Source organism: Schistocerca serialis, unplaced genomic scaffold (genome assembly GCF_023864345.2).
Source record: "Schistocerca serialis cubense isolate TAMUIC-IGC-003099 unplaced genomic scaffold, iqSchSeri2.2 HiC_scaffold_1406, whole genome shotgun sequence".
Taxonomy (NCBI): domain Eukaryota; kingdom Metazoa; phylum Arthropoda; class Insecta; order Orthoptera; family Acrididae; genus Schistocerca; species Schistocerca serialis.
In genome coordinates this window covers 230,493-374,671 of record NW_026047632.1, presented here as the reverse complement: position 1 = coordinate 374,671, position 144,179 = coordinate 230,493, and the positions used below count along the sequence as shown (strand labels likewise).

General features: G+C 43.3%; 1 protein-coding gene across 1 annotated transcript; it reads right to left on the bottom strand.

Moving 5' to 3' along the window:
- Nucleotides 1-51,438: 51,438 nt before the first annotated feature.
- Nucleotides 51,439-129,510, bottom strand: LOC126442765 (uncharacterized). Its single transcript, XM_050090795.1, has 7 exons — nt 129,188-129,510; nt 121,468-121,703; nt 87,354-87,481; nt 75,531-75,706; nt 72,155-72,397; nt 67,952-68,160; nt 51,439-53,805 (listed from the first exon to the last, which is right to left on the bottom strand). The coding sequence occupies exons 1-7, from the start codon at nt 129,508-129,510 to the stop codon at nt 52,316-52,318; spliced, it is 2,805 nt and encodes a 934-aa protein (XP_049946752.1). The 3' UTR covers nt 51,439-52,315.
- Between the last annotated feature and the right edge of the window lie 14,669 nt (nt 129,511-144,179).

The following is a 144,179-nucleotide window of genomic DNA, read 5'->3' as shown; positions in this document are numbered from 1 at the left end:
GACGATGAAACACAGAAATTGCATCTTGATTGAATACAAATGGCACAATGCCGACTTATATACAAGAGGAGTAACTCTTCTAAGAGTTTGTGCTTTGAGCCTTCCTGGGACAGCAGTATTAGATTCTGATGCACCACTGCAGTTAAATGATCAGATAGCTGTGTAATTTGTGTGTTAGAGAAATATGGTACCGATGTGTAAAGTTGTATAATAGCATATTAGCTAGGGCTCCTTGTGCTTGCCAAACACATGGTACACAATGTAGGCGTGGATCGCCCTGAATATTAATGTAATTATACCCTCAGGTGTTACAGATTACAATAATGGGATGTTGTAATTCAAAAATCTTGAAAAATAAATGGTTTAAGTACAAAATTAATTACTCAAATGCGTGTTCTGTAGCGCTAAATGTGCGTCTTGCTGTAAGATAATTCTGTGGAAGTGTCGTAGCTATCGTCCTCTGTAAGCAAAGTTCGGCTGAAGTCAATGTACTTACCTCATCATTAACGAAAGTGAAATGCTTTGCGTATATATATCGTAGTTTTTACGTACCTTACCGTGATCAAGAATATACTATAATGTGACGTATTGTTGTGGTATGAAAAAGGCTGTCTCATTTTAGCTATACCACAAAAGTTACTACTAAAACCTGTATTACTTTCCAGAATAATACAGAAAAACTGTGCAGATTTAAAACAGATACACCGCAAATGCAACAATGTAAATTGTGTCACATATTAATAGCGTCGTGATATAATCGTGTAGCTATCAAAGAAACCAAATGCTAAGTCATCTTTAATCTCACCGAATGTACTGCAAATAAAGAGTATCTTTTCAAGTAAACCAAAAAGTTGCATTAAAATCTCATTAGCAGTATAAGTTCTAAGTATGTAAGCTTGATAGTCGTTACGTAATCGTGCAACTTGTTGCAAGAATGTACAACACTGTGTCGTCTGTTCACTATAACAATGCATTCGTAATTACTGTCTAAATATGTTGCCCAGGTTCTTTACTGGATATTTAACTTCAAACATTGTTGCATGGTAACAGTTTCTTAAGTCTGACAAAGCATACTAGTAATGTGAAGTGAAAAGTTTTATGCCAAAGACAAAGTTAAAAAGCAGATTATCTTTCAATAAACGGTTTACATGTGAAATGTGGTGCAATCTTTTACCCTTTCTAGTGTGCAGAGTTTCATCTTCTAAGCAATTATCATGTTGTATATGTCGGTAAGGAATACTGGAATTTTTCTCAAGGTTAGCGTCTATATTATTTTTCTCTGAGCCAGCCGGCGCACGTGGCTGCCTGCGGTGCGAGTCATTGTCTGTCTCTTTGTTGGCGCGCTGCGTTATTGGGATTAGGAGACCTAACTTCTACAAATTCACCTTGTCGGGAGGGCCCTGCCTTGTTTGAATCTAGCCAGTTCTGATGAAGTTCAGGCCTGTCGTTATAATTATATCGTCTGTCGTCATGTCGGTAGTTCCTGTAGTTTCTTTCTTGTTGGTTAAGTGGCGGAGAATTTCTCCCTGAATTATCACTGCACGGTGGTCCGTTGCATCTGAAGTTATTCTTTCTTCCGTGATAATAATAGTTCTGGTTGCCATATTGTCTGTTTCTATGATTGTCTCTGTCATATTCATTACTACGGAAATGCGATCTTTCTCTGTAACTATTACCCTGCCAGTGGTTGTCATACTGGTGGTGTCTGTTTTGGTCACGATTTACGTTGTAAGAATAGCCTTGTCGTGTCCAGTTATTATTTCTGTCATCACGGAATTGTGATGGATGTGACCTGTAATTGTTGTGCTCCTGTTTTCGCGTTCCGCGATTGTCAGTGTCAATTTCCAATTCTTATAACAGTCCCTTCAGCTTCAATGTCGTCTGTGCAACGTTCTGCCAAAATAATATGTCACAAATGTACAGGTAATTTGATTAAGCAAATGCGGATGAGTTCTGAGGGGCTGTATGGGTTTGACAGGTCCTGATTCTTGTGCAACATGTCTTCGAAATATTTGACAAGACTAGAAAATTCCGATTGTTCGAAATGTTTCATCATTATGATGCTATGTTTTACTCAGTCTTGTGTAGCTTGAGACCAATATGCTGAGAGGAAGGCATGATAAAATTCTCCTTCACTGTTGCAATCGTGAATGACCGATCGCATTCTTACAGCTGGTTCATTCTCTAAATAGCCACACATAAATTCTAATCTGTGCTCTAATGACCAGTTGGGAGGAAAACAATGAGAGAATTGATGGAGCCTTGCTTGTGGATGAATGTCGTTGCCAGAATTCTTAAATGTTTTGAATTTACGTGTACTAATGAACAGCTTATAGTCAAAATCATCATGTCGGCGAGTCGCACGTCGGTCATTGTTACGTCGTCGTTTCGGCGGTTCCATCTCAAAATTCGGTGTACCTTGCCAATTTCTTTCATAATTTCCGAAGTGCCCTGAGTTATTATTTTGTGGCTGTTCCGCATTTCCATGTCCCTCTTCCCGTATTGGAGCGCGAGTGGCTTCTAAAACATGTAATTCCTGTATTACCTGTGTCAACTGATCTTGTTCTTCCCGGATTTCTCTTTGGTGTTGCGTATTAATTTGATTCTGATTTTGTTCGAATTTCCTAATTTGTTCGCACTCTTCTGTGTCATTAAAGACTACCGGTTTTGTGTCATTCAGATTATCATCTACCTTCGTAGATAAATTATTTAGCTGATCCGAAAGTTCAACTACTTTCTCTGATAATGAACTAATTTCCTCCATGTGTCTTTCTGAACTAATTTTAAGAGTATCTACAGTGTCCTTTAAGTTTTCCTGAGTTTTTGCAAGTTGTGTAACCGAATCGGTACTTGCAACTGAGTCAATTTTAGCTTGCAAGGTGTCGTGATTTTCCTTTATGGCTGCTTTGTAATTCTGTAATGCATTTTCATGACGCGAAAAAATAGGTTGGAAATGCTCACAAATTTGTGTTTTTACGTCATTACAGAGTTTTTGACATTTCGATTCGATCAGTAGTTAAATCTTCACGTGTTTGTTCAAGTGTGGTGTCTAACTTTTGAAGATTTTGTTCCATTGTGTCTAACTTTTGAAGATTTTGTCCCATTTGTTTCTGATTTTGTTCAAGCGTTGAGTCTAACTTTTGAAGATTTTTTTTCCATTGTGTCTAACTTTTGTAGCACTAGCACTAGCAACATTCACATTTTGACAAGCAGAAAATGTGTCTTGACTTATTTGAGAAAACGGTGAGGACCCAAAACCTGAGTCTGCAGTATTTGCAAAATAGTGTCCTATCATTCCCGATTCCTGAGGCGGGCTGTTGCCGACCGATCGATCGATAATTCTTCCCTGTTCGCTAATTGTTTCACTGTCTACACCATTGTCTACCGCCCACTCCATTTCCCTATGCACAATTACCAAATTACTACTTTGAACATTCGTTAACTCATTACACGGTGGCGCTAACACACTGCTTTCGTCTTCACTGTCATTTCTCAGTTTACTTTGGAGCGTAGTATTACGTTTTTCACACACCATTATTGTCACAATATTTCACATGATAACACAGAAAAGCACAATTTGAAGAGCATAATAAGAAGAAGCATTAACATTGCATTGAAAATGATATCTCGTTAATTGCAAGCGCAGCTGCAAAGTACTTGGTGCAAATCTACATGCATGCCACAACTGTTTTACTGTACAAGAATGAAAAACTACAACTACAAAGGAAATTCTCTCTACAATTACGCGCTAGCAATAAACAAAAGCTACACTAATTACACAAACTACAAGAAAAAATCAGAAGTTTCCAGTGAGGTATCCTCGGCTAAGAATCGACGTATGAAACGTCCCCTTAGAAAAATTACTGACACACAATATTTTTTGGCGCAACGCAATCTTTCAAAAATCCTTACAAAAGAATGGCCCTGACTAACATTAACCTATACGTTTCACAAATCACTTACCTCACAAAAATCTTGGTTACTCGAACTACTGCAATAGAGTTAGCGCCACTACTGCCAGCTAGATAAAAGATTCAAATTACGGAAGGCACCAACTACTGATAGGCATAGTTAGCAAATGAAAGATTTTAATAGAGAACAAACAATATATTTACCTTAATAGTCATCAAAAGTCATAATATATATATAGCAGTTCATGACATCCAGTCTTACAAATTTCAAAATTTCGCCATTTCTCTCCCCACATCCACCACAGCTGGCGGCTCACCTCCAACTGCGCAACGCTACACGCTGTTCACATCCAGCTGCCCAACACTACAATGGCAGACAACAATGCAAACTAGCCACAGACTGCACACAGCACAGCCAGTGATTTTCATACAGAGCGCTACGTGGCGTTACCAATATAAAAATTTAAACAACCTACTTACAATTGTAAACTGAGCATTTTTCATCACCATATATGTTGTCCGAAAACGTATATTTTCCGAGAAAACAAGAAAGGAGGAATAAGTCAGTGGTGCCATAAGTATCCTCTGCCACACACCACCAGGTGGCTTGCGGAGTATCAAAGCAAATTGTAAGATGTATCTGTTTTCTGACTGATTTTTTTTGGTAGTGAAGCATACTGAGTGGAACATGAGCACTGTGCCAAACAGAGGAGTTGAAGGCGTTTAAGTTCGTGCGTTGTACAAAAGGAATTGATGCTAAATCAAAATATTTTTACAGTTTGTGGCGAACAACCGAACTACAACTGACGTTTCAATCAGAGATAATAGGCATATAATTAGTCAGTCCGAACAATCAAAATTCGTTGTTCTGGTAGGTGGTAAGCTGAAATAGACAGCGCACGTTCAGTATTTTGTTCAAAAACTTAACAGCGCTGTATGTATCTGAAATAAGTGATAGCCCAACACGAGAATTAGTCTGCTTTGCTTGTGCTGATTAGCTTATGAATTGCGATGTTATATTCTGCTGTTGCTTTTCTCATTCTCAAAGGCTCTTCTTGGCTCAGAAAACGGCAGATAGAGCAAAATGTGGTGAAAGTTCACGAAACTGTGGTCGACCCCTGTTCAGGAGTCTGGGACTTCTAGCGCGGGCCTCTAAATGTATATTTCAACTTCGTTTGTTGTTAACAATGCGTGGTTTTCTCCGATAATTAGCAGCCTTCATTCAGTTAACACTAGGGAGAAATCAACCCAGCATTTCGATCGCACCTCCTTGACTCGGACATGTAGTATTCTCCATTTACATTAAATTACCACGAGAATTAACAAATATCGGCAGCAATCCATATCCTTTCAAGTGTGGCCTGAAGTATTTTCATGACTCATTCCTTCTGTACTGACTTGAGTGCCTGTATAAAAATTGAGCAGATTCATTTGTAGTATTGTTGACTACGCTACACATTAATTAGCGGCTTCACATATGGGTACTATTCGTACAAATTTTACCTGATATTAAGGTGTCGCCGGCCGGTGTGGCCGTGCGGTTCTAGGCGCTTCAGTCTGGAACCGCGTGACCGCTATGGACGCAGGTTCGAATCCTGCCTCGGACATGGATGTGTGTGATGTCCTTAGGTTAGGTTGGTTTAAGTAGTCTTAAGTTCTAGTGGACTGATGACCACAGATGTTAGGTCCCATAGTGCTCAGAGCCATTAAGGTGTCAGACATTAGTTTGACGTACCGTCCTGTTGCATTACCCTAGACTTGCTCCTCAACCTGGTGCTGTGGAACTAGACTGTGTAACAAAACAAAAATAGATGTACCACGTCTATCAGTTTAACCTAGTGAAGGATTCGCCTCGACTGATCGATCTTACTGTTTTTATCCATGGAAAGGCATTACTCCAAGACTTTAAATTTTCAGGGGAGAAAAAAAAAACATTCTGCAGGTGAGTATATGAAATGTAGCAGGATGGGCTTTCCACTATTCAAAGAAATAACTTAAACTGATAAGAACATCATAGAAATACCTATATTCATGGCGAATATAATAGTCTTGAACGTCTCGATCTTTCTTCCTGTTAATAGCTACGTGACCAGTGTAAGTATTTTCAAAATTAAAACGACAGACACTTTCGGAAATAAAACATCGAATGTTTGCTTCTGCAATCCTTCTATGTGTTTAGAAGCCACAACACGTGACTATGAGTTACTATGTTCAAAATGTAGAAACAAACGGGGTTCTAATGTTTAGTACGCTCATGACAGTTCACTATTGGTGTTTTTATATCATTCTGTTCATAATTTCCAACATTTTGTCTTTCTTTCTTTCTTTCGTTGTTTTCTTGGCGCTTTCACTAGTTTCCAACCCAGTGCTTGAAGCTATTTTACATTTCACAACACATACTCGGAAGTAACAATAATTGAACTACGAAAAGCGAACCGTAAGATATAGTGCATTAAGTATTCGGTAGAAGGCATGCGAGTATGATCACCGTTGAAAGGGCGCTATTCCAGGAGTGAAGTCTTTTCATAAATGACGTCGCTGTAACTTGGCCATAAAAACACGTTTACAATATCTAGAATAAATCCCTTTGCACGCAAAAATATCTGTTATCTTTCGTAACTCATTGGTGTAAGGCCATTTCGAAAATGACTGTATCAGTCAACTGTACCCCCTTAGGGTACACAAGACAAATCAAGACGTGACGCAGCTGTCAACAATACACGGCTCTCCTCATTGGCCCACGCCGTAGCTCAGCAACGGTTCGAGTCGAAAGGTGACCAACGCAACTGTCCTGCCCCCATTACCAGCAAAGCTTCAAAAAACACAGAAATGCGGCAACAGCAGGGAGCAGGAGCAGCGGCAGCTGTGTTGTGGAGTCATCAACCAGCTTCTGGGTGCCTATTCTGTATCTTTCCGCCATGGTGCCCATCTTTTCGCTACTCAAGAGCACCAAACGGTCCAGTACTCGAATCAGAGCCCCTGCATTATTCAGTATGCGTTTTGGAAGCGGTACCGTTCGGGTCTGGAGAACCGAAGCGCTGTTGTCGGTTCGCGTCGCGCAAGCCAATCAAAAGCAAGCGGCCACAGATCCGCGCACGCGCACTGCAGCGCGCACAGCCACGAACACAAGGCGGCTAGCAGACTACACAGGCGCGCTATTCTTCCAAGTACCGATAATCGCGTTTACGTTGCCATAACGCATGACGCCGCATCCCATCGAGCTGACGTGCCCGCCTTCATCGCCCTGGGCTCCTCCCTAACAGTATCAGACGCAGTATATTCATTTTCATGATTCTCAGCTTAAATGCATAGAAATTTTTACAGTTTCCCTGACCGCATGTTTCCATGCATGCATAATAACGATAGGGTATTTGACTGTATTCTGCAGATTGTCGTAAATGCCGCATTACGTCATCGTATTCTAATTCACACTGACATCGTGTTTTGGATTTTACGTTTCGGAATATGAGTTAGGAATAGTGTCTAATACCACATTGTCCTAATACATCTATAAAAACACCCGAAATATTGATTATGAAAGTTTCAAAGAATAAGAAGATAAACAGAATGTGGTTATAACACGCTCTAGAGATCCAAATGATTAAGTAGCCCACCTACCTATGTGATGCGTCAACGATCTGGGTCTTAAAAACAAAACTGAAAAAAAAAAAAGAAAACGCATTTTCGAGAGCTCCTGCAGTTCGTCGAATGAAAATGAATGAAAATGTTTCGTATATGCTGCAACAGTCAAAAATATTACGGAAGAGATCTTTCATCTCTGTCTACTGTTGTTGAGGATTCTCTCGCAGATAAATACTTGTGACAAGCAAGATTGTGAAGATGACTTTGGTAGTTACATTCCAAGAAATTTAAGTTGTGCTCTTAGATTCCTGTCAAACCACATACTCGGAAAGCGCTACATATTCGGAAGAAATGGTGAATTATTTCTGACAAGAAGAAATATAAAGGTCACTGTCGATTGTTTCACAGTAATTTCATATTTCGTGTTTTAAACACACAGAAATCACGAAATCATTACTGAGGAAGTGCGCTCTTACAGGTGTAACCTCCCAACAAAAATTTTGAAAGACGGAAATATAATAGATGGGAGCCAAGCGTAACCTCCCTAGCAATTAAATTTAATGACAATAAAAATGAGAATCGCAATCTGACTCAAGGTGTAAGCTCTCACGAAAATAATGAAAAACAATTCAATGCTAATGAGACTTCAGTGACAATGTAAACTCAATTAAACCGAAATATCGGTCTTTGGCCCTGTGCAAAAAATCATAATTAATTTCTTACCTCATTCGAAACTGCATGTCAAATTTCTGCTCTTATTGTTGGCCACGGCTTGGAGGAAATGCATCGCAAGTTTTTTTTTTTTTTTTTTGAAATTTAACTGAAACTTTTCTTTAAAGGAAATGGAAGGAAATCGTTCGTTCAATTAAATGGTTCGTTTGTTAAAATTTGCTTTGAAATCAAAATTATTATTGGGGCACTTGTTGAAAACTAATTACAATAAATAAACTTTACATTATCTGATGTGCGCAATGCAGCTTGGTGACCTTAATTAACAATATACCTCATTCAGCATCTTGACCAGAGACCCATGTCGACGCCTGCGACTGCGTCCCGCTCGCGACTCTCTCGCGACCGTACAAGACCACTACTGCTAACAGACTGCCATTAGCAACTGAACTCGACTACTGCTACCGACAGAGTTCAACAGACAACTGCACTGGGCTGCTACTACCGATAGACTACTGCTCGCAACTCTCGCGCGGTCAAGCGCAGACTAGGAATGACAAATAGCTCTCTGGTCAGAGACTCTGCAATGCCTCGCCATCGCCACCACACAACATACGTGTTTCACAGGTAAGTAATAACGAATATTGCAGAAAAATCTTAACTTACACGAGTAACAATGTCTCAAAACGTGTTGCATATATATGTAAAGGAAAAAAAATTTATTCCATCCACTGATGCGCGAACCCGTGTCCTTTCGTATCGCCATCTCGCGCGCTAACCACTTGACCACAAGAACGACGGCCACACAGCGATCTAATCTTGTAATATTATGTAGAGGAACGTAGGCTGACTTCGTTGCCAAACGGTGCTGCGTAATCATAAATGCATGATAGTTTGGAAGGTTTCTAATAACGGGTTGCACATATTTGCATTCCATTGCTACTTGAAAGCTGTAAACACGTTTCGATAATTACTAACTAACCCATTTGTGGGAAAGAGTAGACAAAGGCACTAGTAACATCAGTTCAGTAATGTAATATACGTAAGCAGAGTGAATGTCTTGATATTTAATTATCTTTAAACTGTTATATGCATAAAAATAACACATATTTTGAGAGAATATTGACCGAAAACGGTTTTTTTAATGTAATCATTCACAGTAACAAACTATCGTAACCATATTTCTAAGAAATGAAAATAGTCTATTGTGAACTCACTTTCAACTAGATGCGTCCTCTGGTGATTCTTTAGTAACACAATCACTAAATCCAAACTAAAACCGCTAAACATGTTTAAAGTAACATATTATAGGTGTGCATAAACCAAAGCTCACCGATCGACAGGGCCAGACAGAAATCCCAAACCTCTCTGTACAATAAAGAATCGAAAATGACGTCACTACCGAGAGTAACCTACTACACCGATCGGTAAGAACGATACAGGATAGGGCCCCTGGTCTCTGCCAAAGCACAGGCACCGAAACGATTGCACATTTCTGTGCATGTGTAACATTAATTCTCGACTCGTGCATGTTTGATAAATACAGAGATCTTCAACACAGCAGCTATATTTAGAATAATTTACAAACCAGTCGAACGGATTATTCATACGAAACTGTCTAACACAGTCTGTGTAGGAGGAACATTAATTTTATGAATTACAGGAAGATCGGGCGTCTGCAAATTATAAATGCTCCTACAAAGCTGCCACGCCAAGTGCTATGTTCAGTCGCTTGTTTGGATAATTCTCGACAAGGCTAGTACATTGTCGCGGTTTCTTGAAACACACGTCTTCCATGTGTCAATGGCAAGAAGTAATTTATTTCTAAAAGAATCTCTACAAGGTTATAGATGAATTCCAGCACTAAGTACTATTTCGGTTCAGTTCTAGTGTCCTGTTCCACCTGTCAGCTTTGACCAGCGACGTCGTGTGTGGCATCATTGGCCTACGATGCGAAAGATGAAAGTGCCCCGTCATTAAATGTTATCTCTGGTTGTCTTAGGCCGCGCGGTTAGAGGCGCCATGTCACTAATCGCGAGTGCTCCCTCTACCATGGGTGTGTGTGTTGTTCTTAGCATAAGTTAGTTTAAGCAGTGTGTAAGTCTAGGGACAGATGACCTCAGCAGTTTGGGCCCTTAGGATTTCACACACATTTGAACATTTTTTTTTTTTTTTTTGGTTCTCTTAGTGCCTGACGTTAACTGTGCCGTTTATTGCAAATATGTCGCAATTTCCGATAGCGTGGTTAGGGAGAAACCTAAGCGCACAGCTTAAACTGCTGTTAGTAAATCAAGCAGCAATCGTGATTGTAATCTTGGTTCTCGTGAAATATTTGGCTACTTCTTTCCCAATAAGATATGATTTCCGAAGGGGAGGTCAGGCAGGAATCTAAAGAACAGCATAACTGCTGCGACTGGAACGATTAGCAGTCATATTTATAATCTTGATTCTCACGAATATTTTTCAATATTTTACCACAAACGGCACGATTTGTGAGGGTGTGGTTACGCAGGAACCTAAGAGGACGGCTATGCCTATATAGGTAAATTGTAGGTCTCTATTGCACGGTTCGTTATTTTCCCTGACATTTCATTAACTGTGTATTGTCATTACTTTTTAGGATTTTTTATTACTTGTCTCTGTACTTGAGATATCTATGTCAAGTTTAGTTGTCGATTCCAGAATTTCTTATTTGACGCAGTAGTACAGAATGTGACATCAAGAATAGAAATCCTGTAACAAAGAACTGCACTCCCTTAGTGCAGAAACGCTGAAGATAGTGAAACGTGGACAAGATATCTTGATCTGAAATATGTAGCTCAATTCTCGTGACGGGTTCCAACATTTGGCATTTTCTCGTGAATTTTCCTTACCTCTTCAGTGCTTCTTTTAGGAATTCTGTGTTGATTCCTCCTTATTTCCTACTTACGTCCAGCTTAAGTTTCTCAAGTTTTTTATTACTGAATTCGGTCAGCTATACACAGCTTGGAACCTAAGACACTGGTACATTGTTTGTACCCTTCCCAGAATCTCTATATGCATTGGCTGACGGCCTACCTCTGTTTATTTGACATCAACCTCCCAGGTTGTGAAATCTGTTGTCGGATAAGAAATTTTGCAGTGTTGATCACTAGCCTGAAATTTTCCCTGTCCTGTCTGGTGTCTCCTGTGAGGTTTAGTTTTCTTAGATCCTTTCTTGTGTCTTCCAGCCATCTCGTGGTGTTTCTTAATTTCGAAATGAAATTAAAGATTTTCTCCGTTAGCCTGTTGTGATTCATTCTATAAATATGACCGTAAAACTTTCATCTCCTCTTTCTTACTGTGTCTGCGATTGTCCCTATGTTTCTCTGTAGCTTTTCTTTTCTCCTCTTCGTCAAGATATTACCTATGTTCTTTTGTGGCCCTGAAGTTCTTATTCACCTCTTGTACTCAGTGTTCGGCATTCAAACGTGCATATTGCACCCGGTTTAATTACTGTTGCATAGTGTTAAATTTTTGCCTGGAATGATACTTATTTCTTATTATATAACTTTTCGGGCATTTTGTTTGCTAATTCCATTTTCCTTGATCTTTCTTTGCTTGTAGTATTGTCTAACCCATTTGATTGTATCCATTCTCTTCGATACTTAAACATATCAACTCTTTGGACGTTTTCATCTTGTGCTGGTATATATTTTTTTCTATTGTGTTTATGTTCAATGCATTCTGTTTTCGTTTCCGATATTTGTCGTCAGGTTGTAGATGAAATTTTGTACAGTGTTTCTATCATTATCTTTGTATCTGTTTTATCCTTAGAAATCATAGCAATATAGTCAGAAAAAAAAACAAGATATTCCACGTCAGTTCTTGCTCTTTCTACTAGATGGATTCGGTCGCTGTTTTTCTCTTGTAGTTATTTATTCATCTCTCTCGTGACCTTGTCTGAGATCATACTGAAGAGGATCTGTGAGACGCCGTCGCCCTGCCGGACTCCTGTATCAGTTCTGAAGGCTTCAGAAATTTCCTTAGTAATTTAACTTTCGAAGTTGTGTCTGTAAGTGTCTGTTTGACTGACTGTCTGCTGATTTTGTCAGCACCTGCTTCTTCAAGTGTTAAGGAAACTCTGCTCTGTTTACAGAACTGTAAGTTTTTTTGAAATCTGTGAATGTAACGACTGTGTTGAGGTTCTTCATTGTTCTGATCCTGATGATTGTTTTCAAGTTAGGAATTTGCTCTGGGCAAAAACTATTTTTCCTCAACCCCGCTTGACACTTGCCAGTTGTCTCTCCCGCTTGGTGTTCTGTCTTACTCAGTCGAAGTCTCAGCAGGGAGCTGGGTAAATGGTGGTGTCCGTCCTGTCTCCCTTCTTACGTGGCGGATGGATTGTGGCTTGCTTCCAGCCATCCGGTACTCCTCCTTTCTCCCAGCAGTATTTCGTAACCTCGTAAACGGTTTCAGCTGCTCGCTCCCTCCTAGTTTTCACATCTCAGCCAATATCCCGTATTCTTCTGGCGCCCTGTTGTTTTTTGGCTGGCAGCTGTATTGTTGAGTCTAATGCAGTGACTCTGAAGGTGGGTTTTCCTTTTGAGGCTGTCTAAAAGGTAGTCGTTGTGTCAGTTTCTCGCAGTTTAAAAGGTTTTTGAAGCAATTTGCTAGTAATAAAGAGTTGTTTTGTTGTTGGTAGTCAGTTTGCCTTTTGAATCTTTGAAGTACAACTGCTTGTACCCTGTTATTTCTACTTTGAAAACTTTTTAGAATTCCTTGCGTTGTTCTGTCGAAAGTCTGTATGTATACGTTTCCCATATGTTCGTAATTACGTCATTTTACCATTGTTGTGTTTGATTTTAAATTTTCCCCTCCCGAAACCCCCATTTTCCAGCGATATCCACTTAGAATCAATAATTATTATTATTAAGAATTGTTTTTAAGTATTACCGCTATTCGATGATATTCCGCAAAGTACGTCAGGAGCCACTACACACAGGAGGCGGTTACGCGGATAGCAGCGGCTGTGTAGCTTGGACTTGGCGGCTTTTTAGGTTAGAGGGTCTCAGAGAAACACAGAAAGGGCTTCAGCCTCAAAGGGTGCAGGTCGAACGCAAGAAGAATATAGATACAGGAACCATCGGTATAACAGTTGTAAATTGTCCTATCTGTGTTGTGGAAGTACCGGAGCCCCAGACGTTACTAGAAAGTACCAATGCTCAAATCGTTATAGGCACTGAAAGCTGGCTAAAGCCGGAGTTAAGTCCAGTCGAAATTTTTGCAAAGGACCTAACGGTGGTCGGAGGGAAAAAGACGATAGACTAAACACAGTTGGCGATGGCGTGTTTGTTTGTGTTAGAAGTACCGATAGTTAATCTTTTAGCGGAATTGAAGTAGATAGTTCCTGTAAGTCAGTATGAGTTTAGCTCACTCTTGGCAACCGGAACAATATAGTAATTGGATCCTTTTACCGACCTTCCAACTCAGATGATACAACTGTTGAAAGGTTCAAAGAAAACTTGAGTCTAATTGCAAACACGTACCAGACTCACAAAATTGTTGTTGGTTGTGATTTCAGTTTACTCTCGATATGTTGGCGAAAATACATGTTTAAATGCGGAGGTACAGATAGAACATCGTCCGAAATTGTGCTGAACTCATTCTCTCAAGATTATTTCGAACAGTAAGTTCATGAGCCCACTAGTAAAGTAAACAGTTGTGGAAACACACTTGACCTCTTAGCAGCAAATAATCCTGAGACAATAACGAGCACCAAGACATATACTGAGATTAGTGGACACAGGATTGTCGTAGCGAAACTGAATATTGTGACACCCTGACAATAAATCCGTAACTCAAAGACTGGAAACTTGCACAGGTCACACCAGTACTCAAGAAATGCAGTAGCAGTATTCCATGAAATTACAGGGCCACAATACTAACGTCAATTTGCAGCAGGATTTTGGAACATATATTGTGTTCGAACATTATGAATTATCTCGAAGAGAAGTCTGTTGACAAACATTTAACACGGATTTAGATAACACCGTTCTTGCTAAACACAACTAGCTCTTTATTCACACGAGGTACTGAGTGCTGTCGACAATGGATTTCCAGTTGATTTTGTCTTTCTAGATTTCCAGAAGGCATTTGACACTGTGACTCACAAGCAACCTGTAGTCAAAGTGCATGCTTATGGAATGTCGTCACAGGCTGGACTCTGACTGGATTCGACATTTCCTGTCACAGATTTCACAATTCGTAATAATTGGAGAAGACATCGAGTGAAACACAAGTAAGTTTCAGCGTTTCCCAAGGTAATGCTGTTTCTTATCTATATAAACGATTTCAGAGACAATTGAGGAACCGTCTGAAGTTCTTTGCAGATGATGCTGTCACTTACCGTCTAGTAAAGTCATCAGAAGATCAAAACAAATTTCAAAGCTAGTTAGAAAAGATATCTGTATGGTGCGAAAATTGGCAATTTGTCCTAAATAATGAAAAGTGTTAGATAATCCACATGAGTGCTAAACGAAATCGGTTATACTTCGGTTATACGATAAATCCATCAAATCTAATGGCCGTAAATTCAACAAAACACCATAAATCACAATTAAGGACAACACAAATTGGAAAGAACACATAGGAAATGTTGTGGGGAATGCAAACCAAAGACTGCGTTTTATAGGCTGAAGATGCAACAGATCTGCTAGAGAGACTGCCTACAATATGGTTGTCCGTCATCTTCTAGAATACTACTGTGCCGTGTGGGATCGTCACCAGACAGAATCAACGGACTACATCGAGAATGTTCAAAGAAGAGCAGCACATTTTGTATTATCGAGAAGTAGGGGAGACAGCGTCACTGACGTGATACAGGGTTTTGCGGCGGATATAATTAAAACAAAGACGTGTTTCGTTGCGGCAGAATTTCATCACGAAATTTCGATCACGAACTTTCTCCTCCGAATGCGAAAACATTTTGCTGACTCCGACCTCCATAGGGAAGAACTATCATCATAATAAAATAAGGAAATAAAGGCTCGCCCAGAAAGATATAGGTGTTTGTTTTTTCTGCAAGCTGTTTGAGATTGGGATAATAGAGGTTTATTGTGAAGGTGGTTCGATGAACCCTTTGCCTCGCACTTAAGAGTGATTTGCAAAGTATCCATGTAGATGTAGATACGAGTTTACTGCGAGTGGTATTGTAGTGGACTTTAAATGCCGCCTATGGTTCTTTGACTTGCTCGCGTAAACTGTGACGGCAATTTTTTTGTCGCATATATGCTTTTTTATGTTGTTACTATCTTTTTTATTACCTCAATTTATTTGAGATACAGTTTGTAGCTGTGTAATTAATCACGTGAGGTGCAATGGAATTTTAATGTATGTATATTATCTTTCTTTTCTGTGATACATTCTTTGGTTTAGGAGTGAACCTCATTGCCTTCAGATGTCGCCTCTAAGTAGCGTCTCTGACTCGGACATGACGTCGGTCAAAGCCATAGAGTAGAAAAATCTCTGGTGAGAGCAGTGCGTGCTGTGCATGTTGTTAACATTAAGCTGAAATTGTCTTTCTAAGACCAGTTCACCTTGGGTGTCAAGTCATGTCATGTCAAGTCAAAACATTCCACAACGCATTTCAAATGGCGGCATTCAGAGAAGTCGTCAACTGACCGTCACGTCACGGCAGGTCAAGAGCTAGCAGCGAGTTACAGCAGGGAGCGGGAATCTCGCTCCTACGTGCAGCACTGTTGCCGCACTTCGCCACAACCGAACTGTCCATCCAACTATCAATTTTTTTCTTTCCTTTATTTTCTTGCAGCAGTACAGCTGTGAATGTGTATCTTGTAAATGTTTAAGAGCGATTAAAAAAAAAAAGTCATATGACGGCAATAAACGTGCAGCGCATCACAAGCAGGCGAGGCGGATTATTTACCTCATTTATAACTTTTTCAAACGTGAATTTAAAAGCGCGTCTCCTACGGTTGATATTTGAAAGCACAACAATGGCCCGCAGAACCATGTGGAGTCGGCAAAGAATTGTTAAAGCGAATTGTAAAGGGAAGTGTCAAGACTGTCGGAACTGTAGAAACAGTTGGTTTCGTGTCGCCGGAAAGCATCGAAATCGCAAAGAGCCAGTAACACAAATGGATAGTTTTAACATTGATGTTTTAAAGAGATCCATGTGAATGATGAATGCCTGACATAACAAAAACGTGTTACAATTACGCAGGCTTCAATGGTAAGCGCTTCGTCAAGGTAAAGAATTTTCAAAGACATTGGTTCCAGATACGCTAAGAAGAGAGTTTTTAGTTCAAACAAATGATATAGGTGCAGCACGAACTACATCCCATATAAAGATTCACGATACAAGAGAAGGAGGTAGGTCAACAGTGTATTACCTCGATGAAACATGGGTCAGTTATAATGATTCCAAGAAGATATGCCGGAAAATTATTGTTGGTACTGGCAGTTTTGAATTTCTCATAGGGATAGGTTCTCGGACAATTATTATGCAGTCTGACTCATCTCGTTTTGTTTCTGAGAATAAACTTGTATTTACGTGCAAGTAAAACAGCAGTGATTACCATTCTGGATGAACGCTGCCAGTCTCGTGATGTGATTCACAATTCTTGTCATACCTCGCCTCGAAGTCGGTCATTGCCAGTTATAATTAAACTGTTATAGAAAAAACATCAAGTAAAAACACCTGAAATGTGGATTTTTTCCCCAGCTTAAAAATAAAAATTGTAAGCATCGTATAATCTGGACTCGTGTCGATCTTCTGCAGCTCGTTAATTTATACTGTACCAGTCACGTGACAGAACGTTCACACACGACTTCCTTGCACATGAATGCGGTCACACCATTTTGCGTTTACTCACGTGTCACTGTCATTGTAGCCACATGGAATTAGTTTGGGTAAAGGGTGTTAAGACTAGGTGGAAGAAAAAGAAACAACACATTCAGGGTAACATACAGTGAATCGCTTGTACATGAGGCAATAAGCAACGAGGCAATAGACAACATCCCACCTGTAGTGTGGGCATAGTCTGTGTGGCATGCTGAGAAGCTTTAGGAAGAAGAAATTGACAGGGAAACGATGATTGATGTAAGACTTGAACCTATCATCATAAATTTAATACCAGATTGTTCGGAAACAGACTCAAACACAAGTGAAGATGGTATTACAATGTAGACTTTGGAACAAAGTAATATTTCTTAGTTTTAAAGACTCACGGCTTAAAAATGTGTTTGTCAACAGATCAGTTGCATACATAATAATGAGAACTTCCTAGCCTTTCTGATTAGGACTTGTATCCTTTTAATTATGCAGACTACAAATATATTGGCCAAGGAGAAGTTAAGCTTCTCCCACCGTATTGTAAACCTCTGTCATTTTCAAGGCACTTACTGCACAGGGCTCTAAAATGACAATGATGGTTAGCTGTCGACATATCGGTAGTTTTCGATGTTATCGGTCAGATTCCCTGGAGTTATTCGCAGGTGGTGCTTAATTTTTTGCTTCTTCAATTGATTATCAATCCAGTCTCCCACTGTAACATCGAACGTGTTGGTTTACACTCACAATGTCCGTTAACAAGGAAAAATATGACAACTTACTGACCATTCTTGCGATAGTCTTTTACATCAGTCTTTTCTACCACTAATTCTTTTTTTACACGCAGTGATTACACTCAACTACCGTCAAACACAAACACACACACACACACACACACACACACACACACACACACAGACACACCTTAGAGACAAAGCAGAAGCAGTTGTCAAGCAGATATAATGATTTCGGTTTGTGCTCGAAGTTAATTTTGTAGTGTATTAAATTTCTACTTATAATGCAGTTCAAATCGCAATAAATGGTAATTATTGCAAGCAGTTTCAATGTCGTTTTGAGAAAAATGGTACTTGGCTTCTTCACAAAACTGTGTCAGCTCTTCTCGAATATTTACTATTTCCCTCGTAGATTTGAACCTATAATACGATGTACTATAGGCAAACGAGCCTGAATGTTGTCCCTAGCAATGCAGTTCGGCCACGTGGACTTTGTTTGCCCGCTCTCTGCTGCTGGCACGTGCGCAGTTCTCACCCCCCCCCCCCTCTTCCTATCCCCTCCGCGTTTGTATGCGGAAGCGCCGCCCTAGATGACGAGGGCTTTAGTGTGCGTTATTAATGGAAATCTTCAGAGTACAGCACACGCCTTGTTATGTAAAAGTCAGTGTATCTATGACAAAAATTCTAATAGTACACCGTATTCAAGTACAGCAACTGTGTTTCCCGTAATTGGGTCACGGTTTTCAAAGGTTATGCACATGTACGATTCGCGCCAATTTCTACTACAGTTTTCTAGTAAGGACTATTGAAACACGACGGAGAGTGCACAGCACATTTGGTAGAAGCAGATATTAATCATAAATTTATTCTCTGTCATCATCAAGGCATCTTTTATGCAGATGTGATACGTGGCCGGACTGTGTAAGATGTCGCAGAATTACTTTGCAGAGAAAGATGCAACTACAACGTTAAGACTTTGGCAACAGAAGTTGCGCGTTTCGATTGTCGAGACAGAAATGAAACCGCTGGAAATCTGTGCGTTTGGCACTTGTAGCCCACACTGTTCCAAACGAGCTGTTAGCACAAGCTACGCAGCAAACACTTTCCAAAATCCATGGGTTGGATGAATGTAGGGATCTAGGCTATGTTGGTCGTCAGATCGAAAACTCTACGAATGGCGAAGATTTTTGACACGACAGAATGTTTCTCTCTAACCCACTATTATGAATTTACTCTTCAAGTGACGTCATCTCGATACTGTGTCGGCATCTGTACTGGATTAATCAGAAGCCATAGCGTTTCATTCCGTATAAAAACAGGACACTACGGATGTTTCTTATTAAAGCATAATGACACGCAGTCCTGAGGAAGGGGCCAGAAAAATATGTGCTTCCCGTGAAACTGACATTTAGTCTTCCGTGGAAGCGGCCACCTAAATGAGCCACAGTCCAACAAGAACAGGAATTCTCAAATTACTGCAATTCTGTCGTTTGTGTAAATAAAGAATTGTCAGGACAGTGTCTGAAACGTTTGCTGTCGCTCTACCTGGCCAAACGTAACATGGACAATTATCGCGTTAACATTGCGACTGTTGGAGAAAGTAGGTTAATTGACTTAATACATGTGTGACACTAACACAACAAGATCAGTTTTGAAATCAGTAATTGATTCCAGGTGTAGATAATGTAACTCTAATCCATTTGGTTCCGAACCTCACAGCAAGGATAGATGCACCCGCTGTGTATACAATCGCACCAAAAAGTATTGGCACAGTTACATTTTAGTGGTTGTAGGTTAAACGAAACATATATTTCAGAACAGAACCCATACATGTGACACCTTACATTACATAGTTTACAAATATGTCAAAATCACCTGTCCTTAAAGTAACATACAGTGTCATGAAAAAAAACATCGCTCTTCTGCACCCAAAAAAGTATTGGCACACGCATATGAATCGGACAGTGTGTTCGTTTTCTTCATTGATGTTCACCATCTAATAGCTAGTGTGCATCCCTTTAGCATCTATAACAGCACGTAAACGCCTAGGAATGCTTTGTATTAAATTCCGGGTGATATCAGGGGTAATTTTCGACCATTCCTCCAGGAGCACTTTCTCCAAGTCGTTTTTACCGGACGGACGCCTTTTTCTGACTTGTGTGTCAAGATGAGCCCACAGGTTCTCAATGGGGTTCAAATCAGGGCTCTGAGGTGGTGTTAGAACCCTTCTGGGGGCATTGTACAGTAACCACTCCCGGGTTTTCATGGCGGTATGTTTTGGGTCGTTGTCTTGCTGGAACTGAAACACCCCAGTAAGGCCCAATTTCTGTGCACTAGCGTGTAAATTACCTCGCAACACGTCAATGTATCTCATATGATCCATTGTGCCGTGAATTACAGCTAGATTTCCAACGCCGGAAGCCGCCATACAGCCCCAGACCATGATACCGCCCCCACCGTGTTTGACTGTGGGATGCATGTGTTTGATGTCGAGGTGCGTATTCGGCTTGCGCCAAATTTTCTTTCTTGCATCAAATCCGAACACATTGAACTTCGATTCGTCGCTAAATATCACAGTGTTCCAAAACTCCATCGGCTTGCTGATGTAGTCCTTGGCAAACTGCAGGCGTTTCTGCCGGTTAATTTCCGAAATGTATGGCTTCTTCCTGGGAGAACGTCCATGCATGTCAGCCTCATTCAACACATTTCGTATAGTCTGAACACTAACCGTCTTGTCGGACGTTGTCTGAACAATCTCAGCAATAGTTGCTGCACTTGTAGCAGGTTCCTTCCGAGCAAGTGCGATGATATGGCGACGCTCTCGGGTTGTAAGCACTTTTGGACGTCCAGGACGACACTTATTCACTGTTGTTCCAGTCTCTTTATATTTCTGAATGATGGCTCTTACCGTGGTGTAGCTCACAGACACCTCTGCTCCGATTTGTCGATAGCTTCTCCCTTGTGAATGGAGCAATACCACTCTCTCACGCAACGCCACTGAATGTTCCTTCTTCTTCGGCCCCATGCTGACCACTATCGCGCACTACAGCAACATACTGGCGACCGGGCCGTCAACAACACGCAGTGTCTAATGTGTCAGCAGATGGCGTTCCGGTACCTGAAAACCCAGCAATATACCGAGATGCCATGCTCTGTGCCAATACTTTTTGTGTGCAGAGGAGATACGTGTTTGCCCATAACACTGCATTTCTTTGTTAATGGTAGGCACTATGGGCAGAATTGTAATGTCTGGTATGTGAGGTAGCACGTACATGTACTGTGTACCGGAAAGTGCGGCGTTTGTAACCAGCAACGATAAATACGCACGTGTGCCAATACTTTTTGGTGCGATTGTATGTGTACCTCTGTGGTCGAACGCATGAAACTTGGTGTGAGTCCACAGTTTCACATGCGCCAACGAGTGGCCTATAACGCAATCACGCGCAGTAAAATAAAGCTTTGGTGATCTTCGTTCTCCCGATCGGCGCCGCCCTGCGACACGACAATACCACTGAAAAAAGCTCTTCCCTGTTCATCGCCTTTTCAGAGAAATTAATTGTTGGCTCGCATGTGGCCCTCCTCCTCTCATGTGGAGTGTGTAAAGACCCTCGACGAATCGTTTTTTATCTGTTACCGTTTAACGAACGCAATTTGTACAAACAGAAGGTGAACAGCTGATACATTGCCACGAAGTAAAACAAGGCCTCACACTTGGGTTTAGATTTCGCATCGATAAAAAACAGATGATGCTGTCAACTTCATTATTACTTGTTCTCAAACTGTGGCTGGTGACATATCCGCTAATACTATGTACGTGATTAGGAGTTCGCCTTGACTCTAGAGGAATTTTGCTAGGCAGCTACACGTCTTCAAAACCATGGACTGTAAATACGTTCCACCCCTTACTGCTATTCCTATTCCTCACTACGCAAGTCATCCAGGTGAGTATAATAAACGTATCACATGCGTTAATTGGTTTGGATAAAAACGTTTAGACGGTATTTTTTGACGATTTCTACACGTTTTCCGGAAGATCTTCTCACACAATCGCCTCCTTCTCGGGACTGTAGAATAACATCAGCTGGAGGCAGCTGAGACGAAGGCCGTCCATGAATGTGTCGAGTGCGAAACAGGAAGTGTGCGGATGCGTTGAGATGGTAAAACTGGCCAGCGACTGTCAGTGTGACTCATATGTGGGAGTGGACACGCGTCTCGAAACTTGAGGGATACGCGAGGTTGTGGTGTGGGTACATTTTAAAAATGTAGTCTCTGCGTCAAATATAGATTCGCTCTTATTAAGACGATTAACTCATGCATGCAAATTTCTCTGTCGCTCTCGTTTACTTCATATAACAGCCATTACTCGCGGGAGAGTTACAAGTGGCAACAATCCGCGACGCTAACAGCAACAATCAGTCGCTGAGGCAGTGACAAAGCTGTGTCAACGAAAAAATAAATTCGACTTATATGTGTATAATGTTTCGCACTTTCGGTTCGGACAAAAATATTTGCAGTACTGTTATCAACGCAAAACCGGGGGTACAGACTTTTTTAAATCATAATATTGCTTAACGTTTTCTGTTATCAGAGAGGCCACACTGATCAGATTTCGCAACAGTAATTTCAATCGAGACAGCGGCGTTCCTCCAGACCAATTCGTCGAATCATTTACGTCCTTACGTGAGGAAACAGCGTCGCAGCCACCGACATGTTCCCTGGCAGCACGACGGCGGCCATACGTTGCCGAGGAAAAGGGCGATGGACCTTTTTAAAATAATGTCGAACTGCTACTAAAGTTTTAACTCGACAAGAGCACGGACGGCGTCTGACGCAAGAATGCCGTCGCGAGCAACTCCGTTCCCAGTTGTAACGGAATTTTCTGGCCACAGCAGGTGTCGGGGCAGTTTATTATAAACGCCGTGCCGTTTTAATCGTCCGTTTATATGATACTGACGAACTACCGAGCGGCGAACTGGAAGGAATTGCGATTACGGTGATGAGGTGAAGGCTTTTCTTAGTTGTAGTTTGATCGGGAGAGCGTAAAATTTCTTATCGCGTTATCTGTGGGTTGAGGGAGACAACAAAATGCTCTTTCAGTCTATTCCCGCAAGCGATGAAACTAAAAAACAGAAAATTTACCCAGAGTTGATCAACTCGCTTCATGGGCTCGTTAGTAAGGGCGACGTCAATTCATGGCGTCTGTGGTTTGTGACCGGAATTTCAGCTGTGGGCAAAAGTTTGCTACCGTTACTAACTAGAGACGCATCCTTACTTCTCAAATAAAGCATTGCATACACAGAAAGCTGAATAACATACACAGAAATCAATGAGAGGAACTTATTTATAATGATTTCATCGTATTTTTTTCTTTCTGGTCTCAATATATACCTGCGGCACAACACTTTCATAGCATATGTGACGTTGTGGCCCACGTAGAGGAACGGTTAAATACAATCTGTCGGAACTAAGGGATGCTATCAGTTTCTTAAGATCAGAAGACAACGTAGCTTCATTTGTTAGAAATCTTGATTAGACTAAAAGCTGCTAATATTACCTCTTGAACCGTATGTGGATAAACTCCAAAACAGTAACTGCTAGTTTCGACATTTACTTCGAAGCATCGAGTTGAACGAAACAGAAGTAGTATGCGTCATCCACAGAAATGTGCTGAGCACCTGACACGCTTGCTTATGCAAAGTCAGTGTATTAAAAACAAATCAAAGATTCTAGTAGAACACAGTGGTTTTAGCTTAGCAACTGTGTTTGCCCTAATTGGGACATGGTTTTCAATGATTAGGTACATGTACGATGAGTGCCAATTCGTACTACTGTTTTCTAGTATGGACTTTCCGGACACGTCGGAGAGCGGACACCAAACTTCGTACGAGGACCTAGTAATGATAACTTTCTTCTCTATTGCCATCAAGGCAACTTTCATGCTGATTTGGTACGTGGCTGGAATGTGTAAGAAATCACAGCACTACTTGGCGGAGGAGGAAGCATACTCCAACAAAAACCCTTTGACAACGAAGGTTGTACGATTCTATTGTCGATGCAGAAAATAAAATGGAAATTTGTGCGTTTGGCACTTGTGATCATCGTTTTCGTAACGATCGATAAGATGTACGCCATTTGCATGTACTGAGAGTATATTAAAGCTGTAGTAGGACAAAAATTACACGATTCAAATGCTAAAACTTAATAATAGGACAAATCTTTTGCAATACTAAGCATATCATCGTGAGTAAGAAGACTGTAAGGCCAAGCTTGTCGATGGTAGGGGCTGTATATGCGGCGCTGCAGAGTCGGTCGTAATAAGCAGGACGAGTGTGTCCATGTTATGGCGTCACGGCTGTGTATCACGGAACGTGGCCGGCCGCGATGAATGCAGAATATGTGTACATTTTCTAAAGTAGGTTTCTACATCTCCACATTATGCGTTTCCCGGGCTGGATGCACGGCAGTGAATTATCGGCAGTGCTTAATATGCAAGTGGTTGCAGACTGACATGTGGAACAAAAGTCGAAATAGTTTGCCCAGTCACGGAGCAATGAGGAATGCTTGAACACTCTCTTTCAAAAGAAACAATTTTAACCCAAATGGCTATACAAACCTGTTTAAAAATCCTTGCATGCGTTGAAGGTATGGATGCATGTTGGTCGTTAGATCTAAAAGACGTTCTTGACCGCTCGTCGTTTCGACTGTCCAAACGTGTCACGTAAGTGGCCGTAACTTTTCCCTGGCTTCACCTACAAGCACAAAACTTTACCACTGCCATCACGCCATCGACGCTAGAATGTGACATAATTTTCAACTTGATACGCCAAAGTATTCCTCTGTTTATTCGTACTTGAAAAGAAAGTTACGCTGCTAGAAATTCTTGCAAAAGGTGGCAACAGGTGCTTGTTTTTCTTTGTGCGTTGTGTTTTATCGACACGTCCGCCATATTAAGTGAGAAACACCGAACGACACAGCGTATGTTTGTATAGTCGTGGTGTACTTCAAGAAAGGGAACTCTTCTTTCATCGTTTTAGAGGAAGAACACTTTCTTCTCCTCGTATTAAGGGACGCGAGTTAGTTTTACACACAACAGCCAACAGACAATGGAGCGCACGCAAGCGAGCTCACCGAAACGTGTGTTGCACCTGCCGCCTGCCTCTCACTGTTGTCAGTAACAGTCCGAAGACATGGCGTCGGTGGCATCTGCACGGCTCAGCCCTTCGGAGGTTCGAGTCCTCCCTAGGGCATGGGTGTGTGTGCTGTCCTTAGTGTAAGTTAGTTTAACTTGGATTAAGTAGTGTGCAATCCTAGGGACCGATGACGTCAGCAGTTTAGTCCCATAGGGACCCAACACCACCACGTCGGTTGCATCGACTACAAATGTGTCATATGACCGTGAATAGCTAAAGTACGAATACAATCTTCTGTTCGCATCTATCCTCATCCCGTGACGAAAATACAGCGCCTTGGTTCCATTGTTGCGTTCACCAGAAGTGGTATTGGGAAATCGGTTTACGAAATCCGGTTTTGGGAGCCCCATGTAGGAAGAAGGGGGGGGGGGGGGTTGTTACCAACTGTATAGCACGGAACGAGATGAACGGACTGTGGCGTGGATGGACGCAGTCGGTCCGGCAGTGCCGACACGGACGTAGGCGCCTCGCTCGCTCTGCTGCAGCCGTTCCCTCGCATGCCGCGGGCCGAGCTAGCAACCAACGAGTTAAAATTTCATAGAGTGGCTATAGGTCCGCCATGTTTGAAGCAAATTGAAGTTCTGGCCGCCATGTTTTCTTTAGTCAAGGCATTCGTCTGCTGTGTCCCGCCCCCTTGTAACTGCGTTTGACTTACTTGAAATAGTCCATACTAGCTTTATTTTTTCTAAAACAAGCAATAGACAGCAGTGATTTCAGTGTACACTGACAGCAAAAAGGGATGTTTTTGTCGAAATACGGCTAAACTTTTCGATGTAGATAACACTACAAGACAACTCAAATAAATCTGTCCATCCACTATAACGTTACTTGTTGCCCATAAATTAATGCAATTAGAGCAGGTACCACCAGAATATGACGGTGAAACTTCTAAACATGCTGTGGTTAACTATTAGAAACTGTAACGGGCGCAGAAAAGCGATATTTTTGTCGCTATTTCAAAGTAAACAGTCAAAGCCTCAAAAACCGGTACACTGTGAACGAGAATTTATTTGAAATATGTGTTACAAGCAGTTAACACAAGCATAGTAATTAAATAACAAAGTCGAAGCGTTCTTGGGTGGGGTAATTTCACAAATTTTCGTAAGTAGCTGTATGCCCTGGCAGAATAAAAGTGTAGGGTCAGGGCAAATTTCCTTATTTGCTGAGAATAATGGCATACTTTAGCACTGCACTGAAGTTCCAATACCTCCTTCAACAAACCAACTACATGTTCACTGTTTAACATATCAGAAACTGAACTACATAGCCTTCTTCTCAAACCAGCAACTAAAGTCTGTAACTGCACTATTCTTCTTTTGTGTTGTACACTAAGTTGCTTCATTTGCTTTATCCGCTTCTTTAGTCGCACATTCTCTGCTTGTACTCTGTTATATTGTGTTTTCAACTTCTTAGGGCTTGGTAGACAGTAATTGTGGTCAGCAGAAACAGATGTGGGTCCGACAGGCACTGAAAGAATGTAGTTACATCATAAGTTTGTAACAGAGTTACACCATAAGATTATAATTGAAAGTATGTAATTCAAAGTAATAAGAACACAGAGTAAAATTAAACTATTGACTTACTTTGTGCTAATGATGTCACTGTAATAGCACTATCTTGCAAATTGTCGAAAGATCGCTTTCTGGTTTGTGGTCGTAATACTTTCTTGCTTTTGTAAATGTGGTGGAAAGTTAAAGATAGTAGGTACTGGTTTTGACAAAAGGCGCCTCTGGACATTTGTGTGGTACATATATTTCTCTTCAAAATGAGCTGAACAGAGGTAACTGACTGTAGTAGGAAACCAGTTTTCTCGCTTCATATTTATAACCCATCTTTTTGTAATTTCCTTATCTTTTAAAGGAAATCTGTAATCAACGATAAATAAATTACTTCCTGCATTTGTCTTAAGCATAATTACAGTTCCAATGCAAATGACTCTTTAATAAACATTAAAAAACGTGTGTCGTATTTCGGTACTAATATACTTACTTATAATATGAAATATTTGTTGTTTTATCGCTGCGATTTGTGCAGTTGAACGCTGAACACACTGCAGGCATGTTGACTTCATATTTTGTAACAAAAAAGTCAACTAGAAAAGTTAAATATTGCAGTAATATCACAACAGCTGACACACTTCCAACACAAACAACAGTAACGCTTTCCTAATGTTTTGACTAAGGAGAACATGGCGGCCAAGTTAGCGTTGGTTGCCGCTAGGAGCGCTGTAACTAGTATCTCAGCTACTCTATGAAATTTTAACTCGTTGCTAGCAACTCAGCCTCATGACGTCACCGTGTTGTTTGTCGGGGGGTGGGGGCGGAAGGGGGGGGAGGGGGGGAGAGAAATGGGGCAGCGGCGCGCCGCGGCTGTCTGTGCGGCCCAGCTGTGGCGGAGCGGCCAGGCGTGTGGCTGCTTGCGGCGCAGTCCCGCCTCTCGGCGAGAACACCAGAGACAGGTGAGGCGGGCAGCCGGCCTCCACTGGGGTACTTGGAAGCTGCGGCTGTCGTTCTGCTCGCTTTTGTGTGGCTTGTCGCGTAACTCACGACGGAACTGCTCTTGTTTAATACATTGTCTTACTTTAACAATTAGGATCGATACGAACAAAGAGATGGCGAATAGTTTGTTAAATTAGCGCGTCGAGTGTTTAATAATTTATTACTCGTTATTTATCGCCTTGTTACAGGCATTTAATCGCTGATACCTTGAGCGAGAATAGCGTGCAACGAACGGAAAATAGTGCGACATGCAGTCGGGCAGTGTTTCGATGTACCATTGTCGATTCCTGCAGATTTCTCGTACCACAGTTGTCGGAAACGAAAACTACGCGTTCCTGGCTACGTCACTGCAACGAAATAACCAATGTTCGTAGAGGACGCAAGTATGCGAAAACCATCAAACAGTCAGCACTTCGGACTGAATGAGTTTTAGTGCTACACGGCGTCTGTTGCCACTGACTCCAGCAGCCGTGGCTGTCTGCAATTCTGGACCGCCAGCAAAGAGTGACAGCAGGTTACCTCTGTTGCGCCTTGCAGGGCTGACAGAAGTTTATTTTTCAACATTTCGCTTAATTTGGCCGAATTTGAACATCTAAAATGTTGTAAGGTACTCATTGAAAGGTATAACCTGACGTTACGGCTTTCACACAGTAAGAAAAATATCACAGTTGTAAACTTGGCGTGTCGCGAGGTAACGTAACGCACGGCGCTGAAATACGCGAACGTTATACACCCAGTATTTGAGCACTTCGCGACTTCGAACACACGTTGAGAATAATTTTAAAGAGTTCCAAAACATTTTCTCGCTTACACGCCTAACGTCAAATATTACAGACCTTAACTCGTCTGCAAAGTAATCAGACGTCCGAAGTTGTTTAGTGCATAGGCATTCCGAATCCTGTACTCCACTCGTGGCGTCATGCCGACGTGCTTCTGGCGATGAAACGCAGCACTTGCGTTTATTTCAGTATTTTTACAGTTTTCTGGAATTTAGGTTGTGATGCACGAGGGATCTGTTGTTTTCCCCAACCTACGGCAGACTGAGGCGAAGATTTGCTTGGTTGTTGGCGAATTCTTGAGAATTTATCGTAATGTTTGCGTTTCATGAAATAAAACTTTCTCATTCTCTTTCATCGTTCTGTGACGTCATGTTTCGTTTGTGATTTGCTGATAAAAGAGAAGCGATCACAGACCACAATTTTTTTGCTCTATAGAACTCTGCAGCGCTTTGTTCTCGTGTTACTATTTGTTGGGTAAGAGAGACTCGTGTGTCGACGAAGCTACGCAAGGTCTTTGAGACGCGTCGTGTTCCCAGTGGCTTGTTGTGCAGAAAAGTTGTCGCAATCGTGCTTGCGCATTAGTGGTATCTTACGCGACCAAAGAATGAATGATGGTGATTGACTGTCACTTGCCAACTTCTTTATCTGACATTCAAATAACACAATTAAAATGCAGTGTAAATTTTTATGTGCGACCTATAACGACGGCAGAATCTAGATTTAATTGCTGCCATTTCCAGTGCAATATTTGCAAGAATCTAGGTAGATTTGTTATTAGTTTCCGTCAGAGCACTGAATCACGTCGGAATTACATTTGTGGAGGTATTTGCTAATTATATTTGACTGAAACCTATAGCAAATACTATTTTGTTTAGGCAGCTACTGTTACAGAAGCCTTACAGAAGACTTACTGATGGTAAGTCACTTTTAGGGAATTATCGGTAGCCACTGACGCCAGATTTACCGACACTTTAGCATGATAAAGTACTCAAAATCTTGAAGACTTCAGAAATGTCGTATATCATTTAGACTGCATATCGTCATAAAACGCAAATTTGAGTACCAAAACTATGAAATTGCCAACTTTAACTTCGCAAACTCATAGATCAGCACAGCGACTGTCCAGTTTGCTCGCCGCATCCAATCGCAGCACAGGACGCTTGATGTCACATAAGAGTGACTGTCTTCACACGTGAGGGACGGGATGATTAAATAAAAGTTCCACGAATTTTATGAATAATGCGTAAACCGAAATCTGAGCTCCAAGTGGTCCTCACTTTCGTGACACTGAAGTGTGTGTGGTGGTTTCCTTTCTTATACTCGGCTGTCACAAAATGTGCAACGCAATTGATGCACCGAATTGAAGACCTGTCCAAAACGTCTCGTGTGTAGCGAGATTAGTAGTGCTGAACTGTCGGGAAATGTGACGTTGACGGTTGAAGAGTGGCCGGAGCCAAAACAGTTTCAGAAAAAGACCGCCATTTAATCGAGAATGTGTGGAATTCGCTCTCTGAGGCACACATCGATTGCCCATAATTACGGATTAAGACCGCTGGTGACTTACGAATGTGTAGAATGTTTCTGGGTGCTTTTAATTCTTCACGTGTTCTGTCCACCAGCAGAATATTTGACAGTGTGGTGTCTCACACGATACTTGAGCTGGCAGTAGCGGTGCTGTACCACTGGCTGCTCATAATCTGAAGTTGAGCCACTCACAGGGGTCCAGTGTGGACTGTAACTATTGTATGGTAGCGAAACTTGGTATACTAAAGCCCCCTTGCGGAACCGATGTACACTGGAAAGCAATTATTTCCGATTTTGGTCACCAAATGGCTCTATCAACGGAAGAAAGACGTATAGAAATGTTTCCATATGTAACGGATTGGCAACGGAACGTGGGCAGGAAGGGTCAAACAAGTGAGAAAGGCAGAATGTAGATCTTGTTATTAACCGCCAGCTGCACAATTTGTTCAGTATGAGCACCGAAGACTTCGGCGAGACGTTGCACAGCGACAGATTCGCACCTGGTAACTAAAACCGGAACTGATTTCCTCCGGCGCAAACTGGTTTCGCATTAACGCCTCACCATACCTGCCAAGTTTCGTTGCCATATGACAATTAAAGACCACAGTGAACTTCGGTGAGTGGCTGCATTTTACTTACGACCACCCGGTACTTCTATGCCTCTGCTGAAGAAAAAAGCGATTCGCGAAAATTTCGCTGTCGCATTTGTGGCCCATTTGGTCATAAACCATTTAGTAGTTAGCCAGTTAAAAAAAAGTCTGCAGTTGTCTGACTTCAGTCTTGTTTCACCTTTCTGAAGCATCAACACTCCTTAGGTTCTGCAAATACCCGTCTTCCCAGTACAGGCGGCTGTCTAAACTGGAGCAGGTCGCAGCTACCGATAGGGGGCGTCGACATTGCCCCGTGGCGTAATGATGTACTCCCTGACGCCATATATACTTACAGATACAACAGAACGCGGTGATGTTTACATGGCTGCTATATTACGTGTTTTTTCTAATATAGGTTGTGGTGGAAAAGTGATGTGTTGCATAGCCCGAGGTCTAGCCTAGGTTGACAGGTTACAGTACGGTTGTCAGTTAGCGGAGCCAAAGAAATGGAGTGTTACAGTAACGATAATTATTGCTGTGTCAGATATTTTATGCACGTTAGATTTCGATGAGTGTTTTACGTCCGTTTTGATGTCGTCATGGATCGAAACACAGTTGGAACGGCAGGTTCAGTATTTTTCAGCATTGGGCACAGTTCGTAGCTAGTGTAAACAAACGTACGTTTACACCTGTGTAAATTTGCGTGTGCACAAGACGGACGCAGCCTTCGCACAAAGAGGCATCGGTGCAGCCAGCCTCGTACGCCTGTTGACACGTGGGCGCGGGCAGTCAACACGTCCCAGGCGAATACAGGCCGTGCTGTCCCGTCCACGGTTTTGTTTTAACCCATTGGCCGAGTGGCCTAAAAAGGAACAAATGGATCTGAAGAATATTATCGTGCATACTTATGACGCGAGTTATCGGTAACATCTAGTATGTCTTCTGAATGATATAATGGATAATCGAGTTGAACTTTTTAGTGCTAATGTTATGAGGAAAAGTGCTTTCCAATGCAGTGGTAACGCGTATCATTTACTAATGGCCTTTTGAATAATATTCATGTTGATTTGAGACACACTATATAGTGCCTGCTATCTATCGCTGCATTCTCGAAAACAAACAGCATGAAAAACTAGGCTGTAGTAAAATTATAAAGATTACAACTTAATTAGAGCAGTCAACCACGAATATGATATGCAAAGTTTATTTACACAAAACCGTTACCGGTTTCCGATTTTCAAAAAAAAAGTTGTTAGGTGGCTTTCAAAAGCTGATCAGTACTTGCGTTAACCGCCATTTAAAAGAATATTCGTTTCTGTGCAAAATATCAAACCTTCACGATCGGTTTTTGTCTGAAGATGTGAAATTATCGACTAAATTTTCCCATGCAAATGACGTCGGAGCCTTGTGTTCGGGCACTACATTACTAGATGAAAGGCAACAGTGAACCCAGCTACAGAATCAGTATGCATTAATTGAAAAATAAACAGGAAGCAGGATCATTCGTGAGTGGTAACGAAAATGATGTACATTATCGGTACAAGCCAGTAATACAGTACAGGTCCATCTGCCCTTTAAAGAACGTTAGGTCAGTTACTGTGGCACTTCGTATCTTGTAATCGGTATTTCAGATAAGGAAAGCAGCCACTCGTCACTGATTCTATAAGTAAATTGTCAGCAAGACGTGAATTAAAAGTTAATGAATAGCAGCACTGATAGCTCACCATACGTGTTAGAAAACACTATGATATATAAATTTCTCATCATTGTTTTGCAGGAAGAATAAAGCCATTGGCGTATTAATTTTTCATTCTTGAGGCTGCACAGAGAGAAGTTCTAGATTTAATTCCGGAATTCAAACACACACTTCCTATTAACGATACCTGTGTCTTGGTCTATGAGTTCGTCAGTCAGGTGCGAAATTGCGTTGGGTTCCATGTTCGTACTTACTGAATAGTGTACTGGAAAGGAGTAATAAAAGTCGGATGCAAGTAGGCATATACTCACCATTTACGTACGTCATCGTTGATTGCTTACGGCAAGATGGCAGATACTAATGTACGCAGTATAAATAGCAGCATTGAAGTCACTACATAGTTTTGGCACTGTGTGATTAGTTAGTACTGAAGTGCTAGTACATTTTGTGAATGAAATATTAGGCGCTGCGGTGATTAATTGGAGATGCAGAGAAGTACTTTGATTGTTAACATTGTCAGGAGAATCCTTGGAGGCAGGTTTCGTGTGCAAATATTATCTATATTATTAAAATAATTTGTAAATACAACATTGTCAACCTTTCCGACTAATAATTAAGAGAACTTTTGGCGTCACACGAAAACAACAACGGGATCGAAATCATGAGTTGAGCCGCTCAGTGACCATACCGTCACAGCAATGGAAGACGACACAGGAGGCGAAATACAGGGCTACTATTAAATCATTCACTCGTTTCCAGAATTCTACATTTTCCGAAATATTTTTCGCCTCAGCGAGTTTACACTGTGCCGGACACCTGATCTTACGAATGCAGCGCCTTGTGAAAATGCCGAAAAGGCGAGAGAAGAGTTTTCGTGTGTTGGAATGTGCGGGATGTTTGACCAAATGTGGCAGCTGCGGCCGTGGAGGAGGGTGAGCGAGATTTTTGTACAAAGAAGTCAACATCAGCGACAAGCCGAGAACTCTGAATACCGCAGCGACGTGTGTGGAAGACCGTGCTTCGGCTGTTACACTTCGAACCGTACCGTGTGCAGCCCGTACAACAATTAAAAGCAGAAGGTTGCGGCCGGCGCCTTCAGATTCGCGCCACAGCGGTGGGACCACTGGAGGATGAACCTCCATGCTGAACCTCCATCCTGATCTTCAGCGACGAAGCAACCTAGAATTTATCTGAAAACTTAATCTCCGCAATGTGAGTGTGGGCTACTGAAAATCCCCATGAAATTGCGGCGCATCAACCAGATTCGCAGATGGTTAATGTTTTCTGTGTAGTGTGACAGACAAAGCTTGATTGGGCCGTTTTTATTCTGTGAAGGAACTACAACGATCCTCGGTACGCCACACTCTCACATGGCGGAGATAAACATTTTCAGATATGTGCGAGGTTGCTTCGATGCTGAATATGAGCATGCAGACGAAATGTCCATCCTCAACCGGTCCGTGCATAATGGCGCAAATCTGAAGACGCCGGCCGCAACCTTCTGCTTTTAATTGTTGTGAGAAATGCAGACGGCGCGGTTGGATGTGTGACCGGCGACGCACGGTGTTCCACACACTTTGCTGCGGTGTTGAGAGTTCGCGGCTTGCGCCTGCTGTTGACTTCTTTGGACCGCGTACAGAAATCTCGTTCACCCCCCTACACGGTTGCAGCTGCCACATTCGGTCAAATATCCCGCACATTCCAACACACGAAAACTCTTCTCTCGCTTTGTCGGCATTTTGGCAAGGCGCTGCATTGTTAATGTGAGGTGGTCGGCACAGTTTAAACTCGCTGAGTTTGCTGTTATATTCATGCTCCAATCATATTTGTACAAGCAATATTTCGGAAAATTTAGAATTCTGGAAACGAGTGAATGATTCATGGCAGCTCTGTTTTTCGCCTTAAGTCGGTCATCATCCGTTTTTGTGGTAGTATGGTCACTGAGCGACTCAACTCATGGTTTTGATCCGCTTGCTGGTTTAATGTGATGCCAAAAATTAGTTCAATTTTTAGTCAGATCGGTTGACAATATTTTATTTACGAATTCTTTGAATAACGTAGGAATATTTTTACAGATAATCTGCCTCCAAGGACACCCCCGACAATGTTTACAAACAAAATACTTCTGTGCCCTTACTATTAGTCACAGCAGCGCCTAATATTTCTTTCACAGAACGTGCTCGCACTTTGCCCCTTCCTGACCACACAGCGCCGACACTGAAGGTACCGCCTCTGATGCCAGTACTTACACTGTGTACGTTACTGTCCGGAATCTTTCCGTAAGCAATGAACGATTACGTACGTAAATGGTGAGAATAGCCTACTTGTATCGGACCGACAATACTCCTTTCTGGTACACAACTTATGTACGAACAGTCATGCTCAAAAATATCCGAACGAATCGAATTGCATTTTGCCTTAATCGCATGCAACCCGCATAACGCAGCTGTTTAGCAGGTCCTCTAATAGCCTCTCAGTACAGTCGTTTGACTGTTGAAAATGGTTCCAACAAGTCACCACTAGAAAACACTGGTCTGTATCGCAGTAACTCAAGATGTAAAGTAATACCACGATAGTACTAATATCAGGGAACCCCTTATCACATATAAACTGTCCTTAACGCTTGTAAGCTCACATTTATTACAATAAATGACATACCTCAAATGTTACCACTCTCATTGTTACGTCGGATAGGTAATGCACGTAGTAAGTTCGTCATATTCATGATTTTTTCTTCAAAGTAACATACCGTACTTATTATTTAACGCAAAATGACATTAAAAACTTAAGTTATTCACGAGCAGCTAGTTCAGAATATCTATGAAGTTCAAATGACACGACGAACCGTCCCATTCTGCATATGGATTCAAATCCAGGTCATGTAGACTAAGCAAAGATTTCGTGACTGACGGAAACTAACAGTCATTCCTGTCTAGGCGTACAGAGAGTGATATACCTCGATTTTACACAGTATCAGTTAGCAAATATCAACTATAAATTACATAACGTAAACATTTTTAACGGACGCGGATTCCTACCCAGCATCTATCGTCCTTGTTGAGGAACTAGGAGAGATGTTAAATATTGCTTCTTCACATGTAACTTATTTGAAATGCCGTGACGTGAAGCTTTGTGTTGGACTGGGGTTCGAACCCAGAACCTATTCTCAACAACATTTCTCCTCACACTGTCACCCGCCTACTCCTGTTCCGCTCGCGAATGTCGCGTGGTTGGGGCCATCGTCGGCAAGGCCTCTTATATTGGCTGCAATTCCTCAATTTTTCTCGTCGTGGTCATTTCGCTGCAAGCCTGAAAGCCTCGAGGAGACGCGTTGGCACGCCACTTTTTCAATTACATGCCACACGTCCTGTGGATACATTCAGTCGAGACCGTTCATAGCGACATCACTTTTAACGACTTATTGGCTATAACATCGAAATCTAATGGTTCTATCTAAACCGTACATGAATGCTGTATTTAGGCTATAACACAGGAATCTAATGGTCCCATCTAAACCTTATATGAACACTATACTTATAAAGTCCCTTAGGACGTCTCTTTTTGCGACTTACCGAATAAAACTACGTATTTTTGTTCCATTTTCTGACAAATGTATCGGCTGTAAGATCCAATGTTAGTTTTTTTTGTTGCTTATTTGGGGAGGTAACTCTGATTTTCAAACATTCGATTTCTGCAGATTTTTGGTTTCAAATCAGGCGTCACAACGAATACATCGTCAAATGCAAAGTGAGTACGTACATCTTAGATCCTAAAAGCAATCTAATGTAACAGATTACGTTAAGTAGAACAGTATATTGTAGTATGTGTTACTGTACAGCGTATAGTGCAGGATCGCTAACAAGAGATCAATTTTTTGCATTCAGATGATACAATAGTATCGTCAGTTATTTTCCTAACCATTTCAGAAGTGAAAATTTTTTTGATTGATTCAGATACTTCTTTCCCAGGTGTACTTCTTCGCTGAGGTTTATGGGCCAAGTTCGCAGAACCACTTTTACATATTCTTGGAGCTGCTTCTGGATGCACTCTACCAGAACTTGTAGCATTTTGGGAGTGTTATCTGTGTGCATTGTTTCTTCATTGCCCCCCCCGTATCTTCTTTATTTGTATTCTCTTCAATGTCTAAATAATTCGACTCGAAATCCCTTAACTCGGATACTTGTTCGCCTATTAGATGTTAAGCGAAAATTTCCGCCTCGTTCAGGTCTCTATGACTCAATGTAGAAAATCTTCCTGAAAACAAACACGTTTGCACAACTGTGACAAACTGCTAATAATAATGGTTAGTCTATAAATCAACCATGAAAATGAAACTAAGCAACTAGACATTCAACAATGCGCCATCAAACTGGCATTCTGGGTTGCCAAATGAGATTTAGACCGAATTAGAATTGCGGTCGCAGGTGGCGTCAACCCAGTGCAAAATATGCCCTTGGGCGCAAAAGTTAAAGTTCTTTTCGTTATTATTTCCCATTTTCTAAAGGAATGATGGGCGATCTGTTATGTTAAAATGTGTGGATAAAAGTCGTATTTCATGATCGCTAAAACTCCTCTACTGATTACTAGTTTCAGATCATTGACGAGACTTCTTCAGATCTAAAACACAAAAAGGTAGCATAAAAGAGGTCAACTATAGCATTATACGTTTTATGCTTAAAATTCCATTCACACACACAAGTAGTAATATTTATTGGTACGTATCAGCCACCAGGCATTACACAGCGCCATAATCCGTTGAGCTGAATCGCTCTTGTTGCCATGCACACACTGAAAAATTTTATATACCGTGACAAAAATAATGACATGAAGTGCATTTGGTAAGTGGTGTACAGCTTTAACCTCAGCTAGTGCTTGATTTGTAAAAAACAGGTTCCGATACTGTGGTGACCTTCGAGAGTGGCAGCGGGGGGGGGGGGGGGGGTACCACATCTCAAAATTTGCAGTATCGATCCTTTTTTTTACCCAAGACCGAGACACCAGTGGGGAGTACCTATGCGTACCGTCACAAATCAAGCACTGAACTTGCCGACAGTAGGTCGTACTGGATACGCAGTGTGCAACGTCAGCCATACAGGTCCACTGCTCACAATGCCACTATTGTGTTGGAATGCACAGACTCTGACAGAGGTAACTATCACTCAGCCCGTGTGGGGATGTAGGTATGGCCCGTCACTCGCAACGCTGCAGGAACCAGGGAGTGGCTGTACTACAGCCGTCAGGGAACTGGCCGCGTATGTAATGTATATATGTATGTATGTTTTTACTACACGAAAGCGCCGACTGCCAGGTGGCGCCGCTAACCATGGAGAGTGTAAGCTCGATTCACAAAAATCTGCTAACGCTGTTGACATCAGTTTATGGAGAGGCGAAGTACAGGCGAATTTCAAAATTCTATATATTTACTCATTTTGATGTGTAAAAGAATCCTTTAGTGATTTCAAAATGTAGGAGAACATAGGATGTTACTTTATTGACGTCATTTTCGTCGCATCAGTTCACCTTGCTACCAGGTGATGGAATGGAAACAAAAGCAAAGTGAGGATTTGCTCAGAATCTTACATAAATCAGAGTCTTACATAAAAACTGACACTTTAGCCTCAGAAATCGAAGTAAGGGAAAAGTTCTACAAATAGTAGACAGCAGAGTTTGACTATATAAAATTACCTGTTAAGGGCAAGCGTTGGTCAAAGTAAAAGCGGCACCAGTCATAGTTGTAGAAGTGTGTCTGTACTCTGGCAACCCGTTAACAGTGTCAGTGAACTACAACCGACGTGGCACAGTACAGAACCGTTTCACATAGACATGAGCGTAAGGCGTAGATAAACATTCGACGTCTAGATGTGTTTTGACCAGTGTCGTTAGATGTGTCCGGGTTGCTCATCCGGTAAGAAGTTAGGGTCAAGGTTCAAGGTTGAAGTGTCATGTAGGACACGAAAGTCTGTGTGAGCACGCACAGCCAATATGAAAGTAAAATGTTTACCTTCTGAGTCTGGAATTGAAGCTTGAGTCGAATCCACGCTTGAAAGATAATCGTTCATGTTGGATTGTTCATCTCGTACACATTATTGAAATAGTTACACTAAATGTCAATTTAAGGATTGTCCTAATTATATTTTAAAAAATACATATATATTTATGAATAAACATCAACGGATTTGGCAAATGTTCAGAGATTTCCGTTTGATAACATGATTTGTTCCACTTTTTCCTGTCAGGCGATTTCTTCTGTTAGTTATAAGGTGTCCTGCCTTCGAGAACACTCTTTCACAAGGCGTGGAGGTTGCAACAATACACAGTCGTATTTTTGCAAGTTCAGAGAGCGAGGGGTATACTGACACCCGTTCAGACCACCACTGAAGTCGATTGCCTTGTCTCTGTAGCAGGGGCTCTTGTAAATATTTGTCCACTTCCACCATTGCAGCAGCTCTCGGGTGTGGACTACTCTGCAGCCTGGAAAACACTTCATGAAATTCGAGCCAGAGACTAGAAGTAGATTCAGTGGTTGGGACTGAGATTGTTGCAGTAGCAGTGGATGTGTTCGTCACAAATTTCTCACAGTGCCTAATCAGGTTTAATTTCACCTTCTCAGCAGAATTTTTATCAGAAAAACCTTGTAATTTGAACCGGGGATTTAATGAAGTTGCTTCTGCAAAAATGGAATTTCCCTGTATATTTCGAAGCCGTCATTTTAGGTCTTTAGCTAGCTTTTCGGCCATTATTAACAAAGCTGCAACACCATTTTCTCAACGAGCGACTAAGGAGTATACCTTTTGAAGCAGTGACATTTTCACTTGACATTTCCTCGGTGCAGTGTTTGAAAACTTTCAACAGGTCACAGGCCTGTGTTACACTCGCAATGTCCTCTGCAGCCAGATTTGGAAGATCCGGATAATTCAGAGTGATAACTGTCATTAGGGAATTCTTAACCTCGATTGTTCTTCGCAGCATATCATAGGTTGAATTCCATCTTGTAACTGTGTCCTGTCTTAGTGTCAGAACTGGCTCTTTTAACTGTTCCTGCATCATTTTCAGTTTCGTGCAGGCCTGTGAACTTCTTTTAAAAACTGAACATTTTTTTTTACTTTATTCAGAATGGTTTGAATGTGCGGAAGCCCATTCTGAACAATTAAATTGAGTGTGTGCGCAAAGCAGGGGATGTGTTTCCAGGCTGTGAGTCTGACAGCTGCCACAATATTAGCAGCATTGTCGCTAACAACACACACGACTTTTTCTTGAATGCCCCATTCCCTTGTGACATGTCGCAGTTCTTCGGAGAGTTTTTCTGACGTGTGCCTTTCGTCGTATTTAAAGCACTCTAGGAGGGAAGATGCCAGCTCCAGGTCTTTAACGTAGTGTGCTGTCACCAACAAGTAACTCTCATTTGTGGTTGAGGTCCACCCATCAATTGTCAGCACAACCGCTTCCGCAGAATTTATTTTGACTCTTACAATTTCTTTCATCATGGCGTACTGTTGTTTTAGTAGTGTATTGGAAATTGTCCTCCGAGCTGGCATTCTCTGGTTCAGATGGTTCAGATGGCTCTGAGTACTATGGGACTCAACTGCTGTGGTCATCAGTCCCCTAGAACTTAGAACTACTTAAACCTAACTAACTTAAGGGCATCACATACACCCATGCCCGAGGCAGGATTCGAACCTGCGACCGTAGCAACAGCGCGGCTCCGGACTGGAGCGCATAGAACCGCACGGCCACCGCGGCCGGCTGTTGAAGGGCAAATAATTCTTTACAACAATCTCCAGAAGTGTGAAATCTATCTCTTGATTTCTTCCGTTCGAAAGAAGTTTCGAAAAATACGTAGGTAATGTCCTGTGTTATTGATGCCTGCTGTCTTATAATGAAGTGATTCTGTTATTTTCTGGCACCGACTGCTGTTCACTTCTGACAATTGCTGGTGTTGGTTCCGGATTGTCCCACTTCCCCTTGCGCAGTTCTCATTTATGCCCTTATTTATCTAAGATTGCTGTAATTTTTCAGGGAATCCAGCGTAACTGGACTGTCTGTGCATATTTCTCGTGAGTCATCGTGAGCTTCTGTGCCTATATCTCGAACAAGCAGCATTTTCTAAAATATATTTTCCAGTTCCTAAAATTATTCTCTGTTCCACGGCTCGAAATGCCTCGATTATGCCCACGCGTAGCTCATACATGTGAACAGTCACAGTTACTTTCATCATTTCCACCGGAGGATAGCGATGGATTTGCAGGTATATGTGCAAACTGAGGAAGTAACTTAATGAACCATGATCGCTGCACCTCAGAACTCTGACGATGCTGAAATGACGGTCGAGAGGAGGATGATTAAATTTTGCTATCAGCAACGAGTAACTGGCCTTTTCCACTACTATAGACATATTCGTAAGGTACAAAGAACAAAATACAAAAGGACTGACGCGTCAAAAAGAGTGAGAAGTAAACTATTTAGTGCTCGTTCCACAGTATCGAACGTGAAAAAGTGCTCATAGCTCATAAGGTATGCATTTTAGAACTTCGTTTACTGGACCGTTTCTCTCTGATCGCTCTTTATAGAAGTGTCCTTCTTATTCTACTGAACTGGCTAATGCGCTATATTGCAGTATCAGAGACATTTAAGCTTGCCTCTCCATTACTTAGTACTTACGTATTCCACTTTTTTGCGTATTTTTCTTCCTGACTAATGTTTCAAACTTCAGTATACTCTTCACCACTATTATATTGTGAGCTGAGTCTATAACTGCTCCTGGGTATGCCTACAATCCAATACCTGATTTCGGAACCTCTGCCTGACTATAATGTAATGTACCTGGAATCCTCCTCTATCTCACGGCCAGCATGTTCTCCAGACATAAGCCCTATCGAACATGGCTGGGACAGATTGAAAAGGGCTGTTAATGTGCGACGTGACCCACCAACCACTCTGAGGGATCTACGCCGAATCGCTGTTGACGAGTGGGACAATCTGGACCAACAGTGCCTTGATGAACTTGTGGATAGTATGCCACGATGAAAACAGGCATGCATCATTGCAAGAGGACGTGCTACTGCGTATTAGAGATACCGTTGTGCATAGCAATCTAGACCACCACCTCTGAAGGTCTCGCTGTATGGTGGAACAATATGCAGTGTGTGGTTTTCATGACCAATAAAAAGGGCGGAAATGATGTTTATCTTGATTCTACTTCAGTTTTCTGTACAGATTCTGGATCTCTCGGAACCGATGTGATGTAATACATTTTTATGTGTGTATCTACAGGCAGATCAGATTTGCAAACCTTTTTAGCATCAAATGCTAAGCATTGTCCTAACAGAAAACCTGAAGGTAGTACTATTGGACCTCCTCTTACAAAGTCAATACCGTCTTCAGTTGCTCATATCTCTGTTTTAAGTATGTGGGTATTTGCAAGTAACTTGAACCCTTCTTAAGCTGTTTAAATGTGTGTTTATATCGTCGAAATTTTTTGACACTGTACCATACTGGCTCTATTCACTCAATGAGTGAATATATTTACTGTATGTATGATTGAGGGTTTGCAGAATAGTATGACGTATTTATCATATCTGTAAATATCTTGCATAATATTTGTTTTGCACTGGTGCTCTTCCAATGAAAGATAAATACACATTTTAAATAACTTTGTTTATTAACATTTTTTACATGCAAAAAATAAAAAAAACAATTGTTGACACATTTCTTAATATTCATTCTGTCTTATATCTCTACATTATTCTTTAAATAATTGTTTTTTTTTATGCTATAAGTTCTGCTTCCATTGTGTTCAATCCAACAGGAGCAACGACGTATCTCCGTTCTCTGTCTGTAAATCAGGCTCTACAGTTTCAATATTTATAGGACTATAGTAGCAGCCCTTGGTGCTGCAACCATACATATGTTTACATATTGTTCTAAATCATCTTGTATGCAACATTCACTTACATAACATACAACATCGTTTAGTAACGCTTTCACATATACTTGCCACCGTATTTGTCTGTTGCAATCCGTAGTGCACTGCATAACCAATACAACTTCACGACACTTTTATACAGGTCGATGATGGTTGCCTTATTGCTACAGATGTTCATGTGAAGAGGAAGTTGAAAAGGACCTTAGTCTGTTGTCATCAACTTCTGAGTGTGCTTCATCGGCTAACAATGCTCGATCTAACTCATATCAGTAAATTGTGTTTTACATTACGACGGACATCCTCAGTTTATACTATAACTTCACACTCACGATTTCATGGTAATCCTACATTTACATGTTTTAAACCATAAGCTAACATGTATGTACTGGTAAATAGTAGCATTCTGAAATGAACTGATAATATCATAGAGCTGTATAGATGACCTCGAAATCCCAAGACTTAGTGCAATAACATACAAAAATTACATAGCACGACGACAGGGCAGTTAACACACTTTCTAAGCAGTGAAGACATAGTGAAAATGACACTGTGCCACGACTCTCGTCGGTAAGTACTATTTCAGTATCCACAGTCCAGTTCACTTCAGGATACAGAGACCAAGACCATGGGAGAAGCATAACTGATAAATCATTTGTAATTATTTGATCAAATTATGACATACACCTCAGGATCCAGAAGACAGCCCCTGGGTAATTACATATCCTGATGATTAAGCATGCACATAATCGAATCAGCACGTGTGAGGATAAAGAGATCTCTGGAATTAGCATTAGATTTGATCATCATGTGATGTCACAGCAGCGGGCAGGGCATGCAGCTGCCTCAAGCGTGTTGCAACATGTGACTCTGTTATCATAATACTGAGGCCATTGAAACTGGAATATTTAGAAAGCGTCATTGAATTGTCTGTAAATAGAACATTCACCCCATGCTTGAGACAAGCACATCAGCCTTCTCCACTGCTAATCCATTTCAAGATCCTCTACTGATGTCTGGGGAGATCGAATCCTGTCTGCATGAATGGGTCCTTGACTAGATGCTTGTTGACTATTGATGACGGATTCCACTGAATTTTCCGTAAATGGTTGACAATCAAAGAGGACACAACGAGGTTCTCTGCTGTGCATGATGAGGGTTTCCTTGATTTCAATTGTTGATGTTCTGCCTGTGGAGCATCTCGATGACTGGCCAGCTGAGGATTCTTCAGAATGTTCTTCCAGACCTTTAGGAGAGCTGGTTTCTTAGAGCTGGGGGTAGGATGATGCTGAGAACAGGAAGCCTTAGAGCGATTGTACTCTGAATACATCCCATAATACCTGATTCAGTTGGACATCTATCTTGTTAGTATGAGCACTATTGATCCTGGTCGAACAGTAATCTTCAGCAACAGAGCACTTATGATAGGGTTAGAGCTAAGGATCTCAAAACACGAGCATTAGCTCCCCATAAGATACCACCAAATTTTTGAAGACTGTTCTTTCTCGTTTTGACTTTAGGTGCTACTTGTAAGTCAAGAGTTCTATCTAGCGCTGTTCCTGTGTATTATGGTGTAATGCAGTACAATGAGACTTGGTCTCTGAATCTGTCTTCTGGTGTGCACTCTGACTGTCTTCTGCATAGATGTAATGTAGATACAATTATTTTCTGTGGATTTAGGTGGAGCCACTATTTCTTGATGTATACATCTAAGACTTCCATATCAGTGGCTAAAGAGGTTTCAGTATCAGAAACGTTGAGGCTCTGAGCCACCAAGCAAATGCCATCAACATAAATAAATTTTTTGAAGACTTTTGGTAAGCTGTGCATGTACAGACCAAAGTGGTAGTGGACTCAGAACAGGCATTTGAAGTAAACTATCATTTGGTTTACGTACCCTATATCTGTCATTGTGAGAATGGATATGAAATGCTCTATTGCTGAGCATGTTGTTAAGTAAGTCCTTAAATTGACGACACAATCGTGAATTTTTAAGGAAGTGCTTCTCACCAAGCAGTGTCGAGAACAGCTGATAGGGCCAAAAAGGCAGCTACACTTACTAATTTCTGCTCATACTCATTTTCGATATAAGTAACTAGATACAGTGTCTCTTCCTTAAATTACTTTCGCTTCTTAAGCTGGGCTAGCGCCTTTATTCTTAACGAAAGAGTGTGTTTCGATTGTTACTATATGTTGAGAGTTGCACTCTGTAACTTCGTTGGTGTAACCAATAGTCCATGGAAAATGTGGTTCATTAGTCAGCATGGTATGTTTTCATTATTTCTATTTGCTTATTTCTTTAATATCTGAAAACAGTTTACTATTCACATTCACCCGATAGGTACTTTCCAATTACTTACACAGTTCCAAGATATGCTATTAGATGATGGCGTTCAAGCCTACAGAATTCATAGCCACATTGTATTTACCATGACTGGCATACCATCACACAGTACTACGTAACTTTGTTAAATTTGGTTAAATGTAAGGCAATTCCCTGTTTATCGTTTCTTTTACAAGCTAACAATAGTTGATTGGCAACCAAAACGTGTAATGAATGGTAAAGCAATGTGTTTTTGCGATCAAGAAAATTAAAAGGTTTCGTAATTAAGTTTTAACGTTTTAGAAATACATAAGATCACTTATCTGCAGCGCCTAATCAGTCAGGTCTTAATAAAATGTGGTTAATTTCAAGATCATTCGTCGACTACTTCAGAGTGACTTTGTTAACGAATGTCTGTTTCTGAGTTGCTGATCCCAATTACAGTCACTGTTGACAGGGGAGAGGTGAAAATGAAAATATTTTAGTTTAGTACAAGCAGCAATGTTCCTTACCAAACGTGTTACTCTTTGAATGGAAATGCGCTTAATGATGTAGTGACGCTGTCCATCTTAAATGTGAGGCTCTTATTTGGTTTGGACACAGCGTGTAATCCTGGCGGATTGGAGGACGATGTTATTCTTACAGCTGAGTCCTGGCATTCGCCTTATGAGTGGGTTAAAACCTTCCTTTAAAAAAGCATCACCTGCGATTGTTTGACGATCGTTATGGCATTTTGTGTCCTGTTACATTGTACCAGTAGTCTTTAAGACTAATGCTTAGGAACTAATCTCTAGTATGATACGAAGGGATTTGTAACATAACCGTGTAAGTCAGAAGTAAGTGCCATGTTATATAGAAGAAACTGGAGTCCTTCTGAATGGTGTAGTGGTCTATGTCTTTGTATAGTCAATAGCATAGCTACATCATATTTAGAATTTCTGCTGTCATGACATCAGATAGGTTTGTTTTTTGCTAATGTAGTTATGTCAGATATATATATCATACTGAAGGTAATATTACAGATAGGGAAGTGGTCATGGATGTAAATGAGGTGGAAGATGTAACTGTGCGAGATCAAATTTGACAGTGTTCTGAAACATCTAAGTCGAAACGAGGCCCAGGGAGTAAACAGTCTTCTGGCAGGATTACAGGCAGCCTCGGGAGAGCCGGCCACGGCGGAGCTCTCCCACCTGTTGTGCCCGGCGTATGAGACAGGCCAAGTACCCACAGACCTTAAGAAGAATTTAATGTTATCAGTTCCAAAGAAATCAGTTGCTGGTAGGTGTGAAAATTACTGAACTATCGGTTTAATAACTCGTCGTTGTAAAATACTAACACAGATTCTTTACAGAAGAATGAAAAAACTGGTAGACGCCGACCTCAGGGAAGATAAGTTTGGATTCCCGAGAAACGTGGGAACATGCGAGGCGCAACTTGACCAAATGGAGGGGCGGTTGGTAGGACACGTTCCGAGACGTCGACAGGTAACCAATTTAGTTTTGAAGTGAAGTGTGGGTGAAAATCGTAGACCAGGTGGTGAATACAGTAAGGAGATTGGGATGGATGTGGGCTGCAGTATGTACTTGGAGATGAAGAGGCCTACAAGTTATACAGTAGAATGGAGAGCTATTTTTAATACCAGTCTTGACACTGAGGGGCGCAACAACATCTCTCTGTGTTATAACATCTTATTTTCCAGTTGGCGTATTTCTTCATTGTTTATAACTGACTGTCAGAGTACCTCTGAAGATAACGTGAGGAATGCATATTTATTTAAAGTAGGGGTAGTTGAAAATCACAGGTTGGTTATGAAGGATAGATTTCGTGGATCCACTGTATTTTAATCTACTCGACTTGCTTAGTGATGATTCCTGCTTGTTTGTGAAGGGGCTGACCTGCTCGTTAATTCTGCCACATGTCGGGCCCTGACAACAGTACGCAGTGTCATCTTTGTACAGGCCTCTTCTTTCGTTCCTCGACCTTTAGCGATGTCAGCCGTGTTGTTGATGTGTAGCAGTGGAGACGTGACTGTCCCACGTGGCGTCGCTGCGGCTGGCTTAATGCTTGTCGAATGGTGATCACCAAGCAGCGCTTGTACTTACCTGTTTCCAGCAACGTTTTTAGTAAGCTGCACACTTTGGCATTGGAAGTTCAAAAGTAACGTTTCAAAGAGCAGCCCAGCATGCCACAACCAATGGAAGGCGCGTTCGCCGTCCACGAGAAAGCGTGCTGGCGTCGCGCCTGCCGTGTTGCGTTCAGCCTGCGTCGCTCTGCTGCTCAGTCCTGGGACCGGGTCGCCTGTGCTGTGGTTGCCGCTGAACCCGGCTTGTTCTTGTGCGATTATATTGTTCTTCCTTGAATATTTTTAGTCTGTCTCGAAAGCTTTCCCTGTCACTGAGAGCACGGTAACCTATGATTTGGTGTTGTTTTTTGGCCTTTCGGGTTGGGAAATCATCTTGATTTTATCATGCTTCTATTTTAGAGAGACTATTTTCAGTTTCATGGCCGCGATGAAGAAACGTCTGATGTGTTTGAGGCAGGTGTCTTGTGAATTGAGTGATTTATTTTGTTATCTTCCAGTGCCTCCAGTCTCTGAGCTGCTTTCTTTCCATTTTATATTCGTCAATCTTATAAAGTAGTGGATGTTAAGCGGTTGCATTCGGATTTTCGAGTATTATATCTTCGTCGGTTTCATCGAATTTTGGATACCGTGGATGACCGTGAATGGTTTTCTAGCACTCTGAGGAACTTTTTTGAGGTCGTCAGTAATGAATGACATTCTCATCTGCTATTAAGGATGGCTGTTCGCAAATGGTGTGCTATGACCTGTTGGAAATTTTTTCCAAAAACTACTGCTATTGTGGGACCTAATTCTTGTGATTACCTCGCGCATCATTTGGTGGGTTTCTCTTCTTATTAGGTCATTGAAAATGTTCAAGCCAATCGTAGCATATCCATTTGGTTAGTGCCGTATGGTCTATAGACTTTCCCTACTGTTTAATTTTGTTTCTTATGTACGTCAGGAGTCTTTCTCTTTGTTATGTTATTTTCTTCTTAGGGTAGTTTTAGGTATAGCAGGTTGTATTGCTTCCACTTGTATTTGGTGATTACGATATGTTATAAGGAGTGGTTTGAAAAGTTGATTCGTTAGGTTTTGTGTTAAAACGTATCAATCTGAATTTTTCGACTATCCGATTTAGTGAGTTTATTATCGTTTTTCCTAGTTTTTGTGGTTCACAGCATAATAAATGTGAGGTATTCGTTAGCTATGCAGTCGCCAAATTCAGTGTAGCTTCAGAATCTGGGTAGCTATGTTGTACGCAGTATATGTTCTAAGGTAGAAGTGCCATAGTGATTGATAAACGGCGGCGAGTCATTTCTGAGTCTTGCGTGATTCAAAATGGCTACAACAAGTTTAATATCTTTCTTGTTCAATTTTTCAGCAAATATCACAGATCTAGTACTGAGCCTCCTGTTCCTTTAGCTGGGCAAAATGAGAGTATATAATTCACGAGATCAGTTGGCAGTACCGCGGCAGGATACATCGTTGTGGTGTTTTATATGAAAGACTCTGAAGCATCTATCTCAGCTTCTACTATGGTCTGGTTTGCGTGACAGATACAGTTATCTAGATTGATTTCTCTACCTGCTCATGGGATACGTGCTGCGACTATAATACCAACTTCTTTTTCTCTTATTATGCCTTTAGGGAGTTTGTTTTTAGAGCAGAAACCCAGTGTGTTGACAATGCAGATAGTGGCAATATCTTTCTTAGGCTTGAATGTGAAGGTCAATTCTTGCTTCCTGGTGTCTCAGGCTAGGTTGGGCATAGGCCTCCTTGTCTATCAATATGGCGATATAGACGTGGATCCGTGTTCGCCAAAGAACGTAGTACGAGCTTTTTAGAAACTGCTGTTATTATTTCCCTTCTTTCAAATATCATGTTGGGAAGGGCTGTAGTGAAGAATCAGAGTATGTTTTCCGTTTAATTGTTTTCGTGACATTCTTGGCCGAAGACCGTGATAGTTTGATCAATGCGCTTAATGTTTTCAGTTTTGTTTGCTGAGATAGGCTGTTTTGGTCTTTCTTTGTGACTCTCATCACTATTAACGTTATCAGTGTTGCAGCTCCTGCATTTTGGTGCTTCTTGTTTCGGGTCTATTTTGCAATTAAAAATTGGATGTGCTCGACTCCGTTCTTCACATTTCAATTTATATCACAGCTTTTCGTGACTTATTGGAAAGTGTTGCAATATGGACGTTGCTGTTATTGAGGAGGCAGTGTTTAAATAGTCCAACCTTGTGGGGTATGAAGTGGACTGACAAGGCAGCCAGTCCACAGTGACGGGTAGCCGATAGAAAGGCACGCGTACACACTCACGCCGACGGGCGTCAATTCTGGAACAGGATAACTATTGAATGGTAGCAAGAAAAGTACGTAGCTGCTTTATACTTAACTTTATTATTTGATGACTACAGCATTCTTCTTGAGACATTTATACTATAACTCTCAAAGTAGGTAAGGCTAATGGCGCCTTGCTAGGTCGTAGCCATGTACTTAGCAGAAGGCTAGTCTAACTGGCTCTCGGCAAATGAGAGGAAGGCTTCGTCCGTATGGTCGCTAGCAATCTCCTCGTACAACTGGGGCGAGTGCTATATCGTCTCTCGTGACCTGCCTTGTGGTGGCGCTAGGTCTGCGATCACACAGTGGCGACACGCGGGTCCGACATGTACTAATGGACCGCGGCCGATTTAAGCTACCACCTAGCAAGTGTGGTGTCTGGCGGTGACACCACAGGGTACACAGTGCATTCTGAAATGGTGAACAAGCAGCTTGTTAGTTGGTTCTTTGTAACTATAGATGACTGGAAGCAATAGCGGGGAATTTTGATTTAGTTTCGCGGTACCTTTAGGTCCCCTTCAGTTTTTTCGTTTGTTGTATCACGGTCAAAATTGGTTATCACAAAGGCGAGCGTGAGTCTGTGTAGTTTCTCTTTTGCTTAGTGTTTGGCGTGCGGTGTGATTTCTGTTACTGTTGCTTCAGATCGGTAAGTAACTCAAACTGTTCTCTCGGGTTTCGAAATCTGATGGGTGTGTTGTGATGTTGGCAAATTTTTTCGGATTTTTTTGTGAACGACTTGGTGACCCAGGCAACTGTTTTAATGCAGGTTACAACGATTTGGCGGTTTCTTTGCCACCTTCTTAGTGTATAGTTTATTGTAGGGTTTTCTAAAGTGCCATAAGTTGTGTTAGATGTGCTTTCATTCGATCTGCATCCAACCAGTTGTAAACCTTGTTCCTCCTGAGATGTATTTGGATGAGTGTAAACTTTTTGTAATTGGCGGCTTTGCCTGTTTACTTCGAGTTTCTTGTCCAGGTTTTCGGCTAGTTCGCGTAGCGTTGCGTTTCTGGAGATCTTCTGGAGACAGAGTTCTCTACTTCAGTCTGGTGCGCTGAAAACTGTTGTTGCATATCGGAAACAGGACGATCCATAGTCCCCACGCCCTGCTTGAGAACGGTCGCAGTCAGCGTTGAGTTCTGTGCCTTTCGCCTCGCCAGATGCGAGTTGGTCGTCCCTGTCTCAAAGTGTTGCGGTTGTGCAGACTGCTGATCCCAAGTCTGAATCGCTCTGACAATGCTGCGTTTGGCGACGGTGGCGCGAGTTACGCATGATGCACTTTGCAGGGAACATCGTCTGAGTAACACATGTGCCGACGAACAACTACGTACATGTAACAACAGTTCAAGCAGTTTCGGCTGCGAGAATGCTTGCCTCCAGATATATCAGAGGAAAACCCTTAATAGGTATATCGGTTGCAGAAGTTAATGCTTGATACCCCACGAGTCAAAGGATTGTAACAGGTGATTCCCTGACCACCCATACCTGCTCGCTGGTTCGCCTTTTTGAAGACCAGAACGTGATAGCAGTGGCTCTAAGCAGCAGCAGGGAGTGGCCAGTGGTGGGGCTTCCAGTCCTCTGCTGCTCCTGATTGGCTGAAAGGCCCACGTGTAGAATGATTTCGTGGAGAGGCTCGGGGCTCGGGGAATCGAGAGCTGGCTGTCGGCGCCCGTGTAGCCGACGTGGCGGGTCGCGGGCTCTCTGGAGCGGAGTTCTGTGTCGCGACGCACAGTGTTCTCGAGTTTCCAAACGCGTTCTCGTTTGCGCGCATCGATTACCGCCTAAGAACTTTGCTGCCGTTATCTGCGAATGTTGCATAGTAATTAGTGCGGGCGTTTACGGCGAACTGTAGCTCAGTGAAAACTCTGTGATGTTAGCTAAGTGGAAGTGGTGCTCCGACTCAAATGACTGACTTGGCTGGGGTAATCGGATAGCGATAATCTCAGTTTGTTATCCAAATCTGGGAGTAATGTTTTTCGAGTGACCGTCTTCCTGTTGAGTTTGAACTGTGTATTTCGTACAGCCAGTCGATAGTAATTTCCTGGACTTGGCTGTGAATGTTCCCAGTACTGCGGTCGGAACTCGGGATCTTGCCTGGGGGTAAGTAGGTAGCACGAGGGCCGTTAACTACTGGCTTTCGAGCGATGAGGTTCGATACTTTCCAGCGGGTCGAGGCTCGGCTGGCGACCCCTGTGTCGGACCGACTTTACGCGTGTCCCGGTGGTGCAGGACGCTTGTCTGGGTGGGCCGCTAAGCACCCCCAGTGCGCCCCGTGTCGGCTCTGGCCACCACCACCTAAAGAGAAGGCGGCGGCGCGCTCTTGTGATGTCACGCAAGGCGGGCCAGGGTTGGCTTGGCGCTGCGCTGGCAGAATCGAGGCGCACGGCCTGCAAATCTTCGTCAAACGGTTTTACAGAATGTGTTGAGCTGCCGGCGCCCCCCTGCGGCCAGGCGGGCTGCACCCGGCACCTGCCTCCCTCGTGGCGCTGCGGCCTCTGGTTCCACTGCGTCCAGACGGAAATCGCGGTTGACACTGCGGGTGCCTGGTAAATGCAAAATTCACGAAAATCACTCCACGTAGTACTATTTATCACAGGATTTTCAGTTGGGCTGGATACTAAATTCACACAAACACTCATTTACTTTGCACACTCAGGTTTTATTTGAACAAATTGGAGATCGTCTATTGATTACGAATCACAATTCGGCGTACTGTGTGCTTCTAGTGAAGCTACTATGGCACATGTTTATCAGGACTCACAGTACTGGCACAAGTTTATCCTTCCACAGTACTATTTCTGCAAATACGCCTTTAAGTAATGTTCTTCCTTGCTCAAGAGTGGCACATGGAACATTAACTTTTAACAAATGCCATAGTACCCTTACAAACCTCTAGCTTAACAAATCATCATCTTGTCTCACAAACCCAATAATGCTAATCTCATATAACTCTGCCATTCGACACTTTGCGTTCACTTCAAGCCACATTTCACACAACAAGTCATGTGTTACTTTATTACTATACCTGTTTGAGCCAGTCTATGTGATCGAACCACTAATAAGCTCAACAAACCCATTTACACTTTCATGCACACAGCACTTCAGTCATTGGCCCCTCTCTTTTGATTTTATAAGTATCTGAATGTCTCTTGTCATGGTACTTGAATTACAAATCATGTAAAAGTACATCTTTCACACACATATGGAAAATTTCCTTGTTTCAGACATAATGTTATTTACTATAATCATACATTATACATTAATAAAACCGACAAACTGCAAAGACAGATCCTCGAAGGAAAACGGAGAAAAAACGTCCTACGAACATGTGTCCAGAAATGCACCATCGCCACGGTAGATGACCCTGACGAACGGGAATTCCTCTGACAACCTGCTGCGTTTTCCTTGTATATAACAGGACGTGTGATTGACGCAGCCTGTTGTACACACAAAGCAATTCCCAACAATTTTAGTAAGTATTCTGAGTGCATTAGAATAGGTAGACAGAGGCTACCACTCACAAATAAGCACACAGTTATAAATGAAGGAGACGTTAGGAAAGAGAAGTACTGGCTGTACGATATCAGATTTAATGACATTTAATATTGTCATACCAGGTAGAGTCCATTTTTATTTCTGGGTTTAATGCAGTGTAGTGTGGAGACAGTTATTTGCGAAAAATACTGAAGGAGGCTACAGCGAGGATTCTGAAAAGGGAGACTGTTCATTGTTTCTCCTGGCCAGATTCCTCTCGGCTGCCGAACACAGCTCTAGACCTGCAGGGATGTTGGTTGGGTCCCACCAAAGAAGTATCTTGTTCTTCAGTAGAGGGAGCGTCGTTCCATTGCAAACGAAACAGACGAAGAGCACTGGTCCTTGCACCATCGTAGCTAGATGTATATAGTACACTAACTGCGCTATTCCCTGAGCTTGGTGGAACCCAATTCTAATAATAATTCCTATTCCACTTAATATAATGGCTTTAACTGACATAAAAAGATATTGCTTCTTTGAGGCAAATTTCTTGTTATCAACAATTTCGAGTTGCCGCATGGAGCACCGATTACGTAGGTACATGTATCCAATCAGTCCGAGACAAACCAAGTTGAATGCCACAGACACTGAAATCCCTGCAAGGACTACTATGCGACTGTGGATGAGGTAATGTTTACTTGTCTTTTCCAAAGCAACAGCTGCCACACATACTATACTCCACGGTATAAACACACACAGCATCTCACGACGGAATAACTGGCTTACTTCAGCAGGTAGTAGCTGGTTAGGAAGCCTGAGATGGCGAACACAAGAATACATGTGGTAGCAGAATGAGTTTAGCCAGATACAGCTGAGAAGTGTGAGGGCGCTGTCTATCAGCACTGCTGTAGGTAAGTCAGGGACGCCTGCCATACGATACACGACCTCAGAACACAGGATCTGGACTATGCACGTGATCTGAAACGACAAGAGTATCTTCCCAGGCAAATTACGTAACTGGGGAAGGTACATGTATACTCCGGCAGTCGAAAAACGGAAAATGATATTTACCAGTATAAATGACATTTCCAAAGGCTTCAAGCTGTCGATTTTAAAATCCTTGTATTTCAAGGTGGCGTTGGTTAAACTGTTTTTGTAGTTCAGGGTTTCTTCTGTTAACTTTTGATACAGTATGCGGATAGATTTAGTAAATGCAACTGGGAAACTTTGAAGTGGGTAATATAAGTGCGTACAATTATCAGAAGCCTTAAAGGAGGAAAAATCACGACACTTCAGCAACAAAATAGCTCTGGAAACAGAACAGATGGCGTCTGTAGCGTTCGACTGCAGACATGATTGATCATCAGGACTATCGAAATAGCAGCGAGCATCGTGTACGGACTGTATCATACTAAACGGGACGTCCTGACAAATGCCGTACGAGTTGACCGCCATCCAGGCCAGCAGACAGAGGTTGACGTTTATCCTCTGCGTGTAGGCCAGGTAGCTGGTGACGGGTATGTGGGGCGACCTCTGCACCACGTCGTCCCACAGCTGCTCGCGGCACTGCTCGCGCTGCTTCACGGCTTCCAGTGGCAGGTCTTCCAGCGGACACGTGGGGTGGTCCAGGGCGTTCACCAACAGCTGCACGCAGTCAGTGTTCACAGAGAGCGTATCGTGGCTTCTGTCCTCCAGCTGCCACTCCTCGTCTGCAAGAAAACGACAGCAAGTAGGTGGTGCCCGTACACTGCAGGCAGCTGAATCCAAAGTCTTCTCTGGATGAGGAGCCTGGGCGTTGTTTACCCACATTACCCAGGTTCAGTTACCCAGTACTATGTAAGGCGGCATGTCAACACAAAGTAAGAGTATTAACAAAGACAGATATCATGTTACTATGCGCGTCTGTTTCATCTACAGGGTGTCCAAGAAGTCCCTGCATCGCTCTTGACGTTGTAAAAATAAGGAAGTAAATAGGTTTTATTGATAGTCCTGCACTGAAGATGTTAAAAAAACAATGTTGTCAGAATTATACACTCCTGAAAATTGAAATAAGAACACCGTGAATTCATTGTCCCAGGAAGGGGAAACTTTATTGACACATTCCTGGGGTCAGATACATCACATGATCACACTGACAGAACCACAGGCACATAGACACAGGCAACAGAGCATGCACAATGTCGGCACTAGTACAGTGTATATCCCCCTTTCGCAGCAATGCAGGCTGCTATTCTCCCATGGAGACGATCGTAGAGATGCTGGATGTAGTCCTGTGGAACGGCTTGCCATGCCATTTCCACCTGGCGCCTCAGTTGGACCAGCGTTCGTGCTGGACGTGCAGACCGCGTGAGACGACGCTTCATCCAGTCCCAAACATGCTCAATGGGGGACAGATCCGGAGATCTTGCTGGCCAGGGTAGTTGACTTACACGTTCTAGAGCACGTTGGGTGGCACGGGATACATGCGGACGTGCATTGTCCTGTTGGAACAGCAAGTTCCCTTGCCGGCCTAGGAATGGTAGAACGATGGGTTCGATGACAGTTTGGATGTACCGTGCACTATTCAGTGTCCCCTCGACGATCACCAGTGGTGTACGGCCAGTGTAGGAGATCGCTCCCCACACCATGATGCCGGGTGTTGGCCCTGTGTGCCTCGGTCGTATGCAGTCCTGATTGTGGCGCTCACTTGCACGGCGCCAAACACGCATACGACCATCATTGGCACCAAGGCAGAAGCGACTCTCATCGCTGAAGACGACACGTCTCCATTCGTCCCTCCATTCACGCCTGTCGCGACACCACTGGAGGCGGGCTGCACGATGTTGGGGCGTGAGCGGAAGACGGCCTAACGGTGTGCGGGACCGTAGCCCAGCTTCATGGAGACGGTTGCGAATGGTCCTCGCCGATACCCCAGGAGCAACAGTGTCCCTAATTTGCTGGGAAGTGGCGGTGCGGTCCCCTACGGCACTGCGTAGGATCCTACGGTCTTGGCGTGCATCCGTGCGTCGCTGCGGTCCGGTCCCAGGTCGACGGGCACGTGCACCTTCCGCCGACCACTGGCGACAACATCGATGTACTGTGGAGACCTCACGCCCCACGTGTTGAGCAATTCGGCGGTACGTCCACCCGGCCTCCCGCATGCCCACTATACGCCCTCGCTCAAAGTGCGTCAACTGCACATACGGTTCACGTCCACGCTGTCGCGGCATGCTACCAGTGTTAAAGACTGCGATGGAGCTCCGTATGCCACGGCAAACTGGCTGACACTGACGGCGGCGGTGCACAAATGCTGCGCAGCTAGCGCCATTCGACGGCCAACACCGCGGTTCCTGGTGTGTCCGCTGTGCCGTGCGTGTGATCATTGCTTGTACAGCCCTCTCTCAGTGTCCGGAGCAAGTATGGTGGGTCTGACACACCGGTGTCAATGTGTTCTTTTTTCCATTTCCAGGAGTGTATTTTTGTTTCAGAACTGCAGTCTTTGAGTTCCGAATCCATGGACCAACAGTTATCTTGTAAAGGAGAGATTAGTGGAGGATTCGTGGGTGCATGAACATCCGCAGATAGGAAAAACTATGTAAGGTATGATGAGACCATTTGCCTCAGTCCCCCTCGTAAAGTAGCCATGCCTGATTGAGATAAATGTCCTGTATTTTTAGGCTGTCTCAAAGACAGGACACGTATTGGAAGCAATAAAAAGTGACAGGAAACGTGTGTCACCCACTCTTAATCAGATTAGCAGTCTCCAATGAAAATAATTTGCAAAAGAGCAGTTGGACTTCAAGCATCTTCTTCAACAATGCACGACCACTCTGAAAAAATATGAATACGAAAGGATTTAGGCCCATGGTTGTTACTGAATTATCTGACAATGGTGTGGAGCAACGATTTGTAACCTACTGTACTTCGCTGTGGCGACTTCTGCCATGTCTCGCTCAAGAATGTTATTTACCTATAAATGTCTCATATACCACTATTTGATCAGGAAAAAATTGTTTTCTTGTCTAAGGAAAGTACCCATTATCAGCAAGAGTTGGAAAGGAACCTACCTCACATTATGTGGGCCAGAATATGGAAAGGAACCTACCTCACCTTATGTGGGCCAGAGTTGGAAAGGAACCTACCTCACCTTATGTGGGCCATTGTGTGATCAGAATACCTGTTAGGACCACATTCTTTTGAAGCTTGCATGAATGGGAACTTCCAATTCTCTGTACAACAGAAGTTTCCAGTATCTCAGCTCCATGACAAGGCAGTCACGGATCTTGTGTGGTTGTAGAAGGAAGGAGCTTGAGTCTCGTTTTGTTGTTCAGATGTGTGGGTTTCTTAATTGAACAACTTATTCTCGGATTCTATTTGGTTCTGCAGCATTTAAAGCCACATTAAAATGGTTACCACGAAATCCCAACATTACCACCTCAACAACCTTTTGAAATCGTCATGACAAACTTTTGATCTTACCACGCAAATAACTGAATATGAAGAATAATAAAGCCTCATGTGGCTCAACGTTGAAAGATTAATGGAAAATTGACACAAGTGTTGAGGAAGTCTTTCTAAGCAGAATTACTAGGACGACCCGCAATAAAGCAAGGGGGACAGCGAGACACGTAGATATCTGAGGAAGGTGTGATCGCCCATGCACTGATCCGTTGGATACGTATTTATTTTATATCTAACTACGTCCATATAGAATCTACTCTTTTGACATAACTCCATAGGCGTCCTGTACAAAGAAATAGGATGCAGGCTGAATTCTCGTCTTTGTGATATTTCACTTTCCTCCGTGAACTTAGCGACCCCATCACGCAGCGTAAAAAAAAAGTGATGGAGCATATTTGTCACCAGTTTGTGTCGTTAGCACGAGATTGTCGAGAAAAAGCACAACAAAATACAGTAACTGACGATTTTGGGAGTTCCTTTACCACAATGAACGATTTACTGTTAATACTCTGTTTGCATACATTCCAAAACACGCACAAAAATGTAATTACTTCGTCTGACTCGTACCTTGTGTAATGATAATAATGCAGAAATAAATGCAATTGGGACATACATGCCTCAGCCGCTGAGTGGATGAATGTGGGATTACAACTCCAGAGATTTGGGGTTCAGGCATTGCTCCCGAGATTCCTTCTGTCACTTATCTCTTCTTTCACCTCTGACATTGATTTATGGAAATCGAAAATGTTCGAACTGTAGAATTGTTCGGAGACCCAATAATTAACTGTGTCCCACAATTATTAACTGGGTGAGTTAGTTCAGAAGTAGGAAGACGGCGAGTGACCACAACCTGCAGTAGGACAATGGCTCGCGAAGCACTGTGGTGACCAAACCAGGCCTCAGCTTGATGACGGCTTTACCTACTGCATTCTGAGAAGTCCTGATGGTCGTTTTCCTCGAGCACTATTCCTGTTCAGAGTACAAATCAAAGGAGAATGATACTGATATGCTACACATCATCCAATGTATACAGGGTGAGTCATCTAACGTTACCGATGGATATATTTCGTAAACCACATCAAATACTGACGAACCGATTCCACAGACCGAACGTGAGGAGAGGGGCTAGTGTAACTGTTTAATACAAACCATACAAAAATGCACGGAAGTATGTTTTTTTACACAAACCTATGTTTTTTTAAACGGAACCCCGTTACTTTTGTTAGCACATCTGAACATATAAACAAATACGTAATCAGTGCCGTTTGTTGCATAGTAAAATGTTAATTTCATCCGGAGATATTGTAACCTAAAGTTGACGCTTGAAACCTCCAACATTCAGTTGCGTCTTGTAACAAACACGGGCCACGGTCGGCGAGCAGCATCTGCAGGGACATGTTTCGATGACGACCGTGTTTACGAGTGTGGCTGTAGTGCACTGTTGTGGTTTGGTCTAGCTGTCGCAATGTCCGCATGTAGCGCTTGCTGCTATTGTTATTCTGCATTCGTCTCCGCACGCAGACCAACTGTAGTACACCGTGTTACCAGACGTCTGTGATAGTGTGGTGTTCTAGGAACTGTGACCATGGTGTATTCGAACTCTGAAAAGGCCGAGAGTGATACTCATCTATGGCGAGTGTCCACGAAATGCAGCTGAAGCTTGCAGGGTGTATGCAGAACGGTACCCGGACAGAGAGCATCCAACGTGCCGCACATTGCAAAACATCTACCGCCAACTGTATGCAACAGGTATGGTCGTAGCACGCAAACGGGTCCGTAACAGGCCCGTCACAGGAGAAGCGGGTGCAGTTGGTGTGTTAGCTGCTGTTGCCATAAACCCACACATGAGTACATGTGACATTGCGAGAGCCGGTGGACTGAGTCAAAGTAGTGTCATGCGCATACTGCATCGTCACCGCTTTCACCCGTTTCATTTGTCGCCACATCAGTAATTACATGGTGATGACTTTAATCATCGAGTGCAAATCTGTCAATGGGCATTAACAGAGAATGCGTTGCAGTTCTACCTGTTTACCGATGAAGCGGGTTTCACAAACCATGGGGCAGTGAATCTACGGAACATGCATTACTGGTCCGTGGACAATCCTCGCTGGCTCAGACAGGTAGAGCGACAGCGACTGTGGACTGTAAATGTATGGTGTGGAATCATTGGCGACCACCTTATTGGTCCTCACTTCATTGCAGGGGCCCAAACAGCTGCAACATACATCGCGTTTCTACAGAATGATCTGCCAACGTTGCTCGAAAATGTTCCTCTGGAAACGCATCGATGTATGTGGTATCAGCATGATGGTGCACCTGCACATACCGCAATTAACACTAGGCTGACCCTTGACAGGATGTCCGACGGGCGTTTCATAGGACGTGGAAGACGCATAAATTGGCCAGCCCGTTCTCCTGATCTTACACCTCTGGACTTCTTTCTGTGGGGTACGTTAAAGGAGAATGTGTACCGTGATGTGCTTGCAACCCCAGAGGATATGAAACAACGTATTGTGGCAGCCTGCGGCGACATTACACCAGATGTACTGCGGCGTGTACGACATTCATTACGCCAGAGATTGCAATTGTGTGCAGCAAATGATGGCCACTACATTGAACATCTATTGGCCTGACATGTCGGGACACACTCTATTCCACTCCGTAATTGAAAACGGAAACCACGTGTGTACGTGTACCTCACCCCTCATTGTAATGTACATGTGCGTCAAAGACCAATAAAAAGGTGTTAGCATGTGGACGTAATGTGCTGTTCCAGTCTCTTCTGTACCTAAGGTCCATCACCGTTCCCTTTGGATCCCTACGTAATTCGGTGCTCTCCGATACACACGATCGAACAGCGTGGTACTCAAGCATCAACTTTAGGTTACAATATCTCCGGATGTAATTAACATTTTACAATGCAACAAATTACGTATTTGTTTATATGTTCAGATGTGCTAACAAAATTAACGGGGTTCCATTTAAAAAAAACGTAGGTTTGTGTTAATAAACATACTTCTGTGCATTTTTGTATGGTTTGTATTAACCAATTACACTAGCCCCTCTCCTCACGTTCGGTCTGTGGAATCGATTCGTCAGTATTTGATGTGGTTTACGAAATATATCCAGCGGTAATGTTAGGTGACTCACCCTGTATAGTTCATTGGCGTGTTGAGCGCAAATGTATACCCAGTAAGACGAATAAGTTCTGAAAGATTCTTATACACCGGCATGTTCTGTGAAAGGCCGAATGCACGACTTTGTCGTAAACACTCCATTTTCTTTGTTATTCATTCCACTCCCACCACATTATCGTGTGGTGCGCAAGCTTCAGACACTTTGCTGCTCTTCAGCCTATCGAAGTTAGGCCAGTATAGCTTTTATGGGAGAATGAATAAAATGATAGGTTTCAAAAAAATAAAAGCCATAGCGTCTCTACATAAACACATGTACATTGAAGCTGATGATGGTGCTATGGTGAAGATAAGTCTCGTGCTTCTGGCAAGTCACTGGCAGTCAGTTCCCAATAACTACTACGAGGGTAATATGGTATGATGCAGGTGCCGGCCAGAAAGGGTGTATGTATTCAAGGTGTTGGAGTGGGCTGGGAAGTATGATTGACAAGTTGATGTGGGTAGAGGGAGGTGTGAGGGAGGGATGGCAGTGGTCAGGAGGCTGGAAGCGGGATCATCTACATATTGAAGAGGCGTAGACGCTAGGATTATAGCTGGTTGGAGGAGTAAGTGTCTACATACTATTCCGGAACAGGAAGAACCAGCCAGCTGAAGTTCCGCTCGAATAGGATACAGAAGGGTGGCAAGTGGAGGGCGCACCAGAAGCCTAGGTATCCAGAGGATAGGCGAGAAAAATTTCTTTTGTTCGCCACGTTTATGGAACGTTTACAATTTGTGACAAAGTCTGAGGAACTTCAGAAGAGAGGGCAATCTAATCAGCTGGTAGAGGTTGCGTCTGAGACGGCAAATATGATACAGAGTGCAAGGTGTTCTAAGACTGTAAGGAATGGTAAATGTTTGAGACTGCTGAGATCCAAGCTATATTGGCGAAAGTAACACTGGGGCCACTAAGGCTTTTGGAAAGACGAAGGAAGAAACAAGATCAGGGTTTAACGTCCTGTTGGTGAAACAGCTATTAGAGCATAACCCAGAATTGGGAAGAACGGGGAAGGAGGACAGCGGCGTCCATCAATAGGAACCGTCGTGTCATTCACCTTAAGCTGTGTAGGGACATCACAGAGAAACTAAATATGGTCGAAAATCAAGTTTGGAGCCAACAGCTTACCACAGCATCGCCTCGTTCAGTGGGTTTTACCCAAGTACAGAGGATGGCTGAGTGATGGAATCCCCACATTGTCGTGTTTCCTGTCTTCTTAATTTGAGTTTGTTGTAAGCTGGGGATGCGTGATTATTCCAAGATATGAGAAAGTGAGAGTCCTCTGCCCATGTCAGCAGAGAGGAATGGAGCAGCAGCTCCACCGCCTTACTGCAAGCGCTTATCTTCCTCCACATAATTGGCCACTGTCCTTGCATTGTGAGAGAACTGTGACTCTGAGTTATCTGTTGAGTGTACATGACTGTAATGGATGCGTTAAGAGCTTAACATCCACATCTGACACACATGTTGTTGTGTCATGCTTTTAATAAATTTACAAGTAGATAGATGAAACAGTCAATGATCAGAACGCCTTATTGTTTGGAAAGCAATACACTTATCTTTAGCTCCTCGTGGCTGTGGCTGTGTGAGCACGTGTGGTATTAATTGGGGTCCAAATACACAGGAGCTGCTGAAAACACTTAGCGGCATTACAGTGCAAGTCTGCAGATGATGAGCACTGAACGTTTACTACAACTGTGCCAAATATGTGTCTGTTGTTGGCCCTCGACTCTCTGTATGTGCATGCTTGGCCTAGGCTTGACTGAGTGACGTTACGCCGACACTGCACTCTGAAGGCAGAAATTCGTCGCTTCTCTGCAGTCGTCATGGCCACTGTTGATACCCTCGTAGACAGAACAGAACTCAGGCTGGACTCTGGCAAAACTCGTACCAGGCACTGGCAGAACTGGAAATACTTGTCGTGTGTGGCGCCTCGAAGCTACAGGAGGAGTGGCTTACTACTTCTTTCTCATAGGCGGTGGCGATGCTGCTTAGGTGTACAGCATCTCTGCGGTGGTCGATTGACGATTTGCTGCAGGCGATTATCGTCGACACCACATGTGTCACCTTCAGCAGTGTCACAGGCATCAGTGTATCATGATACACTGAGGAGAGGCAATGTAATGTAGAACACTGACACGAGGTCTGGTGATGGGAAACTTTATGCTCCAATTCCCCCTCCCATTACTGGGGAAATACCAGCAATGAAAATTTCTTCCATCACCTGGATTCGAACCAGCATAACTTTGAAGAGAGTGCCACTACACAGTTATGTTTATGTGTGCCATGGTGGAAGTTAGGGAGAGAGAAATGATTGGTGTATTTATTGTAGTAATTCCTTGGGTTTTTAACATAAGTGATTTTGATGTAGCAGAGGCTACAACGAGAGGTGAAGTTACCGAGGTAGATGGAGATATGCTGTTGAGTAAGATTTACAGTAACAAAAGAAGAATGGTGTGCCAGACAAGGAGCTATACAGTAAACATAATTCATTGGGACACCTGCCACTTGCCAGTTTCCTCCCAGAGATCCGAATGTGCGACTAGTGCGGAATATTTCGCCAGTGGAGGAGTCATCATACCACTTTTCAATTATAGGCCACATGTCCTGTGGACAGACACCAGTGGTTCCGATTACCTTCTGCATTCTCATGCCTTTGAGCACTGCTGACTCTTCAGGGTTTTAGGAGCATGGGAAAAAGTGCCTTGAAGCTCTATCCGCCCATCCATCATTACTGATGATTTTTATTCTAAATTTAAGCAGCAGCGAGGTTCAAACCTGGGTTCCATGACGTTTTGATTAGTATAGGTGAGCTGTGGGATATAAACTTGCATACAGTATGATATCACACAAATTGACTATAGGTAGTAGGAAATAAGAGCTTTCTTTCTTTCTTCATTTCTTTTTTTTTTTTAAGAAGGTCTAAAGTAATGGAGTCATGAGCAGCCTCTCATAAGAATTTCCTGAAATTGTAAGACGTCGTGGTCTCCTTCATTGCTTACATATTCCGCCCTCACAATCATATTCTGCACATCAAGACGCTTCATTCGAGCCCAATCTCGATAAGATAAAGTCAGTATTGTATGAATTCATGTAAACGATATGCAAATAACTAATAAATCGCAAGTGCGCACCGTGGTCGAAATACTCGAGGCTGGGGTACACACATACATTCCAGACACGCCGGTCACAGGAGCTTTTAGCTCGAGAGAGGCAACTGCACCCCAGGAGGCCGGTCCCAAGCTATCTACGTCGGCCAGTGACCGCCTGTAGAGCAGACAGCGTTAGCCCGAGTGAAAGGACGATCTCGTGTTCGGCTTAAAAGCAAATTCCGCTACATTGTGTGGGAGCGGTTAGCCTACGCATTCTTTACACATAGCACGCAGTTTCACAGGGAGACAGCAAACGCCAAACACCGATACTACAGATTTCCGGATTGGTCGCCTTAAACAAAACGTCATTCTCGCGTTTTAGAAGAGCAATTCTGATTGGCAGACGATATTTCTGACGCCTTGAGTTGAAGGAGTAATGGGAGAGATCGAAAGGTATACCGCTTCTCGTCTGGCGTGCAGAGGGGCCGTTCTGTTGTCGCTCTTGGAGCGAGAACACGTAACGAGAGCGTGCGCGCTCTTACATGTACTCAAAGAGCGAGGAACAAGTCTCTCCACAGTACTTCACTGGGAGAGCACCTCTGTCGAGAGCGAATCGAAGTGCAACTGTATATTGAGTCCTTGCGATTAAGCGTTGTTCACTGTGTTGGCTGCCACACTTATTGTGCGGTATGAATGGACTGAGTAATAGTTAAACGCCTACGAGCGAATTTTTGAGTGGCATTGCAGTGGACTGGTTATCTGACCGGTGTACCACGTCAATAGTTAGGCTAGGGGCGAATAGGAGTCCTTGACTTCATCAAGGCGTAGGGATAGTTTGATTGGCGAAGGTCAATCCAGATAGAACTAGAGTTATCTTATTTGTCGGCAGCGAGCGGCGCAGACAGCAGTCATCACAGCTACAGCTCTTGCGACCCCCACATTTCCTCCACAACAGTACCCTTCACTGCGTATCACACGTGACAGCCTCGACTGTACCTAGCAACATTCTAACCGATAATTATTCAAGTTGAGTAGGTGCGGCTCTCAGCCATTTTGCCAAGTCAATAACAATCTTAAACTTTGTATAGAAATTTCATTAGCGAATCCTATCCTTAAGAGGTAACTTCACATTCTGAAAAGAACCTGCAAATAACGTGTTCAATTCATAACTAAAAGTGCTATTGTGATATCTCAGAATTTTTGCAAAATAAATAATAGTTTTCGTTACTTTCATGTTTTTCTTACACTAACTAGCACTACTCCAGTACCCAAGTATCCCACTAGTTACGTATGAAATTTTGTGAATTTTTGTGTCATTTCCTTACAGTGGACGATTCCAGAAGGTATTTATTGCTGAAAGTTTTTCAGGCATTTCTCTTTAGAACGTTAGGGTAGTTGTAGTAGAAGGGTTTGGTGGGCGCACGACAGCAAGGTCTTCAGCGCCCTAGAACGTTAGGAGTGTCTGTCTGACTTCTGTAGTAGTGTGGGGGTGGAAATTGCATCTCGCAGGGGCCAAAGGGTAAAGGGTACATCTAAGATTAATCTGTTGCGCAGAATGACAGAATAACACCAACCCGCACGCTCACAAAATGTGTGGCTTTATAGTCTTGTGTTGTAAATGCTATATTTAATTCGTTTTGTGGCGTTATAGAAAGGTATTTTAAACTGATACCAAAAGATATGGTGGTCATATTTATGTGACATTGTATGTCCCGAATTGTCGAGCAGTCATTAGATACAGTGAGTATATCTTTAAGATATGAAGCACTGAGTCTGGCTTGTTGAGGTTGTTTGGTAACGTGTGGTTGTTATGGATGAGAGGAGAACGAATCCTTTTTCACTAGATTGTTCAGTTTATGGAAAATGTGGCAGTGTTTTTGTTCATGTGTAACACCAATCCCAGGGTTTCTGATCTGCAGACTGAGGTGCTGGTATCAGGATGTCTCACAAGCACCCATTGGTAGTACCATCTGATTGTATGTTGTATCAATTATCTGTGCCTTGTAGAGTGTAGAATGACTGGGACTGTGTTACGTGACTGTAACAATTTTCATTAAAGTATAGTTGTAGCGTTGAGATAAGATGTCAGTGATGAAGATCTCGTTGGAGCTGATGGAACAGACATATGGATTGAATGCTATGCTGCTGCTTTGTCTTGATGTCTTATGTCGCGAAACAAGGTTAGGTATAGGTTTTAAGCTGATGTTTTGGTGTGGCTGAAGATAAAGTTGGATTGCTTTTTGGAATAGGTGACTTGGATGTTAAAATGGAAGGTGACTGTGACTGTTATCGTCATCTGTTGGACGATATGTGGACGTTGAAAAAGATTCAATGTTGTGGAAAACTGTGGTTCCAAACTGGATGTCTTTCATATTAGGGATGCGACACAAGAAACTGTTGGGATGATGACGGTGAGCTCGACTGACGGTTAGAAAACTGTGGATCTGAACTCAATATCTTTGATGGTGAGGATGCAATGCATGTAGTTGTTGGGATGCGGAATGTAAGTTTAGTGTCGTGAATAATGCGTTTACTTTATACTTACGAGATCATTCGAGTTGAGGCTGTGTAGATGATGCAGTTGTGCAAGGATTGTACATTTGGGCACAGTTAACATGGGTGGTTTTACGAACTTCCAGTATGCTGCAGTAGTTTGGGGCAACTTCTGTTAATCAGTGAACGAAAAAGCGTTCCAAGGTTTTGTTCATTGGAGGCCAGTTGGTTCTGCGATACTGGGTCAGATAGTCGTCACACAGGAAGTATTTTTGACATCTGTATTGCACTGTAAATGTTCATTGCACGTTTTTGACATCTTCGGAAGTGCCATTTTCGTCTATGTTATGGTGATTTGAAAATGGGTCTCGGTCCGAAACAAATCATCGAATGAATAAAAAACAAAAATTTGCAACTTGGACTGGTCTTGTTTGTAATTGGGATAGGCCAGTTGGTTCTGCGATACTGGGTCAGATAGTCGTCACACAGGAAGTATTTTTGACATCTGTAGCCTTGGATTTGCAATTTAGTTGATTTTACACAATGGCAGCGACAGCAAATCAGGACTCAGTTCCTGATACCCTGATACGTTGGTCTGTTGTGGGCAAGCATCTAGTTCTGCTGGACAGTGATGCGTAAAAAAGCCGACAGTAAAGCACCACGGTTTTAATAGTGGCGAGGGCAACTCTTTCAGGGCCGTTGTAGCAGCCCGCTGGATGTCGCAAGCCATCTCCAACATCGCCACGTGCTCAGAAGAGATTCGCACCCGTTTCTTCTTCCTCCCCCCCCCCCCACTCCCTATCTCGACCGAACTGCCACGATCTCTCCGATCTCTCTGGATTATCATGACAACTTTCCCCTGAAGATGTCTTCAATGTCGGGCTTAAAGTTAGCTTCCAGACAAATGGCTAGTGGTCCACAACTCTGTAAGCTCATGTCGCTGCTCATTATTTAATATCTTGTCGCTACTCGCGAGGAATAGAAACATCAACTTCAGCTCACACGTTTGTTCTCGGTGTCCATAACAGTTTCAGTCATACTTATAGACTTGCTGCCGAGTGCAGCTGAGTCTAGAAACAGATGGGGTAAGAGTATGCTTGTTTAGTAACTTGCTAACAATGCGTATTTCCGTTTATGTGCCACTATTATTCTTATGAGTATCTGCAGTAAATTATCGGCTGCAGCCGAAATTTTGTAACGGCCGTTCTTCGCAGTATTACAGTCCCTGGTTCTAATATACGCATATTCTTATGATAACTTACTTCTTTAACTGTTGTAACCCTTTTCGACCACCTTAGTTTCTTAATTAGTCGGTTTACTACCAATTAAAACCCTGCAAGTTCGATTGCCTGAAGCGGTCATGGGTGACAACGGCAGGCATAAATAATTTTTCCGCTGAGGGAGCACAAGCTCACTGTCCCCCCTTCCTCTCATTTAAATGGAGTTACTCCCTGCCGAACAAGAAGCTATCAGGCAGTTACAAAGAGAGAAATGAACGATTACAACTCGCTTCATGTCTGGTGCACGATAGATAGATGACCGAGTAAGAGATGAAGTCCAGCAACGAGAATAAAATAATAAATTAAAAAAATATAGTGATTCGGACAAATAGAGTTGTTTAGCAGACAGGTGCGATAGCTGTTTTTCCTCAGTCCTACTACAGTTCATAGTATTAATACTTCTAAGGATAATATTAAAAGTGTATCTGATACAATTAACTGGTCACTTACAAATCGAAATATTGTTGGTCAAAGAAAATTAGTAAATACGAACAGTATCGAGCTAGGATCACACATGAGAAATTTAGATCACTACACCAGTTACAGTATTGACAGAAAATTAGCTTGTCTGTAGCCGTTATGTTGCAGAGACCATTCGCCATTTTTAAAACAAGCCCTAGACTAGGTCTGAAAAAAAAACTACGTATACAGAATTTTAGAGTGTTTATAGAAGATAAAAAGGAACACTTTTTTATATGAGGCACGTGTCGCACATGTATGAGGGTCTTATCTGCACTGTCGTTCAGAGACGGTGTTCAAAGTGCTGTGGGATGGGCACTGTTTTAGAGCTGTTGTGTGCCTCCTACGGGAGGGAGACGAGTTGTTCTGTGTACCAGACACTGGCAGACACCCCAGGTGAGGTGGTTGCCTGTTAGGCTGAGGCTGCAAACATTATTTGTGAGACACCCACTTGTTCCGAGTGTGTTGCACAATCGTTAGCACCCAGCTGGCACTTGAGTAACGTCTCCAAAACATCACACAGCCTCTGTACATCGCTGGCGTCGAAACCTTCACGGGCCACGAGCAGGTGGGGGTACACCTTTGACCTTTGTGTCACATAAACTTTGTTATTTTTAATCTTCTCTAAACACTCCAAAATTTTGTGTACGTAGTCTTTTTTTAGTCCCTGCATAATGAAGAAGTCAATAATACATCGAAATGAAGTAGTTAGCTTGTCATAGATCCAGACGGAGAGTTGCCGAGGAATCGAAAAACTGACTTTGGAAAGAGCACCAGAGATTATCTTGCATGGCGTGCAAAATCACGCAAGATCTGAAACTACATATTCAGAAGGATATTTGAATCTCATTCCTCGAACAACTGAACAGTTGTCAGCGCATAACCGTGAAGTGGCCGGGTCCCAGTATTAAACTTACCTACAATCTTGACGTCATCTTCGTAGAATGTATCGATGTACTCAGCTGTAGTGTACCAGGAGACACGATAGAAGGCGTACAGATCGTCAGCGAGGCTGAACATTTGCGACGCCTCTGGCTGCCGCTCCTTGCACAGCGCACTGAAGTCGTCGTCAAAGGAGGGGCTCCACGGCTGATAGCGCAGCAGGCGTTCACTCAACAGCGGCCGCCTGTAGCACACAAGGTGCCAGGTTAAAAGTTAAAAGCCTAGCATGTATAGTTTATGCAAGAACGTACAAGTATCCATAAATGTGTGTGAAATTTTATGGGACTTAACTGCTAAGGTCATCAGTCCCTAAGCTTACACACTACTTAACCTACATTATCCTAAGGACACACACACACACAAGCCCATGCTCGAGGGAGGGCTCGAACCTCCGCCGGGACCATCCGCGCACCACATGACTGAAGCGCCCCAGACCGCTCGGCTAATCCTGCGCGGCTAAAAGTATCCAGAACGGATTTCCACTCACCAGTGGATTAGAAACTTCCTGGCAGATGAGTACTGTGTGCCAGACTGGGACACAAACCTGGAACTTTTTCATTCTTTAAAGGATGCATAGTAACACAGCAAACAATCGCAAATCCATTGGTCTTTTTAGCATTTTAGCGCATCGAGATTTCATCTTTAGATTTCGGAGCACTTGAGTGAGACACCGATTATAACTATTTCTTGCAGGTCATCCACTCCGTTCTGTGCTGCTATATCGTTTTAAGTGGTTCCAGACACATCAAACAGCAGGACTGCAGCGCTTGCCGCAGAATACCTCTTTTCCTTATAGAGGAATTTCGTATGCATTGCAAGAGAGTGAACATGTGATATTTATGTTAAGGTAATGAATGACTTGTTCAAATTTGTTATAGATGATTTTAGACGCTGACATGTAGACATGTCTGTCATGAGCTGAAGCAAAATCTTCCACATTACCACTTGAAAATGGCTCAAAAGGCCGAAACTGCATTTGTAAAACAATTTTTAAAGTCAATGGCGAATATGACGTCCTTATAAAAATAGACATAGAGCTGGGCAGGCAGGAACCGAGAGCCGCCGTCGCAGCCTTACTTCCGCCAGTAGCTCAGCCGCTGCCTTCCAGCCGTCACAGAAGCTCCCCTGCACGGCTGGCGGGACCAGCGCTCCCGGAAGGATGGGCACTGCAGTGACCAGAGGCCTCGGGAGTTGCTTCCTGGGCGAATCCTCACTCTGCAGTGGAGAGTGCACGTAGCGGATCCGACACACGGCTCTGACCTGCCAGGGAGTTTCCTATCTGCATTTGGTGATGTGACATCTGCGATAATTTTCCGTAAAGACTGTATGACACAGGAAGATGAGTTCAGTGGACAAACGTGAATGTACCGTCAAGCAGGTCCACTTATTCAGTCCCTTTCACCTAATCCAACGGCTAAGGACAGCGCGATACGATGACTAAAGCTATTTCAAATCCGTCTTTGCAAATACCAAACATCTGTTTTTATTTCACAATAGGTCTTTCGTTTTACTCATTATACCCTTATCAGTTGTGGCATTTTTATAATGTTTCTGCTTACATCCGGCTGTGTGCATCCCACCATCTAACACTTGTATGCTTGACGTGCAGAAGTACATGTCTGCTGACGTAAAACTTGACAAAATGACGCTTCACTATTGCATACAAATATTTGTTTACTTGGCTCTGAAGCATTCTCTCGGTCTCGCTTCGTGAGTGGTTGGTGCGGGTCTCTAGTTTGGCAGTGAAAATTATCATACAGAAATTGTTGGCCGTAAAACTTTTTCCTAAGGTCAGTGTTCCGTATATCGATTCGGTACATATGTGTCAGGTACACGTTGTGATGAGAATGGAGCCCTCAGAATCGGGTATGTGACAATTTTTTCCTGATTAATCTACGACTGCATTCCCTACAGCCCATCAACGATGGAAAGTTTCCATACTGCCAGACACAATGCAGAACAATCAGTACTCCCTGTACTCCTTGTAGTATGGTCCTTGGTTATTACTGTTACTTGACAACGACGTTGTCAATTAAAGCATGAAGCTGCATCATAATGAGTTCCGTGTGATGTCTGGGTCCCCAGTTTGACCGGAAAGCAGTCCCTTCCATAAGACATGTGGTGCCATGGTGCTAAGGCTCGCAAATCATTTCCACGCCACGTACACCAGCACGCTGTTCTGCTTGGAGCTACAGTACCACACCTACGCCACTGACAAGCTGGGACTCAGAATCCGCGCCGTGATAAAATTTATCGTTTGCATGCCACAGATCCAGGAAGTAGATGCATACTGACAATGATCTGAATAAACATTATACGGAGATTTGGTTGCGGAAGAATTTCGGGAAAGGGCTGTTTTTAACATAATGGAGCCGTTCATTCCATAAGGCAACGAAAGAACGGATTTAAATGCAGCAAGGAAGTGAACAAACAATATCCACTGAAACAAGCTCTAAAGAAAATCTCGAAACTTCTGGACAGTTGGGAATGTACTACACAGCTATAATGATACAACACTGACTGCCATATTCAGTTTAGGAGCAAGTGCGTTGTCACACAAAGTGGCAAATCAACAGAGGACGCAATAAATACTCGCCACATGGAGCTGGAGTGTCGACAAGCGGGGCAGACCGCTGCCACGGAAGTCAATCGTCGACAATTTGCGTGCAGAGGTAGGGGTCAGTGTGCGACCGATGGCTTTGGCCTGTAGTGCTGGAGCCATTACTGAAGGTACCATGCGAGTCCAGTAACGAAGTGATACGTGAACTGTAGAATAGGCACGAAATGCGGCGCTGCCTAGACTGCGAGGGCGGTACCGAAGTTCCTCCACTGCCGCTGGAGCTCTGTGACCGCCTCCCCTCTTGCATCTCCGGTTTTCGACTTTGTACTGACATCCAACAGAAGATAAACACGCTGGGTCGTATGAATAAACAAGAGAGAGCTCCTACGAGCAAAACATTCGAAGCCATAATCTGTGACGAGAGGGTTCCTTTTTCTTACTACCTCTGCTCCCTGCTGAGTTCTCGGTGTGTGTGGTCTGCCGTGTCCGGCACAGAAAGCACGCGCAGCGTCACGTGTCATTCAGCTCGCTCAAACGGGCGACATGTCTGGAACCGGCACCAGTGTGTTCAGGCAGAGTTGCACTACGTTTCATTTTGTTTATTTTATGTGCGGCAACAAATTACTAAGACAATTACGTGCATCATACGAAAAAGCATTTTCTGTAGATGTTACCGAATTTACAACATGCGGAAAACTTTTCAGTTATAGAAGTTAGGCGAACATTATGCGAACGAAATCGTAAGATTACATGACTTTTTATCTACTCCAAGCCGGAAGTCTGTCAGAGTTCTCTAACACGAGATAATTGTGGTTAAATACGGCGCACAGTGTTCTGCTTGCGTGGCAAGCACGTAAGCGCCCCACCATGCGTTCGTTACGAGTAACAGGTCATTAGGTTTGCAATAAACCAGTTATTAATTTTTCTGGTAACCCTACTTATTTCTAACATCACACTATATAAGACTTATGCTCTGAGAAGACATGATGGTGAACGTCTGGAAAAGTCAGCGACACGGTTGTTTGGTGTAGGCATACAGCTAAATGTTCTCGTACGTCAGTCTGAAAACTTGGGTCTACTAAATAGCAATAAAAATGTTTCAATTTTCACTTCCTTTGAGAGGTAGTCCGCAGATAATGTTCTTATTGTCAAAGCGATATTAACTTCTACAGCTCCTCAATTCAGCACTTCGTTCGGCTATATATTTCTTTTTCTGCCTCCCAAGCAATATGAATTCTGCCATTATGTAGGTGAAACTTAACAGAACTTACTCAGCCCGAAGAATGCTACAGATCTCGCTTCAATATTTTCCGGTTGTGAGAAGCTCCTCTAGTTTTGTTCACACGAAATCGGAGAACGTTCTTTGTTTTGAGCAACATCCCTCACCCTTTTACTCGCGATGAGCACATTCTCGGCTGGAGTATATTCTCTGACTCGCTTTACTCATGTGAACCTCAAAATGTCCTCCCAAAATTTCCGGTACGAAGTATATCCTCCTTTTTACTGACACGCCCCACTATACTTCGCCAGCACCTCAGCTCCCACCTGGACTCTCCCAGTGGTTCTTCGCCGATCATCTCCCACCCTTCGTCGTCGTGTTCATTGCTTCACCACTCACAGAGAGCCGTAGTCTGGCAGCTCCTTCGCCACTGCCTCCGTCAAATGCTCCACCACCGTCGCCGCCACCTGCGCCACCGTCGACTCCCTCTCCAGCAGCGTCGCTGGCTCTGTCGCCAACACCGTCGCCAGCCCCAAACCACGGCCCGCCCCATCGCCCGCACCACTGCCGGAGCCGGAAGTTCCAACCACATCCACCACCACTGTAGCTTCGTCACCGCCGTCATAAACTCCCGTCAATGTCCTTATCTACACACAACTGGGGCCACCTATTACACCACAACCCTCATGCATGCAGTCATAAGACCAGACAAATGAAATAGAATTGATAAAACCTCACGATTCCAAATGATACAAAGCCAAAAATGATTTCACTAAATTTACGGACATGAAACCAATAATTCCTCTCAACTATCGTCTTTTGTATCTACATCTACATACATAATCCGCAAGCCACCGTGCGGTGCGTGGCGGAGGGTACCCTGTTCCACAACTAGTCGTTTCCTTTCCTGTTCCGCTCGCTGACAGAGCGAGGGACAGACGCCTGTCTATATGCCTCCTTAGGAACCGTAATTCCTCGTATCTTGTCTTCGTGGTCCCTACCAGAAATGCATGCTGGCGTCATTAGGATCGTTCTGCAGCCAGGTTCTCTACACTGCTAACTCGCAACTACAAGCTCTCGCGACTCGCTACGTACAACAACTTTCTCGCAACTGAACTCTCGCGCGGTCAAGCGCAGACTAGCAACGATAAATAACTGTCTGGTCAGAGATTCTGTTGCCTCGCAATCGCTGCTACTGAATACATACGCGTTTCAATCTCTACAAATCTTTCTGTCCTCATTTGCGCGTTCTCTTTTGAACCGAGAATGTAACAGCATTTCGTTCCTCAGCATTTTAGGAATTATGTTATTAAAGCACGATGAGTCTTTTCCGCCATTGATCCACTTAGTAGGCGCATACGTTTCCGGATCACGATTTACAGTCTCTTTAAACTTTAGCCATAATTCGTCTATGACCATAATTCTGGAATTAAATGATTGTATTTTATTGTCTAAGTGAGACGCTGACAACTGCATATGAACTCTCCTAGCGTTCTTGACTGATTTACTGACTTTCGTAACCATAGTCGCTATGATGACATCACGATCACTAATCCCCATATCTATGCTGACGCCATCGATAAGGTCGTGCCTGTTTGTGCTGGCTGACGAACTAGCTGCTCAACACAGTTTTCGGAAAACGTGTTCAAAGTCCTTCACAAGACTGTCTGTCTGCACGACCTGCAGTGAATCCATAGACGTCCCAGTCTATACTCGGTAGGTTAAGGTCACCGCCAGCTAGTGTCGCGTGATCTGGATATTTATGCAATGCTGACTATTTACCTTCTTTGAATGACTCCATATCTGTCCCAGCGGAGTCGGTTGGGTGGTAAAAACATCCAACAACTGATATGGTTTCACCTAGTCCTGTTAAGTGCGACCACGTAACTTCACTATTGCACTCAAATTCAACCTCAGTAAAGAGAATATTTTTTGTCAACTGTAATAAACACTTCCCCTCCTACGGCGTCGAATATGTCTTTCCGATAAACATTCCAAGACTCGCTAAATATCTCAGAGTTGTTTTACTTTGGGTCTTAGCCAGCTCTCAATTCAAGAATAATTTGAGGCTGAGAACGTTCATGGAGGAGAGTAAATTTGGGAACTATGTTACAAATACTTCGACAGTTGACTGATAAAAGTTTCAGAGTCGAACTAACTTTACTCTGAAAGCTATCTGATTTCCCTAAATGTGTACCAACTGGCGAGTGTTCATGAGAGTACCTCAAACTACTGGCTAGCCTGAAACCCCCCATGTGCACTCCACAAGTACTCTGCTATCCGATTAGCTGCTTCCTTTGTGTAGTGCACCCCTGTCTTGAAATCTACCCATCTCCGATTTTCAGTTCACTTTCCCAATTACTGTTACCTTCATTCCCACTGCCTGACACAATATCGATAGTTTTATCCCGTCACACTATCTGCATGTGTCCGTACACAGTGAACCGGTAACCCACTCACAGTTCTGATGACAGATGTGGAGTAGGAAACCAAAAATCCCCACACAATAAACATTGTGGAGTAACAATACCGTTCCTCAAAAACAGCTCCAGTTGGGTACAAATCATGTTCAATCATCCTGCATAATACTTTATCCTGAGTGTGTATTTTACCACCCTGGCCGTGATCTGTCCTACTGCCTGTCTCTGTCATCATCCTATAGCACATAATTTCCTTCCTCACACTAACCACTGCCTCTCCACAGCTGTTTACCCACATCAGTTCTCATGATGAACTTAACTGTGGATGTCGGTTGATCACCTTCGTTTCACAAGACCTAATCTATTTCCCAGACACACTCATCCCAAAGTGACTCCCCTACAGACATCTTCAGATATAACTGCAGAAGTCTTTCATCTAACCGATAGCAATCACGACTGAGTCTAATTGTCCATCCTAATCCACGTCTTCCACCTCCATAGTTACCCCACAATAAGCCACCTAAAAGAATCCAACAACACCGCCACAAGACCTGGGGTGCCTGCTGGGAGCTTACCCATTCCCACACAGGAAGCCACCTGGTCACCCTCCATAGTGCCAATATATCTCCCACTATACTCCATTCCACGACCCCATATGTCAATCACTCGAGAGACTATTCCGCTTTCCTCCCGCTCACAATCTCCAGTATTTACGCTCTATGCTACGGACTGATTTAAACACACCAACCACAGGACAAAATATAAGAACGATGGCTATCCGCTTCCTTCCCTCATCGCTTCTTAGATTTTTCCTGCGTCTATTGAGATGAACATGACTTGTGGCCTCTTTTCCTTACCGATTGGATGCCAGTATCAGGACTATAGTCGCTGCTACATGGTATTACCGTAATTTCTCCCAAAGTGGTTTTTTTTTGTCCAGAATAAGACGAGGACACGCTCACTTTTCGTGTCAGGTTCCACATCATTGTTTCCACAAATTATGAAAACTTCGGAAGTATCTGTAACCACCAATACTTTCTCTAGTAAATGCAGTAAGATCAGTGATTGTGCCAGTTTTATCCGCTTGTCTGTTACGTAATACGTGTCACATTTTAAGGCACAATACGAATCAAAATATCGAAGGCTAAACGGAGTCAAAAAACTTTGTGAATCACGAGTTTCCGTAACCATGTCCTTCACTACTGTCTGTTAGTGCTAGTTCTTTACGTCATTGTGAATTAAATGATCCCTGTGTTTTCTATAACTTTAATGAATACATCCATGGATAAAAGTGAGATAAACTCCAAAAAACCATAGTGAGTACGACAGACATTTGAGTGTACACTGGTTTATACCTGAGTATCACGTGCCCTGGCCCGTCCTTGTCTTCTTCCACCTCGTAGTGCTCCACCTGTATGCTGGCTAATTGCATGTCATGTACCCATCCGGTTAATTTCGTACGCAGCATGTCTTTCACACGTTCCATGTCCCTAATCCAACCGTGGAGTTGCTGATCACTTGCGTGGTTACCCTGAAACACACAGAAAATAGTTCAAATTACTTTTTTAACATCCACAAGCAGCAGCCTGTCTTAATATACAGTTACATGTAGCACTATTACATGACACTGAAATTACTGCCAGTGCATGAGTGTAGTACATTCAGTTTTGTACAGGCATAAAAACATTAATGCACAGCAGATGCCTAGTGGGGTTTTATTAAATAAATACATTTCTCAAACTGTGACATCAGATAAGAGAGGTGCAGACATTTCTTGGTAGTTGACATTACAGACGTCTGAATGTATGAATGTATACTCCCGTGACGATGTACCCAACTGAAATGTTCTGGAGCTGCCAGCAGCGTCGAGTTCCTACGTGTAAAGCCACATGGCGTGGCTAGAACTCTGAAGAGATTCTATTCAAACTTTTGAACGATTTTCGAAAATAGAATGGCCAGACTGTTGACAAATCCGTCAAAATCCTACTCGTTACCAACGCTGTGAGAAACCTGAACACATGTTATGATCTTCTACAAACGCAACAGTAGACATCAGCCGCTCCATATCTGAAACATTATCTGAGTTAATTGTCCACACACGAAATGTCAGTTTGACTCAAAATTTTGTAGCGTTTGTCTGTTGCCTGGCTGATCGCTTTTGCCGAAAATTTGCGTTTGTTGCTCGTCATCTAACACGATGTCGTCTGTATCTGAACACGTCTCGAATATTGCAGATTTGAAGGAATGTATTGACTGTCCGAGTGTTAAGATCATTTTTTCGGGTACGTAGTTCACATTTATGTCACATATTAAGGTCTATGCTCCTTTGGCGTTGTACAAATTGTAGGCTTCTAAGTCCATGCAGTAAAGATATGACCATTTAATTACACATTTTCATACTTGAAAAATCACTCACAAAAATCTATAAGGTGATCCCTGTTGATTTACAATCATGACATTTAGGAAGAAGCCAGATTTCACAGTGCAAGTAAAGGAAAAAATCTTAAAATCCATAACTGGTAACTATATAACTCTAGAAAATACTTTTCGTATTATTTTTTATCAGTCTGTCTGTTTGTCTGTCCATCTGTTGGGAATCTTTTTCTCTGGATCAGTTCTGGGTATCATGTTCAAATTATGTCACATACAAAGGTATATGGACCCTTGGAGGCGTAAAAACCGTAAGCTTAGAACTCACTGCAGTCAACAGATACGGACGGCCGTTTATGTCTCGTGTTTTGATAATCGAAAACTCACTCATCGAAACCTATAGGGTGCTCTCCATTGACTTGGAATCATGAGATTTGGCAACAACTAAATTTTCCGGTACAAGTAAAGCAAAAAATCTGAAACTTGTTAACTTTTAATTATATCACATAAAAATGTCGTTTTCGATTTGGACATACTTTGTATTCATGACCTCTTGAAAGTATAACATACGAACATTACTGCATCCAAACATAAAATGTATGTTGTATTCATGATTTAGTACGTAAACAAAAATGTGTTATCAAATCTTCTCTCCCTACATACATAAACTAAAGTCCTCTGCTTGCTTGTTCTTGTTTGTTTGGGCTGGGCTGAGGAAATAACGTAGAATTTCTGAATCGATCTTGGTATTTCTGGGACCAGTATCTTGCCAGTAAAGCTACAAAGTGTCGATAACAGGAAAAAATTATTGGGAATCTCGATTCCCAGGATGGGGAGTTTGTACAGAACCCTTAGTGCGTGAGTTCCGCTCGCACTTTCCCATTCTGTTTTCGTTTTTTCTATCTACTCTAGCATCACCCAGTATGTTGTTCTGGAAGGTGAGTGCTCACCACAGACATGGGTGCCGTCGGGAGAGTCTGAGAGAAGTGGGACAGAACTGCTCTTGTTCTCTGTACGTGGAGTTTCCAATCCTTTTGGGTCACACTGAAACAGGTGACAGTGGTTCCACAATAGATTATATTGAGATAGGGAACCAATACTCGAAAGTGCATATTTATTATGTTAAGGACATACACAGCATACACCACCTAACAACAATGTAGCTCATAGCAATTCTTCAAAGCAACGACTGTCAGTCTGAATCAGTGCATGTATTGCAATGATGCCTGCAGTTCTTCACACTCTTGCAAAGATCTCGGGTGTCCGTTGTGCACTCGAACAGTAGCAGCTGATAAACAGTGTAGACACCTGACCACCAAACGGACCTACTGTGCACAACTAGGCTCGTAGCAGTCAAGCATCGCAGCGGCGCATTAACCTGTGCCGCAAGCACACCACTGACCCTGCTGTCAGCTGTCCATTGCATCAGATAGCTTGTGTCGTGTTCATGGTGAGGTGTGTTGCTGTGTACAGTGCACAATGAGTAATCAGAGATGAAATGTGGAAGCACTGGGACGAACGGATTTTGAGCCCTAAGTCTGCTTGTGTGAATCCAGTATCGTTCACAGCGCTGTACTGTCCAACTTCATACAGTTTGTATTGTTTGTGGATGAGGCCGCATTCATCCGTAATGTTGTTTTCAGAAGCCAAACAGGCAGATCTAGAATGAGGACAACACCCACGCCACCCATATCGGAGGCCAACAGCAAAGATTCTCAGTCAAGGTATTTTAGGTCATTATCCAAGATCATTTCACTTTGATGTTAATGTTTGCAAGCACCTGAAGAATACTCACACTCATTGTAGGACTGGAAAGGGGGGTCATCTCTGATGGCCATTGCGATCGCTGCATCTTACAACCCTCGACTTCATTCTCTGAGGTTATGCCAAGATGTAGGTGTACGAAACACCTGTAGATACAGCTGAAGACCTGCTTGCCAGGGTCCAAGCTGCCTGCCTCCTGGTGCAACATTGTTGCTCACGGGCGAGGCCTCCACGACGAGTGCGGCCGCTTCATGTTTAAAGATGATTAAAGATGTAGCTGTTGTCACACGCATCGACTCAGTCTGTGTCTCGACAAGTTTCTACACAGTTGTCACTTCTGCCCAGCTGCTCAGAACAATAAAGTGTGACAAGTCTTGGATGACAGTAGCGTGATTCCACTATCGCAGTAGCCGCCACGATACAGCAATGACCTGTGAGGATATGCTGACATCACTCCGAAACTGTGATCACAGAGAGAGCGTCATACAGTCAAAGGTCGTGAGGTGGTGGTATGAATGTGGGATATTTTCAAGAACACTGCCATCCTGAATTTGGAATCATTCAACTGTATGTCAGTCAGACACCTTAGGCAAGTGTACGGTGGTGGAGAGAATAACGGATTTACTTGTGTTGCAGATATGTGCAAATATTATTTTCTTATTAAAATTTTTGTACTTATTTAGATACTCCCGAGCTCATTTTTTACAGTTCTTTTGTCAGCTATGGTTATTTACCAGGCGACATCTACACTCTTTTTGGAGAACTGTCGAGATGATTTCGCAAGTTTCTACAATGTGTCACTCAAAACGTAACCGATCAGCAGCTACTTGCAGCCACCATATTCCATTTCGCGCATTTCTGTCACAGCACAATCCCACTCGTTTAATATGTGGAAGTTCTTTTCTTACGAGAAATAAACCCGTTTGTGCTGCCTTGCGTCCACGCTTGGTAAGTAATGAGAGTAGTAGCAAGTTGAGAGAGGCATGTTCAAATGTGTACCAACACGCTGGGCACTGTCGCAATGCGCTATGTGTAAGTAATGTTAGTGGGGAGAAAAGAAGCGTGATGCATTGCGACTTGAATTGGTGATCAGTGCACGCTGCGCGGCTGAAGGGTTTTGTAAACAGCCCTGCGGGGGGCGACCCGAGTCTTTCTCTCTCTCCGACTGCCAGCCAGCCCTGATATCGGAGTCAAGCGCTCGTGCGGTATCCGTGACGACGATGGTGACTGCAGTCATGGCCACGCACGTTGGATAACAATGATGACGCCGCACTGTTGTCACTGTTTACCGACGACGGTGTGATGTCATTCATCATGGTCACCTTGGCTGAGGATGAAAGCAAGTATACATATTTTCTATAGTGTTTTTGTTTATACACTACTGGCCATTAAAATTGCTACACCAGGAAGATGATGTGCTACAGACGCGAAATTTAAGCGACAGGAAGAAGACGCTGTGATATGCAAATGATTAGCTTTTCAGAGCATTCACACAATGTTGGCGCCGGTGGCGACACCTACCATGTGCTGACATGAGGAAAGATTCCAACCGATTCTCATACACAAACAGCAATTGACCGGCGTTGCCTGGTGAAACGTTGTTGTGATGCCTGGTGTAAGGAGGAGAAATGCGTACCATCACGTTTCCGACTTCGATAAAGGTCGAATTGTTGCCTATCGCGATTGTGCTTTATCGTATCACGACATCGCTGCTCGCATAGGTCGAGATCCAAGGACTGTTAGCTGAATATGGAATCTGTGGTTTTTGGAGGGTGATACGGAACGCCGTGCTGGATCCCAACGGTCTAATATGACTAGCAGTCGAGATGACAAGAATCTTATCCGCATGGCTCTAACGGATCGTGCAGCCACGTCTCGATCCCTGAGTCAACAGATGGGGACATTTTCAAGAGAACAATCATCTGCACGAACAGTTCGACGACGTTTGCAGCAGCATGGCCTATCAGCTCGGAGACCATGGCTGCGGTTACCCTTAACGCTGCATCACAGACAGGAGCGCCTGCGATGGTGTACTCAGTGACGAACCTGGGTGCACGAATGGCAAAACTTAATTTTTTCGGAAGAATCCAGGTTCTGTTTACAGCATCATGATGGTCGCATCCGTGTTTGGCGACATCACGGTGAACGCACATTCGAAGCCTGTATTCGTCATCGCCACACGGGCGTATCACCCGGCGTGATGATATTGGGTGCCATTGGTTACACGTCTCGGTCACCTCTTGTTCGCATTGACGGCACTTTGAACATTGGACGTTACATTTCAGATGTCTTACGACCCGTGGCTCTACCCTTCTTTCGGTCCCTGCGAAATCCTACATTTCAGCAGGATAATGCACGACCGCATGTTGCAGGTCCTGTACGGGCCTTTCTGGATACAGAAATGTTCGACTGCTGGCCTGGCCAGCACATTCTCCAGATCTCTCACCAATTGAAAACGTCTGGTCAATGGTGGCCGAGCAAGTGGCTCGTCACAATACGCCAGTCACTACTCTTGATGAACTGTGGTATCGTGTTGAGGCTGCATGGCCAGCTGTACCTGCACACGCCATCTAAGCTAGGTTTGACTCAATGCGAAGACGTATCAAGGCCGTTATTACGGCCAGAGGTGGTTGTTCTGGGTACTCATTTCTCAGGATCTATGCACCCAAATTGCATGAAAATGTAATCACATGTCAGTTCTAGAATAATATATTTGTCCAATGAATACCCGTTTATCATCTGCATTTCTTCTTGGTGTAGCAATTTTAATGGCCAGTAGTGTAAATGATTCTTATTGGTTCTACTTCTTCTTTTCTAGGTACGAGCTGGCGTTACTCGGTGTGGGATCTGAACCCAGCAGCTGATAATGATGATGACGATGATGATGATCTCTGGGGGACGACTTCGATTGCTCAGAGGTAGATATCGCTTATTCTACAGTATTAAATTTTTTGTTGTTATTTTTGAGATGCTCTTGTCTGTAGATGTGCTCAATGCGAATATCGGTGTTCTGACACGACCACCAGCTACTAGTTCTTTAGCACCTGTGTTTTCGTTTGGGTTTGTCCGTATTCTTTCAGACACATTCACCTACCGACGTCATACACCTCCTCTAGTACCCATGCTGGATATGCTCTTAATGACAAACATGCCCACTAATGATGAGTTGCTGGAAGTGTATTCCAGTAATGAACACAACAACAGTTTTACTTGTAAGTACTCAGAATTTATTATTATTATTATTATACGAATACGGATTTTTGTTTCTCCTTCCTTAGATACTTATCAACTGCGTCTCTTTCTCCTTCTTGTGTGCAGAGTTATTAGGAGTTCGACGTTGTTGAGGGGAAGAGCATTGTCCAAGTTAGGGGGAGAGCTGTCGTGACATCATGGGGTGAGTCGATACCAGAGCGGTCATACTGAGTCACTTTTCTGAGGTGCAGGAAAGGGGGTCCTGTAAGACACTCAGCTGTATACCATACCTTGATTTATATTCATAAGATTTTGATCAACTTATTGTGGGGTCCAGTTACATCTATCTTCAAAAGTAAACATTGCAAAAAAGCATGTCCTAATGCCCAGAATCATGATGAGAGGAATTTAAATTGTTTTCCATGGTTGCTTCTCGCTAGCGATAGAAATTACCTTAAAAATACAGGGCATACAGATACACAACAAACACCAGATATCCACTGACGATCTAATTTCTCGTATATGGCCGGATGTTGGAAAGCCATAAGGAGAAGACAAACATTAACACACTGTGTGGCACATCGACAAAGAAGTCAAGCGTAAATTAGGTGGTCCCTTCTTCTTGTCCATATTAGCTGAGAAACATCCAAAAAGTGTAGACCTGCTGCTAATCTCTGAAGGCGATAAGCAACACAGCGTTTGGATCAAATGCATGTCCCACCTACGTTCCTCTGAAATGAAAACAGAAAAGGTGCAAGACATTTTTGCTGTGGATGTCTCGTTTACCAAGAGCATGTATCTTGAAAGACCTGATTGAATGCTAGAGCCAGGAAACAATATGTGTGGAAATGCTTATCAAGGAAAAACGGTTCTAGAAGTTGAAGAATGCCTCTCCCCAACACTTCTGTCCCTTCGTCGTTTACGTCGATTTAGAGCGCCTCCTAGCTCCTGTGGTACAGTGTGAACGTGGTACCTCTGCCTCCCGTATCACTGCCACAAAATGATGATTGTGACATGTGGCTACCCATCAAGTTCTGTGCACGTATAACTCTAAAATTAAAATCTTATGTCAAGGGAATCGTGCGAGATGGTTGCTCACTGAGCTTGAAAGTCTTGTATGGGATGTTTATAACATTTATAGTGAAAACGTCCTCATGACCAATGTGAAGGAGAATGATGCACTGTACAAGCAGGCAGCTGATCGTTATATCTGGGGACTGTGACTGGACAGAGGTGAGGAAGCTCCCTGTAGAGTCTGTTGCCATGTAACGGGGAAGTCCCAGAGTGCAGCTGACAACCCATGTAACTTTAAGTACTAACTGCCACAGCACACAGCCATCTTTTCCACAATTTCAGTGAGCATGATGCCCACTTTCTAGTTCATCACTTTGACGAGTCTGGGTAGTAGGATGAAAAGATCAGTGTCATTGCTGACACCGTTGACAAATACATGCCGCTTCACAGGGGATCACACTGCTTCCTGGATTCACAACGCTTCATGCTCACGTCTCTTTAGAAATTTGCTGAACCAATGCGTCCTGAAGATATTCGTAGCAAAGGGAGCCACTTATCTCGATGGTGTAGAGTTTCAGCTTGTGATGGAGAAGAGGTCTTTCCATACGAATATCTGGACTGTCTAGTAAACTAAGAGGCATTTCCATAATGAATGCAAAAACAGCCACTTGGTGAATGAATGGCAGGACAGCATCTCTGATTTATCAGAACATGTAAAATGATGAACACCAATGTACATCTGACCGACAACATCTTCGAGAAGTTCTGTAGCCTATGGCTGAGATTTCGTGGGATGCCATGTTAAGAAAGACACAAGCCATTCTTGACCAACGTTGACATGCTTGTCTTCCTGGAACATGCGATTCACGAGTTACTTTGCCAACGTGTGCGCAGGTATGCCAAGGCAAATAACCTGCAAATGATCGAGGGGGAGTACAGGTTGTCTGACGATTTCAGTATCATCCTTTACCTGGTTGGAAACTGTCTCTACAGGCAAACCATGCAACAACGTCTACCATTTGGAGGGTTCTGATGGATGTCCAAAGGGGAAATCACCAGACTGAGGAAGGAGATCAAATATGTGGCTGCTGATGCTGTTGAGGGATATGTCCTAGAGGTAGAGCTGGACTATCCCACAAGTCTGCATGACAAACACGGTGATTTGCACAGCCTGAAAGACTTTCACGTTCAGGGACTTCAACAGGTGCCTCCTCTAGGACATTGGCGCTGCACCACAAATGCTTATCAGGAGACATTTCCATTGAGGTTATACTGAGGTATATACTGCAATTCCAGCTGGAAGCAGGGGTGTCCTACCACGATCACAAGTGGTTCATCGGGGGGCATAGGTGTGGAAATCTGCTGCACCCAGACTATTTACTGATGTGTCTGGGTGGGTTTATTTGTTAGTAAAAAGGTAAAAAGGTGTTCCACTTGACTGGGTGTGTGTGGAATAGTTTGATGAGCTGTTTGTCACAGTTCTGACTGCATGTTTGAGATTATGAATGTTTCATTGCACACTGCGTGCGTCCATGTGTGTGTGCGTGATTGTATGTGTGTGTGTGTGTGTGTGAGAGAGAGAGAGAGAGAGAGAGAGAGAGAGAGAGAGACACAGAGTATATATTTCGTGTGGAACATGTACAATATGCATCCGTGTAAAGAAAGTATTTTATATGTTTATGGTGCGTGTGTGTGTGAGTGTGTGTGTGTGTGTGTGTGTGTGCGTGTGTGTGTGTGTGTGTGTATTGTTTTAGAGCTGCCATTGCTTTTGCTGTTCTAAGTATGTACACACTGAAAACTTCTCTCTCTCTCTCTCTGAGTTACTAATAAGTGTTTAATAGACATTGGAAATTAAAAAATTACCTTATTCACAAAAGAATGTGTATATTGTAATGAATCAATTACGAAATAACAAAACTGTTATGTATATAACAAATACGAGAAAAAATGGAAATAAAAAAGCTTTCAGTTGTTTTCACAATACAGTTGTTCTTCTTTTTCATATTTTGTAAATGAAATACCTCCTTTATCAGTTTTATATTGATGGCAGGAGCCAGAGAATAAAGAAATCCTTTTCGAATACAATATTTTTTAAATTTACATACATACATACATGGCCGACCGGTTCTAGACGGGATCGCGATTTATCGCCTCCAATTCGTATTTGCGTAAGTAGAGCTTTGCGGATGTGCGCAAGGAATACTGCACGCGTTTACATGTGTGTGTGTGTGGGACGTGCGTCACGTCCTCGCTGTGACAGCATGCGGTTCGCGGTCAGCGGGCAGCTAACATCCCGTTTGCGGTCTGAGCCGCTTCGCGCTTCCGACAGCCCGGCTGTGGGCGTCACAGCAACACAGGGCGAGGGAGGCCAGCGAGAGACACGGGCCGAGTCCACACAGTAGGGGGCCCGGCGCACGGTCAAACCCAAAATCACTGTAGTGGTGACACGTGGCTGCAGTCGACTCTTACCCGTACGTCGATAAGCAGTATAGAAAACGAAAAATGAAATTCAGAATTTCCCTCGTTGTGCAGGAGCAGTGAATTGGAAGGTGGTGCACACTTTTTAATCGGCACCTTCCAATACGTTGAATCCGTCGTCCTTGCCATGGCGGCATTGCGCTTTCTGCCATCTAGACCTAATCTATGCCGGCCGGTGTGGCCGAGCGGTTCTAAGCGCTTTAGTCTGGAACCGCACGACTGCTACGGTCGCAGGTTCGAATCCTGCCTCTGGCATGGATGTGTGTGATGTCCTTAGGTTAGTTAGGTTTAAGTAATTCTAAGTTCTAGGGGACTGATGACCTGAGTCCCATAGTGCTCAGAGACATTTGAACTATTCTGACCATACATACATACACAGTATGATGTGAGAGCCCAGTTACCACGGGCACAGGGTCAAAATCGTAAGCTGCGTCGTTACCTGGGCCACAGCACGCTTTGCCGTACTACTCTGCAGGGCTGTAGTGAAGAACCACGAGAGGAATTATCTCGAATACGAATACCTCAAGACTGCTGCAGCTGTCTGAAGACTTAAGTTTCATTCAGAAAGCAAAGTGTGTCTTTAAATCGAAACTATCTGTACAACATTGGTTTCACGGAATAACTTTTCGCAATTACACTTTTCCTAAGCAGGTGCAGTGTATAATCAACGAAGCGTATCTGCACCGCAAATGTAATAAAGAAGTCGTCCTTTAAACATTCTCGCAAGCTGTGAGGTACTAACTCTACAAAATATTGGATACGTATCAGGTAAATTGACTTTGCTGCAGTGAAATGCTTGGATGATGGTAACGAAAACAAGATGTAATGACAGGACATGATACGATGTCGGCAGAAACCATTCTTAAATACGGAACCCGCTACTATCAATCGTTGAAATTACCATCCCGCAAACATCCGTAATATTTATAGGAAAAAGATTTAATCTACCCAGAACCTTTTCAGTTCACTAAAACAGATATCGCCTAATTCTCTTCTCAAAGGATCCAAAATGAGGCTCACACGATACTTTAGGGACTGGCACGTTGCTACATACGCCACAAAAAGTTACACAAAGACACAGATCATACTGCGTCCTTTTACTTTCCATGTATACTACTGTCAGAATCCAAACAGCCATAATGCACAGTGGCCATTCTATGTGTTAAGGTTGGGTTGTTTGGGGAAGGAGACCAGACAGCGAGGTCATCGGTCTCATCGGATTAGGGAAGGATGGGGAAGGAAATCGGCTATGCCCTAAATCAGAATGGCCGGACACGGGATTGAACCGTAGTCCTCCCGAATGCGAGTCCAGTGTATGTGTTAAGACCACATAGCTTTTATTCCCGGTAGTGTGAAAATCACTGGTGGTAGTGTTCATAAATCATAGACAGAGAATTCAGACTCGATAATGGTTCGAGTTAGGCCACCAGACACGTGCAGAAAGGCTAACGACTAAGATGAATGCTCTCAGAAAGCAGCATCCGGTTTCACGTTAGTCTGAGATTTTCATTGGCCTTGACATATTCATAAAATGTTCTGGTTGTGACTGTAGTAGCACAGTGCCTTTAACAAAGCCACTCGCAGACGCAACACGCGCTAACTGGTGCACCTCAACTGCAGGTTTTCGTTATTGACGCGCGTCCTCTGTGGCTGCGGCGGCTGGGGCATTGCCGTGTCACACGGACAGTGCTGGCTGGCAGTGGTGAGCACAGGGGGCCGCCAATGGCGTCGAGCCACAAGTGTCAGCAGCGCTATCGTCTGGTCATGGAGTCCTGAGAAATGGTCACGTGAATGTTAAGGTGGGAAGACGTTGAACAGTTGTAACGAACTGTATAAATTATGTGGTATGTATACAGGTTCATTACGAGACTTGAAGTTGACGAACCTCCATGTTGAGAGAAGTAATTTTATAGGCCTCCCATATGGATTAGAGATTCTTAGGAAGCGAAAATGCTGATGGAGACTTTAAATGCCACACTAAGACTCTAGACCACTCTCCACTAAATATGAAGCTAACATGCTTCAGCTTCTAAAGCAGGATTGGATGCAAAGTTATCTGAATCTGTTAAAGAAGTAGCTAGCAAATACGAGAAAAGAAAGATACAGACGATTTTCTTCGATCTCTAACCATTCCGAGCTTAGCCTCCCTGTGTCATAGCCCCAAAAGGCTCACAGAAGTAGAGGTTGATTCAGAATTCTTCCAGATGGTTAGTATTAGAACTGGAGAGCCAAAGATAGCTACAGTATGAAGCAGGTAAACTGGGAAACACTCTCCAAGAACTGGCCAGGTGGTGTGTGTCATTTTCTCACCCCCTGTACGTATAATACAGATTATAAGAGGAGGAAAAAACTCCACTTACCATACGTTCGAATGCGATGGGAACCAACAGTTGTGAGAAGTGCGTCGCACCGAGTGAGAGCAGCTGCGCCAAGTCCCACCAGTAGCTGGAGAGGCGTTCCCGGTAAACAGCCGCCTGGGCCTGCAGTTCTGCACAAGACGGGAGACGACGGATTCGTGAACAAGCCAGTGGATCTGACTTCTGTAGGAAGCACAGCTTTCACTTTCTGCCCCCACAAAGTGTATGCAGGTAGCATTTACCATTTGAAACTAGATCAAAACACTATGTCAGTAATCGTATGAGTTACAGAATGGACACCTTGACCGGACGTTACAAAGCTCATATTCCAGCGACAAATTTAAAGAGCACATCAAGCAAAGAGAGAGGAGTATCGCCACCTAACGTAGATCCAGTAATAAAAATTAACCTAAGGGTAGAAGTATCAAAATATCTGAAGAAGTGGAAATATACAACTATTTCAAAAAACACCCACGCAGCTTGCCCAACAATAAGACAGTTTTAAGAAATAAGAGATCTTGAGATAAATTCCAGTCAGTTTTATGTGTTAATAATAGAAAGTAACATTAATGAGGATGTATTGTTTGGCTATTTCACTTTGACATACTGACAAGCATAGGACGTAACGATTTGCACAGGATCGTGTCTATGCTGGTTTTATAATATGAGTAGTCTTTATGATGTTTCCCATGAGTTTTATCTTTTGTATGGAAATCAGGAAGAATTATGCCCACTCATACGCGTTTTTATATTTAGGGTGTATTAATTTAACGTAAGTAATATATTTTAATAATTCAGTAAAAAATTGAATAAGGTGTTTTGCAAGTGTAGCTAAAAAAAGCCATTCTCGGCCTAAACGTTCTAAGGACCATGGAAATGTATGACTACGTTTGTAATGGTAGAGTACCTTACATATTAACAGTACATTTTGCAATTACATGGTGATACACAGAATGTTCTGTAATTGGTGACAAGTATCCCATCACATGTTTTTATCTCATTCTTGTACTCCTTTCTCTTTTTATTTGTCCAGTGGATCAATTCATGTACGAAAGTTGTTGTGAAGGCGATTTATACCTTTGTTATGTTAATATGGTACAAAGGATACATATGTAAAATTATATATATATATATATATATATATATATATATATATATATATATATATATATATATCATTATTACTGCCATGGTTTCATGAGCAGCCAAGCTACTGTAAGCCTTTGACGATGGATACCATATGTACTATTACGCACTATCACAATAAAGAAGTGTCTTATCTTATTTCTTTACGTCAAATGATTGTATCGTAAACAAAATGGCAAATTCTGTTAACGAATGTAAACGTAATGTTAAGATACTCTGATATAAAACGTTTACTGTGGGATGTATAATCACTGCTAAGAACAAAGAAGAAACGACTTGTGAATATGTTACCCACCAACGGCCTCAGTTGTCATATGAACAACATGAACAGTGATTTGAGGGGATTCATGTTAGTGAGGTTAACATCAGTAACAATAAATTTACCTTATGCCATAACTATGATCCTTACGCTCATCTAAAGTTGATGTACACTCGGAGATAGGAGGCTCAACATACAGAGACAACAGTGAGATATACACACGTCAGAAGATTCGTAAATTTTGACACCTCCAGTGGCCCAATGCAAGTGATGTACAGTTTTTAGCATTTGTTGTAATATAACTCCCTCATGTATGGGATGATAGTGGCGTTCTATACATGCCATCTGCCCTTCACATTTCGGTTATTGCTGTATACCTGTATAAAGGGCATAGGATCGAAACTGTAGTCGTGAAAACAAATAATTTTACAGTTAATGGCAGATACGTCGTCATTGAGAAAAATACAGCATTTTTTTAAATGTCTGTGCAGGATTTTTCGCATTTCGTCCTTATGCGAGCTTATTTTCAGTACAGAAAAGACATTGCTACAGATGGAGAATGATGTGTGTACACGATGTTTATTGTGTTCCTAATGCTATTGGAATTACTCAGCGGCAAATCGCAAAAGAGAAAGTCCAAGGAACGTGCATCTTTATGTCTCTGTAAAAAAACGAATCTTCGGCATGAGGGACTTGAGAGCATCGTACCGACACATTACACTGGCATCTGGCTGTAGGGCAACGACTGCAGAATGTATAGCCACGGCTTGGGGTGGAGACAACAGAGTGCTGAGAAGTTCACCAGCCATCACAGACAGACCGATGTAACCTGGGTTGAGATCTGTGGCTACCACTGACACCACACCACAAGCAGCATAGTGTAGGACGTTCTGTGGTGTTCAGCGGCGGGAGTCGCTTTTGCCTGTGGCGGTCAGGTCGACGCTGCTCTGTCCTCAGGTGGCCTCGTGAGACTGCACGGGAAGCAGCGGTCGTCGAGATGCCTACCCCTCCAGCCCACAGAAACAAACGGGGGTTAGGAAGACTCGCGATCAAACCATGTCGAAGGCATGTGGAAGAGTTCTTAGGAATTTCGAAAATTGTTCAGAAATTTGGAAGCCAAATTATTATTCAAATTGGTTCTCGAGATAAACAATCAGTATCTCTGGAAAATATCATTCACATAGTTCTGTATGTTGCAAGGGCACATAAGTGCGAAGACATCCGCACAATTACCTAAAGAGCTCTCACACTCAAGTTGCTGACAAGAATATTTGTATAAGAGGAAAAAGAAGATTGAGGAAGTGCTAGATTACGATCAATTTGGTTTTAGGAAAGGTAAAGGCATCAGAGAAGGACTTTTGGGTTGGCGATTGATGATTAAAGCGAGACTTAAGGAAAATCTAGAAACGTTCGTAGGATTTGTAGTTAGATAAAAATCGTACGATAATTTAAAATGATGCAGGATTTCCGAAACTCTCATAAAAATGGGTGTAACCCCTAGCAAAAGAAGGGTTACGTGCAATATGTACATCAAACAAGGGGAAAAAATAGGAAGACCAATAACAGCTCAGATTAGGAAAGGTGAAAGACATACATGTAATCGCCCCTACCATTCAATCTGTACATCGAAGAAGCAATGACAGACATAAACGAGGGGTTCAGAAATGGAATTAAAATTCGTGCTGGAAGGATATCAATGACGGAATAGCTGATATCATTGCTGTTCTCAGTGGAGGGAGAGGTAATTGTAGGAGGTGTTGAACAGAATGAACAATCTAATGTGTACACTCTATGAATAAACTGAAGAAAGACTAAATTAATGAAGTCTAGCAGAAATGGGATCAGTGTTCAAGTTAAGGTCAGAACTATAGGCGAGGATCTAGACCAACTAAAAGAATTCTGCTGCCTTGAGAATAAAGTAACTCATAATGGACAAGTTAAAGAGAACATAGAAAGTAGAGAAGAACATTCAGAGAGGATGATCCTGGCCAAACGAAGTCAACTAACATCAAATGTCAGTTTTGTAACAACGAAAACAAACAATTATTGATAAAATTATTTAATAGGATAGATAAAAGAATCTACTCACGAAGCAGCGGCAGAACACACATGAAAGACTGTTGTGATTGGTAAGTTTTTGGAACCAGTGGCACCTTCTTCAGGCAGAAGGGTTGAAGGGGAAAGAAGAAGGGTGAAGGAAATGGACTGAAGAGGTCTAGCAAAAGGGGTAGATTTTGGGAAAGTCACCCAGAACAGCGGGTCAGGGAGTCTTACCGTACAAGATGAGAAGGAAAGACTGACTGTTGGGGACTGCATCGGACAGGATTCGGAAACCTGAGAGCTTAAAGGTGGAACACAGGGTAACACGCAAGACAGAGATTACTGCTAAAACAGTGATCACAAGTTAATAAGAGTGTGTCCTCCTATCACCACCTATAGTAGCCCTGTAACTGGCAAAACATATTCTATCAAAGGGAGAGCCAGCTGCGAAACGACACAAGTCATATCCCAGCTATTATAACACTGTTCAGCCTTCTAAATAGGCATGACTACCATCAGATTATCAGTTAGGATGAATGGGTATAGGGTGAGGGTATACACTGCCAACTCACAATATCCTGTGGCAGAGCGTGCTCTACAGCATGACATTCGTGACCTCGGTGCCTGTTTCACCATCTGGATCTTCCCCCAGACACCAGTTTCTCAGAACTCCGTAGGTGGGAACTACCTCTACAACATGCCCTTGGTTCTCACCACCCAGCTTTTTATCACTGTAACTGCTCTTTGCTTCACTCCGTTTCAGTTTCCTGCATCTTTCATTGTATTTCCCATCTATTTTTCACCGCGCCATCCCACCTCTGTTATTCTCTGCCTCGTGATGACTCGGTGTTGTGTGATGTCCTTAGGTTAGTTAGGTCTAAGTAGTTCTAAGTTCTAGGGGACTGATGACCATAGATGTTAAGTCCCATAGGCTCAGAGCCATTTGAACCAACCCACCTCTGTTATGTACAATGCACTTAGCTTCTCACTCTTTATAACTTGTGATAAATGTCTTAGCAGCAATCTCTGTCGTACATATCACCTCGTCTTCTACCTTTAAGCTCTTAGGTTTTCAAATCTCGTCCGATGCAGTCCCCAACAATTAGTCTCCCTTTCTCATTCGTACAGTAAGTCTCCCCTGACCCACAGTTCTGGGTGACTTTCCCAAAATCTACCCCTTTTCCTAGACCTCTCCAGTCCTTTTCCTTCACCCTTCGTCCTTCCCTTTCAACCCTCCTACCTAAAGAAGGAGCCACTGGCCAGAAAGCTTGTCAATCACAACAGTCTTTTATGTGTGTGCTCTGCTGCCGCTTGGTGAGTAGTTTTTTTTTATCTATCCAATTAAATGTCGGTTTTAGTTGGAGGACGAGTAACTCATAGTGTAAGTTTGGAGCACAGTATTCTATGAAAGTGAATCATGGACAGTGGGAAAACCGGGACAGAAGAGAACTGAAGCGTTTGATATGTGGTGCTAGAGAAGAATGTCGAAAATTAGATTGACTGATAAGAAAAGAAACGATGAGGTTCTCAGCAGAATCGGTGAAGAATGGAACTTACCAAATATGGGACAGCATTTTGTTCTTGGTCATGCAACCTTATTGTTCCCTCTTGGTTCTTGTACGTATTACCCGTCTTTCTTTGCAACTTACTCTTATTTTTCTCAATATTTCGAACATTTTGCAGAATTTTACATTTCCAGATGGTTTTTCTAGGTCTACAGGGCCTATGAATGTGTCCATTTTATTTCCCAAGTTTTGCTTCCCTCATCAGTTACAATGTCAGACGTGCTGCTCTCGCGTGCTAATAGCCTTCTGACAGTCAAAATGATCGCCATCTATCGTATCCTCTATTATCTATTCCATTCCTCTGTATATATTATTTCTGTCGACAAATTCCATACATGAGGTGTTAAGCTGATTGTGCGATAGGCCTCGCAAGTATCTGCTTATATCTTCAGGGTTGTATCTAACGGTATAGCGCCATTCTCGTATATTCTAGACGCCAACTTCAGTAGTTCTTGGTTGACACTTTCGCCAATGATTTCGGAAACTCCGAAGGTATGTTACCTATCGCTTCTGCCTTCCAAAGCTGTGTTAAGCTCTGACTCTTATGTGGGGTCGCCGAGCGAGGTGGCGCAGTGGTTAGACACTGGACTCGAATTCGGGAGGACGACGGTTCAATCCCGCGTCCGGCCATCCTGATTTAGGTTTTCCGTGATTTCCCTAAATCACTCCAGGTAAACGCCGGGATGGTTCCTTTCAAAGGGCATGGCCGACTTCCTTCCCCGTCCTTCCCTAATCTGATGAGACCGATGACCTCGCTGTCTGGTCTCCTTCCCCAAACAACTCAACTCAACTCTTATGTGGGATCTCCAGTGTCTTCCACAGTGATTCTCATTTCTTCTTCTGTCAAGTCATCAGACGGGTCTTTCCCCTCGTAGATGCCTTCAGTTTACTCTCTCCACCTACCTGCACTCTCCTCTGCATTTGACAGTGGAATTCCCAATGCACTCTTAAAGATTACATCAAATGTTCTTTTGAGTAATCTGTTCAATGAATAAATCTTTCAGACGCCCATGTGTTATTCTTTCTCTTCACATTTTTCCAACAGCCATTTCGCTTTGGTTTCACATCTACCCCCAGTTACTTCGTTCCCAAGTGACTTATACTGCTGTATTCCTGTGTTTCTCTGAACGGTTTTGCACCTTCTACATTTACCGATCAGTTGCAGTGTTTTTTGTTTGCCAAGGTTTCTTTTCCGTTAGCTCCTTATATCTACCTTTGTTTGATATATGGAACATAAAATCCCGTCTGAGGCCTGCGATCATTTTTATGTTAATAATTGGCCACCGATGCTGTTCAATCGCATGAGATGTTCAATTGAATCTTTTATTAGAACATGTTATGCGTTTGGGATTACACCCATCTTCAGACATATGTTACAAGCAAGTACAAAACATAAGTGAACAGCCCACTCAACACGTCTCAACGTTACAGAAAATGAGATCTGGTCTTATGAGTTACATACCACAAACTTAAACTTCTTCCTACCCTACCAGGCGTACAGTCTTGACAACTCACAGAAAGTGTCAGGGCGCTGCATGGTCATGTGCTCCATGCATTCACATGTAATTCAATAATAATATACTCAGAATATAAATCTAACAGTGTGTAATTACGACAGGCTAACGGGTACTCGGAAAAATTTTGTACGAGAGTTTGGAGCTAAAATTCTTAACAAGACGCGGCAGTCAGGCCGCCAAAAATTAAATAGTAATATTGTGTCAATGGAATATTTATTTATTTATTGATTTATTTAACCTGGCAAGATTAGGGCCATCAGGCCCTCTCTTACATCTAACCAAGCATTCTACTTATTTTACATTCACATGTTTTAGTAGACATGTTAAACTACATCTAGTACAAAAAGTGAAATAAACAATTAGGAAGGTACACCTGGAAAATACATACATATAGAGTTTATATTCGTAGAACATAAGTACTGTTATAATTAGACATTATTGAAGAGACAGATTTTAGATAGGAGTGCTAGCAGCAGGGAGTATGAGGGAGACTCATGGTGAAGGGAGGAGAAGAATAGAGAGACATGGTGAAACATAAAGGAAATATAAAGGAAAAGAAGATTGTGTGGCTAATAGAGATAGATGAAGAGGAAGGCATCTCAGGAGCAAGATAGGATGCGCTAGCTTTGCTATTTGACAGATGAGAGGATTGGCCTCGTACATTAATTTTGTGGAGAACGTTATGAGGATGATAGCAGGAAATGCTTCAACTTCTTCTTAAAAGCAGCAGGAGATTGAATTTTGCGCAAGGTAAGGGGCAGTTTGTTCCAGAGGCGGACAGCGGCAACTGAGAAGGAGTTTGCTAAAGTTTTTGTTTTGTGAGTGGGCACAGTTTGGATACCAAATAAGAGTGACCTCGTGTTTCGATTATGATGGCATGACAGGTTTTTAATCTCTGAAGCAAGGTACTGGGGTGCTTGCGCGACGAGGAGTCGGTGAAGTAGACATAGAGTGTGGCAGTCACGCAATTTGTCCGGCCGCAGCCACCCTAGCTCGGAGTATGAAGCACTAACATGATCATATCGGCGAATGTTGCAGGCGTAACGCACACAGGCATTCATGGTTAGCTTAGCCGTCTTTTGTTTTCACTACTCTTGCCTTGTTGGATCACGTCACAATAGTGGAGGTTCGGTAGAACGAGTGCTTGCACGAGCTGGCGTTTCAAGTCCTGTGGAAATATGTTCCGAAACTTTTTGAGAGCATAGAGACAAGCAGACGTCTTTCGGCACACTGCGACTGTATTCTCCACCCAGTTGAGATGCTCATCCAAAGTTACACCCAAGTTCTTAACTGTTTTCTGATATGGTATTGGAGTACCGCCGAGCAGAACAGGAGGTAGCCGTTCGCGGAAATCTGAACTTATCAATTTCTGATGGGCTATTAAGATTACTTGCGTCTTTTTTGCATTTAGTTTAAGTCCCATGTCACTACTGAAGACAGATCATCATTCATCTGACCGATTGCAGTGTTTACATCTTCAGGTCTGACACTTAGGTAGAGCTGGAGGTAGTCGGAATAGAAATGATATTTACAGGAGGACACAACCAACGAAATATCGTTGACATATAAAGAAAACAAAAGTGGTCCTAAGTTTGATCCTTGTGGCACTCCCGAGGAAACACGTTTCCAGGAAGATTTTTCATTTACGCAGACAACACATTGCGGTCTGTCTTTTAAGTAGCTTTCAAACCATCTCATTGCACTATCAAAGAAATTAAGCTGTTGCATTTTTCTGAGCAATATGTCAAAATTAACAGTGTCAAAAGCTTTGCTGAAGTCCAGTAACGTCAATATTGTTGCCTTTCGATTGTCGATGGCATATTTCAGGTCATCAGTTACTTTAATTAGAGCAGTGTTTGTGCTGTGATGTTTACGGAAACCGGATTGAAATTTGTCATATAGGCTGAATTCATTCAAGTGTTCAGTGATTTGGTCATGAACAATACATTCAAGTGCTTTGGAAACAGCAGGCAGTATGCTAATTGGTCGGTGATCACTAGGCAGTTGCGGGTTTTCGATCTTAGGGATGGGTCGAATTATGCTTCTTTTCCATGCAGTGGGGTATATTCCGTTCACGAGGGAAAAATTAAATATGTCAGTTAAGACAGGTACTAAGATATCGGCAACATTCTTAATCATGGTTATACCGATACTGTCGTTGCCTATTGCATCAGAAGAGATTCTCATTATTGCTTTTCTTGCCGTATTTGTTGTTACATGTTTTAGACGGAAGGTATCGTTGTTAGTTATCCTGGTTGGGGATTCTTATGGTCGGTAATTATCAGCCGTGCGGGTATTCAGAGGTGCAGAGAAGAATTCATTTAATTCGTTAGCTGACACATGAAAAGTAGTTTCCGATTTTGCCTTTCCGACCCCCAAGCTACGGAGATTCTTCCATAGAGTCGTGGGCGTCGGATCGCTGCATACAAGGGAGCGAGCGTGCCTGATTTTAGCATTGCGAATGCATTGTTTCACTCTGTTCTGTAGCTTTCTATATTCTTCGAAACGCTCGGGTTTCGGATCTGCCTTGAAACGCCTATGGGCAGCATCCCTATTAGTCATCATTTGACGTAATTCAGCTGTCAGCCATGGAGCAGGAGATTTTCTTACACGGATTTTGCGCACAGGTGCATGTTTGTCATAGAGGGCAGTGAGTTTAACACCAAGTTCATTAATTTTGCCGTCGATTGTAGGTTCTCTGATTATTTGATGCCATGAGATTTCTGAGCAATCGGCTGTTAGAGCGTCAAGGTCAATACGTTTCATGTTCCTCCAAGTTACGTAACGCGATTTGATCCTTGGGGGCTGCACAGAGTAGGCCACGAATATTACATCATGTGCTGAGAGGCCAGGGTCCGATGTTTGACCAACATCTCTTACTTTGTCAGTCTGTTTCGTTGCGATTACGTCTATAAGAGTATGACTGTGCGTCGTATGGTGTGTAGGTTGTAATGGAAGAATGTTCATGCTATTGCAACTAAACAGTCTTCTTAGGTTTATTGCGGAGGGAGTGTCTCTTAGCAGGTCTATGTTCAAGTCAGCCATTACGATGACATGTTCGTATTGGCACTGAAGTGAATGTAATTCCGACTGGAAGGAACCCATTGAGCTTATTTTTGGCGGCTTGTACACGACGCCAGTCAAGAACTTCCGACTTTGTATATTTATTTTAATGAACTTGAATTCAGCCTCTTTTTCTTCAGCAGGGTTTGACGTACATAATACTTTCGCTTTGCGGTCTGTTCGAATATACGCGCCGACGCCGCCACCTCGCTTTTTTTATCTGTCTGCCCTAAGAAATGTGTACCCTGGGAGATGAATAGATGCAGAGGATATGTGTGGTTTCAACCACGTTTCGGATAAGAGGATTACGTGGTAGTTTAGTTGGTTGAAGAGGAGGCTAAGTTCTTCGTAATGTGCAGGTAAAGACTGGATGTTGCAGTGAGCCGCTAAAAGCTCTGACGCGTTCCGCCGAGCAGCCTGGAGTAGGGTGGCAGACTGGTTTGTCACTTTGTTAGGCACTACCTGCCGCGAGGGGCACTGGCCGCTGCTACCGACGAGTGACATAACACAGGGGTGTCCAAGATTTTGCGCGCCCTGTTTGTGACTCCGCGAGTGCCGAAAGAAAGGCGACTGCAAGAGATTTCCTGAGGTTGCGGGAGAATAGAAAATGGATTAGTGGTATTCGGTGCAAGGAGAATATGACCAAAATAGTGACGGCTGTGTGTCACTGTGTATCCTATGTCGTAAGAGGAGAAATGTAATTGGCATATTTGAAACATCTTAGGGTGGAAATAAGGGAAAGGGGAGTGATTTAAGAGGCCGATGCTGCCAGCAGAGAGAAGTAAGCTTCATAATTAATAGATTATCGTAGGAAGCTAGAATTGAATTGAGATTTACTAAAGTGATACTGGTAGTGATTATCGTAGGACGCTACAATTAGATTGAAATTTGCTAAAGTGATACTGATAGTGATTTTTGTTATGAACAATTTAAACCGAAGAGATGGGTGATTAACGAACTAAAGGAGAGACTAATAATTACAATAGAACTATTACAGAATGGAAGAGAAAATGAAAACGAAAAAAGTATTAGCAGTAACTAAAATTAAGTAATGGTTAGAGCTATAGATACAAAAAAATAGTAAAAAGTTAATACAGTTACAAAAACAATTAGTTGAAGGTACAAATATGGGTATAATTAAAAAGTTAATACTATTACAAGACTATATCAGAGTATAGGGCTGTTACAATTTGCAAATGGTGTTAAGTTTGCACTTTTGGCTCGAGTAGCTTCACTTAATACTATTCAGTTCTGTCATGTTTGTGACTGTCTTCTTTCCAGCTGCTGTCTTAATGATTACTCTGCCATCCTGAGTCCACACATTCTGAAGACCGAAATGGGATATGGCACTGTTTAAAATCTTTAGCCGTTCGTGTGTCAGATCTTCCCTTATTGTAAGCCCTGTCCTTGCTAACTTCTTCTTCTGGGTAAAGATCTCTGCCCTTTTTCGGTACGAGAAAAATTTAATTATTATTTGACGAGGTTTGGTAGCACCTGGTAGTTTTCGCCCCACCCGATGACTCCTGTCAATGTCTGCCTTGGTCACTTCAACGCCTAATTTTTCACGTGCAACCCGTATAAGCAGGTTGTCGGTGTCTTCTTCCTTATTTTCTGCTACTCCAAACAGTCGTAGACTATTTCGCCTTTGGTACTGTTCTAGCTCGTCTGTTGCGGCAGATAGTTTCACTTCCAACTCTCGTGCCTTTTTCTCGTATTCAGACACAGACTTTTTTAGTGCTGTAATTTCGGCAGTATTCGCCTCAACAGTTTCACGCATTTTGGCCAATACTGCTGCCGTTACAGTATCCGGTATAGTGCCTGCTATCAGATCGAGATTGTTTTTATCGTGAAGCGCAGCGTTTACCTCAGAGCGGACCAGCTCCGCTATACCGGGAGCCGCGGCCGCACCTTCCGCCAAGAGCAGACCCGACGCACCTGCTGCTTCCCCGCTGCTGGACGCGCTGCTGTTGACTCTTCTGTTTACCATTTTCTCAAAGATATTGGCGGAGCACAGAAAAAAATAGCACTACTGCACAGAACACTGTTGTTTACACAATTTCCACTGGTACTAGACAACACCACCTGCGAGAACACCTTCGAGTTCAACTAAATTTCGCGAGCCGAACGTAACACGTGTTACACTGCAGCCGCCATGATACTCCATATGTTGGACCATGTTGCCAAAAAATAACTAGAGCCTTCAGGAAGGCTGGCGTTTGCGTAAGCTTCCATACAAAGAAGAAGTTGGGGGGAATATTAGTACATACGGATGAAGGGAAAACAGATAAGTTTAAGCAATCCAGTGTATACGAAATTAAGTGTGGGGGATGTGCTGGGACATACATTGGCCAGACGGGTAGAGATTTTGCCACAAGGTTTAGAGAACATAACTATAGTAATAATAGTGGGCTGGGGTGCCATATGAGGGAGACTGGCCAAAAGCGGGCCCTGATAGAAGATAGCCTAAGAATTCAGCATTTATAACCTAAAGGGAAGATTTTAGATAACTTTGAAGATCTGGAGATCTACGCACGTATACAGCACGCTGCACACCCAGTATTTAATAAACAGGCTTCTGGTGGGAACAACTGGTTTTCTGGCTTGTTTGAACGGATACTATTTTGAACTTGGTATCTATTATCCCCTCATTAGAAGTATGATTGTGTATTTTATAGGAGCTGGTGGTGTTCTGTCGACGTACCGTTATGATAAGCTACGTTTTTTGCCCAGTGGTTGGCTAGTTTATCGTCATACAGGGAAAGTTAGATGAGCATATAGGTTGTCATTTACAGATTTGTCCACCACGGTGCCCTTTGGGTGCTCTTTGGTGACACCATGGTTTATTTTATTGATTTTAGACTAAAGTTTTAACACTTTTAATGTTTTGTATTTGTTTTTTAAAAACCTATAGCTCTCCGGAATCCGGATAGCATAGGTAGGACTCGGGCAATTGTCGTGCCACTAGTTTATATATAAGGAATGTATGAGGTATAGCCCACGTATCTTTTGCGATTTTATGAAAATGCTCTTCTTCTCACCATTAAACTTTTTCCATGTGGCAGAGGGGTGTAAGTTGGTGTCTGGGCAGTCATGGCCCATGAGTATCAGTTGGCTGCAACTCGATAGGCGGATGGGCCGATGTGGTTGTCGTTGGCTATAACAGATGGCGCCTAAGACGTTTGTGTACGCGAGCTGATCACAGGGCTTTAGTTTATGATGGATAATGTTGGTTATATTTAATTTGGTGGTATTCTTTTACAGATTTGAGAGGTTGAAACGTTTATTCACCGAGAAACTCCCCCTCCCCTCTCCCTATTATTTATTTTATATTGACATATGTTTTGAGTAGTGTTTAGTGCCACTACTGGCTATAGGCATAGTATGGCAATGTAAAAAATTTGGAGTTTAAAAAAAATTAAAAAAACTTTTAGTGTTAACGTGTACAGAAGTACTATTCCGACTGCTAGTCGTAATTACACACTGTTAGATTTATATGATGAGTATATTATTCTTAAATTACATGTTAACACATGGAGCACATGTACCGAGGGCGCTTCCCTGCAGGTTGACTTGTTTAGCGTCAGTATACGCTCTGCTTCAAGACTGCTCGTGCCGCAGTCATATGTTATTCGACACTTTCTTTGAGTTGTCAAGGCTGTACGCCTGGTTGGGTAGGAAGGAGTTGAAGTTTGTGGTATGTAACTCATATGACTACATCTCATTTTCTGTAACGTTGAGACGCGTTGAGTGTGCTGTTCGCTTATGTTTTGTACGTGTTTGTAACATATGTCTGAAGATGGATGTTAAACCTGAAACGCGTAACATGTTCTAATAAAAGAGTCAATTAAACATCTCTTAACTTTATAGCGATTGTAGAGCATTGGTTGCCAGTTATTAACTTTGTTTTTCCAACTTCCTTGATGCCCTTTTCATAGATGTCCATTCCTCTTCAAATGAACTGCCTGTGTGGTATTCATCAACATAGTATCTACAACCCAAGAGAAATTCAGACGCATTTCATGAATGCTCTCCACTTCAGTGTCCCACTCCTTTCCGCATTTATTCTTCCAGGCAATTCTCTTAAACTCCTATCCACTCTTCATCGCAATTCAATTGAGTTCTGAGCTTATATCTGGCCCTAGGCGAGCCACAAAATCTAAGAGCAGGATTTAGAAAACGATAGATTTCGACTTCTTGCCGTAGATAATCGGACAATTCTTCCCATAAATACAGAAGTACGAGTATTAACAAGAGTTTCACCAGAACGTAACCTCACATGGAACTTTCCTGTGCCTCGATCCTTTTGGAAGCATACCTCCCATGGGGAAGCGAGAGTTTTCTATAGCTACCGACGGTTGCGAATTAAAACAAAGAGCGACAGAGGGAGAGAGAAAGGGACTCCCCTCTCTTCCACTCCGCTCCAATGCCAAACCTCGTGTGCAGTCATGACTGTTTGTACTGAAGCCATAGTGTTATGTAATTGCAGTACGGAAAGTTTAGAAATTTTTATCATAATGTAATTTGTTAAAAGAAAGGCGAACAAAGATGTAAAGTAATGCATCCACAGTTTGAAACAGTTGCTGAAAAAATCGATGTTTTACACTGTTTTACATGTAAGTCAACTTAAAGATGCAGAGCTACAATTTTTGTAGTATGTGTATTCTGATATAAAGCATAACATGTGGAATTTATGAAAGCCCACACATTAACTTCTGTCATCAGTGATAATACCTGCAACAGTTGCAAAATTTTACATCAGCAGTTGATTTTATCACTGGGAAGTGTATCAACAGTTGTGCATGTCCCATCAAGAGAAACGTGTATTCTTATGTGTCTCCATTGTTGTTGTTGTTGTTGTTGTTATTAGCAGAAGTAGTATAATTATCACTACCGCATGCTGCGCGTGTACTTCACATGTCGTAATGTTGACACATTGAGATGTCGGAGCATATGTAAGAGAGTGCACTAATGCCTTAATTTTATCAGGTGGAATAAACGCATAAAGAAGTAAATAAATGTACACAATGTGCCAAATTCCGCCACTTTTTATAACGCACTTTACACTATTTCTAAGGACACGGGCTCTGTCGTTTCTTGCGACTCTTAGTGTCTGTTCTGCTGGGGTTGGCATCGTGTAGTGGATCCCCATACGCTCTGTAGCGTATGGCATTAAAGGTCTAAAATTTTTGTAAAAGTTACAGTACCTTCCTACATTGTCACCTTTATCGCAACGACAATGAACGGGAGTCTTAAAATGTCACGTGTCAGAGATCTGTGCTGAAGTTTAGTGAGAGAGCAGTCTATATCGCATCACAACGCATAGTGATTTTTTAATCCGGACCTGTGCGCTACCTTCATGCTGAGTATCCTGGGGACGCTCCCAAGACAGCAGCCGTGTTCACAGACCGCGTGGACACGCTCCTGGCTGGACGACCGAACACTCAGCCGTCCTGCCGCATCCCGACATGCCCGCTAAGCCATCCGGTCTCAGCCTCACAGGAAATGTCTGGCTCCAGCGTGTGGACAGCGGCGGTCTCAACGTCGCTGCGATCTGGCGGCTCTACGGGACCTGTTGAGTGACGTCAGCTGAACACGACACAACTGGAGAGACTCGTGGACTCTCTTTGTCGGCCAACTCAGGCCCTTGTCGAGGCTAGAGGCGGTGTGCTCTACTGATGTGTCAGCATGATCTCTCCTTATCTGACATCGAATGAAATCTGTCCTCAACCTTCATGTTTTTTACTTGTAACCTTCCACGTAAACGTAACTAACTCGACCTTCTTTTGTAAGGAGAAAAACGTAAATTTGCACGATCTCAACCCTAGATACCAAACACCCATCCTCTCTTAAAATAAATGGCCATACTTAAGATAATACTCATTTTAGACGTCTTGAATGCAGAGTTTTTAAAGTTCAGTAGGGGCAGGTTGCCTGCCACTGGCTCCGCCCCACTGCAGCTGCCTGATGCACGAGTGCAGAGTACTGTGCAGCGGGGTGACGTCCAGAGCCCTCATACCCGCTTCATGTTGCAAGTGTGGGAAGACGTGTGTGGAGCCGGTCACGTCTGCCCCATGTGTTCCGAAACTTTGTTCTTCAAGTAGAACACATGTGATTTAACATGAAAAACGGGTAAGCAATATGAGCAGATAGTATTTCAATGCCATGCGCATATATGGTCAACACTGTTTAGCAATATTTTAGGACATATTCTGCAGCAGTTTTTTATAAAACACACGCACACACACACACACACACACAGATCTCTGTTACGGACAGAGGCAAGGTGAAACCTGACAATATTAACTCTTCAAAGCAAGCTTCCTAAACAGTCAGTTCGCGATTTTACGTCTCCGTCGCATTGTGCCAATGAAGTTGTTTGACGAAAATGATCGTGGTGAAAGGGTATCGTCATCATTGTCACCGCCATCCTCTCATAAAGAATTGTCTAACGTCAATCAACTATTCTTCTCTCCATTTAACGGGTCTTCTCTATGACTGCCGCAACTAAATTGCAAGGTACAAATAGTAGCACAAAGAAACGCTCATAGAGTTTCTTTTGCCTCGTGTAAGAGTTAGTCGAATAGCCACATATAAAGACGCTTATCGGTCACAACTGTCACGAGATTTGACGTTTAGGCGTGGCAATTTGACCGTCACTGTATACTGCTCCTGGAGGTGCCACACTGTCGCTTGTCGGTTGACTGGCACTATAAACGCGAATCTCTTACTCACCGTGCCGTACAGTAGTTCGAGCTCCGACAATGGGCGAACGCAGCGGAGCGTGCCAGAAACACGTGGTACACGAACGTTGAAAAGCTATGTGTTCAGAAGGTCTTAACTGCGTACAGTCATAATCGTGGTCCAAATCTCCGCGCGACATAGACAGCTGGGGCTCACACCTTGCAAGTGTGCGTCTCGTATATGAGTCCTGGTTGGTGATCTTCTCTTGTTAGATGAAATCGGTTGTGATTAGATAACTGTTTCTTTTCTCCGGTGTGATTATTATTTAGTTCTTATGTTTTTATTTCTGTGCACTTTAATTAGGACAGAATTTTCAAATGTGGTGCAACTCCATCACCATGTGTTGATTAACTTCGACGAGAGTTTTTATAGAAAACCTAAATGAGCACATTGCGCTTTATTTAACAATAACGAACTTCCAAATAATATACTCACCAGGTTTGTCCCTCCACTCAAACTGAACTGGACGCCACCACTCACAATTCACCCTGCCGATCGTCGCTCTTGTGATGCGTTGAACAGCATGCACTGACTGGGACAGGATATGATGCCTCAGATCATCCGTTTGCAGCGTTGTCATGTTCCATACCATGTTGTTCAACCTTTCAAAATAAAATCGAGTCAGCTTATGTGACAAATGATATTATGAAACTTGACTGTATTTTGTAGAATAGAATAGTGAAAACTAAACTCAACTTGCACTTCTCCAGCTTTTACGTTTCCCATTGATAGAGGTCGCCAGCCCATTAGAGACGAATCGAGGTGTCAGGAATTATGGCGTACATTACGGCTGGTATGCGAGTCTGCTTACATATTCTGGCGAACTGATCGTTTCTGATTAAATACAAGAATTCACATACAAACATGCAGCCAGAACTCTGAGTGGACAAGCGCAGCAGACCGCGTTCAAAGGCATGGAGTGGGCGCTCCCCCACAACATGGCTCACCGTCTGCTCCTTGGCGACATAGTCACGAGCAGCACTTCCACTATAATACCACGTTTTCAAGACGTTGCCATGTTCTCTTGTGCCGTTTGGATGAGGTTGAATCTTGGTCTTTCGTGACAAGAAAGACCATACTGCGCTACCTTAGTGAGTTGGACTGAATTCTTATAGCACTCTGTCTTAGGAATTAGCACATTGGCATCCTTGATTGTGAGATTAGCAGGGACAAAATTTAACAGAACATGCAACCCCTAAGTCAGAGCTGTTGTAGCAATGTCATTAATAGTCAACATGGCTCCTTACGTCTTAACTGTGTGAGTGCAATTCTCCCATGCTATAGCACAATATGCGACAGCTCAATAACCAACAGAAATTGCAGCGTTGTTTTGTTTGTCTACATTTGCTCCCCAGTTTTTTGTAGGAATGTAGCGCAGTTGATTTAGAATAGAACCAAAAGACTTTCACAGGTCCGTGCAGTGCTGCATAAATGACAGTGACAGGAAGAGGGAGGCACCAAGGTAATTAAGGAAGTGGCTGCAGGAAATTTTGGTCCTATCCAGGGGCACATATGTGTGCCTCTGTATCATGGAGGTAGAACTCTGTGGGCTCAGTTCCGCTTGTGTTTGGCTGGTGTCCCTATCTGTAAAAGTACTCCCTCTGTTTGGTGTCAACATGGAGGCTCGTCGACACAGTCAGTAAGTAGCCAGTTCCACTAGATCAATGTGGTCACTAGGCCACCACTACGAACAACAATAAACAACTACCTGGAACCTTGGAGTGCGAAGAAATTGGCTAAGGGGACACGTGAAACAGAACTTGGATCAGTGGAGTGGGCTTGTGTTCACCGGCGAGTACAGGTTTCGAATGTCGACTGGGGATCGTCGTACAAGGCTGTGTAGGTGACCAGGCACCGGTGCAGGTCTCTATCCATGGGTGCTGCTGCGGGGCGGGACGGTCGTATTTTGGGCTTGTATTATGGTAATATCAACAGTAGCAGGAAACAGTATAATGGGAGTAGGATTCTTTAGGAAGGTAGAGCAGAGAGTGTGTTACAGTGAACAGTTCAGTGATACAGTTACGCTTATCACAATCGACAGCAAACCAATACCGACAACGATAGTTCAGAAAGTACATGCCGACGTCGGAAGCTTAAGATGAAGAGACAGAAAAAGCATATGAAGGTATTGAAAGGGTAATACAGGACGTAAACGGAGATGAAACTCCATTACTCGTGGGAAACTGGAATGCAGTTGTAGAGGAAAACGTGGAAGAAATAGATACTGGAGAATATGGGGTTGGGATAGGGAATGAGAGAGAAGAAAGACTAACTCAGTCCTGATATAAATTTCGGCTAATAATAGCGAATACTCTTAATCGCAAGAGGAGGATGTATAATTGGAAAAGGCTGGGTGATATGGAGAACTACAGTTAGATTACATCATGGTCCGACAGAGCTTCCGAAAGGATATAGTGGATTTAAGGCATACGCAGGAGCAGATATAGACTCATATCACAATGTAGTAATGATAAACAGTACGTTGCAGTTTAAGAGAGAAGTCAGAAAGAATCTATACGCAAATGTGTCAGTTACAGAAGTACTAAGGAATGACGAGATACTCTTGAAGATCTGCAAGGCTATGGATACAGCAACAAGGAATATCCCAGTAGGCAGTCCACTTGAAGAGGAATGGATATATCTGAAAATGACAATAACAAAAGTTGGAAAGAAAAACATAGGTACAAAGAAAGTAACTGCGAAGAAACCATTTCAATTAAAATATTATTACCCATGATGAAAGAGGGAAGTTCAAAAATGTTCAGGGAAATTCAGGAATACAGCAACTTTAACGGAAAGGAGAATGAGGGAAATTAGACTAGTTGCTGGCCTCAGTGCTGAATACAGAAACCAGCGCCAAGTGTTCCCCAGCAGAAGCTCGACAACACACGCACTCGTGACTCCGCGCTCTTAAGCAGTCGTCTGATGACATCACAGCCCGACTGTGGCAGGGATCCGAACAAACAGTTCAACTTGTAGAGTTTATAGAAGTTTCAAACTGCTGCCTGAGCCTTTATAGCCTCTGAAGATGTGGTGTCACCGCCAGACACCACACTTGCTAGGTGGTAGCTTTAAATCGGCCGCGGTCCATTAGTACATGTCGGACCCGTGTGTCGCCACTGTTAGTGATCGCAGACCGAGCGCCACCACACGGCAGGTCTCGAGAGACGGACTAGCACTCGGCCCAGTTGTACAGACGACTTCGCTAGCGATGCACACTGACGAAGCCTCGCTCATTTACAGAGCAGATAGTTAGAATAGCCTTCAGCTAAGTCAATGGCTACGACCTAGCAAGGCGCCATTAGCATTACATTGCATGTATCTACAGAGTCTCACTTGTATCGTCAAGAGCGATGTACAACAATGATGGATTAAAGTTAAGTATTCCAGCAGCTACGTACTTTTCTTTATAGCATTCATTACGTATCCTGTTTCAGACCTATCTCTGGCCTGCGTGGGTTAACGCGTGCATATCGGCTCTCTCACTCAGGTACTTTTCGTAGTGTTGGCTAACTGCTAACACTACAGAAGATATCTCCAGCATTTGGAGACGAAACGTTAGAGACCTTTTTTTTTTTTTTTTTTTTTTTGAGTCATCAGTCTTCTGATTCTTTTGATGTGGTCCACCACGAATTCCTCTCCTATGCCAACCTCTTCATCTCAGTGCAGCACTTGCGACCTACGTCCTCAATTATTTGCTGGATGTATTCTCCAATTTCGTTAAGCAGGCTGTTCGATAATTGTCGCACTTGTCAGCTCTTGCAGTCTTAGGAATTGTGTGGATGATTTTTTTCCGAAAACTAGATGATATGTCGGCGGACTCATACGTTTTACACACCAACGTGAATAGTCGCTTTGTCGCCAGTTCCCCCCAATGATTTTAGACATCCTGATGGAAGATTATCTATCCCTTCTGCCTTATTTGATCTTAAGTCCTCCAAAGCTCTTTTAAATTCTGATTCTATTACTGGACTCCTATGTCTTCTAAATCGACTCTTCTTTCTTCTTCTATCACATCAGACAAATCTTCCCTCCTCATGGAGGCCTTGCATGTACGTTTTCCATATATCCACTTCCTCCTCCTTTTTGACGGTGAAATTCCCACTGCACTCTTCATGTTACCACCCTTTGCTAAAAATATCACTCAAGGTTGCTTTGACATTCTTATGCGCTGACTCAGTCCTTCCAACAATAATTTCTTTTTCGATTTCTTCACATTTTTCAGGCAGCCATTTCGTCTTAGCTTTCCTACCCATCCTGTCTATTTCATCCGTAAGGACTTGCATTTCTGCCCGGATGGTCGTGGTATACCAACCTTACTGTCGTCCGCCATATGGTCTGACAACCTTGAGTGATGGTGTGGGGTGTCATTTCTTTTCACAGCAGGACTTCTTTGGATTTAATCTGTGGTACCTTACAGCACAGCAGTTCTTCTATGCTGTTCTACACCCCGTTTTGCTGCCTTCAAGGTAAGCCATTCTTGGCTAACTTTTTTTGCAAAATAATGCCCTCTCGCATATGGGGAGAGTTTTTATTATTTGTTTTTAGACTTGCCAAACGCTACCTTGGCCAGCAAGGTGGCCAGACTTCTTCGCAATTGAGAATAATTGGAGCGATATAGGCAGGGACGTCCTACCAGGTCGGGATTTTGACCATCTACCGCAGCATTTGGACAAAATATGGCATGATGTTCCTCAGGGAGACATCCAACAACTCTGTCAATCAATGTCAAGATGAAAAATTGCTTACATAAGGACGCATTATTGACTTACTTAACTTGTTAAGCTTCCCTCTTGAATAAGTCATCCACTTGTTTGTCTGCTCATGTAAAGTACAACTACTACTTTCTGTACCTTTCGGATATTTCCTTCACGGAGTGTTCCTTTTTTTGTCTAAGAGTGTAAATTCCATATGTGACATCGTTTTACTAAGAGCAACTATAGTAAGCAGTAATAGAATGTCTAAATGGGCTAATATCTGATGGACATGAAGGATTCTATTTTTTGTATAATGAACTGAACCTTTTATACGTCTTTTTTTGCTAAAGAGGTCTGTAGAAGACTGTCCAGGTATTTGGCAGTCACGCTTGTCGAACAGTCCATAGCGCTAACAACTGGTCTTAATGGAGTGAGGGGTTTGTGAATTTTTGGTATACCACACAATCTTGATGGGACCAGTTCTGATTTAGTAAGACACTTCTAGTTGGTGAGAAAAATCAAAGAGGCTTTTACTAGCTGATCCGTTACCCTAAGTACTGATCTTGGGAGATTGCTTTTAATCTCACTGTACCTTCTTGGTTGCAATACAACGCAAGTTTTTCTGCAGTAGGTTCATTATTTCATGAGCATTGTAGCGTTGCCCTTATCTGCTGGAAGCTCTAGAATACATCAAAATTGAAATCTCGGATAGGTCTGTTTCCACAAGTTAGTGTTGTGTCATTGTTTATTGCCTCTGGTGGTGTCTCTGGTGCTGCCTCCACATTTAGGAGACTAAGTCTTAGGCACACAAATATGCCATGGACAGTGGCCTAATACCCATTAAGCAAAATTCACCAGTAGGTTTTATTTAAATTAGTTATCAGTACGAATACAGGTGTTATTGTTTGTAGGAATTACAAAAGAAACGAGGAGTGTAGAAATGGGGTGGCCAAGACACTGGCTCACGGGCCATGCCCAGGCACAAGTGCATTTGGCTCATTACATACATTTATTAGATTTTCTCTGAAGTGCTCAATAAACACTGGGTTGAGCAACCTTACAGTTTTATTTCATGATTTCTGAGCTGTACACATTGCTGTGTTTTCTAATTCAATCAATTGTACATCATGGGCTGACAATCCATTTATCATTGGAAAAGCATGTGTTAGTTTTACACCCTCTTGCTGTACAAATACATTATCTATTAGAGCGCTACTGCCTTGAGCTATATGTACAGGGAAATTGATAGCTGATTCTATTTTATATACAATTAATAACACTTACACTTTTCCCATCTGAACTGGTTAGAAAGTTTACTTAGAAATCATCACAGATTAACAACTTCCTGTTTTTGGCTGACAGACAGTGTAATAGGTCATCTACATATGCTAACAGATCATCTACTTTATTTTTTATTCTCCTGATATTCTGATGAAGTAAGTTGATACTACCCTCAGCTTCATCCCTATTTACTGTACATGAAGCTTCTGTTATTCTATTTTTCTTGAGTGTTGCCTGTTTGGACTTTGACCTCAACATAAGAAACCTGTCTACCTGGTGCCATTAACCACAGGGGTCACCCTCGTGTGACTGAGGTTCCCCCTTACGGTGTCTGCTTATGGAGAAGCTGACTTATCTTTCCCCTTCCTATTTAGGTGCAGGCCATGCGTAGTGTATCCTCACCTACCAGTAGTGTCAAAAGGAACATCGCGTATGTGAGGTTTTGGGGGTATCTGGAACATCCCTTTCCTCCACTACTTCAGATAGCAAGCCAGAGTGTTAACACGCCTTACACCAGTGTTTATGCAGGACCGAACATGGCGCTGAAAGACCTCCACAGACACCACATTTGTGTGGCCAGTTCATGTTCCTATTTCATCCAAGTCACTCGCAATAGTACACCTTGGATTCATACCGCAGGCTGTTTCCTGCTGCTCCAACTGTGATTACCTCATCTCCCTAGCGTTTGTTTTCACAAAACTTGTGAGCTGGTACGCTGCACCTAATTCCTCCTGACGCTCCTGGCCTTGACTGTTAACTAGAAGCAATATTCTTCTTTTCCTATTCTGATTTGATCCCTACGTGTCCTTTTTTCTTGAAGCTAATATTCTGCTTCAAAATACATTCAACTACATCTGGATGAGGCCTTTCCTCCACTACTTCAGATAGCAAGCCAAACTGATTTACTAACTGAATTTCGAAGTTTTTTCAACAGTTTCTCTTTTTGCTTCTACCTCTCCCGTCCCTGTTTCTTCCCTTAGCCTACATAATTCCAAGTCCTCATTTTCTAATTCAGCCTCAAGGGCACAAATTTTTGCCTCCTTTTCAGCGACTTTTCTGTCCTTTCTACATAACGTACGTTGCCATGGAGAGCGTCTTATCTACCCAGTTTCCTCGCCGCTACATTCGCCCCAATAAACCACAACCTACACAGTCTTCACATCCCCGCCTGCAGATTTCTACAGCAAACATCGCCTTTGCTAGACGTGTTTTGACAGAAAAATTTACACAAAGGAAGAGGATAACTTGGCACAACAGCACTGATGTTACGTAACCTGTATTAATACGCAATGAAGCGCTAATGTAAACAAACTTTTAAAAATCTCAAAAACTTTATAAAACTACCCTTGTAATTCTTTCTAGGCCACAACGTATTCTTCAAACTCCGTATTTCCTTTAACACCAGTGATCTTAGGGAACTTCACTGTCTTTGTCAGAATGTGTCCGTTCCAGAAACGCGATTTTCTTTTTAAATCCATCCCCATCAAATGAGGAAAAAGTTACCTTGCAGTGCATTACTTTGGGCAGTGTGCAGTCAAGTCCAGTTAAAATGTGAAATATGCACTAGATTGCCCATGTTTTAATTTTCGTTCCTGCATTCCTTTATTAAACGCTAGCAAGTTTTAAGTTGTTCCAGGTATGTCTCTCGATATAACCTACGTACTTTGCAGTACGATATGAAGTCTCCATAGGAATCGTTCAGTTTCACTGAAAACCGTTGCAGCTGAAAACGGAAGATACGTGTGACTTCAGCAATTATAATATGCTTTCTTCCACTTTCGCCATGTGCCAAAGGCCTGCAAATTTAGCACAAAGTGCTTTTTGAGGTACAAAACAAGGAATCTTGTGTGTCGACATTCGTTATTTAATCCTGTTTCATTGTCAATCAAATCTTTAAACTCTTTCTGCATATTCCAGAATCCGAATCAAGAACAGTTCTCCACATGAGTAACCTAGAGGCAGATATCCTACGATTTGTGAGGCAGCTTAAATCACTTAATAACAGCAAGTCTTCCGGTCCGTACTGTATACCAATTACGTTTCCTTCAGAGTATGCTGATGCAACAGGTCCATACATAACAACCTTATACAACCGTCAGCTGGACGAAAGATCCGTGTGAAAAGATTGGAAAGCTGCACAGGTTACACCAATATTCAAGAACGGTGGAAGGAGTAATGGAGTAAATTACAGGTCCATATTATTAACTTCGATATCCAGTAGGATTTTGGAACATATATTGCGTGTGAGGACTATTAATTACCTCGATGAAAGCGGTCTGTTGACACACAGTAAAGACGGATTCAGAAAACATTATTCTTGTGAAGCGCGAAGTGTTGAGTGCTATCGACAAGGATTTCGAAAAGGCCTTTGACACTGTACCACACAAGCGGCTTCTACTGAAATTGGGTGCTTATGAGATATCATCTAAGTTAGCTAACTGGGTTCGTGATATCCTATCAGAGAGGTCACAGTTCCTTATAACTGACAGTCATCGAGTGAAACAGAAGTGATTTCTGGCGTTCCCCAACGTAGTGTTATAGGCCCACTGCTGTTCCTTATCTATATAAATGATTTCGTAACAATCTGAGGAACAATCTGAGATCAAAAAATGCAAAACGATTTAGAAAATATATCTGTATATTTTGGAAAGTGGCAATTGATCCTAGATAATGAAGTCCTCCATATGAGTGCTAAAAGGAATCTGTTAAACTTCGGTTACACGATAAGTCACTAAATCTAAAGCCCACAGATTCAACTAAAACCCTAGGAATTATAATTACGAGCCACATAGATTGGGGGTTGGGGTCGGGTTGGGTTGGGTTGTTTGGGGGAAAGAGACCAAACAGCGAGGTCATCAGTATCATTGGATTAGGGAAGGATGGGGCAGGAAGTCGGCCGTGCCCTTTCAAAGGAACCATCCCAGCATTTGCCTGGAGCGATTTAGGGAAATCACGGAAAACCCAAATCAGAATGGGCAGACGCGACTTAAATTGGGAAGAACACATAATGTTGAGGGGGAGGCAACCCAACGACTGCGATTCATTAGCAGAATATTTAGAAAATGTAACAGATCTACTAAAGAGACTGCCTACGCTACGCTTGTATGCCCTCATTTGGAGTACCGCTACACAGTGTGGGATCCTCACCAGACAGGGTTAACAGAGTACATTGAGAAAGTTCAAAGAAGAGCTGCACGTTCTGTATTACCCCGAAATAGGGGAAACAGTGTTACTGACATGATGCATTATTTGGGGTGGACATCAAAAAGGCGTTTTTCATTGTGGCACAATCATCTCACGAAATTTCAATCACCAACTTTCTCCTTCGAGTGCGAAAATATTTTGCTAACGCAGACATACTTAGGGAGAAACTATCGTCGTAGTGAAATAAAGGAAACGGGAGCTATCAGGGAAAAGTATAGGCATTCGTTTTCTCCTAGCACTGTTCGATATCGGGATAATCGAGAATTGTTGTGAAGGTCATTCAATGAACCCTCCGCCAGGCACTTAAGTGTGATCTGCAGAGCATCCATGTATATGTACGTCTAATGTCGTTTCACAGTAGATATGCACTACCTGTAACGTATATGAATTGAGAAACCTCTGCGCTCTCTTCTGTCACTGCCACTCATTTTAAAGAATCGCGACGGTAGATCGCTCGACTGCCCCCTTCGTGCAAACAGCCACTGGCCCGGTGAACCTCCATCGTACCGAGATCACACAGCGAAGGGTAAACAGCGCTGACAGCGCGAGTCTGCCGAACTCGAGAGACTTGTGCCGGCCGGAAGACGCCGCACCGCGACGCCGGATGAAGCGCCGCGCTCTTCCGGGCGCCTCCGAGAAGGACCGAGCGGAGCCGAGCGGCAGGCAGGCCGGGCCCGCGCCGCCCGTGGCCCAGACACGCTGCACGCGTAACTTGTGGCACGGCGCGGCCGGCCGTGATTATGAGCCCCTACCCAGCTGCGGCGAAGTCATTCAGTCAACTCCTGAGGCTTCACCGGTGGCCATAGGTTGGATGTAAGATGTAATACTTCACATATGTTCGTTTGATATTTTCCAGGAAAAAGATGTCCATTTTTACAAGTGACAAACAGCAAGCGTGTAAAACACAACGCATTTGAATAACACATATTAAAAGCATAATATTGCCAAGGAATACAGCAGTATCAAGAGCCATCAACTAGAGACAATAACAGAGAACACAGCAATATTTTGAGAAATGTCATTAGACCAGCTGATAGGATCAGCTGTGTGAGTAGTATGTACGTATCTGAGAATAACATCAAATTACGCTGGTATACAACGAGGACAATGCCAGGCGAGCAGCGGAAATCTTCGGTTATCTGTTTACTGAATGTCGTAGAGTGAAGACGTTACTAACGTTAACGGGATTTGCAAACGTTTAAACAATAAAGTCTTGTACGTCGAAGAAAGTTCAAACTCCTGCGCCTCACTCACTCAAATTGCTTGTAACACCATTTTTAATGTGGGCAACTAAAGGTAAAGCTGAAGGATGCAAACTGTAAGGAAATGGAAGCAGTAACTACAGAATAAATAAGAGTGCATGTGGTTGAGATCATATATTATTTGGGACAGTATATTTTTCCATATCATGCACTACCGCTTTTGCGTCAGTCACCCAGCTCGTGAAATTTATTTTTTCCTGTGCGAAAGTAAATATTCAGTCATAAGGCTGTAAAAATAACATGCTGGTAATATCTGAATTAACTTCCACTTCCATACTCTACAAACCCCTGCGAAGTGCGTGGTAGAGGGTTTTTCCTGCAGTAGCACATACTGGACCGTCTCCCCGGCCACTTCGCTCCTGTGCGCCCTGTAATTAGTGTGACCTCGTCTTTGCCGGCCCTACGAGAGCGACATCCAGGCGTCCGTCTTGTATTCTCAGATTCTTCGCTTCATACAGCTTCTTGGAATGTTGTGAGTAGGTATTTATCTTAGGTGATTTCTCTACATGAAATCTCAGGTTTTTTTTATCTCGTCTTTGATTTAAGAACAAAAATTTGAAAAGATTCAACCTTGAACAAACACGGTTTCTTCTCTTTTTACCGATACGTATTTCAGCCATATTTCATTATCACCAGCGAGTTTCCTTTATTCATCTGCAGAGTAAAGAGTAAAATATCGCATTGGGATACGCATATTTTTGGGAATGTGTTATTTTTGCTCAGAACGTTATAACAGACATGTAAACCATAGTATCACATGTCGTTGTTCATGTCGCTGCACGTCATCTGCAATACCGAGATACCAGCCAAACTGGAAATAGCAGACACGGACATCAGCAACAGCATGTGCCATTAACGCATACATACTTCTTAGAACGTTTCGAATGCAAATGTACAATTCTAAAATTATACGTTTCCCCATATAACAATATATTCTTTCTAGAATCAAATTTTCACTCTACAACGGAGTGTGCGCTGATATGAAACTTCCTGGCACATTAAAACTCGAACTCGCGACCTTTGACTTTCGCAGGCAAGTGCTCTACCAACTGAGCTACCAAAGGACGACTCGCGCCCCGTCCTCACAGCTTTAATTCCGCCAGTACCTCGTCTCCTACCTTCCGAACTTCACAGAAGCTCTCCTGCGAACCTTGCAGAACTAGCACTCCTGGAAGAAAGAATATTGCTGAGACATGGCTTACCCACAGCCTGGGGGATGTTTCTAGAATGAAATTTTCACTCTACAGCCGAGTGTGCGCTGATATGAAACTTCCTGGCAGAGTAAAACTGTGTGCCGGACCGAGACTCGAACTCGGGACTTTTGCCTCTCACGAGCAAGTGCTCTATCAACTTTTTTTTCCTTTTTTTTTTATGAAGAGGAAAAGAAAATTTTCCGCATCCACCCACGCGCGAACCCATGACCTTCCGTATCCTATTCCCGCGCGCTAAAAACATTTTTTTTTAATTTTTTTTTTAGGAAGGTCACAGGGCGTGGTACACGCCGCACTAGCAGTGGGGTCTCTTCACGGCACTGCCGGCGCGTCGAGGCCCAAACCCCTCCCACCCCTTTTTGCATGTCCCCAGTTGGGTCATAGCACTAAGCACTAAGTGTGCAGAAATCTTAACACAAAATTCCCATTCTCCGATGTAAGAAAGACAAAGAAACCTCTTCTCTGAGTAGAAACTGATCACTGACAAAAACTTAACAATTCTTCTTGAATCACACAAATACTTTGGAAGTCGAACACGAGTAATTCTGAAAATTTTGAAAAACCTCTTCGTGTAACATAGAAGTAAATAACAATAAGAACACAAGTGACTTTTAATTTTCTTCTGTTCGTTCTCGTTCAAGGTGTTGTAGTGGTGCCACATATTTAACCGACACCCATTCTTTCAAAAATGATCTTCAGCATGTTGCCGTAGTGCTTCTTGTGGTTGCGATACGTGCTGATATTTGCGTATTCACACTTCATGTAAACGCGGAATTCTATCTCGTTGTCCGACCCAAGTTTGTTGATGACATAACTAACATATTTTCCCAGTAACCAGCTTATGGCGTTCATTTTTAATTTCGGAAAGTATGTCATGTCTGGTCTCAGAAGGAACGATGGCGTTATATATTCGGTCGAGGATCGGTGAGAAAGGCGCTTTGTTGCCTGATCCAATTCCAGTTATTCACACTGCCGCCACAGGTGAATCTGTGGATGAGTGTATCCACCAGACGGCATTTTCCACAAAGGTGTGTCTGGTTTAAACCGATCCCATACAGTCTCTCGTTGGTGCTGATGACACTGTTAACTGTTTTGTACCATGCGGAAATAGCGTCTGCAGATAGCCCGGCATAGTTGATGTTCCGCCATACAGCTTTCCAGTCACAATTAGGGAATTTCTTTTCAATTTTGTTTCTGCCCTCATTTAACTTCCTTTCAAGTATGATGTCACGCACTGTGGTACATGTGTTGCTTCTGATTTCGTCACTAAGGTAACTTGCTTCGAGGAAAAAGTTCCTCACATACTGCAGACGGGCATTAATCCTTCGCACATCAATCGGTGCTTGCAGGCTATGGGGCGTCACAGTTCTCTGAGTACATGGAAAGTCCGTTTGAGGAACAGAGCAGACGCTTTATTTCGAATGTCCACCAAACCGAGGCCCCCGTTTCTGACATCCAGTATAACGGTAGTCGCACCAACACTGAATATGTCTCCTCGCCATAAATAATTGGTAAAAGTGGACACGATCCCTTTCGCTACTAGCTTGGGGATTGGAAATACCTGTGCAGTCAAATACGCTTTAGACAAAATGCAGGAGTTCATGAATCTGACCTTTTGCACCTGGTCCACAGTTCGATGGATGTTCTCCATTACAGCACCATGAACTTTCCTCCTAGCTTCCGTCCAGTTAAAAGCAGCCATCCTCATCGGACATGCCATTAAGGTTATTCCCAAAGTTTTATGTTTGTTGTCTTGTTTTGCCCATGCCAGTCGGAGGTGATCTAGGCCCCGCAGATTCAATATTTTACTTTTGTTTTCATTGGTTGTCGCTCCCGACGCTAGACAATACTTTTGGATTTCTCTTTCCAGTGTAACTGTCTCCTTATTCCTTATTACAACACCCACGTCATCAGCATAAGCTCGTATGACGGTTTTCCCAACACTCAATGTTATGCCTGTTAATCTTGCGTGGACACTGCGGAGAAAGGGCTCTACAGATACGGTAAATAAAAACATAGATAAGGGATTGCCCTGTGGAACCCCTCGCCTTATCTGTATGGGTTTACAGGTTTGGCCATTGTTTGCTATTTTCGCATTTATACCTGTTGCAATATTTCTTAGCATGTTGACAATCTGAGGGTGGAAAGTCATTCTTGACAGCGTCGCAAAGAGGTATCTATGACTAACGCGGTCAAAGGTTTTGTTGAAATCTATAAAGATTTTATACTTGCCACTGACGTAATTGCAATGACGTCTCTGTATACAGATAGACTTTCGAATACCCTTCTGGTAGGAGAACAAGACTCATGATGACTCAATATTTTGTTGGAAAAAGCAGGGAGTCTTTTGTTGATAATACGCGAAATTTTTTTGTAATCAGAATTTACTAGCGAAAGAGGCCGAAATTTGTTAAAGTTGGTTTTGGCTTTACTCTTAGGAATCAGTACTATTTTACTTTCCTTAAACTCTGCAGGGACCGCTTTTCCGGTCAAGACCACATTCGCCATGGAAGTGATCTTGTCCCCAATTATACACCAGTAGCGGGCATAAAAATCCACAGGGAGGCCACCAAGTCCCGGAGATTTTTTGAGAGGTGAGTTACGCACTGCCTCATGCACTTCATCTTTAGTAATAGGTGACAGGATGTCAGCGTTTTCTGTTCCCGACAACTGTGGACCTAAAACAATGAGAAAGTCCTCGAGAGCTGCATCGTCCACTGTGGTAGGGGCATATAAGTTGTCGTAGTACCTGTGGACTTGGTCCAGTATTTCTTTCTGGCACGTGAGCCTTGTACCAGTATGCGTCTGGACCTCAGCAATAAAAGTTTGACGTCTGTTTTTAGCATGCTGCACCAAGTGATACAGAGAAGCAGTTTCATCAGCTACTACTGATGTGGCTTTCGATTTAATTTTTAGTCCCTCCATCTGTTGCTGTTTAATGCTTAATAACTTGTCTTTTATTTTTTGATATCATTCAGACGAATTACGTCATCATGTGCCTCTTGATATAAGTGTCTTATAACTTTATAATAAAACTCCATTGTATTCCTCAACTCCCTGCGCCTCGCTACACTATACTGCATGACAACTTTCAGCAGCCTTGGTTTAGCTCTCCTAGTCCACCAGTCAATGACTGTTGGGTGCTTGTCTGCTGTGCGGAGGCACATAGTCCACGCTACTCTTATTTCCTGTTCCAGTTCTTCGTCAGTTAAGACAGATATATTCAAATTCCATTGCCCTCAGAATCGACGGGTTGGCTGTACACTTAAATTAAAGCAAGTTAAAAGTGTACTGTGATCGCTAAAATACACGGGAACTGTTTCAACGTTTAATAAAAAAATTTCCAAATGTGGTGGCACGTAAATTCTATCTAGTCTGCTGCGGGAGTGGCTGGTTATATACGTGAACTCGACTGATGTCGGGTCCTGAAGTTCCTTACTAACTTTTTTAACTGTGGCGAGTAGTTGAAATTGGGTTGTTGATCTTTCTCGTTTAAAACACAGTTAATACAGGGTGTTTCAAAAATTACCGGTATATTTGAAACGGCAATAAAAACTAAACGAGCAGCGATAGAAATACACCGTTTGTTGCAATATGCTTGGGACAACAGTACATTTTCAGGCGGACAAACATTCGAAATTACAGTAGTTACAATTTTCAACAACAGATGGCGCTGCAAGTGATGTGAAAGATATAGAAGACAACGCAGTCTGTGGGTGCGCCATTCTGTACGTCGTCTTTCTGCTGTAAGCCTGTGCTGTTCACAACGTGCAAGTGTGCTGTAGACAACATGGTTTATTCCTTAGAACAGAGGATTTTTCTGGTGTTGGAATTCCACCGCCTAGAACACAGTGTTGTTGCAACAAGACGAAGTTTTCAACGGAGGTTTAATGTAACCAAAGGACCGAAAAGCGATACAATAAAGGATCTGTTTGAAAAATATCAATGGACTGGGAACGTGACGGATGAACGTGCTGGAAAGGTAGGGCGACCGCGTACGGCAACCACAGAGGGCAACGCGCAGCTAGTGCAGCAGGTGATCCAACAGCGGCCTCGGGTTTCCATTTGCCGTGTTGCAGCTGCGGTCCAAATGACGCCAACGTCCACGTATCGTCTCATGCGCCAGAGTTTACACCTCTATCCATACAAAATTCAAACGCGGCAACCCCTCAGCGCCGCTACCATTGCTGCACGAGAGACATTCGCTAACGATATAGTGCACAGGATTGATGACGGCGATATGCATGTGGGCAGCATTTGGTTTACTGGCGAAGCTTATTTTTACCTGGACGGCTTCGTCAATAAACAAAACTGGCGCATATGGGGAACCGAAAAGCCCCATGTTGCAGTCCCATCGTCCCTGCATCCTCAAAAAGTACTGGTCTGGGCTGCCATTTCTTCCAAAGGAATCATTGGCCCATTTTTCAGATCCGAAACGATTACTGCATCACGCTATGTGGACATTCTTCGTGAATTTGTGGCGGTACAAACTGCCTTAGACGACACTGCGAACACCTCGTGGTTTATGCAAGATGGTGCCCGGCCACATCGCACGGCCGACGTCTTCAATTTCCTGAATGAATATTTCGATGATCGTGTGATTGCTTTGGGCTATCCGAAACATACATGAGGCGGCGTGGATTGGCCTCCCTATTCGCCAGACATGAACCCCTGTGACTTCTTTCTGTGGGGACACTTGAAAGACCAGGTGTACCGCCAGAATCCAGAAACAATTGAACAGCTGAAGCAGTACATCTCATCTGCATGTGAAGCCATTCCGCCAGACACGTTGTCAAAGGTTTCGGGTAATTTCATTCAGAGACTACGCCATATTATTGCTACGCATGGTGGATATGTGGAAAATATCGTACTATAGAGTTTCCCAGACCGCAGCGCCATCTGTAGTTGAAAATTGTAACTACTGTAATTTCGAAAGTTTGTCTCCCTGAAAATGTACTGTTGTCCCAAGCATATTGCAACAAACGGTGTATTTCTATCGCTGCTCGTTTAGTTTTTATTGCCGTTTCAAATATACCTGTCATTTTTGAAACACACTGTATGTCCACCTAATATAAGAGAACACGGATTTTTCCTCAATAAATAAATTAGTTCATCTTAAAAAGCATCGCACCATCCAATTTATGGGAATTTCCTGATGGGGTGTTAAGGTTAAGCACGGTCATATCCAAAATTTTTATGCCTACGGCTCTTCCTGATTCTAGTCGTTCGATTTCAGTCACTGGAATGCCTTCCCTTATAAGAATGGCTGTACCGATATGGCTTGCGTAGAAACACTGACAATTCCAAAAAAGCCTGGGATCCGAAATGCCGTCATCGCAACTTCTTGTAGCAACGCGATATCTGTCCCAGACTGGAACAAGAAATCTTCTGATTCTGCCAATTTGAAGGGTGACTGTATTTTATTAATGTTAATAGTAGTAATGATATAAACTTGCATCACAGACATACCTGAAGAAGCTATGAGAATCGGTATGATTATAGCAGCAACATGCTTCTCTACAAGTCACGATCTTTACAAGCTGTGTGCCCATTACATGCACTAACTTCATAGAAAAATTTTTACTGCTTTGAAACAAAGTGCTTGAAAAGAAAATTATCCTGAAATCCTGACAATGCATCGCTATAAGTCACTGTGGTCTTTCTCCTCGTCAGTGTTGGCCCTGATGACTTCATATTTAATATTCTTTTTCTTGACGTCTTTCTTCTCTGGTGTGACTTTCGCTTGATGACGCGTGACAGCAAGACCTGGTTTCGGTTGCAGCCTCAGACGGTGGCCGTCTTGCGCAACGGCTGTGGCTTGCGAGTCGTCAATATTTGTTTGGCTCCGGGGTGTTGTCGGTTGCGTTGTCTTGCTGGCGAGGCGGTGATGCTGGTTTATTTCCTCCTTCGGCGCGGTGTTGCGCTTCGGAGCCAGCAGGTTGTTTACTTGGTACTTCCTCGTACTGTTCGCACTGTATGGGCTGTGCACTCGATGCGGTTATTGCAGCTGTGACCTGAGGCTCAGGGTCACATTTCTGTGAAAGGTCACTACGAGCTGCGTCACTATCTGTTCGTGGCGGTATAATTCCTTGTGCGGGAGCCACATCGACCTGCATTTCATCTCCTTTTACCACTTCCAACAGGACTTGGCTTCGACTTTCTGGCAACGGGTGTTTCACTGGAAGATTCCTCATCAACATTTTTTTCAGTGTCCTCTAGAGGACGCTTTTTAGTGGGAGTCTCGCTGTCACGGGACGGAATTTCAGCAGTTAATGCAGGTTTTAAAGATGGAAAGTCGTTAACATTAAGTGCAACATTTTCAGAGGTAGTAACAGGATCCACGACAGCCGCCGCATCTGTTGTATTACTGGCTGGCAACAAATCGTTGAATGTTAATTTCCGGCGTTGCGTAAGGTTATTTTTTAGCACAAAAACACGGCGAGGGCAGTCCTGACGGAGGTGACCAGAATCGTTACATACATGACATGTAGGGGTTTGCCCTGAGTAAATAACATGCGCCTTGTGCCCGTTAACAACGATGTGGGAGGGAATGTTTGCCTTCGCTTCCATCTCCACGGAGCGAATGCCGTTAAAGCACTGCAGCTTGAAATGCGAAGCCCACCTTTCGTTGACTATTTGCCTGACAACCCCACACTTTGAAAGGACATCTTTAATTTTGGAGTTGTCTACTTCTATGGGAATATTCAAAACCCTAACATTTCTAATTACAGACTCGGAATTCCTGAGTTTTACAGTAGTACCATCACGGTGTATAAATTCCGTTTCATAACCAAATTTTTCCAGAAAGCGGTCTACACTCACGGAATCATTAAACTTAACAAAAATGCAGTATTCATGAGTCTAGCTGCATGGTATGAACAGATTCAAGATGAATTCCAAATAACTCGGTAATCCAGTCGTGTATTTCAAGTGCAGAGGGCTGTACTGGACGGGTGTACTTGTCGAAGGTGAAAATCACGGTGTTTTTTCTCACGGAGTTTGCCATGGTGTTCTGCAGCGAAGAAATTTCGGACAACGCCGAAATCCCAACAGCACTACGTAGAAAGACGACATGAACGAAGACCAGTAGCTTAATTTGTAACACTTAATTCACGTGCAAAAAGCCGATAAACAGTCACGAAACACGAAAACACTGGCGTAAACACTGAACCTTCACGGAGCAAACTTGGGGAGCGTGCGACCGCGGCGACAGCTAAAGCCAGACTGCTGGCCACGCGAACTGAGCTACCCAAGCACGACTCACCCCCCGTCCTCACAGCTTTAATTTCTCCAGTACCTCGTCTCCTACCTTCCAAACTTCACAGAAGCTCTCCTGCGAACCTTGCAGAAACTAGCACTCCTGAAAGAAAGGATATTGCGGAGACATGGGTTAGCCACAGCCTGGGGGGTGTTTCTACAGCGAAATTTTCACTTTACAGCGGAGTGTGTGCTGATATGAAACTTCCTGGCAGATTAAAACTGTGTGACGGACCGAGACTAGAACTCGGGACCTTCGCATTTCGCGAGCAAGCACTCTACCAACTGAGCTCTTCAGTTTAAGACGTGTTCTATTTATCCTGTGGAGCATGGGTGCAAAGCTGACATGTATGGTGGTTGGATGAGATATGGGTAGCAGTGGTTGTGGATGTGGATTTTCTGAAGATGGAAAAATAATGTTGGTGCTTGTTTCTTGTAACTGTAAGATTCAAGAAATTTAGGTTCTTGTTTTTTTTTTTCTCTTTCCTTTGTGAAGTGGGACTGAGGTAGTACTGTGTTGATGCTACTGTGTACCTCTTCAACTGTTTTGTGTTTCATCTATAAGACAATTATGTCATCCTCGTATCGATACCAGTCAATTATTTTGTACTCATCTTGTTTTAGAAAGTTGTTGAATATTGTGTTATCTATACGATCCAAGAATATGCCTACTAATTTCCCAATGAGGGGATATCCCATGGCTAGCCCCTCTTTTTGCAAACAGAAGTTGTTGCTGAAAGTGAAGTAGTTTTGTTCAGTGATTAGACTAAGAATGGATGAGATTTCATTTATATGTCTTTCTGGGAATTTCTTGTACTTTAGCTGTTGTTCTATAGTGTTTATAGTTTCTTCTGTGAGTATGTGTGTGTACATGGATGTAATGTCAGAAGATACAAGTTTTGCTGTTGGGGGGATGTTGTTAATTTTCTCTATTGTGTCTTCTGGCGTTTTGAAACTTCTGTTGTTTGTGTGTGTGTATGTTTTCTCTAGGAATGTGTACATGTGTCTCTCTGAAGTCCACCGCTGGCCTGACTAGAATGAGAAGTTTGTGGACCTTTGGGAGGCCTGTTAAGAGTGGAGCTTTAGGACTCCTTTGTATCATTCTTTTTGTCTGGTTCTGTGTGAGGATGCGTGTGATGCTTTCTATTAATGTCTCTGGGTTCCTTTGATATCTTTGTGTTGGGTAATCACTTAGGTTGGTCATTTTATTCTATCCCAGAAGTTTATCTGTTTATACCAACAACAACAGAAGAAAATTATTATATACAAAAAGCAATAGTGGAAGGGAAAAACGTAATAAACGAAGAAACAACACTTTTCAACGACACAATCTTCACTGCTCTGAGAGAACTGACGCACGACACACGACAGAAAGCACACACTTGCAAAAGGACCACTCGCCCATCAGACAGAGACACATAAATGAGGAACGGAAGTCGTCAGAACTTGCGCTTAAATTTTCATAACCTTCTTGCAACGTGTGATACATTTCTCACGAGACACGCCAGCGGCAAGTTGGCGTAACGTTATGCATTATGAAAGAAGTGCGACGGTTATGTTTTTCTGTGTATAGAACTAGCTGCAAGCCGTCCAGCGAACATGAGTACACGAGAAACTATGTAACAACCTAGTACACACCAAAACTGTATCCACAACAGTACCGTAATCCCAACTGCATAACGCTGACATACGTAAGTTCACGTTTTCGTATTTGTTTACTAATAGTCGCTCACACAGTTGCAAATGACATGATTTATGTTGAGAAAAACGGCAACAGAAAAACACAGAAAATATGCCCCAAACACCAGCAAGAATCTTAAAACCACGCTGTAATGTATAATAAATAAGGTATTATTAAAGTACCCACAGAACACAATATTTAAAAAACAAACAGTAAACATGTAATAACGATTTACACCGTATTATAACTGTGCTATTTTCTGCATGTTTTACATTGATGGCGATGTTTGTCTCTGAAACTAACATGGGCAATGAATAAATAAATACATGAACAACAAAAATATTTTGCATCAAGGCAGACCGACAATGCCCACGTTGTTGTTCATATCTCGATACTACAGTTGGTGTGAGAAGTGTCCGCAGAAGGAGGAGGACTGGGTTTGAGTGCCGGCCTGACACACAGTTTCCATCTGTCAGCAAGATTCAGGTTTCAGATTAGTGACAAATAACGTTATTTCTGTTATCATTACAATTGTCGCAGTTATTTGTCGCTGTCATTGTTAGTTCGAAGACCGGTTTGATGCCGCTCTCCATGCTACAGTATCCTGTGCGAGCCCCTCCACTACTGCGGCCTGCATTCATCTGAACCTGTTTACTGTACTCATCACTCGGTGTCCCTCTACAAGTTTTTCTCCCCACACTACTTCTCCATTACCAAACGGACGATTCGCTGACGTCCCAGGAGGTGTTCTGTCAACTGATCCCTTCTTTCAGTCAAATTGTGGCATATTTTTTACTGTCTCTAATTCGATTCAGTATCTTCTCATCAATTAAACCATCTAAACACCTATTCTTCAGCAGTTTGCTCTAGCACTACATCTCAGTACCTCATATTCTCTTCTTGTGTCAGCTGCTTACTATCCATGTTTCACTTGCATGCAAGACTACACTCGTGACAAGTACCTTAAGAAATGACAGCGTAAAGGTCTAATTTATGTTAAACAGCAAAACAATTACTCTTTTCCAGAGATGTTTTCCAAGCCCTAGCCAGTCTGTATTTTATGTCCTGTCTACTTCGGCTGCAAACAATTATGTTGCTGCCTGAATAGGACAACTCATCTACTGCTTTAGAGTCTTCCTTCCTAATCTAACTACCCATTTGAATGTGACAGGTCAACGTTTCAGCAATCTTATTAGCTCGCTTAGTAAGGTATGGATATGTTGAGATGTATTTCACTACTTAATACACACATCAAAGAATACATTGCATCACCTCGGTTCCGAGAGTTCCGGAACCTGTACAGAAATTGGAATAGATATCAATATAAACATCATTTCCGCCCTTTTTATTGGTCAAGAAAACCACACGTTGCACGTTGTTCCACCATACAGCGAGACCTTCAGAGGTGATGGTCCACATGCTGTACACACTGGTACCTCTAATACCCAGCGGCACGTCCTCTGGCATTAATACATGCCTGTATTCGTCGTGGCGTGCTGTCCACAAGTTCTTCAAGGCACTGTTGGTCCAGATTGTCTCACTCCTCAACGGCGAATCGGCGTAGATCCCTCAGATTGGTTGGTGGGTCACGTACCGCGCTGCACGGTGTCGTGGTTGCAAAGATGGACTCCGCCACGGACGTCGGGAGTGAAGTTGCGCATTATGCAGCCGATTGCGCACAGTTTCAGTTGTAACAGGACGTCCTGTGGCTGCACGAAAAGCGTTATTCAACATAGTGGCGTTACTGTAAGGGTTTCTCCGAGCCATAATCCGTAGGTAGCGGTTACCCACTGAAGTAGTAGTAGCCCTTGGGCGGCCTGAGAGAGGCATGTGATTTGCAGTTCCTGTCTCTGTTTATCTCCTCCATGTCCGAACAACATCGCTTTGGTTCACTCCAAGAAGCGTGGACACTTCTCCTGTTCAGAACCCTTCCTGGCACAAAGTAACAATGCGGACGCGAACGAACCGCGGTATTGACCGTATAGGCACGGTTGAATTACAGACAACACCAGCCGTGTACCTCCTTCCTGGTGGAACGACTGGAACTGTCGGATCCCTTCCGTCTAATAAGCGCTGTTCATGCACGGTTGTTTACGTCTTTGGGCGGATTTAGTGACATCTCTGAACAGTCGAAGGGACTGTAACTGTGATACAATATCCACAATCAACGTCTATCTTCAGCAGTTCTGGGAACTGGGGTGATGCAAAACTTTTTTTGATGTGTGTATGACGGAAACATTACCATGTTTGACAGAAAATGAAACTAAGTAAATGGATTATCGTTCGATGATCGACAGAGCACGAAAATAATATCACAACGGAAACATTTTCCCAATGTTGTGCAGATGTTACGAATTTAATCACAACCCATCATATCTCAGCATAAGAACATACATCCTAGTCCGTGATTATCTAAATAGTAGTTGCAGAACATCAGGAACGTTTTCCTTTATGATATTAAAATGGCATTATATGCAAATGAGGAACTAAGACTGGAAATTTATGTATGTTCAGTGAACAGTACACATATGCCTCTAACAGCAATAACAACACTTGGGTGGTGATCGTAAAACGATATGTCTTTTGTAGAAAGAAAGTAATCCGCCGATTATGGTACACCATTTATGAGTGAAATTAAAAACGAACAAAGTGTCCTTGAAGTCGCCAACTACAAAGTTATTTCCCACCTGATGCTTATCATAGACGAATTAAGTGTTGGTTAAAAGTGTACAAAACGCATAGCTTCTGGAAAGCATGAACTAATCTCATCAGACGAAATGCTATGCCTCCACTTAATTGAGCACAGAGGTCGCTTCGGAGGGCTGGATGCCGTGCTGCAGGGGAGGAACCAGGCGGTCACGTGAAGCTCCACCGTTGACGTCAGCGGTGACGGTGAGGTGACAATCGGGGTGTGTACGTGCCAGTCGCTCGCGTGGGATCAGGGCGGTCACCTGCGTCGACGTGGAGATGTCGAGAATTGGCAGAAAGGAATTTTGCGTTTCGTCATGTCCACGACCACACCACTAGTAAAGTTACACGATCTGTTGGTCTATCAATGTGGACTGTCCAAGTATCTGAACGAATGGTGAACCACTCGTAGTGATGTGAGGCAGTGGCGTAAAAAGATCCTAGCCGACAGGGCTGTTGACGAGTGTCACTCCAAGTCACTGGCGATCGGTTTCAAACGAGACGCAAATTGCCAATGCCTGGCAAAGCAGCTCCATCTGAACCAGCTGCCTAGCAATCGTTCCGAAGGCGGCTGCACAGACTCGACATTTGGAGTCAGCGGCCGTCGCTCACACAGACGCTCAGAGCTGCGCGTCTTGAGTGGCCCAAACCACACAGAGACGGACAGTGGCTGGGCGGAGGTGCGTCACACGAGTCGCGCGATTTCGCCTCTTCTGAAATTATGGAGGTGGCGATGGGACCGACGGCCTATAGAGGATGGAGTTCAAGCCACTGGTGGTTCCATGGTGTCATAGAGGTGTTTCTGTCGCCGTGACTTGGATTCAGTCACTAAGGTTAATGTGAACCTGAACCAGCACGTTTATTTCAACATTCTCGGTGACGAAGTGTTGCCCTATTGTCTGGTCACTTGCGTTGTAGAAGATGACACACACAGTCGTGTTCCCAGGGCTGCGTGCATACACTCCCCGTTTCACGAACACTCAGGCGCCCTACAGTACCTCGAGGCGACCACTAGACAACCCGGTCTCAGAGCTGCAGGTGTTGTACGGTACTGTCTGGAACAGCAGCTGAGACGTGGCAGCCGACATCCCCACACACTGGTAGCTCTGCGGGATCTGATGCAGCAGTGGGAGGCCTCGGGCAGATGCTGCGTATCTGAAGAAACTTTCGGAACTCTCTTCCCCGCCGAGTTGACGAAGTCTTCGAGGCTAGAGGCGGTAATACCGTGATGCCATTTCATGATGCTTGGAGCAAAAGTTGGCTTGCATATGACTGTCTTACTATAAGTTAATGATGTATGGAACGAATGGGAATCATGCACCAGCTAGTTGTACTTCACATGTTTATTCGAATCCTTACCTAGGTTTAAACAGATATAAACCTTTCTTCCTTGGAAGAAGTAGTTACGTGTGTAAAGTTATTGTGTGAAAAGAGAAAACAGGTCATAAAGCTCAGTCAACACTAAAATGACCCATATAAATGCTAAGGTATAGCCACGTGGTTTAATGAACAGTAAAGCAAGGTAAAAGTGTGAATAAACATCTGACGTGCCACTGGTTGGCTGTTCGATTCCTATGGCTTCCATAATTTTACTGTTGCTGACTGCTGCCTTGTTAGAGATTTTAATTACGTATATACAGCAAATATTGTGGAGTATTACTGTAATCCGGTGGTGCAGGGTGTTGACTCTATAATTGCTTGTTTCGAAAAGTAATTAATTTAGCCACTTGCAGTGTTTATTGTTCACTTTTGAACTAATTTACAACTAACAACGATATCGAGCTACAGCTGTTGTCATCTCAAACGACGATATACTTTTATTGATTTTTGATAATACGGTTGGGAAATAGGAATATAAATTCAATTTTAGTAAGGCAAGCAGTCTCGATGAAAAGCTTTTATTGTTAGTTACCGCTTTCAGTCTTTGACTGTCATCATCAGATTACTTACTGTCTGCTGTAGCGATATGCGGAGACAGCGAGCGGAGAGAGACGTTTGCCACGAGGCAAATTCCATTGACTGCTCGGTGGAAAGTGTCAACAGAAGATGCGGCGGCAGAAGGTATTAGCGCGTTTCCTCTTTGGGTCTCACAAATGTGCCCTTATTGACAGATAGTTAGTATCGCAAAATAGGAAAAGTAGGTGACAGTATTGAGAATAAATTTAAGGAGAGGAGAAAGAATTTGTTGTACAGTTAGTAGTAATGGCATCGAGTAGTCTACATACCTCGGTACACAGCGGGAGTCGATACAGTCGCCAGCGATCCGGCAGTCGAGCTCCTCGAGGAGTTCGAAGGATTCGCCCCACGTGAGGCGGCGGAGCTGCGCCAGGGCGCCGGCGCACCCCCCTCCCTCCAACGCACCACCTGCTGGCGGCGGCGGCAGTCCGGAGTCCCTGAGGCGGTCTGCCAGGCGCTGCGCAGCTGACCACGCGGGGGACGGCTGCTCCAGGCTGTCGCACTTTGCGAGCTCAGGTGACAAATCTGCAAAACGTTCTTCAGTCACCTCGAGGTCTGGACTGTGACTCACGAGCTTCCATGGGCTACTCATATGCACATCAGTACTAGCAGCTACTGAAACGCTAAGAGAGCTGCAGCCAACGATAATCGACACGGCGTGAGGTGTGCTGCACACTTTTACAAGCAAAAGGTCAACAAGTCAGCTGACTGTCAGCACGGCGGCCACTGCTGCGGCTCCCCTTGACGAGGGAGCGGGAAGAGCTGCGCCGACAGTACAACACTGGACACTGTGCCGTCAGTACGTATGAGCCGAGGTTCTGACTGCAGCATCGGTGTGGACGATCCGTGCATCGAGGCCCTGAGCAGAGCGGAGAATGCCACGTTGCACTCTCGCCCATCTCACGGGGAGTCACTCGGTATACAATACGTAATTGGTTACACTGATCGCAGCTGTTACATTTCTGAGTCCTTGAGACAGCTCGCTTGCGATATTTTCGACACCCTTTCAACAAAATAATTTAATGTCGCATGTCAGCCATGCTGTTCTGCCCCAGCTTGACAGAGTTAGCACCGCTACCACAGGAACGTGCGATGTACCTGGCTAGGCGCAGACAGTAATATTTAAGTGAAAATCACACTTATCGTTAACTGGTTTGATTGGCGAGATTGGGAATAAGACTTATGGACCCATGCTCATAGATCTTTGCAGAACGCCAGAGCAGATACAGTCTCACGATGGTGTCAGAGCTGGCAGTGCGGGGCTGGAGAGGAGACTCCGGGCTGGCCGAGAGGCAGCTGGGCTGCAGGCGGCAGGGCGCTCCGGACTGGAGCGGCAGCCGGTGGGAGCCTTTCCTGGTGACTTCAGATCTCCAGTCCAGGCTGGGCCGTGAATGACGACCCCAGGCATTCTGTACTCTCATCTCCTGGAGCGCCGCACACTTATCCTGTCTCATCACAGTCTACCTGCCAAGTACTGCGTCACAGTCAAATAACTGCAGCCAGAAAAGCTGGAATTCCCAATGATGTAATCGGCATACCACTCTCCTCTCGCTTTAATCTCTGGGATCCGCCTCTGAGCTGTATTTTCCTTTTAGCTGTAACACTGTTTACCCGGGGTATCTCGTTAGGTAAGCAGCAGAGGCGCTGCCGTTCATTTGTTCTGTACACTTCCGAGGCAGTAGTTGCATTTCTGTCCCTTTGTACTTGTGTGCGAACGTTCAGCGCTTACGGAGCAGGGAGAAAACAAATGTAATAGCTAAGTACTCATCAAATGTTGAGATCATTTTAGAAATAAATTGTCGACCGATATGCAACTGCGGTTGACATACGGTTCCTCGCCGCAAATAAAGCAGCAATGAAGGCACTGAGTGGCAGAGAGTGGCTTTGCACTAAAAAGCGCTGATCTCATCTGCCAGAAAGGTTACGGCAGAATCTCTGGACACACAAAAGATGTTCTGCCTGCTCATTCCCTCACGAGGGACTCAAGTCATTTTGAGCAAATGTGTGACAAAACCCGCAGTGAGTTAGACTGCAAAATGAAGCAAAAGGAAAGAAGAAAGCGTAATGTCTCTGTGAAGGAACAGACGGTTAGGCCGCGCAGCTACACTCGTCAGATCCGCTTCGCTTAGGGAGTCCAGCTGAGGATACCTCGGCGGTGAGCTGACCTCGCCGGTAAACATTCGTACCTGCCCTGATGACGTCTCTCGGCGTCGGTCTGGCTACCGGGCTGTAAACATACAAAGAGTCGCTTCTGATGTGACTGTGGGCAGCTGCTACTGTTAACCGAAAAATCGGGATGCCATTGCGGTACGGCTATTGTAATTAACCACTGCGAACGTTCGAGTAATACACACCTGATATCAATGAACGTAATTGACTCGTACAGAGGGAAGCCCACGCTGCTGGCACAACACGGAGACCTCCGCCTCGTCGTGTCTGAGGGCCGACTGACTCACTTGGCGCTCTCCGTAACCTGCGATGTATTCTGGCGAGAGCCTGTCCCCGTCAACTGTGCAGCGATACTTGAAGCTTCCCGTACTGGAATAATGCCTCAGTTACGGCCAATGACTGAGGGACTTTCCCTGACAATCACTGTAACGAAAGGAAACTACTCCTATTGTGATTAAGCGAAAGTGTGTTTACGGCCGACTGGCGCGCCTCCTCCACGTACTCCCCGATGTGTGTGTCTGGCTGCAGGCAGGCCGGCCTCCCACGCAGCGGGCCACGGCCCCCACCCCCGCACTGGACGACTCGCGCCGCGGGCCGCTCGCGTTCTCCGGCCGTGGGAACACACTCCGCCACAGCCTGGAACCTCTAAAGTCTGGAAACTCTACAAGCCCCAGAAAAGAGCTGGTTGTGCAAATTACAAATGTGTGCAACTAAACAATCGCCCTTCGATTCTGCCTCGTATGAGGTCGTTTTTCCTGCATTTTCAGTTTTTATCGTATGATAAATTTTAAGTTGTTCAGATAGCATGCGTATGTCTGAATGCATTACGCGGGACTACTAAGGTTCATTTTGTCCTCTGAACCTCCGCGAGTAAGTTTATGGGCGTTCCTTGAGCAGAGAGGGCCACTGGGAAAGCTCGCCAACAATACACCAGCGGAAAATAATTGCAGCACAAAAAATATAATTACTGTAGAGTAATGAAATTGCGAGAGTACATCTCCCTAGGTGACACAGCTTAAAGCTTAGAAGAGAACTGTGAAGTACAAAAGCCGCTACCTCAGCTCGAAGTAAAGCAAAGGTGAAAAAGCTGAAGTAAGGCATCCTGCAGCTCTTTTAATGTAAATGTTTGTAAAAGTAACATTTGGATTTCCTGGTCAACTCCTACGAATAACCCATTTTATTTTCCGTGTATGCTGTAAGCTACGGGTAAAGACACAAGCCGGACATGCACTTGCATGTCAGATGTGACAGCATTCGGCGCCCCACATGTTGCCCACGATGCTAACACAACACTGGCTGATGATGCCAACAGGGGGCGGGACTGGAGCTGTCAAACGATGTCGACAGCACGAGGCTACGGAGCGTGGCTGAACTGCTTAGTCGACGAGTAACTCACGACAGTGCTACAGTGCTAATGGTGTTGATGCAAAGCAGAGCAATGGCAACGATAAACAAAGCAAGCATTGCGTTATATCTTCAGAAACAGTAGCCAAAGTGGAGAGTTGATCAGAAAGGAACTCAAGAAATTTCGCTGATTGTGAAAGAAGTGGCGCATGAGTCAGCGGAATGCGTGGTGTCGTGCGAACAATGTACAAGGGGAGTGCAGTGATGGCGATACGTTCACGGCACTAGAAAGTTGTACTGAAACAGGTGTGCTGTAGTTCATCGTCGCTGTCGCACAGAGGGCCGCAGCTCCCGTTTCCAGTCACACGTAGTGAAGGACAGTCGCTGTCCAAGGAGCAGATACTAAACGTAATCACGTACTTGGAAAATCGCAGACAGCATAGCAAAAGAACAATTACGAACATATTTTGAACAAGTCTGCAGAAGTATGACCGTTAGTGTGTAAGGAAAACTACAGACATTCAACGGAGGACATGGCTCACTTGCGCGTTTCAAGGATGCTCGACATACATTACAGAGATTTCAAAAGAAGCAGTGGATGATTGCATGACATCAAACAGTGCTACAGAAGTGTGAGACGTGAGACAATGAAATTTCGATGAAAGCGTCAGCTTGACGATGTACAGCAAACTACAGGATCGACCGAAATATTTGTAGATGAGATAAGCAAATTTACCCCGTCGTTGAGTAAGGAATTTGTTTTCAACTGCAGCCAATCGGCATTTGAAGAGGAAACGTACATGAAAGGGCCCCTCTAAATTAGAGGTACCAAGAGAGATCAATCAAGATCATCTATTATCAATTCGCATTCGTATACAGTTATGCCGACTGATTAACCAGATGGTAAATTGGCTGCAACGCTATTTATTGCTCTGCGTCCTTTGATTCTTTCTCGTGTGTGTAATTTTGGCAGGGGCCGTAGGGAATATTTACGTCACAGAAGACAAGAGTGGGAGAACAGACGTAAGAGAACTACAGCTATTGTATGATCACTGTTTTTGGCCAATAGCTCGTCAGAAAATAAGTGTTTTTTCTTCATTACTATGCTGCGCATAGAAATCATACTCCCAAAGAACAAGCTAGCGCTCCTGGAAAGTGTGTGACATAGCAGTTCGTACCACCTGGAACCACCAGATGAATAGTACCTCCAGATATCTGTCTTTTCAGTGTGTATGAAACATATTATAACACTACCTGCAGCAACGATAAGCTCCACGACAGGCTGTTTCGCATTCGGTTGCATGCCATCACTTTCCTTCAGTTCTCGTCACCCTGTTACACCAATGTCATTTGTATACGTATTCCTTAAGAGTGGATACCTAGCTGAGCGTCCTCATAATAAACGTAGTCCTTCACTGTCAGGCAGAAAACGTATAAGTTTTAATAACAGCATATGTAAGCCAAGCCGCCTGTGAGTGTTGGATAAGTGGACTGTGCATAACGTCTTATCAATACGTACAGCACGAAAGAGCACTTACTGGAATGGAGAGAGTAGTGCCACCGTAGCACAAATTCACCGGCACTGAGCTCGGAGCGTTTGTCCATGTGCCTGCAGACGCACTCCAGCACCGAGTAGGTCCCGTTTGCTGCAAGCAGAGCTCCCACTGTGGCAATTACGCCCGCCGGCTGCATTGTCCGCTGTCGACACTGGGGAGCAAACAGAAGCAGTGCGCGTCGCAGGGAGCGCGCGCTCAATATGACGGCGGGCGCAGCGGAAGTCTGCCGCAGGACGGCCAAACCACGGGAAGCGTGACGCCTCTCATCCGGATGACCGCCGTATTCCTGTTTCCTGGTGAGAGTTCGCGAAAGTCGTCGAGTAAAACAAACGTGGTATCTGCCCTTCCCCAAGGAAGTGTTGTAGTAATTGTGCTGTTCCTAATCTATAAAAACGATTTAGGAGGCAATCTGAGCAGCCATTGTTTGCAGATGATGCTGTCTTCTACCATCTAGTAAAGTCATGAGAAGATCAAAGCAATAGCAAAATGATTTAGAGAGTGTACCGTTGCGGTGCATAAAGTGGCACTTGATTCTAAATAATTAAAAGTGTTACGTCATCCACAGGAGAACTAGAAGGAACCCGTTAAATTTCTTTTACTCGATGAGTCACACAAATCGAAAGGGTGCCGTTTAAGCTAAATGCCAAGGTATTACAATTAGGGCCAACTTAAATAGGAACGATCAAATAGAAAATCTTGTAGGGAAGACTGTGTTTTGTTTGCAGAACACCTAGACAAAGCGACAAGCGCACTAAAGAGACTTTCACTTAGTGATGCTACAAGAACCCTCCGCCACACACCGCCGGGTGTCACGCGGAGTACTGGTGTAGATGCAGATGTACATCTACAAATCCACATGAGTCGCAATATGGTGCATGGTGGAAGTTGCCTTGCACCATCACTAGTCATTTTCTTTCCTGTTACGCTCGTAAATACAGAGAGGGAAAAGCGACTCTCTTTATGCCTCCATCATCATCAGTTTTTTGCTATATTAGCAGGTCCTTTGCCTCTCCATTTTCTGCGATCCATTGCCTCCTTCTTACGGCTGCTGTATGTTGTACCGTCCATTACGTCATCCAGTATCTGAAATCTCCTCCTTCTTCGCTTCCTTTTCCCTTCTACATGACCTTCTACACATGTCCGTCATTCTTTATTAATATATGCCCAATCCAATTTCATTTCCTTCTCTTTATTACATCTAGCAACTGTCTTTTCTCTCCCACTCATCTCAATACCTTTTCATTTATTACTCTGTCCATCCAACTTATTCTTTCCATACTCCGCCATGTCCACATCTCAGAAGCCTCCAGCCTTTCTCGGTCTTTATTCCTCAAATCCTATGTTTCAGGCCATACAGAAGAACACTCCATACAAAACATTTTATCTTTTCCTCAGTTCTCTGTCCACACTGCTGCAGAAAACTCTCCTTTTCTTATAAAATGCCTCTTTTACCACTGCTATCCTTGTTTTCATTTCTGTGGTGCACTTCCAGTCGGTGTCTATCCTTCTTCCAAGATACTTAAAATTTAGCACCTGTTCTAATACTTCTCCATCCAGCGTAATTTTTATTTCTTTATTTTCTCCTAGTGCCAATACTTTTGTTTTCTTTGTGTTAATTTTCATTCCATAATGGCGTCAATGCTGTCCATTAAATCCTGTAATTGTTTTTCTCCTGTGGCTAGAAGGACCATGTCATCAGCAAACCTCAAACACCCTACTCTTCTTCAATTTCTACTCCTTTGTCATCTAATGTGCATTGGGCAATCATATTTTCCAAGTAGAGATTGAAAACGTTAGGTGATAGGCAGCATCCTTGTCTTACTCCTCTTCCTAGTCCGATCCAGTTTGTACTTTCTCCTCTCACTTTAACTGAGGCTTTTTGATTAAAATATAATGAGTCTTTTCTCTCATTACAGTCGCCAGCTTGCCCCAAGCCACATTGTCAAATGCCTTTTCTAGATCGGTGAAGCACATTTAGAGGTCTCTTCCTTTTTCAATAAACCTTTCTCCCAAGAGTCGTAGGAGCCCCACTGCATCTCTGGTGTCCGTATTCCGTCTAAAGCCAAACTGCTCCTCGCCAAGATTCTCCTCCATTAATTTTTAAAGTCGGTTATTAATTATTCTTAACATCATTTTGGCTGCATGTGAAATGAGGCTGATTGTCCCGTGCTCACTGCATTTCTCGATTCCTTGTTTTTTTTTCGGTAATGGAATCATTAGTTTTGTCAGAAAGTCTTCAGGCTATTCACCACTGTCACATATTTTATTCATAACCTCAATATTTCCCTTATTTCATCTTGTTTCAAGCATTTTAATATTTCTCCCGGCGTCTGTACCTACTGCTTTACCGTTTTTCATTGCAGTCATGCCAGACGTGACTTCTTCCATTATGATGGTTGGGCCTTCCTTTCTGGTCATCATTTACACTGTTGAGTAATTCAAGTTCCACAGTTTCTGGTTTGCGATCTGTGTCATATAGCTCTTTTAGATATTCTTCCCATCGCTGGAGGATATCGTCACGATCTTTGTACACTACCTCTTCGTCTTTACTCAAAATTTCCATAGTAGCACTTCCTGCTCTGTTTTAATCCCATGTCATAGTCTTTACTCTGTTGTACAGTAAGTCGTATCTTCCCTTCCTGTCCAGTTCTTCGATTGCATTACATTCCTCTTAACCATTTTTTCCTAGCCCGCTCTGTTTCTCTTTGCAGTTCATTATTTAACCTTCGGTACATCTTTCTTGCACCTTCAGTGTTCTTGTTTTTAAATTTTCTTCTCTCCTCCACATTCGAAATCATTTCTTGTGTGACCTATCGTTTCTTTTCCCTTTTCCCTTTTACATATCCTATATTTTGCTGTCCTGCTTTGATGACTTCTTCTTTCAGCATATTCCAGTACTCGTTGACATTATCAGGTGGTTCTTTGTCTCTTAATGTGTTTAGAAACTCAAGTGACAGCATTTCTGTAATTTGTTCTTTGTTGGATCTTATCTTCTCTAGATCCCACTTCTTCGCCATGACTCCACAGACACCCAAATTTCTCTGTTAGTGCTCCTTAAGCGAAATGGACGTTGACGCCAGTGAAATCGTTCTGCAGTCAGCTTCTAATGTCGGTTCTCTAAATTTCCTCTATAATTTTCCTAGAAATAATATCGTGTTCGCTACAGGGGTTCCTATTTTCGTTCACAAACCACCTCCATAACACTAGCATGTTGTTCGATCCTGGAGGTAACAACTCTGGCTGCACAGTTAAATTGCTTCGACGTCTTGCCTTAATAAGACCTTGTGCGGATCCAAAACACTCAAACAGTGCTCAAGAACGGATTGTACTAGTGTCCTATATTCTGTCTTCTACAAATGAACCGTTCTTTCCTAAAATTCTCCAACCCGAAGTCGAGCATTCACCTTCTCCGCTGCACCCTTACATGCTCATTTCATTTCACATTGCTTTGCAACGTCACAACTAAGTATTTCATGGACGTGAATGTCAAGCAGCGCGCTGCTAATTCTGTATTCGAATATTTCTACATTTGGATCTAACTATAATTCATCTTACCAACCAGAAATTTTGCATAAGTCATCTTGTACCATCCTACAGTCACTCAACACTTAGACGTCCCTGTACACTACAGCATCATCAGCTCATTCTGTCTGTGAGATTACGTTCTGCCGCACTCCTGGCGATACCTTTGTCTCTCATGAACACTCGCTGTCGAGTGCAAAGTAAGGGGTTCTGCTATTATGAAATTTGCGTTCCACTCCCATATCTAGAAACCTTTTCTGCGTTCATCCGTTAAGAGACTGCACGAGCGAAATCGCTCCCTCAGGATCTGTCAGTACTTTTCTTCCGGTGTCATATTACAGCAGATACATATCCGTATGTCGCCTTCCCGTCCACTCACCCTTCCCTCCCCACTCCAATCCCCCTACATTCCCCTCCCTGACACTGTTCTCGCCCAATAAAGATCATTTAAGTTCTGTATAAAGTAGTGAAAGGAACATCACAAAGTGCAGTCAGCAGGGGTGGGCCGAAAAACCAAACGTACTCGATAATACCTATGTATTACACCAGGCCAATGAACTCCAGCTGGAAAGCAGCAACAACCCACAGAGTATCTTCCAGATTTATCAGACCTGCAGTCTTTCAACTATTTCACACAGAGATCAAAAGTTCCTCAAGTCGGCAAGTCTCAGTTAAGTTGCAGAAGCGTACTGCTTTTCACCAACACATATACTGTGACTGTTAGTCTATCTAAAAGCGTCAGTGTAGGTCTAGAAATAGAAAACTTTCGACGTGTTTTTGGCATCACAGGACTATCTGTGCAGCATGAGGGAGTATACAAAGAAGTAGATGACAACAAAGTGTGGTGCATTACAATCACCAACTGACTTTAAAATGTATGGGAGGAGGGTTTCAACAGTGCTTATCTACAGGGAAGCTATGACTGAATCAACTTCAGGGGATATGCGCATTTAAATAAAACATTCGAGTGTGGGGAATTTGGATGATTTATACTGCATTTTAGCGACTGCTACAGACAGACTGAGGTACTGGTAGTTGAATGTAAGAGGAGCAGTGTATAAATGCATTTATTCTCGCTGTACCAGGAGAGCCTATTACTATCGAGTTCAGTGAAGTAGAATTCAGGGGTGGTATGTCTACTAATACATATGTTGAGGCACTTGCTGGACAGAATACTGTACAAGCTGAATTTTTTAGACTCATATGAAGCAATGTGTGGGAAAACATTGCTCTACACAATGAGTATAAAACGTACATATGTAAATAGAGAAAATACAGAATAAATTGTTCTTCCTGCCTCACTGCGTACCAATCCTCACCATTCAAGTGCATATAAATGTACCATGAGCCAGTGTTTACTCGGAAGTCTCCAGCACTGTGCGCGAGACGGCTCTGTGGCGCTCGTGTCGGCCGGGCAGTGCTTTGGCGAGCTGCCGCCGCGGGCCCCACGTGGCCACTGGCTGGGAGGGGAGCCGCCAGCCCGCCTCCAGAGGAGACCTGCAGAGGCGGGGCCGCAGCCAGCAGCCAGCAGCCAGCTCCCCACCCAGCCAGCCAGCCACGGCCTCCACAGCAGTGCTGGCGCCGCAGCTGGTGAGGGCAGCCAGAGGGGTGGCACGCCACAGAGTGGCCGGCAGCAGTCAGCCCTTTGATGTTAATGCTGAATTACGTGTAGTTACTCTAACTCAGCGGCAGTGTTTTGCGAAGCTGCTGTGACTGTACATAATTTTTTTAGTTCCTATTGTTTTACCTTGAAGTTTATTTTGTGCTTTGAAGAAAAGACATGTGTAATGGAGCACACTGTAAATAACTAGCCACATCTACAATATTGATTTAAGGAAATACTCCTTTTTCATCATTTACATCTGGCTAGTCATTTGTAGTCATTAGGTTCTTTTCTATGAAATAACAATGATATAACTAAACAATAAGAAATGGTTATTTAGTTACGAATCTTTTTTGTAAAAAAATGATCGATGTGTATTTTTTAATATATTCATTTTCTATACCATTTAAACCAGCCAGTGTGACCGAGCGGTTCTGGCGCTTCAGTCTGAAACCGCGCGACAGCTATGGTCGCAGTTTCGAATCCAGGCTCTTGCATGGATGTGTGTGATGTCCTTAGGTTAGTTAGGTTTAGGTAGTTCTAAGTTCTACGGGACTGACGTCCTCAGATGTTAAGTCCCATAGTGCTCAGAGCGATTTGAACCATTTATACCATTTAATCACATATATAATTTCACATTTAATTCCATATACATTTTTAAATTAATAAACTATCTGCTTTTTCCGTTTAATTATGTGCCATATTTGCATTTAATTCCATGTACAAATTAAAAACTAATAATAAGCACTCTGTTTTCCCAGTCAACCACTTTCTCTTTTCTAATTGGTTTTTGCCTTTACATAATGTGCGTAGGTGAAAAAAGATCCACACATATACACATGCACACATGTAGGCACTGAAGAGTAAAAGAAATTGGTTCATGTGGCACAGACTTGACTAATGTCTGAATTAGTGCTGGAGGGAGCTGACACCATCAATCCTGCAGGACTGTCCGTAAATCCGTAAGAGAACCAGAGGGTGGACATCTCTTCTGAACAGCACGTTACAAGGCGTCCAAGATATGCTCAATAATGGTCATGTCTGGGGAGTTTGGTGGCTAGCGGAAGTTTTTAAATTCAAAAGAAAGTTCGTAGAGTCACTCTGTAATAATTCTGGACATGTGGGTTGCCGCATTGCCCCGCTGGAATTGCCCAAATCAGTCGGACATTACAATGGACATGATTGGATGCAGATGATGAAACAGGATGCTTATGTACGTGTCACCTATCAGAATTGTATATAGACATATCAGGAGTCCCATGTCACTGCAACTGAAGACGCTCCACACCATTCCTGAGCCTCCAGCCCCTCGAACGGTCGGTCCCCTGCTGATATGTATTCATGAGGTTGTCTCCGTACCCTTAAATAGTCTTGTTTGAGGCACAGGTCAATGTCCTAATGGATTATCAGAGGTAAATTATATAACTTTTGGCGCCAAAGGTAGCTCCATGTTTATGTCTCGTTTATAATCGATCTCTACAAATTGGCCATGGAAAATCGCGGAGGTAGTTGTAATCAAGGAAGTCCGATAAATCTACTTGCTTCCTCGATGTTCTGTAAAAAGCCTTTGAAAAGCTGGGTGGCGCCAGAAGTCGTCTCACCGGCTTCTGAGCGGTACAAACTACTAGCAGCTCGCTTTCCGTGCAGGGAAGGCCACTAAGAATGCCGCAAATGCAGTACAACAACTTGTCTGTGCAGCGGCGTGAAAACACGTAGTTGGCGGCCGAGTGGGTGCCTCAGAGGCTGACGGCAGCTGACGGTGGCGGCCGGCGCTGTCCTCTCAGGCAGTGGGGGCTGAGCGCTCACTGCCGAGGTAGCCGCCACGGCTGCGGCATCGTGCTAAGCGTCCTGGAAAACCGGCACGAGTGACTCCAGCAAAGGCTGCACTTTCTTTCTTTTCAGAGCCTGCATTTGCACAGCCAGGGTCCGCCACCTGATAACTTTCTGCGGACCTCGGTGCTCCACTCAGTGCACTCGGCCCCCGCCTCACCGTGCTGTCTGGCTGCGCTGCTGAGGTCACGGGCAGCGCTGCCCGTGCACTGCCGCGTGGAGGTCTTTTGTCATTTTTTGTGTAACATACAGCTGTAATCACTTCTCGAAATTATAATACAAGAAATTTGCAAATCGAAAATTATATAATTTTTAACTTTTGAGAAGAGAAAAAAAGCGAAGTAGGAATGATTGGTAGTTGTGGCCTCAACAACGCTGCTGAGGAACGCGGTCTCAGATCGTGTCCTCGAGCCCGACCTCCCTGGGCGGCGCCTCCCATTATTAGTTTACCACATGAGATATTTCACGCCTCGAATGTCACGAAGCCAGTCATCTCTCGCATAACTGTTCTCATGTCTAAATGTAGTCCAAGGAAGGACAGAAAAGACGATAGAAAGAAGCGCAGAATGTGGCAAGGTATCCAGAATTATTTACTGTGCAAGGTCAGCTTGATGGTATTACTTACAGTAATTACCATCCACCAATTTACCCATTGCTCACAAGCCACACTGGAGAACGTGGTTCATGTTCTCCAGTTGGACTGATCACACAGCAATACACAAACTTTGCCACAGCCAACAACTCCCACTTGTTCTACAGGGTGTAAATAAACCAAAGAGTGTGGCTGAGGCTAAGGTTCAAAGATGTTGCATTTGGACGGAGTTTATTTTTGGTCAACAGTAGCATTCTAGAAAACTGCGCACTGATGACGCTGAAAATAAAGAGCGTGTCAAAAAGGACATTGTAGCTTTGGAAATACATAAATATATTGAGATAACTTACAGAGTCGATTGACGTGTTATTTTGTAGTAAAGAACCTCAAATTTCTTATAAAAGTATCATTTCGTTTCGATGCGAATACCAATTATGATGTGGGACACATCCCACTGGTAGTCAACTTCCCCTTCCCACATTCCTTGCGGAAAATCGGGTGAAAGTTGAGCAACAGCAGCGTAGATTAAATTTTTCAGGTCGGCCGAATTCGTTGCTACGGGAGGAACATACGCACGGTCTTTAATAAAACCACCGAACAGTTATTGCAGAGTTCGTTTCATGGAACCAGAACACACAGCGGGCACGCTCCACACCAGTGAAAGCAGCCATCTTAACTCTGCACAACGCTGGCGTTCCTGGTGGTGGAATGGGGCACTGATGGACTGAAGTACATGGAGGTTGTTTGCTGCATAATCATACACCTAACGATTCTATAAGTTATCTCAATACATTTCTATATCATTCTAAAATTGCAAATTCCTTTTTGATTCGCCCTGTACATCTCGATTTGGATTACATTCATTATAATTAAAGTCACATCTATTGGATTACCTGGCACAGAGAGAGTCTTGTAGAAGACTCTCTATAGCTTTAAATGATGAAGTCTTCTAATTCGAAAACTTTACTTGCCGAAATCGCAATTGATCGTACAGTGATGACTAGTTTCGGCAAATTTGAACTGCCATTTTCTAATTATTCTTCCTTAAAACATATTTATTATAACCTAGACGTCTGAGCTTGTAACCCCACACCGTGTATGAGTTGCAAACCATTGTCGCCACATCAGTAGTAGAGCTAGAACAAGCCTACAGGGCTTCCACGGACATTTCTGTGTGAAGTTATCTATCATAACTACAAGTTACTCGTGATTTAATGTCTATGGCGAGCGTAGACTAGAGGTGGAAGATGGACGCTGGTGATCTCATAGTATAGGATTATTGTCTGCAAATTTTGCCGCTCGTGGTTGCTAATACACTGCCAGAAAAAAAATGGTGCTTTTGGAAGTTAATTGGTCACTCAAGATTTATTGTTGCAACACTGCATATGGAGTACATGAAGTGGTAACACATACAGACGAATAGCACACACGCTTGGACGAACCAGGCATCGACCCAACCTGAGACATCCATATTAGCAAGTGGCGTAGCCACCACAGGCAGCAACACAGGCACTAACTCTGTCGTCCAGTGGGTCGTACAGGTGGCGAATACAGCCCTGGGATACGTGGTGTCACGTCGTTGTGTAAGAGTCCTCGCCTGACACGTCGCACCTGTCACTTGTCGTCCCATCATACCCCACACCTGCTGGACTGGAGAGGAGTCCAGAGATCGTGCCAGCCACGGAAGTTGCCACACGTCTTACAGGGCACATTGAGCTCGATGAGCAGTATGTGGGCGAGCATTATCCTCTTGGAACAACACACCATCTTTCTGTTACAAGAAAAGCAAAAGAGCAGGTTTAACAACATTCTGCATGTCCTCTCCAGGAACGGCACGGTAAGGCCAGTGTGTACACTCTTTGAGGTAGCACTCACCAGCTCTCCTTCGTATGCACAAACGACCGTCACTTGGATGCAGGCAGTATCTGCTGGCGTCGCTGAAGACCAGGGCGCGCCATTCCTTCTTCCAGGTGAAGGAAGCCCTGGCGGCACCAGTCGATGCTGTGGTGTGGGTGGGAGAGGAGGTAGAAGTGTGGGTGCCCATAGTGTCATTGCTAATAGGTGGTTCACAACAGTTTGTGTTGAGGTGTCTGGTCTCACGAGCTCTGTTACCTGTGCTGTGGTAGATGTACGAACTGTCGCCGCTGTCCCTGGAAATACACAGGGGTACGTCTCGGCTGTAAAGAAACCTGAAAACTTCACGTAAAAATCATACAAGAAAAGCGTACAACAGAAGAATACTTTTGTAGCTACTTACTGACCAAACATGAGAATTGCATCCTTCTACTGTACCCCACACCTTCAAACCTGGGAATTGACTTGTCTCATGTTCAGAGCTGGTATTTTCTATGAACGCCCCCTGTGAACATCAAATGAATGACTGCTGTCGAATAATGTTCACAGAAATTTGTTGCCAAAGCATTCGTCTGCCGCATTCTATAAATAAGTTGTGTAATTAGTCACTCAGGAAATCGTGAACAGTTCCAATGCAACACAGTAACCAGAGAATTCTGATTTGCAAATACGACGTCATAAGATATAGATTCTTCTATGATATTTCTGCAGCTGTGGTCCAGGGATGGTTCCGCATCGAGCGCCGGCTGGGAGGGTCGCCAATTTACTGCCTCACCACAGTACGCACATAC

Coding starts and splice junctions, on each gene's coding strand:
- LOC126442765 (XM_050090795.1), bottom strand. CDS start 129,510: ATGAGTAGCCCATGGAAGCTCGTGAGTCACAGTCCAGACCTCGAGGTG. Junction 87,482..121,467: donor GCCAAGTCCTGTTGGAAGTG/GTAAAAGGAGAT, acceptor CGTCTTGTGCAG/AACTGCAGGCCCAGGCGGCT. Junction 72,398..75,530: donor CCAGGGCACGTGATACTCAG/GTATAAACCAGT, acceptor TGTGTAGATAAG/GACATTGACGGGAGTTTATG.